Source organism: Scyliorhinus torazame, chromosome 5 (assembly GCF_047496885.1).
Source record: "Scyliorhinus torazame isolate Kashiwa2021f chromosome 5, sScyTor2.1, whole genome shotgun sequence".
NCBI lineage: Eukaryota > Metazoa > Chordata > Chondrichthyes > Carcharhiniformes > Scyliorhinidae > Scyliorhinus > Scyliorhinus torazame.
In genome coordinates this window covers 207,838,826-207,967,857 of record NC_092711.1, presented here as the reverse complement: position 1 = coordinate 207,967,857, position 129,032 = coordinate 207,838,826, and the positions used below count along the sequence as shown (strand labels likewise).

Sequence of the window (129,032 nt, the reverse complement as noted above, 5' to 3'; positions counted from 1 at the left end):
ACTGTGAGTCCTTTTACTCAATACTAAACTAACAATAAAGAATTAAAGTACAATACAGATGACTATACAACAATAAACTATTATAACAAACTAGTTCTAACTTCTCTCACTCTAGCTATTCTATGTCTTGCTTGTTCACTGCTCTGAATCACATCATCATGTCATCTGACGTATAAAAGGCGAGAAACCAGTTCTCATAGTATCTGACTGTGAGCCATCTAGTGTTGAAATTACTGTACTACATTTACATACATTGATCATGTATATTGAGATCTGAATATCACTATATCCCCCTTTCTTTTTAACATTTTCTTTGAAATATTTGAAAAGAAAATTGACAAAAGAAATGCAGTGTAAACAGTATACAGTAATCACTAGATTATTGAAAAAGTTCACAAATTCAGACGATTGGGTTTTCTTCTTCTCCTTGTCGCTCTTCTCAACTCCAAAGGTGATGAAGAATTCTCCAGTTTGTTATGAATCAGTACATTGGATTGCATTCTTCTTTCAAGTTGTTTGGAAACAGTCTGGTTCAAATCAAGATCTGGAAAAACATTGACAGCATCTTTGACTTGAAGTAGATTTCTTCTGTTTCTTCTTAGAATGGTTCCATCAGAAGTTTTGATCAGATAAGGTCTTGGTAAGAATTGCATAATTATGTGAGCTTTGTCAGACCAACCTCCTTCAGGAAGTCTGATCAAAAAATCTTTTCTGACTCATTTTCTGTTGTCGTATTCTTTTAAAAAGATTTTGTTGTTCTTGATCAGGAAAGTGTAATTGAGGTAATGTTGTTCTCAACACTCTGATGTACAACATTTGAGATGGCGATAAGCCTGTTGATAGAGGAGATGTCTGTAATTGAGAAAAAGCTAAGTAAAAATCAGAATCAGATTCTTTAGATTTGCTTCGTAGCTGTTTCATGATGTGAACACCTTTCTCTGCTTTTCCATTTGATTGTGGAAAGCGTGGGCTTGAAGTAACATGTTGAAAATTGTATTTCAATGAGAAATCATGCCATTCATGACTTAAAAAACAAGGGCCATTGTCAGACATTACGATACTGGGAATACCACGTGTGGCAAAAAATCTCCTTGCATGCCTTTATGACATTGTTGGATGTGATATCGTTCAGTTTCACTAATTCAGGAAAATTGGAAAAATAGTCAATGACTACAAGATAGTCATTTCCAAAAAAATGAAAAAGATCAGCACCAACCTTGATCCATGGTGATGTTAGTAGATCATGTGCTTGCAGTGCTTCTTTGCATTGCTGACTTTGATGGGATTGACTTGTTGAATACGACGAGATCATGTTCACAATATCATTGTTCATACCAGGCCAATAGATAGACTGTCTGGCACGTCTTCTACGTTTCTCAATGCCTAGATGACCCTCATCTAATCTCAACAGCATTTCAGCATGCTTTGTGGAATTGCAATGCGATCTTGTCTCAGCAGTATACCATCTACAATAGTCAGCTCTGATTGAATGGATTGATATTGTGGACAATTGCCTTGGGCCATCCTTCTTGAAGATGTTTCCTAACTTTCATCAACGTGGTATTTTTCTGTGTCTCAATGCGAACTTGCTGAAATTTGACACCTGGGACAGGTAGTAATTCTTTGAATAGCTGCAAATGTAAATCAACATCATTGATGGATTCTTCTTGGAGAATGTCATTGTTGACCGACCTAGATAAAGTACCAGCAATTACTAATGCTTTGCCTGGTGTATACTTCAATGTGAAATCGTATCTTCTCAATTTCATCATTAAACGTTGAGGTTTGGGAGTCATGCAATTTAAGTTTTGTTCTATGATGTGTACTAGTGGACTATGGCCAATTTCCACTGTGAAGTTGGGTAGACCATATATGTAGTCGTGGAATTTGGAAATCCCCGTGACTAACCCTAGACACTCTTTTTCGATTTGGGCTTACATACACTCAGTGTCAGTCATCGATCTTGACGCATAGGCAATAGGAACCCAATTATCAAAACAGTCTTGTTGCAGTAAAACAGCACCAATGCCATTTTTGCTTGCATCAGTTGAAACTTTGGTTGGTTTTGTAGGATCAAAGAATAATAAGTCATGGAGCTTGTATCAATTGTTGTTTCAAATCAGTCCATTCTGCAGTATGTTTGTCAGTCCAGATGAATTCTTTGTTCTTTCTGATCAATTGACGTAGAGCCGTTGTTCTCGCGGATAGATTTGAAATGAACTTTCCTAGAAAGTTGACAAATCCGAGAGAACGTAAGACAGCCTTCTTATCTTTGGGAATTTGCATCGCTTGCACTTTGTCTTGATCTAGTTTAATGCCTTCAGCCGTTATATTGTCACCTAAGAATTTTAAAGATGAGGCCGCGAACATGCATTTGACCTTGTTTAACTTTAAATCATAGTTGTCAATTCTTTGGAAACCTCCTGAAGACGCTTGATATGCTCTTCAGGTGTTGTTGACCGGACAATTATGTCATCAACATAAACCTCAATTCCTTCTATGTTCTCGGTCATCTGTTCCATTGTTCTGTGAAACATTTCAGAAGCAGATATGATACCAAAAGGCATCAGCAGTGATATCTGCTTTCTTTGGTATTGGATAATGCTCTCTCTTGATACTTTTATTGAGATCTTTTTGGTCCATACAGATTCTTATTTCACCTGTAGGTTTCTTTACACAGACCAGGGAACTTACCCAGTCAGTAGGTTGCGTAACCTTAGAGACTATTCCTTGAGTTTGAAGTCTTGACAATTCAGCTTTCAGTCGATCTTTAAGTGAAGCAGGAACATATCTACGTGGATGGATCATCGATTTGGCATCCTTTTTCAGTTGGATTTTGGACTGAAAAGTAACGTGCCCATACCTTGAAAAGCATTTGGGTATTGCTGTAAGAGTTGCTGAACATCATCATTGAGTGCACTGAACTGACAGGTATTCATGAAGATTGTCTGTATGAGTTGCAAATCTTTGCATGCTTGTGCTCCAAGTAATGATGAACGAGTATCATTGACAATCTCGAACCTTACTTGTTGAATGTCTCTGTTTGTGACACTAAGGTAGCAGGATCCATGTGAAAAAATGGGGTTGCCATTGTAATCATGCAATGAGCATTCTGGACGAATCATTTCATAATGACTCTTGATCTTGGACAGGTCCTTGGAATTTAAAAGATTCGCCGAGGCGCCCGTATCCATTTTAAAAGTGATTGGAATTGTGTTAACGCATCCATTCGTTGCTTACTATGTTGACTTCTTGTTCTTCCGTTGTTTGAAGACTTTTCTCATAATCTCGATGAGGTAACTTCATTGTTTTAACATGATCCTCACTTGCTTGTAGATTATGCTTGATGGACGAATCAACTACACCAACGAAGAAAGTATTTTCTCGTCATGTTCCGTGAAATCTTCTTGAGTGTTGATTTCTTCTGTTTTGTCCACAGCTTGTATTTTGTGATACTTTATGCGTGTAGGAGGAATGTATTTAGCAGTTGATTGACACTGTGAAGCATAATGGTTGTGTTTCTAACATTTTAAACATCGTTTGCCAAAAGCTGGACAAGTCCCCTTTAAGTGGCCGTTACCACATCTGTGACATGTAATTACGTTGTCGTTATGACATAATTGTGACGTACACGCATGCGCAGATTTCTTCATGAACGTCTCGCATTTTGGTGCATAGGGCACATGTGCAGAGCTCGAAAATGCTTGTAGAGGATAGCTTCCGTTCCTTACAGATTTCTGCTTTGCTTGCGACACCATTTTAATTTACTCTGCCTCGTTTGCGCTTTTTTCCTTTGGATAAAATGCTAGATACTGGCTTCTGGTCTCTTCTGCTGCTATACATTTGTCAATCGTGATTTGTAGAGCTAAATCATTTTGACGAATTAAAGCTTCTCTGATATTATCATCAAATATACTATACTATTTGGTCTCTTACAAGTGAATCATGCAGATTTTCATAGTTACACGTTTTAGCTAAGAACTTGAGATCTATGATAAAATTATTCACAGGTTCACTAGTTTTTTGAATTCTCCGATGAAATGTCAGTCGTTCTAAAATCTAATTTGTCTGCATTTTACAATGTTCATCAAACTTCGCTATCACTTGATAAAATTTAGTTTTATCTTCTCCAGCACTAAAATAAAATGAGTTGAATATTTTGATTGCTTGCTGTCCTGCAAGGGGTAGAAATAATGTGATCCTTCTAGCTTCTGGTGCTGCACTTAAATCACTAACTTCTAGGTAAAGTTGAAATTGCTGCTTGAATAACATCCAATTTAAATTTACATTACCAGTGGTTGTAGTGATATGCATCACTGTATATACACAAGGGGTTAAGGTAAATACACTACAACTAAGTAACCACTAGAGGGAGCATCAGAGATGTGTATATATACATAGACAAACAGGAAGTAGTCTCTCTCTCTTCACAGGAACGGCAGCTGGTGAGCAGGACACAGACAGGCAGCTCAGATGTAACATAGTCTAAGCACTGGAGAGAGAACAAACTCATAGAAATAAAGCATCTACATCAACTGGAAGACTACAAGCTTTATTCAGACACAAGGAATAACACATGGTACCAGGACCAGGTAACTTCAGAACGCTTACTAGAAATGTTACACACGTGCAGACAAAGCGTGATGGAAAACAGAAGAAAACTCAGACGTGGGGAAACTTCGCTGAGTCGATGCAACTCGTTGGAACTCCACCGCAGCTGAAAACAACTGGTAATTTAAGTCATAGATGGAAAATCTTTAAACAAACGTTCAAACTGTATATCGTAGCTAATGGGTTGAGTGAGGCCTCAGAAGAAATGAAAATAGCACTTCTACTTGCAGGTCATGAAGCAAGAGAAATCTATAACTGCTTTAATTACTTGAAAGGTGAAGACAACACCAAATGTGAAGATTACTGGAACACCAGTAACAATGCTGCTTTAAGACATTCAATGCTCAGAGACCAAATTGCACAGGGAATGAGAGTTGTGAAACTCAAGCAATCATCAGAACAGAAAGGTGTAATGCTGGAAATCATGATTGACAAGTGCAGATCGCAAGAAAAAAATAATTTAAAATTTTTAACAAGAAAAGACGGCGAAAATGTTCTTTACTACAGTTCTGATGAAGTTAAAATGGCATCTGAGCACATTTTAAACACCCCGGGGAAAAAAGATGCAAATCTGGGTCTGCGCATGCGCAGGAAATGGCAGCCATACATGTGCAATTGAAAAAAGACGTTTTCGATTCAGCTCGTTCTGCGTATGTGCAAGCCACGCAAGCGCAGTTTACGAAAAAGCGCACAGTAAAGGAAAAGAATTTGCGCATGCGCAATCCATTCCTACGCTTTCCGTCACGAGCGTCATGACGTCAGAGGCCCTGGACCACGCTCACTTAAAGGGGAAATGTCCGAAAATTGGAAAAAAGAGTTTTAAAGCTACAAAACATAATTTTTCACCTCGAGAAACAGAACAATGCCTGAACTTTTACCAGCAGTTGAAAATAACCTCCGCAGCACCCTGGAACAAGCAGTTTGCACCACCCGAAGTGAAGAGCACAATGACAAATCCGAAACCAAAGAAGTTGATTTGTTTATCGAAGAATACGACTCAGACATGGCTGAGTTATTCGGATATGATGATCATAAAATCATCAGCGCCACGGTTGAAAAGCTCAACACGACTCTACTCATGGTAGATTAATCCAATACTATGATGCAATGGCAGATCGTCGATACATTGGATGACAGCAACCTGTCAAATACCCAAGAAGAAAACGATACCACACAGCGAGCACTGAACAATTCCGTTGAGAGAGCTCAGATCGACTCCACAGCGAGACCACTGCACGATTCCCCCTGATAGCAATGAAAGACTCCACAGAGAGAGCGTTGCAAGCCTCCACAGAGTACTCATTGACAGACTCCAAAATGGAAGCAACTCAAGACTCCAGAGCGAAGTCCATGCATGAACAAGACCATGAAGGTCTATCAACCTTATCTGAGCAACCAGCAGCAGACTATGAAAGTCTACCAAGCTCACGTGAACAACAAAAAGCCTATGAGTCTACCCAGCTTATTTGAGCCACCAGAAGAAGACTATGAAAGTCTACCCAGCTTATTTGAACCACCAGAAGACTATGAAAGTCTACCCAGCTCCTTTAACCAACAAGACGACACTGAATGGCTACCCACTGTATGTGAGACAAGTGACGAAGAAATCACAATTCCCATACAAGATGTGCAAGATCACAGCGAGACTGTCAGATCTCAGCTCATATGTGCAGAAGCACTCAACAATTAAAGTGAAACTACTTGTGGTAGTATGCATTAGGGGTCATGTGGGACTGTGAAGCCGTGATGTCATTGGCTGACAGATCCCGGGTCCTGGTTGGCTGTTGACCTCTAGCTCCGCCTTGAAGGCGGAGTATAAGAACCTGGAGCTCTCCCCCGCAGGCCAGTCAGCTACTGAACTGCGGGGAACAAGTCACGCTTAATAAAGCCTCATCGACTTCATCTCTATTCGTCTCTCGTGAGTCTTTGTGCGCTACACTACTGTTGAGTCCAGTGAGACCACGTCAATTAAAACCTCAAGTCCTCTAACCTATCCACAAGATAATGAAATCATGAAGATTTTGATTCCAGAAGAGGTTCATCAAGAACTCAATGATGATTCAAGTGAACCTGAAATGACTCCAAAAGAGGAGCACCAAGGAATCAAAGAGGAATCACATCAACCACAAAATAGTGATGTCACCAAGATCAATGCAACATCAGGTCATTCTCACAATCCTCAAGAAGAAACGCTCAATGAAACATCAGATACCACAAAGGACAGTAACACAAATAACTTTGAAAATGACTCGGATTATCCACACGGAACAGTCATTGAGCGCAACAAGAACAACAAAAACCACAAGAAGCACAACAGAAACAAAAACAACAACAGCAACAACAAAAACAACAAGAAGCACAACAAGAACAACAACAAAAACTACGAGCACAACACAAACTACAAGTACAACAACATAAACTACAAGAACAACAACAAAAACAACAACAAGAAGCATAACAAAGGCAACAACAGCAACAACAAGCACGACAAAAACAACAAGAACAAATACAGAAACAACAAAGACAGAAACGACAAAAACAACAACAATGAAACACCAACTTGTACAACATGGTACAACTCTGCACATGAAAGACAATGCAACAACACAGCTGAAAACAATAGCAAATGTACAAACATACCATGGCATGACAACGAATCTCACAAATTCATATTTGCTCCACTGCAAAAAAGCAAACCAGTTTTCAAGGCAGGTGACCACAGAATCATACAAGCACAGGATAAAGTCCAGGTCAGCCAACAAAGATGCCATACAGAACCAATAGCGCAAGCACAGGAAAAAGTCCAGGTCAGACAACAAAGGTGACATCCAGAGTCAATACCGCAAGCACAGGAAAAAGTCCAGGTCAGACAACAAAGATGACATACAGAATTGCTACCACAAGCACAGAAAAAAAAGTCTAAATCAGACAACAATGATTCGACCATTTAAACCCCTCATGATCACTTCTTGGTTACTTAAACACAAGAACACTGACAACGTTCACAAAGAAATGACAACATTAACATCACCACTTCAACAACGGAAGAAGAAAGCAACTCAATCGAACATATTCATAAAGTTTGGACTCATAATTTTTTAAAATTAGGATTGGACTCATAAATATTGATTGGCTTTGTATAATCATCAATATCATCACAACTTGTACATATCATCATTTATCTACCTGTTTTGTACAATTTTCTTCAACAAAGTATAGAAAATATGTAACAAGAAAAAAAGTGGGATGTAGTGATCTGCATCACTGTATATACACAAGGGTAAATACACTACAAGTAAGTAACCACTAGAGGGAGCACCAGAGATGTGTATCATAGACAAACAGGAAGTAGTCTCTCTCTCTTCACAGGAACGGCAACTGGTGAGCAGGACACAGACAGGCAGCTCAGATGTAACATAATCTAAGCGCTGGAGAGAGAACAAACTCATAGTAAAGCATCTACCTCAACTGGAAGACTACGAGCTTTATTCAGGCATAAGGAATAATACAGTGGCCTTTAGATGTCTTGTTGCGTGAACTTAGTCCATTGATAGGTCGTTTGCATCGAAAATTTCAAAGTTGCAATGATTGCTATAGTTGGTTTTTTGTTCTTTCTTCTTTTCTGTGCTAAATCTTTGTTAGTCTTTCTTAAAAGATTTATAACTCGCTGGTGCCATGTTATATTTTAAATAATGACTTATCTAAAATATATATATTATTCTTGAATCCACCAGGATGATAAAATGACCAATCGTCTTCTTGTTGAAAGATGAACTAATTAATGAGCAATAAAATAATAAACTGAGTCCTTTTACTCAATACTAAACTAACGATAAAGAATTAAAGAACAATGCAGATACTATATAACTATAGACTATTATAACAAACTAGTTCTAACTTCTCTCACTCTAGCTGTTCTATGTCTTGCTTATTCACTGTTCTGAATCACATCATCATGTCATCTGACATAGAAAAGGCGGGAAACCAGGGGCGGGATTCTCCGCTATCCGGCGTTGCAGGCCGTACCGGCAGCGTGGAGTGGAGTGAACACTCCGGCATCAGGCCGCCTGGAAGGGACGGAATCCTCCGCACCTTCAGGGGCTAGGCCGGCGCCGGCTTGGTTGGCGCTGCGCCAGCCGGAGACGAAGGGCCTCCGGCCGGCACGAGTTGGCGCATGCATGGTAGCGCCAGCGTGTACTGGCGCCATCCCAATGCATGCGCAGGGGGGATCTCCTCCGCGCCGGCCATGGCGGACCATCACAGCGGCCGGCGCGGAGGGAAAGAATGCTCCCAAGGCACAGGCCCGCCCACAGATCGGTGGGCCCTGATCGCGGGGCAGGCCCCGCCAGTATGGACCTGGTGTAATTTATGCCGGCGGGACCATCCGCAAACGGGCGGCCGCTTGACCCATCACAGGGCGGAGAATCACCGGGGGGCCACTACCAACCACGCCCGACCGGAGCGACACGATTCCCGCCCCCGCCGAAAAACCAGCGCCGGGGAATCCAGCAGCTGGCAGGGAGGGATTCACTTCGCCACCCGGCAATTCTCCAGCCGGGCGGGTGGTCAGAGAATCCCGCCCCAGTTCTTCTCGTATCTGACTGTGAGCCATCTATTGTTGAAATGACTGCACTACATTTACATACATTGATCATGTATATTGATATCTGAATATCACTACAACCATAACCCATAACTAAGGTGAAATTTAGCATGGCCAACCAACTTAACCTGCACATCTTTGGACTGTGGGAGGAAACCAGAGCACCCGGAGGAAACACATGCAGACACGGGGCGAAAGAGCAAACTTCACACAGTCACCCAAGGTTAGAAATTAATCCAGGTCCCTGGTGCTGTGAGGCAGCAGTGCTAACCACTGTGCAACCATCTCAGAGACAAGCATCTCGGTGGACGATCTTAGCAGGCATTCTTCTGGGTCACTATCTGTTGAGCACCACCTCACAGAAAAGTTTCCAAATTCATTTGTGGTGGGTTTTGCTGTGAGTTGCCCACTGCGATCTAATGACATTTAGTCACTTTTTTGGTCCCTGGGGAGTTTCTCACCAGTTTAGCCCATACATAGAATTTTTTAAAAAACTGGGTTGCTGAACTCAGAGCTTGAGCCACCACTTTGAAAGGGTACCTTGATCTCGAAGTGAGGTTGTACCTCCACCGATGGGCAATGTCACCGCCACACGCATGGGCATTACTCTACACCCTCCAAGTGAGGACGCCCTGCTATGGGGCCCCCCCTCTTCAGGCCCCCAACACCCCCTTACAGGCCCCGCTGTCTTTTTGATCCTTCGTCACGCCCATTGTGTGATTTCTGATCTCTGCAGCTCGCGCTAGATCCCGCAAAGCATAGTGGCTGCTGAGAAGCCCGCAGGAGGCTTCATCTGGCATCTACTGGCCGTGCCATGCTCCCGTTCAAGTGTGATGCGGCCGGTAAATCTTGGCCCTTAATTCACATCAGGTTGAGTCAGGGATGTCCCAGGGATCAAACAGTTGGCGGTCTTCTGGTTCCCAGGATCCACTGTATCCCAGCCGGTGCCCTATCTTGGGACATGTTCATCCCTTAGCTGCTTGAGAACTAAAGGCAGAGCCGGGAATACCAGGAGAGGATGTCAGCAACATTGTATAAGAACATAAGACACAGGAGCCGAATGAGACCAATTGGCCCATTGGGTCTACTCCACCATTCAATCATGACTGATATGTTTCTCATGCCCATTTTCTTGCCTTCTCCCCACAACTGCTGATCTCTTTATGAATCAATAACCTATCTCTCTCTATCTTACAGACACTCAGTGATTTGGCCTCCACAGCCTTATGTGGCATAGAGTTCCACAGATTCACCGCCCTCTAGCTGACATTTCTCTGATTGCAAGGCCAAATGGAAGAGCCCCAAGGCCTTCAGTCACAGCAGGTGTTGCCGGCTCTGCAGGGCACTCAGGCCAACACTGTAAGGGTGGAGCCTGCAGTGCAAAACCTGGAGTCTGCAGTGGAAGACCTGAAAAAATGTCAGCGCCATGACTGATAGATTCCTAAGCATGATTCAGTCCTGAAGGCCCATGGCTGAGGGCTTTGAGTCTATTGCGAAAATACAGAGGACCATTGGTGAGAGGTTTGAAACCATGGTGCAGACATTGGCAGGCCCCCAGCACTGGCAGTGCCAGATGGTGTTGAGGCATCTGAAGCTCATTGGAGCTGGCCTTCATTCCCATGGAGTAACCCAAGAGCCCATGAGCACCTGGAGGGAGGAGAAACCATTGAACAAAGACCAAAGAACAAAGAAAATTACAGCACAGGAACAGGTCCTTCAGCCCTCCCAGCCTGCGCCGATCCAGATCCTTTATCTAAACCTGTCACCTATTTTCCAAGGATCTACTTCCCTCTGTTCCCCGCCCATTCATATATCTGTCTAGATGCATCTTAAATGATGCTATTGTGCCCGCCCCTACCACCTCCGCTGGCAAAACGTTCCAGGCATCCACCACCCTCTGCGTAAAAACCTTTCCACGCACATCTCCCTTAAACTTTCCCCCTCTCACCTTGAAATCATGACTCCTTGTAATTGACACCCCCACTCTTGGAAAAAGCTTGTTGCTATCCATCCTGTCTATACCTCTCATAATTTTGTAGACCTCAATCAGGTCCCCCCTCAACCTCCGTCTTTCCAACGAAAACAATCCTAATCTACTCAACCTTTCTTCATAGCTAGCACCCTCTATACCAGGCAACATCCTGGTGAACCTCCTCTGCACCCTCTCTAAAGCATCCACATCCTTCTGGTAATGACCAGAACTGCACGCAGTATTCCAAATGTGGCCTAACCAAAGTCCTATACAACTCTAACATGACCTGCCGACTCTTGTACTCAATACCCCGTCCGTTGAAGGCAAGCATGCTGTATGCCTTCTTGACCACTCTATCGACCTGCGTTGCCACCTTCCGGGTACAATGGACCTGAACTCCCAGGTCTCTCTGTACATCAATTTTCCCCAGGACTCTTCCATTGACCGTATAGTCCGCTCTTGAATTAGATCTTACAAAATGCATCACCTCGCATTTGCCTGGATTGAACTCCATCTGCCATTTCTCTGCCCAACTCTCCATCTATTTATATTTTGCTGTATTCTCTGACAGTCGTCCTCGCTATCTGCAACTCCACCAATCTTAGTATCATCTGCAAACTTGCTAATCAGGCCACCTATACCATCATCCAGATCATTTATGTATATCACAAACAACAGTGATCTGAGCATGGATCCCTGTGGAAAACCACTAGTCACCTTTCTCCATTTTGAGACACTCCCTTCCACCACTACTCTCTGTCTCCTGTTGCCCAGCCAGTTCTTTATCCATCTAGCTAGTACACCCTGAACACCACACAACTTCACTTTTTCCATCAACCTGCCATGGGAAACTTTTAACAAACGCCTTGCTGAAGTCCATGTATATGACATCTGTAGCCCTTCCCTCATCAATTAACGTCGTCACTTCCTCAAAGAATTCTCTTAGGTTTGTAAGACATGACCTTCCCTGCTCAAAACCATGCTGCCTATCACTGATAAGTCTATTTTCTTCCAAATGTGAATAGATCCTATCCCTCAGTATCTTCTCCAACAGTTTGCCTACCACTGACGTCAAGATCACAGGTCTATAATTCCCTGGATTATCCCTGCTACCCTTCTTAAACAGAGGGACAACATTAGCAATTCTCCAGTCCTCACCCATGCTCAAGGATGCTGCAAAGATATCTGTTAAGGCCCCAGCTATTTCGTCCCTCACTTCCCTCAGTAATCTGGGATAGATCCCATCCGGACCTGGGGACGTGTCCACCTTAATACCTTTTAGAATACCCAAAACGTCCCCCTTCCTGATGCCAACTTGACCTAGAGTATTTAAACATCCATCCTTAGCCTCAACATCCGTCATGTCCCTCTCCTTGGTGAATACCGATGCAAAGTACTCATTAAGAATGTCACCCATTTCCTCTGACTCCACGCATAAATTCCCTCTTTTGTCTTTGAGTGGGCCAATCCTTTCTCTAGTTACCCTCTTGCTCCTTATATACGAATAAAAAGCTTTGGGATTTTCCTTAACCCTGTTAGCCAAAGATACTTCATGACCCCTTTTAGCCCTCTTTATTGCGCGTTTGAGTTTTGTCCTACTTTCCCGATATTCCTTCAAAGCTTCATCAGTTTTAAGTCGCCTAGATCTCAAGTATGCTTCCTTTTTCATCTTAGCTAGTCTCACAATTCCACCCGTCATCCATGGTTCCCTAATCTTGCCATTTCTATCCATCATTTTCACAAGGACATGTCTGTCCTGCACTCTAATCAACATTTCCTTAAAAGACTCCCACATTTCAAATGTGGATTTACCCTTAAAGAGCTGCTCGCAATCCACATTCCCTAGCTCCTGCCGAATTTTGTTATACTTGGCCTTTCCCCAATTTAGCACTCTTCCTTTAGGACCACTCTCGTCTTTGTCCATGAGTATTCTAAAACTTACAGAATTGTGATCGCTGTTCCCAAAGTAATCACCAACTGAAACTTCAACCACCTGGCCGGGATCATTCCCCAATACCAGGCCCAGTATGGCCCCTTCCCTAGTTGGACTATTTACATACTGCTCTAAAAAACTCTCCTCGAGGCTCCTTACAAATTATGCTCTATCTACGCCTCCAACACTACATGAGTCCCATTCAATGTTGGGGAAGTTAAAATCTCCCGTCACGACCACCCTATTGCTCCTACATTTTTCCATAATCTGTCTACAAATTTGTATCTCTACTTCACGCTTGCTTTTGGGAGGCCTGTAGTAAAGTCCCAACAATGTTACTGCACCCTTCCTATTTCTTAGCTCTACCCATATTGGCTCAGTGCTCAAATCCTCCATCGTGCCCTCCTTAATCACAGCTGTAATGTCATCTCTGACCAGTAATGCAACTCCTCCACCCCTTTTACCTCCCTCTCTATCCCTCCTGAAGCATCTATACTCTGGGATATTTAGTTGCCAGTCTTGCCCTTCCCTCAACCAAGTCTCCGTAATACCAATAACATCATATTCCCAGGTACTAATCAAAGCCCTAAGTTCATCTGCCTTACCTGTTCCACTTCTCGCATTAAAACAAATCACCTCAGACTACCTGTCCCTTTGCGTTCATCATCTCTTCCCTATCTACTCTTCCCCTTAGTCACATTGAGTTTATTATATAGTATCTTACTGGCTTTAGTTGCTGACTCTTTACTGACCTCTAACTTCCTAATCTGGATCCCATCCCCCTGCTACATTAGTTTAAAACCTCCCCAACAGTGTTAGCAAAAGCACCCCCGAGATCATTAGTTCCAGTCCTGTTAGGTGTAGACCATCCGATTTGTAATGGTCCCACCGCCCCCAGAACCGGTTCCAATGTCCCAAAAATCTGAACCTCTCCCTCCTGCACCATCTCTCAAGTCACCTATTCATTCTGACTATTCTTGAATTTCTACTCTGACTGTCTCGTGGCACTGGTAGCAATCCTGAGATTACTAACTTTGAGGTCCTACTTTTTAACTAATCTCCTAACTCCCTAAATTCTGATTGTAGGAATTCATCCCGTTTTTTACCTATATAGTCGGTGCCTATATGCACCATGACAACTGTCTGTTCACCCTCCCCCTTCAGTATGTCCTGCAGCCGATCTGAGACATCCCTGACCCGTGCACCCGGGAGGCAACATACCATTCGGGAGCCTCGTTTTCGACCACAGAAACGCCTGTCTACTCTCCTTACTATTGAATTCCCTATGACTATAGCCTTGCCAGTCTTTTTCCCGCCCTTCTGTGCAGCAGAGCCAGCCACGGTGCCATGAGCCTGGCTACTACTGCCTTCCTCTGGTGAGTCATCTCCCCCAACAGTATCCAAAACGGTATACCTGTTTTGGAGGGAGATGCCGCAGGGGACACCTGCACTGCCTTCCTGCTCTTTCTCTGCCTTTTGGTCACCTATTCCCTGTCTCTCTCACCAATCCGAATCTGCGGTGTGGCCAATTCACTGAACGTGCTATCCACGACCTCCTCAGCATCGCGGATGCTCCAAAGTGAGTCCATCCGTAGCTTCAGAGCCGTCATGTGGTCTAACAGGAGCTGCAGCTGGACACACTTCCCGCACATGAAGGTGTCAGGGGCATCGGCCGCGTCCCTGAACTCCCACATTGAGCACGAGGAGCACAACACGGGTCTGGGATATCCTGTCATTTTTACACTTCACCTTAAATGATAACAAATATAAAATCAAATAATGAATAAGTGAAATGAATAAGGATTTTACTTACCAATCACAATACTTACCAACCCACGAAGAGTTAAAGTTCTCCCAGCTACTTACCTTCCCGACAGACCCCTGGCCACTGCTCCTGCCGAAAATCTGAAGGCCGCTTCTCCTGCAAGGTAAGTTTTTAAACGGTAAACTTACCTTCCCGCCCGACCCCTGGCCATTGCTCCCGCCGAAAATCTGAAGGCCGCTTCTCCTGCAAGGTAAGTTTTTAAAGGGTAAACTTACCTTCCCGACAGACCCCTGGCCACTGCTCCCGCCGAAAATCTGAAGCTATAACTTGCGGCTAATAGGAAAAGAAGAGAGCTTACCTGATATTCACTCACCCCCTTAGGTTAGAGGAGGTGGAAGGGTGGGAGACACTACATGTGTAGTGTCTCGGGTTTAGCAACCGCCCAACTTAAATAGAGGTAAAAATTAAACACTTAAGCACCTACCTGATTCCCAAGCTGCACTCCGGCTCACTCTCTCTCTCCTGGTCCTGGAAATGAAGACCGCTGGAACCTGGGGGCAAGTTTAAACACTACGTGAATCCCAAGCTGCATTCGCTGCACTTCGGCTCCCTCTCTCTCTCCCGCTCCAGGAAATGAAGGCCGCTGGAACCTAGGGGCAAGTTTAAACACCTACCTGAATCCCAAGCTGCACACCGGCTCCCGCTCTCTCTCCCGCTCCCGGAAAATCAATTGGAGCATACCTCAGGGCCTTCCATCCACCCAGGATACTGAGAGTGAAAACCTTCTGAATCCCCCTTGCTGATACCAGTGCTTCTCAGTGGCAGTGGGCAGAACAGGGTGAGACAACATCATTGCCACCCAAAGCTCGGCTGGGGCCCTCCACGGACACCTGCCTAGGGCATCGCGGGCAACAGGATTTGGAATGCAGCAGACACCTCCACTTCTGTTGTGCATCCTGAGAATATACGTAGATGTAGCAGGAGGGCTCGCAAGATGAAGGCGTTTTCGGGGCATAGAATGAGCATTGGTGAAATTAGGAACTGATGTTGTGGGTCAAAATCATTTGTTATAAAACCACAAGTCACCTTATTAAAACCACTTGTTGTTTACAACCTTAAGGTCTCACTCTCCTTGATCCACCTCCCACAGTCCCTCAATGTAAGGCTAATGGTCTGCTCAAATGGACAGTGGTGTACATCTTGGAAGGACTCTACCATCATCCAGTGAACCCTCGACCCTTATTCCCATCTAGTGCTACTGGACAAAGGGATGTAGGACCGAATCTCACACATGAGCTGGGATGTCTGGATGCTGGCAGCAGACAGGCAGGAATTGGACATATGCAAAATCTGAGGAGCATTAGAGTTTTCCCCACTGCAAGTCGCCATCACCTTCCTGCATTGATATGCTAAGAATGCAGAGGGACCCCCCGGCCCAGCACCCTGATGAGATGATTTTGTTACAGATCCCACACTTGGTCGCAAAGGGGGTCACAAAGGTCTGAGGTGGGGGGGTGGAGGGGTTGGGGGCATTGTAGAACTGGCGAACAACATGACAGTGCTAGTGCGAACCGGGAAGAGATGAGTGCCTCCCGGGTCCTCCTTCCCATGCATATTCTCAGCCCCGCCTGGCCTCCATCCTTTGGTTCCTCTTCGCAGTCTCCCTCCACTCCCTACTGGACTTTCTCCTAATCAGATAAGACGTTCTGCTCCTCATAGTCTTCTTCATCAAGGCTGTCGTCCCACTGCTGCGCTAAGTTATCAAGGGTACAACAAATAACAATGATGCGGGAGACCCTCGGTAGACAGTATTGCAGGGCCCCAATGGACCTGCAGAAACGCATCTTCAGCAGCCAGATGCACCACTCAATCAAAGACCGCGTGGCACTATGAGCCTCGTTGTAACGGTACTCTGCCTCAATCTCAGGCCTCCATGCAAGTGTCATTAGCCAAGACCTCAGCGGATATTCCTTGACCACAATGAACCATACCTGTGGCCTAGGCTGACCCTCAAATATTCCAGGGATTTGCAACTACCCAAGAATGAAACGATTATGCACGCTCCCTGGAAAATGGACACACGCGTGCATGATCTTCATCTGGTGTTCACAAGACAGCTGCACATTAAGGGAGTCGAACCTGTGTTCAGATGACTGTGAAATGCCACAAAGGTCGCATCAAGCCCTCGAATGATCCAATGGTGTAAATAGCGTGGGCTGCTGTAATCTTCACTGCACTTGGTGCAGATTCCCTTCTCCTTCACATAGTGCTCGGTTTGAAGAAATGTTGCATGGATACTGCCTCTTGTGAGGCGGAGTGTCCAATGGCACATGTTGTCTGACAGTTCTATGAAGGATATCCGGGTCGTGTAAACCCTCCGTCTCCTTCATCGTCGCCTTTGAGACCTCTGTCGGCCTGAATCGAAGCTGGCCATTGAGCCTGTCATAGAATAATAGAATTTACAGTGCAGAAGGAGACCATTCAGCCCATTGAGTCTGAAATGGCCCTTGGAAAGAGCACCCGACTTAAGCCCACAACTCCACCCTATCCCTGCAACCCAGTAACCCTACCTAACCTTTTAGGACACTAATGGTCAATCCACCTATCCTAATTGAACATGGTCAATCCTCTTAGCCTGCACATCTTTGGACTGTGGGAGGAAACCGGAGCACTCGGAGGAAACCCATGTAGACACGGGAGAATGCGCAGACTTCGCACAGACAGTGACCGAAGCCAGGAATCAAACCTGGGACCCAAGAGCTGTGAAGCAACAGTGCTAACCACTGTGGTGCCCTGCACCCCCCTGACTACTGGATTATTTCTGGGTGTGGCCTCTCATATCTGTGGGAGTCTGTGCTCCTCCAGCGCAGTTATTAGTAGAATCACCAGCTCCATTGGTTCCATCCTGAGACCTCTCGGAACTCTGCAAACAGAGAGAGAGATAGAGAAAGGGAGAGAGAGAGAGAGTGAGAAGAGAGACAACTAGTACTCCTTGTCCTGGAGGTTTTCATTCCTTCACCTTCTCCAGTGACCAGCGCTCATTCACATAATAATAATCTTTTTTATTGTCACAAGTAGACCTACATTAACATTGCAAAGAAGTTACTGTGAAAAGCCCCTAGTCACCACATTCCAGCGCATGGTCGGGTACACAGAGGGAGAATTCAGAATTCTCAGCTGTTACGGTAATTGAACCCGCGCTGCTGGCCTTGTTCTGCATCACAAACCAGCTGTCTAGCCCACTGAACTAAACCAGCCCCTGTCTGTCACCTTCAACCTTCATTGCTTGACCGTCCCTGGTGAATGTCCTTGCCCCTTCATAGTCACTTGTGGGCTCCTGTCTCGTTGTTTCCTCCCTTAATATCTACATCATGGGGAGTTCTGTCAGGCTGGTTCAATGGTCGCCCATCTCTCATGGGCAGGGTCAACTGGGTGCCTCTGTATACATTCAGAGTTATTGGGTGGGATTATCTGTTTGAGAGTCTATGCTCTCCAGATAGAGCTAATTTGCACCAGTTTTACAATCCCCTTCTGGTCGTAAAGCAGGATGCAATTTAGTGTTCCACACCATGCAAATTTATGCATGGCATGAAATGCCATGCCATTGGGCTGCTATCTTGAGGTAAGTGCAGTGAAATCACATGCTTGAGTGACTGGAATGCACTTAGTGCTTGGAATGGACTTACATCTTTTTGGCGTGGTCACTGTATACAAACATTGGAGTTTCACCACTTAGGCCAGTGAAGCATGAAGGGATATGAATGAATCAAAGCTGTAGATGGTTTTTACAAACTGACAATCACAGACCACACAAAGCTATGAATGGCTTGCAGATACTGGATCGTGGTTACCAAATGCAGGCACAGCTGCTCTCCTTCAAGGAATGGACATGTGCAGCTCCCCTTTTCTGGAGGTGAACCAGGATGGGGGGGGGGGTGGGGTCTGTAGATGGGGTTGCTTTAGGCAGGGGTTCCCAAAGGATCTCCAATTACAGGGGTCCTGTGGGGGGTCCCACTATTACATCGGTCCCTGTGGAGGTCCCCCTATTACAAAGCCCCCGGGGGAGTCACCCTAGTACAGGATTCTCTTTGGAGGGCTTGCCCTATTACAGGGGTCTCTGGGAGGGGTCCCCCTATTACAGGGGTCCCTGTGGGGATGAGGGGGCGCCTGCTAGAGGAGGCATGAGCAGGCATTATTGTGGGCGGAGTGGCACTCGGATCTGCTTGAATGGTCGCTACCAGTGTGGCCCAGCCATGGTTTCATAGAGTTTCATAGAATTTACAGTGCAGAAGGAGGCCATTTGGCCCATCGAGTCTGCAGCGGCTCTTGGAAAGAGCACCCTACCCAAGGTCAACACCTCCACCCTATCCCCATAACCCAGTAACCCCACCCAACACTAAGGGCAATTTTGGACACTAAGGGCAATTTATCATGGCCAATCCACCTAACCTGCACATCTTTGGACTGTGGGAAGTAACCGGAGCACCCGGAGTAAACCCGTGCAGACTCCGCACAGACAGTGACCCAAGCCGTAATCGAAGCTGGGACCCTGGAGCTGTGAAGCAATTGTGCTATCCACAATGCTACCGTGCTACCCTCATGGTGGGCCAATGGGGCAACCGTTGTCCTCTTGGCCCACCATAAGGTGTACTATATCAGGTTCACGATTGCTGAGAGCATAAGTGATCCATGACAACGAGATTCCCTGCCTCGGGGACGGGGGAATCACGGCAGACCAGAGCATAAGTCACTAGGCCTGCTAAATAGATTCAAATGGGTCCTTAATACCCATTTGCATTTATATCCAGCCCCCCACCGGCACGCATCGTGGACTTGGTTCACATCACGAGTGAGGCACTGCATGTGGGACAAGGACAGGAGGAGTGTGAGCATGAACAGGTGACTGAGCAGTAGATACCCAGACTGCAGTAATCATTGGCAACACTAATGGCTTATCAGCCATGAGTCTCTTTTCTACAAATGTGTGAGAGGCAGTGTAGGGTAAGGCTGTGATTGTCCAGAGATGTGGTCCGCCACATATCCCACATGCTCTGAGAAGACCTGACACCATGTGGGTTTGGAGGTTCTCCCAGCCAGGTGACGGCAGCACTCAAGTTCCTTGGCTCTAGCTCTTCCCAGGGAGGAACTGGAGACCCGTGCAGCATTTCACAGTCAACAACACATTGATGGATTCAGGAGGTCACCAATGTCCTTTAACGAGGGCCCATCGTTATGTGAACTTTTCACTGTTTGGGGATAGCCAGGCTCAGATGATTTAAGGGCTGAACAGCTATTTCTGCTTTGAAAGGATTGCAGGGCATAATAAATTGTACCCATGTGGCTACATGGGCTCCCTGCAAGCAGCACTTGGGTTTCATTAACCTCAAGGACTTCCATTCCATCAACATGCAATTAGTGTGTGGCCATCGAGAGAAAATCCTGCACGTTTGTGCATGGTTCCCTGGGAGTCGCCATGGCTCCTACATCCTCAGTGGCTCCCAAGTGCCGAGGGTTTCCCGACGGGCCAGAAGGTCTGCAGGGATGGTTGCTGGGTAATAAGGTACACTCACTGAAATACTGACTCATGACTACATTACATCACCCTCATGCTCCTGCCTGGTTCAAAGATGCAACACTGTAATTCAGATGCCTGGACTGCTCAGGAGGCTCTCTGCAAGATGGACCATAGATGGTTTTCTGCAGCATTGCATTTTGCTGTTCTCTTCACAATCTGGCTATGCAGAGATGTGAGGTCCTGCCAGAGGGTGAACTGGGGGAGGACGAGCCCTCCCTGGAAGCTCAAGGTGAGAAGTGGGAGGAAGCTCAGGGGAATGCTGAGGGACAACACAAGCACCAGTGTGTCTTGGAGGAGGGGAGACCTGCCCTTGATACTCTCATAGGCTTAAGACTGATCATCAGAAGACATCTCCTATTGCCCTCCAAGACATTTTGTGACTTCTAAAGGAATAGCCGAACCACCTCTGAGAGGACGGGTCCAGCACTCACACTTGGGTTTTGAGTAATCACGATTCACTGGAGTTGATCTTAGCTGTCGACATCAGCGTCCTGGTAATGTGCTAACTCTGTCAAATTAAAGTCCAGCAAAGAAGAACAGAGGTATGTGTTGATGCTGAACATTTCCCACAGCATATAAGGAGGCAAACACTGTGGACCAGCGGAGGGCTGTCATCCTGAAGTGTATGTCTTGGTTTGGGACACTATCAGTTAGGAAACCCAGAAACTCAGAGTTACATATCGGTTTACTGCAAAATGCTGTAACAAATTACTTATAGGAAAGTCCAAATTCATCTTCTGATTTGCTGTCTTCTTTCCTAGCTCTGGAAGAATTATTTGCCATCTGTTCAAGGTCAGTTTGTGTATTCGGGAGCAGTTGTTTATCATTACTTCATAATCGGAACTGTAATCAGATTCAGAACTCTTGTCTGACTCTTCATCACTGCTTTTACTACTAGATTCGGAATTCTCTTTCTTATGGTCACCTTCATTGGCCCTTGGTTGTCCAATATCACAGTCACCAGGTTTGGAAATCTAAACACAATTACTTTTTTATTTAATAACAAGAACTGTAATGACATATGCATCAAATATAACTGATTAACTATTATCTAATTCCTGATTCTCTGCTTTAACTTTACTCCCACCCTTAACACACACACACACAAGACAGACAAACACCGAAGGGAAGAAAGGGGGAGAAAATAAATAAAACAAAAAAGGGTCTTTGTTTCAGAAGGTGTTACTTTAGCACCTTACTCTTCTTCAAACTTTACTTTCAGGTCGAGGCTTTTTTGTAGATTTATTCTGGCCTTGGTCATTTCAGAAATACAGCACTCTCATCACTTTCTGAAGAGAAAGAAAGTCTTGGGGCTGGATTCTCCGATCGGCAACACCAAAATCGTGTTCGCCAATCGGCCGGGGAATCCCCGTTTATGCCGCAATCGGGGGCGCCGCCGTTTTTGCGACGCTCCGTCCCCTCAAAAATGGCATACTGTGGATGTACGCCGCATGCTGTATGGACGGCCTCAGGATGTCACCTGAGGCCCTCCCCCGTGCTCTGCCCCCGTGGGCCGAGTCTCTGGCGACGTGGGATATGTGTGCTCACACCGTTCGGGGACCTCGAGTGGCGGCTGCGGACTTTGTCCAGCGCCGCCACAGTTGGGGGGGTGGGGGGAGTCGTTCCGCTGGCAGGGGGGCTTCAGCGGGGGCTGGATGGACTGGTGGGTGTGGTCCAGGGGTGGCGAGGCTGGTTACAGGGATGTAGTTTTTGGCAGGCTGGATCTGGGCGTGGTCGGCCATTAGGCAGAAAATACAGAAGTCTGAAGACCCGCACATCCAGACATAGGAACAGCTTGTTCCGCAACGACTCTTCCTCGGACTGATCTAGTCCCTGTAAGAAGATTATTCAGGACTTCCTATGCTGCTCTTTCTCATTTGCTTTGTTTGGCTCCTTGTTCCGAACTGTAACCAATGTCGATGTACCATTTGTCAATGTACTCTGTTGATTATTCTTTTTTTGTCTACTATGTACGTACTGTGTACGTTTCCTTGGCCGCAGAAAAATACTTTTCACTGTACTTCGGTACATGTGACAATAAATCAAATCAAAATCAATTAATGTTGAATTGCGTTTAAGACCTTTCTGGGCCGAACGCCAGGGAGCTCGCAGCATTTTCCGCCCACTATCACACTTCAAACTTTTTCAGGAGAATTTTGTCCCGTCGAATGGTGCCTTAAGTGTGAGCTTGACTGGGTAGAAACTCCCTAAGATCAAAAAATATGACAAAGTGTGGGTGAATCCAGGTCTGGATCTCACCCAAAAAGCCGGCAGGAAACACCCTGCCAAACCCGCCCAAAATTACATAGATATTTTTGTGAGGTTTCGTGCCCAAAAAGACAGTATTAGTGGATGAGCTAAAGCTAATTCCGAGCATGTTGCATTTGGTGAATTGCAGAATTGATTGAAGTGAGTTGGTTGAAATCCCTACTCTGCGATGCTACAGGAATGATCCCGCTCCTCATCTGCGAGTTCTGCAACAGCCTCTACAAACTCAGTAAGGGCGAGTATCTCTGCCATCCCTCCCCTTGGCCTGGACTCACTCTCGCTTGTTTTTCACAAGTTTGGCCTGCACGGAGACAAAAGAAAGAGATGTGATCAGACGGGATGGAGCAGAGTTTGGGTGAAATGCATGTCTCCTGTGTGTGATGTTCCTTACCCAGAAAGGACAGAGGTTGTAACGTGAGCAACAAGTCAGATTGGATGGTGGTGATGTGAAATTCTTGCTGCAAAAGCAAATGTTGATGTGTTCCCTGCGACTGAATGTGTGAGATCTGTGAAGAAAGTAGCTGTTTGAATACATGATGCCGTGCTAAGAGTTGGGCAATGGAAGGAGCTGTGAGAGGACTTACCCTAGTGGAACGGGATATCATTCATCCGCTTCCTGCATTGGATGGTGTTCCGGACTGGTGATAGTTGTGCTGACCATCTGGGCAACAGCCTCCTGGGCCGCAGAGGTGAGGTTGGTGTGCTTCTTTGAGCCGTCCCTGGTGTAGGGGACATATCAGTGGACTTGAACCCCCCGAATGAGAGCCCTGGCACTGATAGCTGTTGCTGTCTTCTTCCTGAGGCTGCTAACCTTTTCCCTCTGGGTTGCTGACACCCTGGACAGTCTGGCGAAGACAGGTAACTGCCGAGAGTGATATGAGTGCTTGACTGGTGTTTGAATATGGGGCCGGGACCTTCGAACATGCCAGTGGACAAATCAGCTGTCGGCCCAACAGAGGTTTTGGAGGGAATTCGCCAGTGCAGCATTATTGAAGTTCCAAGAGCTGAATTTGGTGCAGAGTCTCACAACCTCACTTAGAGCGGGGTTCTCCGGCCACGTCTGCCTGGTGACAAGAGAATCCCGCCCGAGGTCAATGGATTTCTCCATTGTTGGTGTCTCGCCCGTGGCATTCTTGCGGTGGGCGGAGCGGAAGAATTCAGCTTTTAGTCTCAAAATGGGAGAATTCCACCTCAGTTGCAACTCATTGAACAAGTCATGACATTTTCAAGGGTTTTAACTGCGATTTATATGAGGAACAAACCTGTTTGGAAAATAAAGCTATGCGACTAATTTGATGAATACCATTGTTGCTATTTAGGGGGGGGGGAATAGGAATCCATGATCTAGACAAGGCAGGTCCTGCATAACAAAGGAAGTTCAAGTCAACTCATGCAATTTTGAAAAATTTCCATTTGTGGAGACTTCAACAGCACACACATTTGAGGAATGAAAAATCACTGACAGCAAGATCTGGATTTCTGTGTTCAACTACATATGTGAAGACCCAACTTTTACAGTATGATGAGGGCAAATGTTGACAGTTTTGCAGTCATTCCAAGAATGAAATCTCGGCTGTTATTCTTTCTTATCCCACAGGATTCTAGCTTTTTTTAAACCAGTGGCACAGTGGTTAGCACTGCTGTCTCACAGCTCCAGAGACCTAGGTTCAATTCTGCCATCGGGCGACCCTGTGTCTGCGTGAGTTTCCTCTGGGTGTTCGGATTTCCTCCCACAATCCAAAGGTGTCCAGGTTAGGTGGATTAGCCACCCCAAATTGCCCCTTAAGTGTCTAAAAGATTGGGTGGAGTTGCTGGGTTTCGGGGATGGGGTAGAGGCATGTATTTAAGTGGGATGTGATTTCCAGTGGCCGGTGTGGACTCGGTGGGCCAGTGGCCTTCTTCTGCACTGTGGGGATTCTGTTTGAATTCTTTGAATCTCAGCCACCAAGTGGTGTACAGTATTGCAGCTCCTTTTGTTCCTTTCATTTGAAACTGGGACTATGGGTATTGCTCAGTTAGGCAGCGCCGAATGGCTTAGTGTTGTTTCTAAGCGCCCAATGACTTACGCAGTCTGTCTAGCAACTTAGACCATAAGCAGTGTCCATTCCTGTCTTAATAGTTTTGTTGTATAGTATAAAGAAATAAAAGAATGGATATGCTAATCGGTGAGGTACATGATGATCTCAGGCAGTCATGTACTCAGGGACAAAGGAGAAAATGCCAGAAAATCTCAGCAGGTCTGGCAGCATCTGGAGGGAGAGAAAAGAGCTAATGTTGAGTCTGATGACTCTTTGTCAAAGCTAACAGACAGAGAAAGTGGGAAATATTTATACTGTGGAGTGAGAATGAAAGATGAATAATAGCCACAGAAACACAGGGGAACCGGGTGCTAATGGCCACAGAAACCAAGGGGAAAGAGTGCTAATGGCAGTCCCCAGAGAGAACAAAAGATGTGAAAGGTCAAACAGCAGGGAAACTAACATCAGAGGGTGAATGGTAGATGTGAAGGGAGGGGATGGGGGAAACAAAGAGAAGAAAGGGTAAGGAAAAGTGGATAAGTGGGGAGGGGTGGTTAATATGTACTCAGGGACCCTGGGCATAAGACAGAAGACTCTGAGGGGAGATGTGTCTTCCCTTTATGTTCAGATTGTAAATGGTGTAAGTTAGCTAGTTTCTTAGGCAACTAGATTCACTTGTTAGGATCCTGGCTAGGCACATTATATACAACACCTTGGACCACATGTCTGCTTGTTCAAAACCATTTATTTATTTGAATGATGCATGAATAAATCGATAGCAAATACATGAGTCACAAAATCATTTCAAGTCATGAACTGCAAATTTATAGAGGAGATTTAACAATGAACAAGCAATGGTCTTGTTGATATAACCTATCCCCAAGGTATCCCTGGGATTGTCTGCAGTATTCTAGGAGAAAATAATCTCACCACCCTCATAAACATGTACCCCACCCCCTCACCCCCCCCATAAAACAGGTGCCACAGTGGTACAACTTGGGCTCAAAAGTGGCACAAACTCGGTGGCGTAGCCACATTGGGGTCAAGCGGCCTGAACCACTTTGGGGCTCAGGGCCTTTGAATGGCGCCAGATGGGTAAAATGTAAATGTAGCCACAATCCCAGAGGACCATAAAGTACTCTCCCCCTTTTGAGAGAGAGCTGGCGGGTGGTGATTTAACCACACCTCAGGCAAGGAGCAAGGTCACTCCTGCTGCACTGTGCCAGTTTATGAAACCAGGGTACCCAACAAGTGGTTGCTAGGAACTTTAGGGGGCGGGAAGAACATTCCTTCTCCTCCCAGTCCCACAAACCATCTTCTCTTTCCCAAAATAAACGACCCAGGCCTTTTATGAAGCAACAGTCAAGGATCTCTAGTTAGGCTACTCACTGCCCAGTACAAGAGGAAAGTATATGTGTGTGTGTGTGTGTGTGTGTGTGTGTGTGTCTGTGTGTGACACACCCTCTCCACTTGTACCAGATCACCAACAGTTCTCCCCAATCCTCGAATCCTCCTTAAGAATAGTGTGCAGATGAGAAAGTAGGAAATTTGGCATAATTAAATCTCTCCTGAGGATCAATTTGGTCTTGGTATCGTACCCCTCTGTGTTTTAACAAGAACGGACCCCAGTCCGGAGCTGGTTTCAAACCCGCAATAACTTTCTGTGGAAACAAAATTGAATTGGTTGTTAAATCACAATTATGTAATTTGTTATTTATCTGAATGCACTGCAGTAATAATGACATGCCTTGTCTGGTCCCATGACCCAAATTCTTTCCTATCTTTTTCAGATCATGGATCCTTATTTCCCCCTCAAAAAGCAACAATGACATTCAGCAAATTAGTCGCATAGCTTTATTTTCCAAACAGGATTCTTCCTCATCTCAACACAGTAACATCCGTCCCCACCTCAGGTCCAGCAGAGCTTTATGTTAGAACTATATAAAACACTAATTAGGCCACAGCTAGAGTATTGATTACAGTTCTGGTGACCACGTTTTAGGAAGGATGTGAACATCTTATAGCGGGCAGAGAGAAAATCTCTATGGATATTGCTAGGAAAGGAGAATTTTTATCCATGATTAAAGATTTTATGGGCTAGGGTTGCTTTCTTTGGAACAGAGGAGGATAAGCAGAGGCTTAAACAAGTTGTCAAGTATTAAGCGGGGCTAACATAGAAAATAGGAGCAGGAAGAGGCTATTCTGCCCTGCGAGCCTGCTCCGCCATTCATTATAGACATCCAACTCAACAGCCTAATCCTGCTTTCCCCCATATCCTTTGAGCCCCTTTGCCTAAGTGCTATATCTAACTGCTTCTTGAAAACATGCAATGTTTTGGCCTCAACTACTTCCTGGGTAACAAATTCCATAGACCGATCACTCTCTGGGTGAAGAAAGTGCTCCTCATCTCTGTCCCAAATGGCCTACCCCATATCCTCAGAGTGTGACCCCCTGGTTCTGGACTCACTCACCATTGGGAACATCCTTCTGCATCTACTCTGTCTAGTCCTGTTAGAATTTTATAATTTTCTATGATATTCCCCCCTTATTCTTCGAAATTCCAGTGAATATAATCTTAACCAATTTGATCTCTACTCATATATCAGTCCCACAATCCCAGGAATCAGTCTGGTAAACTTTCACTGCAATTCATCTAGAGCATGAACATCCTTCCTCAGATAAGGAGACCAAAACTGCACACAATATTCCAGGTCAAGCCTCACCAAGGCCCTGTATAACTGCAGGAAGACCTCCCTGCTCCTGTACTCGAATCCTCTCGCTAGGAAGGCCAAAATACAATTTGCTTTCTTTACCGCCTGCTGTACCTGCATGCTTGCCTTCAGTGACTGGTGTACGAGGTTATCCAGGTTTCTTTGCACATACCACTCTCCTAATTTATAGCAATTCAGATAATAGTCTCCCTTCTTGTTTTTGCTATCAAAGAGGATAACCTTGCATTTCTCCAAATTATACTGCATCTGCCATTTATTTCCCCACTCACTCAACTTGTCCAAATCTCAGTGGAGGATCTCTGCATCCTCCTCACAGCTCACCCTCCCACCCAACTTGGTGTCATCTGCAAATTTGGCAATATTACATTTTGTTCCTTCATCAAAATCATTAAATATATTGTGAATAGCTGGTGTCCTATTACCGATTCCTGTGGTACCACACTTGTCACTGCCTGTTCATTTAAAAAAGACCCATTAATTCCTACTCTTTGTTTCCTGTCTGCCAACCGGTTTTCTATCTCAATACACTACCCCTAACCCCATGCACTGTAATTTTACACACTAATCTCTTATGCAGGACTTTATTAAAAGCCTTCTGAAAGTCCAAATAAACCATGCCCTGTAGCTCCCCCTCATCAACTCAATCAATTACATGCTGAAAGAATTCCAGTAGATTTGTCAAGCATGATTTCCCCTTCATAAATCCCATATAGTGGATAGGAAGTCCCGACTTCTTTTCACAAAGAGACCAACAGTCAATGGACGTAAAATAATTGATTGAAGGAGAAGCGAAGAGTAAAGGAGTAATTTTGTTCACCCAGATTGTGAGAGATTTGGCCCTAACCGACTGAAAGGGTGCTAAAGGCAGAAATTTTCATCACATTTTAAAAGCGTGGATATGGCTGTGAGGTTCTGCAATCCACAGAGCTATAGATGAGGAGCTGAAAGGTGGATTTGATTTATTGTCACGTATACCAAGGTACAGTGAAATGTATTGTTCTGCGTACAGTCCAGACAGATCATTCCATACATTAAAATAACATAGGATCTACCATAAATACACAGTGTAAATATATAGACACAGACATCAAGTGAAGCATACGGAGTGTAGTACTACTCAGAAGAGAAGATGTGTGGGGAGATCAGTTCAGTCCATAAGAGGGTCATTCAGGAATCTGGTAACAGCAGGGAAGAAGCTGTTTTTGAACCTGTTAGTGCGTGTTCTCAGACTTCTGTATCACCTGCCCGATGGAAGAGGCTGGGAGAGAATAACCGGGATGAGAGGGGGCTTTTATTATACTGCCTGCGTTCCCAAGGCAGCGGGAGGTGTAGATAGATTCAATGGATGGGAGGCAGTTTCATGTGATGGACTGGGCGGTGTTCACGATTCTCTATAGTTTCTTACGGTCTTGGGCCGGGCAGTTGCCATACCAGGCTGTGATGCAGCCAGATAGGATGCTTTCTATGGTGCATCTGTAAAAATTGGGAAGAGTCAATGAGGACATGCTGAATTTCTGGAGTTTCCGGAGGATGTATAGGTGCTGTTGTGCTTTCCAGGTCGTAGCGTCGATGTGATTGAACCAAGTCAGATTGTTGGTGATGTGCACACCTAGGAGTTTGAAGCTGTCAACCATCTCCACCTTGGCACTATTGATGCAGACAGGGGTGTGTACACTACTTATCTTCCTGAAGTCAATGACCAGCTCCTTAGTTTTGCTGGCCTTGAGGGAGAGATTGTTATCGTTACACTACGCCACTAGGTTCTCTAGCCCCTTCCTGTACTTTGACTCATCATTGTTCGAGATCCAACTCACTGCGGTCGTGTCATCAGCAAACATATAGATGGAGGTGGAGCCACGTTTTGCCACACAGTCGTGTGTGGCTGTGGAGTATAGTAGGGGGCTAAGTGCACAGACTTCCAGGATCCTCGTATTGAGGATTATTGTGGAGGAAGTGTTGTATTTATCATTATTGATTGTGGTTTGTGGGTTAGGATTAGACAAGCAAGAGTTGGTTTTGGTGACCATGGACGCAGTGTGCTGAATGGCCTCCATCTCTGCCATATGTCTTTCTATGGTTCCATCAACTCCTCCAAACATTCTATCATCTTATCCATCGCAGTATTGTAGCACCTGTCTCCATTGCACTAATGCACCCTCTTTCATTTTCTCAATGGACATAATCTTCCTTCAAACACTGCAGGATCCTGCTCTCTCTCAGCAATCCAGTACCCTGTTCTATCTCAGCAATGCAGCACCCTTCTCCATCACAGCAATACAGCACCCTGCTCCATCTCAGCAATGCAGCACCCTGTTCCATCTCAGCAATGCAGAACCCTGTTCCATCTCAGCAATACAGCGCCCTGCTCCATCTCAGCAATGCAGCGCCCTGCTCCATCTCAGCAATGCAGCGCCCTGCTCCATCTCAGCAATGCAGCGCCCTGCTCCATCTCAGCAATACAGCACCCTGCTCCATCTCAGCAACACAGCACCCTGCTCCATCTCACCAACGCAGCACCCTGCTCCATCTCAGCAATGCCGCACCCTGTTCTATCACAGCAGTGCAGCACCCTGCTCCATCCTAGCAATGCAGAACCCTGTTCCATCTCAGCAATACAGCACCCTGCTCCATCTCAGCAATGCAGAACCCTGTTCCATCTCAGCAATGCAGAACCCTGTCCCATCTCAGCAATGCAGCACGCTGTCCCATCTCAGCAATGCAGCACCCTGTTCCATCTCAGCAATACAGCACCCTGCTCCATCTCAGCAATACAGCACCCTGTTCCATCTCAGCAATGCAGCACCCTGTTCCATCTCAGCAATGCAGCACCCTGTTCCATCTCAGCAATACAGCACCCTGAAGCATCTCAGCAATACAGCACCCTGTTCCATCTCAGCAATGCAGCACCCTGTTCCATCTCAGCAATACAGCACCCTGTTCCATCTCAGCAATGCAGCACCCTGCTCCATCTCAGCAATGCAGCACCCTGCTCCATCTCAGCAATGCAGCACCCTGAAGCATCTCAGCAATGCAGCACCCTGTTCCATCTCAGCAACACAGCACTCTGTTCCATCTCAGCAATGCAACACCCTGTCCCATCTCAGCAATGCAGCACGCTGTCCCATCTCAGCAATACAGCACGCTGTCCCATCTCAGCAATACAGCACGCTGTCCCATCTCAGCAATGCAGCACCCTGTTCCATCTCAGCAATGCAGCACCCTGTTCCATCTCAGCAATGCAGCACCCTGTCCCATCTCAGCAATGCAGCACCCTGTCCCATCTCAGCAATGCAGCACCCTGTCCCATCTCAGCAATGCAGCACCCTGCCCCATCTCAGCAATGCAGCACCCTGTTCCATCTCAGCAATGCAGCACCCTGTTCCATCTCAGCAATGCAGCACCCTGTTCCATCTCAGCAATGCAGCACCCTGTTCCATCTCAGCAATGCAGCACCCTGCTCCATCTCAGCAATGCAGCATCCTGTTCCATCTCAGCAATGCAGAACCCTGTTCCATCTCAGCAATGCAGCACCCTGTTCCATTAGGGGCTGGTTTAGCACAATGGGCTAAATAGCTGGCTTTCAAAGCAGACCAAGGCAGGCCAGCAGCACAGTTCAATTTCCGTACCAGCCTCCCCGAACAGGCGCCGGAATGTGGTGACTAGGGGCTTTTCACAGTAACTTCATTGAAGCCTACTTGTGACAATAAGCGATTTTCATTTTTTCACAGCAATAGCACACCCTGCTCCATCACAGCAATAGAACACCCTGCTCCACCTCAGCAATCCAGCACGCTGCTCCATCACAGCAATACAGCACCCTGCTCCATCTCAGCAATGCAGCACCCTGTTCCATCTCAGCAATGCAGAACCCTGTTCCATCTCAGCAATGCAGAACCCTGTTCCATCTCAGCAATGCAGCGCCCTGCTCCATCTCAGCAACACAGCACCCTGTTCCATCTCAGCAATGCAGCACCCTGCTCCATCTCAGCAACACAGCACCCTGTTCCATCTCACCAATGCAGCACCCTGCTCCATCTCAGCAATGCCGCACCCTGTTCTATCACAGCATTGCAGCACCCTGCTCCATCCTAGCAATGCAGAACCCGGTTCCATCTCAGCAATGCAGCACCCTGCTCCATCTCAACAATACAGCACCCTGCACCATCTCAGCAATCAGCACCCTGCACCATCTCAGCAATGCAGCACCCTGTTCCATCTCAGCAATGCAGCACCCTGTTCCATTAGGGGCTGGTTTAGCACACAGGGCTAAATAGCTGGCTTTCAAAGCAGACCAAGGCAGGACAGCAGCACGGTTCAATTCCCGTACCAGCCTCCCTGAACAGGTGCCGGAATGTGGTGACTAGGGGCTTTTCACAGTGACAATAAGCGATTTTCATTTTTTCACAGCAATCAAACACCCTGCTCCATCACAGCAATAGAACACTGCTCCACCTCAGCAATACAGCACCCTGCTCCATCACAGCAATATAGCACCCTGCTTCATCTCAGCAATACAGCACCCTGCTCCATCACAGCAATACAGCACCCTGCTTCATCTCAGCAATATAGCACCCTGCTCCATCTCAGCAATACAGCACCCTGCTCCATCTCAGCAATACAGCACCCTGCTCCATCTCAGCAATGCAGCACCATGCTCCATCTCAGCAATACAGCACCCTGCTCCATCTCAGCAATACAGCACCCTGCTCCATCTCAGCAATACAGCACCCTGCTCCATCACAACAATACAGCACCTGCTCCATGACAGCAATACAGCACCCTGTTCCATCTCTGCAATGCAGCACCCTGCTTCAATTATTTGTCTGTACAGCTGCAGCATGAATTGCCAATTTTCATATATTTTATACCGCAGCACTATCCTGCATCAGAACAATGCAGCATGACCCTGCACTGCAAAATTATAACAGGATCCTGCATGACAGCATGGCAGCAACTTGGTTTGTCGCAACAAGCAACATCATTCAGTACTGCAACAATGTAGAATCCTTTCTCATCACAACACTGCAGAACCATCCAATCCTGCAACACTGCCACAGCAGAATGCATTGCAACACTGTGGCATCTTTGATCTTCAAAACACTGCAACAACGTACATCATTGCAACACTGCAGCAGGTTTGCTTCACAAAGAACTGCAACAGAATCCAACATTTAATAACTGCAGTAGCTACTCTTTACAGAACACTACAGGATCACATTGAATGACAACACTAAACCTTACAGTAGAGCACTGCAGCAATAACATCCAATGCAAACTTCAGTACCGTATCACGATTGTAGTGATATGCATAAGCAATTGTACATGTAAATACGTTTGAGCTCCAACCACTAAGTGGCTGGCAAGTTATACCATGTGAAATTCAACCTCGGGGGGAGTCTGCAGAAGGAGTCGTCATGGTTGTCGTGTTTGTGATTGTTTCAGTTGGTTCGTATTAGTTTCCAACCCACAGTTTGTTATATAATAATACATTTGACTAGTCTAGAACTAGATGTTCTTTGCCGCACTGATTCAATCATTGTCCATGCACTAGAACATAACATGGTACCAGAACATGGTACCAGAAGTAGTGATCTAAAGATCTGAAGTGTGAAAATATTTGAAGACACAGGGCTGGATTCTCTGTTACTGAGGCTAAGTGCCGACGACAACAGAGGATCCGTGGTGTTTCACGATGGGAAAAACGGCCGAAGCCCGCACTGATTCTGCTATCAGTGAGGGGCTAGCACCATTGCCAGTGCGAAACACCCACAGAATGTGCAGAAAATGGTTGGAGACCATGGGGTCTGTGCTGCACATGCGAAGGTCCGATAATCTGCAGCCATGCGTACGCCTACAACCCCCACACATGCACCAATCGCACGGGAAAAGATGGTGCCGTTTGTGCTGGACCGTGTACCCGCCACCCTGACCCCACAGCCCACCTCCTGGCCACCCCCCACCACTCTCCCTAGTCCTGGCAGAAGCTTCTCAGCCAGCGGCACGGACCTCAGCCGAATGTGGTGATGCTGGACACTGTCCACATGTCCTCTCTCTCTGCAGCTACCACGCCAGGCTCACGACCGCTGATCCCACACGTGACCCGCGCTATCGGAAACTCATCGGAGTCGAAGCATTTCGGCTGGGCCTGCTAATGACATTCCAACGGGGTTGCGACTGCGTGCGGCGCACGTCTCGATGATGCTGATCTGGAGGGGGCGGAGCATCGCGACTTGGCATCAAACCGCAGCCTGCCATGATTTTGGCATCAGGGGCCATTCTCCGCCCGATCACCATTCCAGATTTCAGCGTCGGGCAATGGAGAATCCCGCCCATGGTCTTCAAATTCGGAAACGGTGTTACAAAAAAAAAAAAAAAAAAATGGGTAACATGGAAAGAAATCTCAGAGAATGCTAGACTGGTAAAAGAAAAAGATGGAAAGTTTGAAAATGCCTCAGTATCTTTGAGTAACTGGTAATGCAGATGGCAATTGGTGTGCATTTAAGCAACAGTTCACATTGTATGTGGCAGCCTTAGGATTACAAGCGCAGCCAGATGAATGAAAAATAGTGTTATTGCTAACTGTAGCAGGCACCTGGGTGATAGAGATTTACAACACATTTGTTTTTTAACAGAAGGAAAATAATGAAAGTTTCGATGCCATCATTGAGAAGTTCGATGAGCAGTGTGTTCTGAAAAAGAACAAAACTTTCGAGCAGTAGGTATTTAGAATGCGCACACAGAAGACAGGCGAGTCCTTTGATAACTTTCTCAAACTTGTAACTTCGTGACGTTAAAATTCTTGGTGATTTGAGATCTGATTGCCTTTGGAATTAATAATGGTAAGGTGAGTGAACGTCTCTTAAGGGAGAATGAACTTCAATTAGAAGACGCAATTAAGGGCCGGGATTCTCCCCTACCTAGCGGGGTGGGGGGTCCCGGTGGGATTGAGTGGCGGGAAACACTCCGGCGTCGGGCCACCCCAAAGGTGCGGATTTCTTCGCACTCTTAGGGGCCAAACCCTCACCTTGAGAGGCCCGCACCGGAGTGGTTGGCGCGCCGCCGGCCGGCGGGAAAGGCCTTTGGCGCCATGCCAGCCGGGGCCGAAAGGGCTTCGCCAGCCAGCGGAAGTCCGCGCATGCGCGGGAGCGTCAGCAGCTGCTGACGTCATCCCCACGCATGTGCAGGGTGGTGTCTCTTGCGTGTCGGCCATGGTGAAGCCTTGAGGCGGAGGGAAAAGAGTGCCCCCACGGCACAGGCCCACCCGCGGATCGGTGGGCCCCGATCGCGGGCCAGGCCACCGTGGGGGCACCCCCCCGGGGCCAGATCACCCCACGCACCCCCCCCCCCAGGTCGGAGAATCACCGGGGGGGGGGGAAGGGCGCCGATCGGCGCAGCGCGATTCCGGCAGGGGTCGGAGAATTCCGCCCAAGATTTGCCATGCAAGTGAGCTTGCTGTGCAGCATATAAACACATTGAATGCATGGAGTAAAGATGCAAAAATCAGAAGCGATGCAGACGCCATTGATATTGTGATGCATTGAAAAGTAAAACATGGTCTCATCAGTGGTGGCCATTTTAAACACTTGCCAGAAGCAGCCATTACGTGTAAAAGATGAGGGACCAGACACCTACTAAGGCAATATCCAGCATATGGAAACATTTGCACAAAGTGCAAAGACAAAAAACATTTTGCCAAACAATGTTTTAGCAACAAGAAAGTTAATCTAGAAAAATCTATAAATACTATGATGATATTAACTTAAGGGGGCACCTTTTTCATCGATGTAGTCTCGAATGATGACAGAGTCAGCAAAGCCAAACAAAGTAAAATGTTGCCTATACAAACAAAAGTTTATAAAAATAATATTGTAACGGTAACAAAAGAAAACTGGACAGTTTAGTTATCAATAAATAAATCACTCAATGTTAAATTAGACACAGGAGTGAGAGAGAATCTCATCAGCATCAGTGATATTGAAGCTATGAAAATAAAACCTAGAATACTAAACAATCCAGTCTTCTTAAAGGACTACAACAGTCAGAAAATGTATCACATTAGACATGTGTGAACTCGAAGTCCAAGTAAAAGCCAAATTGTGAAGCACTGGAACTGGTTTAAAAAAAAAAGTGTATAGCACAGACTGTACACTGACGCACACTGCAGATCGATGGAATCCATTGTGCAGGCTTTTCCAGACATTTTTCAGGGTTTTGCTTTTCATCTACAAGATTCAACTCAAAAATTATGCTCAACCAGTGATACATGGTCTGAGAAGAGTTCCAGCACCATTACGTGACCGTCTGAAAGCTGAATTAGACAGAATGACTCATCTTGCTGTCATCAAAAAGATCGAAGCAGCAACAGATTTGGTCAAATCGATGGTGTGTGTTAAAACAAAATAAGGATCTCAGGATATGCATGGATCCTAAAGACCTCAATGCAAATATAAAACGGGAACACTACCTGATACCCAAGCAAGAGGAAATCACAAGTGAGATGTCAGGTGCGACATATTTCAGCAAATTTGATGCTTCGCAGGGATTCTGGCAACTCAAGTTAGATGAAGAAGTACTAAAGTATTGTATGTTCAATACTCCTGTCAGGTAAATATTGCTTTCTTCATATGCCCTTTGGCATGATCTCAGCATCAGAAATTTCCACAGAGCAATGGAACACATTGTTGAAGGCATTCGAGAATCTGGCGATAACATCATCATTTGGGTTTCCACACAAGAGGAACACAATGAAATGCTAATAAGAGTATTGCAGAATGTCAAGAAAAATGAGCTACATCTTAACAGGGCCATATGTCAATTTGGTGTGAAGGAAATAATGTTCCTAGGAGACAGGCTGTCTGCTCAAGGAACAAAACCTGATGACATGAAAATACAAGCCATTATGAATATGCCTCAACAAACAGACAAAAAGGGAATACTGAGAGTACTATGCATGATTAATTTTATTGGTAAATTTAATCCAAACCTCCGGGCGAAGACAGCATGCCTTAGAGAAGTTCTAAAAAAAAAAAAGTGAATAACTTCACTTGGACAGACAAACATGAACAAGAGTGGATCACATTAAAAACAGCTCTAACGACAACTCCAGTTCTAGCATTCTTTGACCCGACCAAGATTTCAACAGATGCATCGAAGGATCATCTAGGTGCAGGAAAATGGTAGTGATTGGAGACCAGTAGCATATGCATCCAGATCAAGACAGAGTCTGAGTGTCACTATGCTCAATTTGAAAAAGAATGTCTCGGATTAGTCAATGGATTAGAGAATCCCACAGTTATATGTATGGTCTACCTACTTTCATTGTAGAGACAGATCACAGACCGTTGGTAGCCATAGTCAAGAAAAACCTTTGCGAAATGTCACCTCGCATTCAAAGGATGATGATGAAACTTCAGAGGTATGACTTTGAATTGATCTATACACCGGGCAAGCACATTGCAGTAGCCGATGAGCTATCCAGAGCTACAGCCACACTGAATGACAATTCTATGGGCGAGGATGTGCAAGTGCATGTGGATATGATCATAGTGCCACACAGATGCCAAGTCAAAACTGATTGTTGCAGAAAAAGATAAAGATGAAGCTCGGCAAATGGTGATACATAATATCAACAATGGATGGCCGAAAGGTTCATGCTCCAAGTATCATAATATACGATCAGAGCTAAGTGTAGCAAATGGTTTGTTACTAAGACAACAGAGAATTATTATTTCACAGTCTGCACAAAGAAATACTGCAAAAGATTCGCGAGAGTCAGCTTGGAATCGGGAAATGCAAGAGACGAGCACGAGATATGGTTTACTGGCCAGGAATAAATAATGATATACAGACAATGGTGGAAAACTGTACCACTTGTCCACAATATCGACAACCAAAGGAACTGATCGAAATGGGCAAAATTGTGCCAGTTCCTTGGCAAAAGGTGGGGCTAGACTTATTTTACCTTGAGGGTAAAGAATATTTGCTAATAGGCGCCGACTATTCAAACTATCTTGAAGTGACACAGTTGTCAAGCTTGTCAGCCAATTGTTTTATTATACACACAAAAACAATTTTTGCACATCATGGCATTCCTCAGATCGTCATGCGTGACAATGGTCCATGTTTCAATTGTAAAAAATGGAAGACATTTGCACACATTATGATTCAAGAGATTCAACATCAGGTCCATTGTATCCTCAGTCTAATGCAAAGCGGAAAAAGATATGCAGATAGTCCACTTGAGTATTTCTCATGTCCCCAGTTTCTATCCCTCACAGGCTGAAACTGATGTTGTAAACCAAGCTTTAATTTATGAACTAATTCATAATCATCTGCCATTTCTGCTGCTAACCTCGCAGTTTTAACCCTGTGCTCTTCCACATGAATTCTCACTACCTCAGGAATTGAATTTTTAAACTCCTCCAAAAGTATAATTTCTATGAGAGCTTCATACATTTGGTCTATTTTCAAAGCACTTATCCACCGATCAAATTACTCTGTTTGATCCTTTCAAACTCCATGTATGCTTGACCAAATTCTTTCCTTAAATTTCTAAACCTTTGTCTGTAGGCTTCAGGCACTAGTTCATATGAACCCAAGATGGATTTTTTCACCTCCTCATACATCTCAGATACCTCCACCGATAGCCATGCAAACTCTTCACCAGCTCAACCTACCAGCTTTGTTCGAATCAGCAATACCCACATGTACTGTGGCCATTTCATTTGTTTTTCCACCTCCTTCTCGTCAAACCTTGGCAATGCTTGGACATATTTAAATAGATTCCCACCAAGTCTTCTTGCACTAACCCTATTTTGTAGTTTTGCCAGTGGAGATAAAGTTTTAGTGTTGTTACCAGTGGTAGGTGAACCTTTAAAAGCAAGGTTTTGTGTACCTCATCAGCTTGAAAGAAAATTAAGTGAGCTGAATTATGTGGTACAAACACCAGATAGGAGGAAGACTCACTGAGTGTATCATGTGAATGTGCTCAAAGGGTACTTTGAAAGGGAAGGAGAGAAAAAGGAGGTGGTTTTAATGATTCTACCTCAAAGTGACGAACCAAATCCAGAAGACTGTGAATTTGACATACCTCAAATTCAATTGGAAAATGTGGATGTTCTTAAAAATTGGGATAAATTGTTGAATTACCTTCCAGAGGAAAAATGAACTGACCTGAAAGAGTTATTGATATCACATTGGCAAGTTTGTAGAGATAAATTGGGAAGTACTAAAATGGCTGTACATGATATAGATGTGGGAAATGTTGTTCCAATCAAACAACATCCATCCAGACTTAGCCTTTAAAATTGGCACAGGTTAACAAAGAGATTGAGAGTATGTGTAAAAATGGCATAATTGAAGTGGGTTGCAGCCAATGGAGCTCACCCATAGTGATGGTACCTAAACCAGACGGTACCCAACGGTTGTGTGTGGACTATAGAAAGGTTAATGCAGTTACAAGAACGGACTCTTATCCTATCCACGTTTGGAGGATTGCATTAAGAAAGTGGGACAATCAGCTTTTATTTCCAAACTGAATTTACTTAAAGGTTACTGGCAGGTACCTTTATCCGAAAGGGCGAAGGAGATTTCAGCTTTTGTAACTCCAGATGGTATATACTAATTCAAAGTTATGCCATTTGGCATGAAAAACACCCCAGCCACATTTCAACAGTTAACTAACAAAGTGAGTGAACTGATATATTTGGGCCGGTCCCTGTAACAGAGTCACTGTCTCTGTAACAGAGTCTCTCGCTGTCCCTGTAACAGAGTCACTGTCCCTGTAACAGAGTCTCTCCCTGCCCATACCGGCCACCATGGCTGGGTGTTCTGGCCACTGAGGCCATGAGCTACCCACCCCCTGGGCTGCATGCGGCGGACTGCCTAACACTGTTGTCTTCCGTTTGCCCCGCCCACCCCAGGTGAAGGCGGCCCATAACTGCCGGGAGCAGGAGAAAACTGGAGGAGCACTGCCGGACTGTGGCCCGTCACCATGGCAGAGCAGAGGGCTCTAGATCGGCGGCCTGGAGGAAAGGGAGGTCGCCAGGATGGAGTTCGGCCACAGACGAGGAAGTGAGAAGCCACTGAATTGAGGTTCCCCATGACACGAGTGTCAACAGCCCATCCCCACGTCACCCACACCCCAACACCACCCTCACACCATCCTCACCTCGACCCTCACACCTCCTCACCCCCACACCACCCTCACCCCGACCTTCACACCATCCTCACCCCATCACCATCCTCACCCCCACACCACCCTCACCTCGACCCTCACACCATCCTCACCCCCACACCACCCTCACCCCGACCCTCACACCATCCTCACCCCGACCCTCACACCATCCTCACCCCATCACCATCCTCACCTCGACCCTCACACCATCCTCACCCCCACACCACGCTCACCCCGACCCTCACACCATCCTCACCCCGACCCCAACACCACCCTCACCCCGACTTTCAAACCATCCTCACCCCCACGCCACCCTCACCCCGACCGCCACACCATCCTCACCCCCATGCCGCCCTCACCCCGACACCATTCTCATCCCGACCCTCGCCCTCAACACCACACCACCCTCATCCCCACCCTCGCCCCCACACCACCCTCACCTCATTCTCACCACAACACCACCCTCACCCCGACCCCCACACCATCCTCACCTCGACCCTCGCCTTCACACCATCCTCACCCCCACGCCACCCTCACCCCGACACCACCCTCACCCCGACCTCAACACCACCCTCACCCCGACCTTCGCCTTCAAACCATCCTCACCCCCATGCCACCCTCACCCCAACACCACCCTCACCCCAACACCACCCTCACCCCAACCCCACCCTCACCCCAACCCCACACCATCCTTAGCCCCATGCCGCCCTCACCCCCACACCACCCTCACCTCATTCTCACCCCAACACCACCCTCACCCCGACCCCCACACCACCTCACCCCCACGCCACCCTCACCATCCCAACCCCAAAAGCACCCTCATCCCGATCCTCGCCCTCACATCACCCTCACCCCAACACCACCCTCACCCCGACCCCCACACCATCCTCACCCCGACCCCGACCCCCACACCATCCTCACCACCCACGCCACCCTCACCCCGACATCACCCTCACCCCGACCACCACACCACGACCCTCGCCCTCACACCACCCTCACCCCAACACCAGCCACACTCCAACACCAGCCTCACCCCGACCCTTGCCCTCACACCATCCTTTAGTCAACAGCACCATCACCCCGACCCTCGCCCTCACTCCATCCTCACCCCAACACCACCCTCACCTCGACCCTCGCCCTCACTCCATCCTCACCCCAACACCACCCTCACCTCGACCCTCGCCCTCACACCATCCTCACCCTCCCACCATCCTCACCCTGACCCTCGCCCTCACACCATCCTCACCCCCACACCACCCCGACCCTCGCCCTCACCATCCTCACCCCAACACCACCCCCACCCCGATCCTCGCCCTCACACCATCCTCACCCGCACACCATCCTCACCCCGACACCACCCTCACTCCGGCCCTCGCATCATCCTCACCCCCACACCACCCCTCACCCCGACCCTCGCCCTCACACCATCCTCACCCCAACACCACCCTCACCACTACCCTCGCCCCCACACCATCCTCACACCCACCGTCCCCATCACCCATAGTCTAATTATACATCTTATCTTGCAGGACCTGCTGGAGATGTGGTGGGTCCATCTGGTGTCCCCCGCCCTCAAATGTACCACAGCCAGAGCAGCCCCCTCTTGTGAGTCGAGCACTGCCGAGGAGAACAGCTCGGACGATAGCCCTCGACCCAAGATTCAGGACACCCTGGAGCTCGTGTCTGAAGATGACATGGATTTCCTATCACAACTGTCCCCACCATTCCAGAGATACTCACCTCGGTTGAACACTTTACTGGAGAGGCTCCTGGGACACTCTGGCGTGCACCACACAGCTGATCCGGTATTGCAGGTGGAGGTAGGAACATCCGAGGGATGGATGGTTGGAGGGCTTGCCGACCCCAAGGACTAGCTGCCATCCAGACAGTTTTCAGGCTTCTGGAGCGGACAGTCCCATCGATCATGGAAATGCAGTCACAGAGCCAAGGACTACATCAGGGGCTGTTGGTGAATATCCAGTCCCTGCAGGTGCAGTTGAAGAAGTCCAACTGCGTGCAGGAGATAGTGCCGACAATGCGTGCCACCCAAGCCAACACCGCACGGATTGCATCCTTGATGGAGGCATTGGGGGCGACAGTTTTGGCTAAGGATTAGCATGTACAAGGCCTAGGGCATTCTGTGCAGGCCCAAGATAGGGTTGCCACCTCACAGGACATCGGTGTGGTACATCTGAGCGTTACCCACTGCGGGCTCTGTCCCGCATGTTCCCCACCAATCCCCGCACCCCTGGCCCCATTGGTGCCTGGCACTGTGGGGGCCTCTGACCCTGGTGTCTGTCTCTGATGCCAGGGGTACCATCGGCTGGCACTGCCCTTGCCAGCGGAATGCTCCGCTGCCCCCTGTAGGGGCTACAGTTGCTCTGGGTGGGTTGCCTGATGCCCCAGCAGCAGGTGGCGGTCAGTTGGGTATGGCAGGAGGTGGGTGTGGGTTGTGGGGGTGGCACACACACGGCCAGTGTCACTCAGAACCAGGGGTCAAGGTGGGTGGTCAGTGGGGTGCACAACAAGATGGCTGCAGGGGCAATGGCGGTCCGTCATTGGACACCACCCCAGCCCCATGCAGGGGTTCACTCCAGCTATTTGGGCTGTTGCCCTCCTCCCCCCCCCCCCCCGCCCCCGGGCCCTGGCAGACCCCCGACCCCAGCCAGCCTGGCCTGTGGCCCAGCAGCCCACGGTCGGGCCTCTGTGCCTTATCTCCTCTCTCTCCCACATCAGCCACAATGGCAGTTTCATGATTTTTAAAAGCACAAGTGAACCGCACCGTCAGGAACCCGACCCATCGGAGGCGGAGAATCACGGATGCCCCGGAGAATACCAGGTCAGGCCCGCTAATGATACGCAAGCGGTGTTTACTATACGTGGGTTCTGGAATGCATTGATGCTGCTGTCGAAGCGAAGGAGAATTGCGATTTGGCTTCAAATTGGCACCCGCCGTAATTTTGGCATGGGAACCTATTCTGCAAGCGTGTTTCCCGATTTCGCTGTCAGGCAACTGAGAATCTCCCCCTGTCCCGGCGGTACAGAATCTCCCCCTGTCCCGGCGGTACAGAATCTCCCTCCGTCCCGGCGGTACAGAATCTCCCTCCGTCCCGGCGGTACAGAATCTCCCTCCGTCCCGGCGGTACAGAATCTCCCTCCGTCCCGGCGGTACAGAATCTCCCCCTGTCCCGGCGGTACAGAATCTCCCCCTGTCCCGGCGGTACAGAATCTCCCCCTGTCCCGGCGGTACAGAATCTCCCCCTGTCCCGGCGGTACAGAATCTCCCCCTGTCCCGGCGGTACAGAATCTCCCCCTGTCCCGGCGGTACAGAATCTCCCCCTGTCCCGGCGGTACAGAATCTCCCCCTGTCCCGGCGGTACAGAATCTCCCCCTGTCCCGGCGGTACAGAATCTCCCCCTGTCCCGGCGGTACAGAATCTCCCCCTGTCCCGGCGGTACAGAATCTCCCCCTGTCCCGGCGGTACAGAATCTCCCCCTGTCCCGGCGGTACAGAATCTCCCCCTGTCCCGGCGGTACAGAATCTCCCCCTGTCCCGGCGGTACAGAATCTCCCCCTGTCCCGGCGGTACAGAATCTCCCCCTGTCCCGGCGGTACAGAATCTCCCCCTGTCCCGGCGGTACAGAATCTCCCCCTGTCCCGGCGGTACAGAATCTCCCCCTGTCCCGGCGGTACAGAATCTCCCCCTGTCCCGGCGGTACAGAATCTCCCCCTGTCCCGGCGGTACAGAATCTCCCCCTGTCCCGGCGGTACAGAATCTCCCCCTGTCCCGGCGGTACAGAATCTCCCCCTGTCCCGGCGGTACAGAATCTCCCCCTGTCCCGGCGGTACAGAATCTCCCCCTGTCCCGGCGGTACAGAATCTCCCCCTGTCCCGGCGGTACAGAATCTCCCCCTGTCCCGGCGGTACAGAATCTCCCCCTGTCCCGGCGTAACAGAATCTCCCCCTGTCCCGGCGGTACAGAATCTCCCCCTGTCCCGGCGGTACAGAATCTCCCCCTGTCCCGGCGGTACAGAATCTCCCCCTGTCCCGGCGGTACAGAATCTCCCCCTGTCCCGGCGGTACAGAATCTCCCCCTGTCCCGGCGGTACAGAATCTCCCCCTGTCCCGGCGGTACAGAATCTCCCCCTGTCCCGGCGGTACAGAATCTCCCTCTGTCCCGACGGTACAGAATCTCCCTCCGTCCCGACGGTACAGAATCTCCCTCCGTCCCGACGGTACAGAATCTCCCTCCGTCCCGACGGTACAGAATCTCCCTCCGTCCCGGCGGTACAGAATCTCCCTCCGTCCCGGCGGTACAGAATCTCCCTCCGTCCCGGCGGTACAGAATCTCCCTCCGTCCCGGCGGTACAGAATCTCCCTCCGTCCCGGCGGTACAGAATCTCCCTCCGTCCCGGCGGTACAGAATCTCCCTCCGTCCCGGCGGTACAGAATCTCCCTCCGTCCCGGCGGTACAGAATCTCCCTCCGTCCCGGCGGTACAGAATCTCCCTCCGTCCCGGCGGTACAGAATCTCCCTCTGTCCCGGCGGTACAGAATCTCCCTCTGCCCCGGCGGTACAGAATCTCCCTCTGCCCCGGCGGTACAGATTCTCACTCTGCCCCGGCGTTACAGATTCTCACTCTGTCCCGGCGTTACAGATTCTCACAGTGCCCCGTGTTACAGAGGGTGGAATCTTCCCAAAAAATGGCAAAACGTCCAGTGAATAAACCAGTGCGAATCCCATCGACGGCATCGTCGGGATTTCTCACGGAATTTGGAATCCATTCAAGAAAAGGGCCGGGATTCTCCGTTTGAGAGTCTAAATGCTGACCCCGGGACTGAATCGGTTGTGTTCTATGACACTGAAAGCGGCGCCGGTCCCGGAGCAATTCAGGATCCCGTTAAAGACGTCACACTGGCAGCACGTGGAACCCGAGACCCTGTTGGATGCCATGGAACTTACAGATCCCCGGGTTGGGAAGGAGGCTGCCAACCACTGCCATTCACCAGGCCTGGGCGTAGGTGGCAGCAACGTGAGTGCAGTGGGCCCTACCGCCAGGACCAGCCAGCAGTGCTGTAAAAAGCTGCACAACCTCACGGCCAGGGTGAGTAACCAGCACCTCTGGCCATCTTCCATCCATACCTGCAGTGAACCCCTGCAGCCCCAGCAGTCTGCTGGCATCCCACCCTGCACCACAAGCCAACACCCATACCGCCCTCTATGGCCAGGTGCCCTGCACGCACTGGCTGCTCACCCTTGTGCTGCCCGCATCCAACTGCCTAACATGGTGAATTTTCTGTGTGCCCCCCCCTGGGGAAGGGGTATAAAACCACAGAGGAAGAGAGCAGACTGGAGGCGGCCCATTGGATGCCAGCCTCCAGTCCTTCTTAAAGCAAATGGGTCCCCTGAAGGCCAGCGAGCAACCCATCCAGCCGAGAATGAATGACTAATCCCAACCCAGTCCAGAGTTGAGATTATCTGTGCCCCCATGCAATCTCCAATGCACCATGTGCAATGAAAATCCTGCTAACGTCCGATATCTGCCTCAGAGCTGAGGCTGCCAGGTTCACACTTTTGCCGACCTATTGTAAATGACGCCGGTGTGATGTCATATCGATACCCAGGGAATATTCCGTGAGGGGCGAAGGTCTGGAGTGAGTGCTCACCAATAAGTTAACATGAGGCTCCCGGGCTCACTTGGCCTGATTCGCATCAGTTCACCGACGAGAGGGTTGAAAATGACAAATCCCAATCATGAAGGAGAGAATCACGTTTTTTGTTTCTCTCCGAATTTTGAGCCTGTGGCGATCACCACTGTTGTATTATATTGTATATATGGGTATTACAGTAAGGCCCCTGTACGACAGGCACATGGGTAGATCCCTGCCTGCTGGCTTCGCCCAGGAGGCGGAGTATAAATGTGTGCTCTCCGAACAGCAGCCATTTCATAAGCTGCTGTTGGAGGCCTCATATCTCTGTGTAATAAAGCCTGGATTACATTCTACTCTCGTCTCATTGTAATTGATAGCGCATCAAAGCGCATCAATTTATTACACAAAGATTTTTCAGAGATGGACCTCCGCAACAAGCCAGATCGCCTGCAGCTGCATCCTCAAGCAGACAACGCCAAAAAGGACTTCCAACATTGGCTAGCTTGCTTTGAAGCATACATCGGGTCTGCGCCAGAACCAATCTCAGAAGCACAGAAGCTCCCGATTCTGTACACGCGGCTGAGCTCCAATGTTTTTCCCTCATGCAGGACGCGCCTACCTATGCAGAGGCCATGGCGCTACTGAAGGAGAATTATGCTCAGCAGACCAACAAGATCTACGCCAGGCACCTCCTCCACGCAGCACCAACTTCCCGGTGAGTCTGTGGAAGATTTCTGGCATGCCCTGGTGAGAGACTGTGACTGCCAGGCCGTTTCGGCCACTGAACATTCGAACCTGCAAATGAGAGACGAGTTTGTTATGGGCATAGGGTGTGACTACATCTGCCAGCGCCTTGGAAGGGCCTCTTGATCTCGCGGCGACCAAGAAACTAGCGCTCTCGCTCACGATCGCCTCACGCAACGTACAGTCTTATTCCCCCGACCGCACGGCCCCCCCCCCCCCCGTGCATCGTGGACCCCGCCAGTGGCCACCCCATCGTGGACCCCATCAGCGACCGCCCTCAGCCAACCCCACGCCTGCGGCGCGCGGCAGCCAACCAACCCCGGGGGACCCAAGTGCTACTTCTGCGGACAGACAAAACACCCCCGGCAGCGCTGCCCGGCACGGAGCGTGCTCTGCAAGGCCTGTGTGGTAAACCACTGTTGCACCTATATTAGGTGATGCAAGGTAGCATGTTACTTGTTCCTAAAGAACGTTAAAATTGTTATGATTTAGGGAAGTGAGGCTACAGCGACTAACCTGCCTATCAACACCACGATCTAGGTCCCTCAGCCCCTTTCCGTACCTTTTGTGAATGCCTTCTGTGTCTCAAGATAGTCTCAATTTCTGGGCTAACCTGCACAGCTGGTTTTAATTTGTAAAACATGGATATCGCTAACACTTAGGAGAAGGTCAAAGTATTTTTTGCTCACCTTGCACATGTTGTCACCTTTGGAGTAAACAATTACTAGCACGGCAATAATTGGGACCCACATGAAATAGAACACTACAATTAGCCATCCAAGTACGACTGACCAAGTAGGATACTCAATGTTTCCATATGTTGGTGGATCAGTTATTATTATAGACCAGATTAGGATTGTCTGCTTTCACAGAAAGAATAATTAGAAACATGTTGAGTTAGACAATCTGCAGCTTGATTAATGGCAGCTTAAATCACTAAATATTACACATATCCTTACTGTCAAAAAACCTGGTGTGACAATTAGCCAACACACTCTCCACCACATCCAGAAGAGCCAATGTTTTCTTCCAATCATCATCTCAATATCCTTGATGAATTTGTTTAACCCTGTGAACAAAAATTAAGAGAGAGCCAGAGTCAGAGGTGGTCACCTGATTAGTCTGAACTTCAGTGCAGCTTGTTTGAAGTTGTCATTTATTTTCTACATCGGCAGCAGTGTTGAAAAGGTTGCTTAGCAACTTCAGATTTTTCAGCATTTCAGATGTAGGGTAAATTCATTCACAGCTGCCAAATTACCCAAGTCAGCCAATCCGAATCGCCACATGCAGTTGTGCTAATACACATGAAGATACGGATGTCAAATGAACACATCTGTTCGGGGAATTTCACAGCTATCCAGCTATCAGGTACTTCATTCCCCTGAGTGACCAGGTGACAGATCCACCACATGATTCACAAGTTCCCCGAACAAAGGAAAACAATGGTAATCATATATTTAGGCACAACTGCAAGTAATTTACGTACACCAATCAAAATTGTACACTTATTCAAAGGTAATCAATGTCCAATCAGAAATAATAGCCCTGATTACTTTATTTCTTTCCCATAGTAGTATTTAACCAATTCCAACAACTCGTCTCTTGCCCAATCATCAACAAGGCACGTACACATAGCTATACTATCAGTAAACACATGTCCATGGTCCTTGACTGTCTGGCACCCTGACCACCGACTTATGACTTCTATCTAAACACTTTTTCAGTCCTGGGCTGTTAACTGTAAAGCAGTGGTGTATGTATTACAGTCCTCTTGTGGTCAATCAAAGTTCCTCTTTCTCCATTATTTACAGCTGTACCTTGCAGCCCTTGCAGTTTCCCAGGAACTTTGCTGTAGTCAATGATTTCTGACCCCTTGGCTTTATCCAAATGGGCCAAATTAGCAATTGACAGTTCCTCGCTCCTAACCTCTTCTTCTGAATAGCAGGCACTACAAACGGACTTCAGTTCCATATTCAATGTACAACTTGGTCAGTGAAAGCTTCTGTTTATTAACTAATTTCAAGCCACATTCCACAGTGTGATCAATGATGTTATTGCATTCTAATCGGCCTAAATAAAGGAGGGACTAATTCTTAATTGACTTAAGGAGTGCGTTATCAACCTGTGATTGATCTAGATGAGCATGATCAGTTTCTAATTTGTTTCTCAAGGGTGATGGTCATCTATTGATGTAATTTCCCATAGTCTCCTATTTTGGGGGAAAACAAATAAACTCAATCAAATAAACTCAGGGATCCTTGACTGGCCCTCTTAAGTATCAATTACTCGTGGGTCTATCCCATTCATTAAAATTCATTTCAGTAGGGCAGCATGCTAGTGCAGTGGTTAGCCTCATGGCGCCGAGGACCCGGGTTTGATCCCAGCCCTGGGTCACTGTCCATGTGACGTTTGTACAGTCTCTCCGTATCTGCGTGGGTCTCACCCCCACAATCCAAAAGGTAGGTGGATCGGCCATGCTAAATTGCTCCTTTATTAGGAAAGAAAAATAATTTCTGTTACTTCTTGTTCAACTAAAATAATGTTTTGATATCTCACTTGTCCATTTCGATTACAATGCTGAGACCAAGTCACACGATCAGCTTGTGTTGCTGAATTCAGTATAAATAATATTGGGTTGTCATACTTAGATTGTGAGATAACTAGATCAAAATTAATAATTTAATGTCTGTTTCCTAACCTTGAGGCTAAGAATGCCTGGGTATATGATGTCCCATATAATAACTCTTCCTCTATGTAATAATATTGATAATAATAGTAGTATTAATAATAACCTTCATTATTATCGTCACAAGTAGGCTTACACTGACACTGCAATGAAGTTACTGTGAAAATCCCCTAGTCTCCACACTTCGGCGCCTATTCGGGTACACAGAGGGAGAATTTAGAATGTCCAATTCACCTACTGCATGTCTTTCAGAACTTGTGGGAGGAAACCGGAGCACCTGGAGGAAACCCACGCAGACAAGGGGAGAACGTGCAGACTCTGCACAGACAGTGACCCAAGCCGGGAATCGAACATGAAATCCTGGAGCTGTGAAGCCACAGTGCTAACCACTGTGCTACTATGCAAATATCTCGCATTGTGTTTCTCCCTGTAGTCACGGGACTAGACTCTCGTGTATCTTCAATAAATATGAGAGCCCATTTTTTCTGGCTTCACCAGTATTACTGTAACTCATAAACCATCTACGAAGCCTGCTATCATTCGTAAAAAAATTAAATTTGACCACTTGCTATGTTAGTAATTTAATTAATCGATTCCAATGTGGATCAAATGTCATTTTAACTTGAGAATAGTGTGTTAAAATGTTCCAGGGTGAAATCTTACTCCTTAACTTATTATTATTGATCACTTTCTTCCTTTTCTCTAGCCTTTAAATGGGTAATCTATGCAACAAGAAAATTTACTTTTTAAAAAATTTCAGTTCCTCTTCATATCAACTTAGATTGATGTTTCTTTTGCTATGATGCTCCCTACCTGCAGATCACCTCACACAATATAATTCGAATTAACAATGCATGGACTTATAATATTCTCCAGCTCTCCAGTCATCAGTATCCATCTTGTGCATACTCTTCACCAAATTTGCTTGCTACCAGACTCATTGTTCCAATTCAAATTATTTACCCTTCCAATTTAATTTTGCTCATTTTGAAATATCCCATTGAATTTTACCCAATACCCTTTTGCTGTTTTGATTTCATAGAATCATATAATTTATGATGCAGAAGGAGGGTAGTCAGCCCATCGGGTCTGCACTGGCCCTGGATAGAGCACCCTACGCCTCCTATCCCTGTAACCCAGGAACCCCACCTAACCTTTTGGAATATAAGGGGCAACTTAGCATAGCCAATCCACCTAACCTGCACATCTTTGGACCGTGGGAGGAAATCGGTTCACCCGAAGGAAACCCATGCAGACACCGGGGGGGCGGGGGGGGAGAGTGAAAACTCCACAGTCACCCGATACCGGAATTAAACCTGGGATCCTGGAGCTGTGAGGCAGCAGTGCTAACCACTGTGCCACCGTACCACCCCAGTCCAGTCTCTTTCTTCTACCCTTGATTACTTAATCATATCCAGTTTGATGAAGTCCACTAGAGCCGTGGAGAAATCTTGCAGTCCAACAAAATATTCTCATATCTTTAAAACTGAAATTGAATATTTTGATTTGAGTCATTAATATATTTTGATTGCTTGTTCTTTATCTTAGATGACATTATTCTTAAAAACAATTTGCTAAATTACATTACATGTTTCACTTCCAATTTGTTGTCCCAAATTCAAATAACAGTGCTGTTGGCATTCGGATTTCCATGAATGTTTATTTAATACTCCTTCAAAGAAACTTTGTTCTTATACCAATAGAAACGACTTAAACTCTGTGCATTTTTTTCTCATTAAATGTCAGTTATTTTTTATCATTGTCATTCTCATTATCTGTCAAATAGATTACATTTTTAATTTTGTCCTGCCCATTGTGTTAGCTCTCCATTCACTCTGCTGTTACTTGTTGACAGAGTCACATCAGCCCCCTCCAATACCTCTTCTCTTGCCCTACTCACTTCCTCATCTCCCATCTATGCGTCATATAAATGACCCTTTCCTTCAATGTTGGTATAGCCCCCTGGGTTATTTCCCTCATTCCTAGCTCTTGTAATCCACCCATTTGTGGGGAATAGTAGATTCTCCCATTGGGCCCACCTCGCGTCTGAAACTGTTTTCAATCTTCCCTTGTTCAGAATCTGTACTAAGGCGTGTTCTGCATGTAACATCACCTCCCCCAACAGAGGAACCATCTATGCTGTACAATCCGAGCTTGAATACATCTGGTTAATCCCACAGCAACTGCTGAGTGCTTGTTAGAGTAAGCTGCGTGTTGCTTATGATCTCCATGTTGTTGGATCACTATAGCAGTATAATAATTCCCATTATTATGGTAGTAGACGTGGAATGGGCGAGTCAAATCTGGCAGCCCTAATGCCGGTGCTGTTGCTGGGCATTGTTTTTCAGACTGATTAAAGCAACCACTCTCTTCTCCAGCCATTTTGTCTTTCTAACTCCTCACTAGATGCCCCCCACTACTTCACTAGATTTTGAATGGGACTAACTATTGCTGTGATATTGAAAGTCTACAAATATATTCTCAAATTCTTGCAGCTACTGCAAATCTTGTTCCACTTACAGTTATCTGTCAAGCAAAACACTACTGCTTGGGGCAAAAAGGGTTAATTCATCTCAGCAGATATGACAATTCAAAAATGTAAAATTTTGTAATTCCCAATTTTGTAAAAATATAAATACATCTTCAGCTGTGATGAGCTTCAAATGTTAGCAGATAAGAGGTAATTCTTTGCTAGCTTGAAAAGGGGTGGAGTAAAAATTCTCAGATGGACGCCTCTCCCTCTAAATGCCAATCATTGTTCAGTGTTTCTGCGAGGAATCGGTCAGCTGTGGTGACCTGCACATCAGCGAGTGGAGCCTGTCCCATATACTTCTGAATTACCTTTGCTGCTGTAAGTAGAAGCTCAAGATAAGCACAGTGACTGACTCAGTTTTTATCACTTGTTTGAGCCTTAAACCACTTTTTACTGGACACCGCGTGTCTGTTGGAATCCACCCGTTTTTGCATTTTGCCGATTAATTTTCTGTACCTGCGAGCTTCCGGTGGCGTTTGCGAGCGGGTCGGCCGCATTGAGAAGAGCTCCCGCCGGTGGCCACTATTTGCGGCGCTTTTGGGGGCTTCCCCAATTCTTTGCTCTCCCCCCCCCCCGATTATTGCCGGCCTTTGGGGCCGTCCCGGGTAGCAAGCGGGGCCGGTTTGAAAATCGGCAAGGAACCCGGCGCGGGTGTCGGGCGGCTGGTGCTGATGCGTCGGGCCCAGCACGCGCAGAGGTTCGAGCAGCGGGGGCGGAACGAAACGGAGGCCGAGGCAGCAGGCCCGAAGCCAGGGCGCGATGTAGGGGGGGGGGATGTCTCACATCGGATGGCTCTCACCTAAAATGTGGTGAGAAGATTGAAGTCCGGTCCCAGGGAAATTCTGGAGGAATACAAAAAAGAAGAGAAAGAAGAATTAAAGAAATTTGGTGAAAGTTTTTTCCCCCCTTATTTTGAAGGAAGGGGAAATTTATTTTGTTTTTTGTATTAAAAAAAAAAAGATTGAAGGATGGAAAAAAAAAGAAAAATAATAAGCCGTTAAAGGATGTGAAGAGCAGCGTCGAAGAAGGGAGGAAACCCAGGCTCGCCGTTGAATGAGAGGATGAGCAAACGTGCTGACAAGATGGCGGATGCCGGACCGCATGGTGGGGCCGCACTACTTACCGTGGAGAAGATGACAGAGGTGATGGCGGTGGAGCTGGAAAAGCAGTTTGTGAGGCACATGGAGGCTTTGAGGAAGGAGACGGCGGTCGCATTGAAGTGATTGGAGGAGGAGGCAATCGCCCCGGTGAGGGTAGCTCTGGCAAAGATATCGGCCGAGGTCAGAGAGCAGGGTGAGAAGATGAAGGAAGTGGAGGAGACCGGGTCGGAGCACAGCGACCAGTTCACCTCGATGGGGGACGAGCTGCGGAGGGTGGTGGAGGTCAACAGAGGGCTCCGAGCAAAGCTCGAGAACTTGGAGAACCGCTCGAGGCGGCACAATCTGAGAATTTTGGGCTTGCCCGAAGGGGCAGAGGGTCCAAGGCCAACAGAGTACTGTGCTAAGAAGTTGGTGGAGCTGATGGGGAGGGTGAGAACCCCTCCCGGTATGAACTGGACCGAGCTCATCGGTCATTAAGGCCAAAACTCAAAGTGAATGAGCGGCCAAGAACAGTAATTATCTGCTTCCATAAGTACTGCATGAAGGAGAAGGTGTTAAGCTGGGTGAAGCAGAAGCGAGTGGGATGGTGCTAGAGTTCGGATCTACCAGGACCTGACGGTGGAGTTGGCAAAAATGCGAGCGGCGTTCGGGCGAGTGAAGGCGGCACTGTACAAAAAGGGGGTGCGTATACCTGGCGAAGCTGAGGGTGATGTATGATGCCAAAGACTTTTCTTTTGAGACAGCGGAGGCAGCTGAGTCGTTCGTGAGGGCAGAAGGCTTGGGACAGACGTGAGGAGCGGAGCTGGAAGAGAGACTGTGGACTGTGATTGGGGAGCTGAAGGCTTGGGACAGACGTGCGGAGCGGAGCTGGAAGAGAGACTGTGGACTGTGATTGGGGAGCTGAAAAATGTATAAATGCAATAACTTTCTTTTTACTGACGTGTATTGTAATTCACTTCACTTCACATTGTTACAGAGTTCAAGTTATTGGTTGGGTTGAGTGGCATTCTGTGTTGCGACGGTTATATCTTATTGTAGTGAATTGTATGGGTTGGATTGTTGTTTTTGTTTTTACTTTCTCTGGGACTGGGTGGGAGGGGACGGTATATCTTGGCGGGAGAGCCACCCGTACTAGCTAACTAAAGTCGGCTAGTGAACGGAGGTGAGGAGAGAGGAGGGCTGCGGACATTGGAGCAGGTTTTGATGGGCCTACGAGGCGAGCGAGGAGGAGGGGAAGGGATTGATGCTGGGAGGTGTTTTTGAGAGGAAATGTGGGGAGGGGTTTTGAGAGGGGAGGGGGGGGAAGGGGTTCGATCTTACTAATGGATAGGGGCGGGTCAGGCTCATGGGGCAGGGCCCGGTGGTATGATGATGGTGGATAAGAAGGATGGAGGGGGGTGAGAGACCCCTAGTTAGGATAGTCACGTGGAACGTGATGGGGTTAGGAGGTCCAGTCAAGAGGTCAAGGGTGCTTGCGCATCTTAAAAGTTTGAAAGCCGATGTAGCAATGCTGCAGAAGACTCACTTGAGGGTGAAGGACCAGGTGAGACTTAAAAAGGGCTGGGTTAGCCAAGTGTTTCACTCTGGTTTTGATAGAAGGGCTCGAGGGGTAGTGGTAATGGTCAGCAAAAGAGTACGCTTCCAGATGGAGAAGGTGGTGGCAGATCAGGGGGTAGATATGCGATTGCGACAGGGGCGCTGCAGAGGAGGTTAGTGGCATTGGTAAGTGTATATGGTCCCAACTGGGACAATGTGGGATTCGCAAAGAAGGTGTTTGGGGCCATCCCCGACTTGGACACACACGAACTGATAGTGGGGGGGGGACTGGACTTGGTGCAGGTGCCAAGGTTGGACAGGTCACGGCCGCGCTCGCTGGTCCCATCAGGGGGGCCGAAGGCGTTGGCTGGGCTAATGGTGGAAATGGGAGGGGTGGACCCTTGGAGGTTTCTGCACCTGAGGGAACGGGAGTACTATTTTTCTCAGCAGTCCATAAGGTATACTTGCGGATCGACTTTCGTGATGGGGAAGGCTTTGCTGGCTGGGGTTAAGGGGTCGGAATACTCGGCAATTGCAGTGTCTGATCATGCCCCTCATTGGGTGGATATGGTACTGGGGAAGGGGGTAGTGCAGAGGCCAGGGTGGAAATTAGATGTGGGACTTTTGGGGACCAAGTGTTTGTGACAAAACTGAAAAGGTAATTAAGGAATATGTATGTTTCAACTGTACGGGTGAGGTGTCGAAGGCAGTTGTCTGGGAGGCTCTAAAGGCGGTGGTGAGGGATGAGATGATTTTGGTTAAGGCCAGGGTGGACAAAGGGGAGAGGTTGGAGCGGCAGAGGGTAATAGATGAGATGTTGGAGGTAGATAGGAGTTATGTAGAAGATGGGGACCCAGCGAAGCTGGAAAAGAGGAAGGAACTACAGGCGAGCTTTGACCGACTATCTATCAGGAAGGCGGTGCGCCAACTGAGACGAGCAAGAGGTGCAGTTTACGAACATGGAGATAAAGAGTATGTTAGCAGGTCAGCTCCGGAGGGAAGCAGCAGCAAGGGAAATTGTTCAGCTGAGGGATAGGGCAGGGAAGTTGGTGGTGGCTCCGGATCTGATTAACAAGGTTTTTGAGGAATTTTATGAGAGGTTGTACAGGTCAGAGCCACCTGGGGGAGACCGTGAGCTGCAGGAATTTCTAGATGGGTTGGAGTACCCAAAGTTAGGGAAGGGCGACAGGGCTACATTAGAAGGAGCGATAGTGGAGCAGGAGATAAAGGATGCGATTGGGAGGATGCAGTTGGGGAAAAGGTGGTGGGGCCAGATGGGTTTCCGGTGGAATATTATAAAAAATTCAAGTATAAGCTGGCACCCCTGATGGGGGGGATGTTTGAAGAGGCGATAGGGAAGGGGGTGTTGCCACAAACTTTGGGGCAGTCATCAATTTGCCTGCTCCTAAAAAAAGATAAGGATCCGACAGAGTATGGGTCGTATAGGCCCATATCGCTTCTGAATGTGGACGCAAAAGTATTGGCAAAGATACTGGCGGGTAGGCTGGAGGAGTGCCTCCCGAAGGTGATAGGAAAAGATCAGACGAGGTTCGAGAGAGGGAGGCAGCTCTTTTCAAATGTTAGAAGCGTATTGAACGTCGTTATGGCACCGGCAGAGGGGAAGGAAACAGAGGTGGTTGTGGCATTGGACGCTGAGAAGGCGTTTGACCGGGTAGAATGAGGGTACTTGATGGCAGTTCTGGAGCGGTTTGGGATTGGACCAAGATTTGTGAACTGGGTAAAGCTACTGTAAGGAGCCGAGGGCGAGTGTCCGCAGAAACAACATCAGCTCGAGATACTTTTCTCTCCACCGTGGGACTAGGCAGGGATGTCCTATGTCCCCCTTGCTGTTTGCACTCGCGATTGAGCCATTGGCAATCGCATTAAGAAGGTCGGGGGTATGGAAAGGAATAGTGTGGGGGGGGGGGGGGGGGGCGGTGGATAGGGCATGGGGTGTCCTTATATGCTGATGATTTGCTGTTATACGTGTCGGAACCGAGTGTGTCGATAGGTGGACTATTGGAGCTGCTTCGAGTGTTTGGGTCTTTCTCGGGGTACAAACTAAATCTAGATAAGAGTGAGTATTTTGTGGTGTCTCGGCTGGGGGTGGGGGCAGGGGTGGGGTTGGGCTGCCATTCTGTAGGGCAGGGATTCACTTTAGGTACCTGGGGGGGGAGGGGGGGGGGGCTCCGCAGGTACAACATTTCTAGTTTGGTGGGGAAAAAGTGAAAGCTGATCTGGCAAAGTAGGATGGTCTCCCTCGGTCACTGGCGGGTCAGATACAGGCGGTTAAAATGAACGTGCCGCCGCGATTTCTGTTTATTTTTCAATGCCTGCCGATTTTCCTGCCAAAGGCTTTTTTCAGAGAGATTGAGGGAAGGATTACTTCGTTCATATGGGGAGGGAAGGTGACCAGAGGTAGAAGGGTGCTGCTACAGAGGGGAAGGCAGGCAGGGGGTTTGGGTCTTCCGAACCTGATGTATTATTACTGGGCGGCGAATGTGGAGAAGGTGCGGAGCTGGGTCAGAGGGGTTGATTCCTAGTGGGTCAGAATGGAGGAGAGCTTGTGCAGGGGGTCGGGATTGAAAGCACTAGCAACAGAGCCGCTCCAGATAGCCCCGGGGAAGTACTCAGGGAGTCCGGTAATAATAGCTTCATTGAGAATTTGGAGGCAGTTTCACCAACACTTTGGGTTGGGGGCAGGGTCAAGGGAAATGCCGATTCGGGGGAACCACAGATTTGAGCCAGGGAGGTGGGATGGGAATTTTCAGAAATGGGAGGAGAAGGGGATTAAGGCACTAAAAGATTTGTTTCTTAGGTGTCGGTTTGCAGGGCTGAAGGAGCTGGAAGTGAAGTATGGGCTGGAGCAGGGGGAAATGTTTCGATATATGCAGGTTCGAGATTTTGCGAGAAAGGAGATACAGAGCTTCCCAGTGGAGCTATTTTGGAAGAGGAGAAGGCACCACTGGAAGGGATCAAAGCAAAGTGGGAGGAAGAGTTGGGAAAGGATATGGAGGAAGGGTTCTGGTGTGAGGTACTCCGGAGAATGAATGCCTCCACCTCGTGCGCGAGGTTGGGGCTGATACAGCTGAAGGTGGTATACAGAGCCCACCTCACGAGGGAGAGGATGAGCCAATTCTTTGAAGGAGTAGCAGATGTGCGTGAACGTTGCGGGGAGGGCCCCGCTAATCACGTTCATCTGTTTTGGTCCTGTCCAAAGCTAGAGGATTACTGGAAGGAGGTTTGTAGGGTAATTTCTAAAGTGGTGCACATGAATCTGGACCCGGGCCCCCGGGTAGCCATATTTGGGATGTCGGACCAGCAAGGGATGGAAACGGGTGCAGAGGCAGATGTTGTAGCCTTTGCCTCGTTGATCGCCCGAAGGCGGATCCTGATGGGATGGAGAGCAGCCTCTCCACCCAGTGCCCTGGTGTGGCGGGGGGGACCTGTTGGAATTCTTGACTCTTGAGAAGGTTAAGTTTGAATTGAGGGGAAGGATGGAGGGGTTCTACAATTCATGGACATTATTCATCATGCACTTTCAAGAACTGGATAACATTGAACATTAGTTGGGGGTGGGGGTGGGGGAGGGGTGCAGTGTGTGTTGATGGTGACTATGGGTGATTCCTGATTCTTTTTTGTCATTTGTTTATGTGAACATGCGGGATAATGTTTGGGGTTTGGTGGGAGGATGGGTTCGTTGCTATTGATATGGGGATTGACATATTTGTTACTGATTATTGTTTGTTGTTGGTGGGTGTAAATTTGGGAGAAAATGTGAAAAAGGAGAATAAAAAATATTTTTTAAAAAAAAAATTCTGTACCTGCGGGCGATTTGTCGAGACGTAGTCCCCTCACCTTCCCACTCTGCAGTGAACACTAGTTCAGATTTTTCAGCACTGGCTGCCATTTCAAAATCCAGATCAGAATCAATCCCCTTTGCGAGATTGTGATTTCTCACCATGGTCCCTGTGATGTTCTCCTTACTCTTTCAGTCACCTGGCCCCTGGGTATGGATCTGCCTTTTACGCATCTGCTGATCTAGTCTGACAGCGCCCGGTCGGAGAGTATCATCAAAAAACAGATAATACTCACCAAACCGTAGTTCTGCCTTCTCAGTTAGCCCGGGCGGATCCCATCCTTTTCACCAAACTGATAGAGGAATTTCACAGGTAACCAGCTACCATGTACTTCACTTCCCTGAGTGACTTGGAGTTCTCGCTTAAGATCTTTATTCAAGCTCTAGCAGGAGAACCTGCTTCCCACCACGTGATCCACAAGTTCCCCAAACAAAGGAATACAACAATAATTATACCTTTAGGCTGAACTACAAGTAATTTACACGCACCAATCGAAATTGCACACTTATTTGAAGGTAACCAGTATCCAATCACAATTAATAGTCCTAATTACTTCATTTGATTCTCACAGTAGTACTTAACTAATTACAGCAACTCTTTGCATGTCTAAATACAATATCCAATCATCAACAAAGCATGTACACATAGCTATATTATCAATAAATAGATATATATGGTTCTTGACTGTCTGGCACCGTGACCACTGACTTATGGTTTTAATGAAACACATTTGCAGTACTGGGTTGTTATCTGGAAAGCAGTGATGTATGTAGTTACAGCCTTCTTGTGTTGTATCAAAGTTCCTCTTTGTCCATTGTTTTTGCAGCTGCACCTTGCAGCCCTAGTAGTTTCCCCGAAACTTTTCCACATTCAATGACTTTTAACCCCTTCAACATCTGACTTGATTTTGTTGCACTTACCATAAATGCCGCTTAAGGCTATGAGTTCCAGTACAGCAATCAAGATTAGGCCCCATCCAGAACAGTAATGATCAAGTAAATTTATCCAGTAAATCCCAGCCTAAAAAGATATTAGAGAAAGTGATGAAGAAAATGATCCTTTGCAGAAAACTGTACGTTGCTCTAACCTTTTTTCTTAAATGAACTTAAAGGCAGCGAATCAACATCTGAGAACGAGAAAATGCACGTACTGGGGGAAGTTTTAACCTTGCCCAGTTGATGGGAAAATGACCATTTCGACCAGTCACCCAATCTTACCCACTGGAAAAATAGGGTGGGATATACGACATATATGAGCCAAACTGCCTGGCACATCAGGTCAAAATAACTTTCATTCTCTTCTAGCCAATTTTGCTTTCACTATAGTTCAATGGAATATATCCTTCGCAACAGTTACATTGTTGTCCTTTGTTACTTAATAATTCTGAGGAACTATTTCTTTGGTTGTGACAGAGCTGAGGAGAATTGATTTTTTCTCTGTGTGTCGTGCATTTTTGTAACTCCCTTACACAGAGAACAGCGGAGACAAGGACATGGAGTGTTTAATTAACAATGGAGTCAAAGGCTATCGGGAGTAGGTGGAATGTGGAGTTGAGGCCGCAGTCGAAATAGCCAAGATCTTATTGAATGGCGGAGCAGGATTGAGGGCCCGAAGGGCCTCCTCCTAAACCGTTTGGTTCACTTAATATTTCCCATTGTCTCAGGCCTAAAAAAAACTCCCCCCCCCCCACCCCACCCTTCACTCCATCACAAATCCTTTGGCAATAATTTCACAGAGCAGCAGTAATGACAGTAAAGCTTTTTATTTTTCACACATCCGCAAACCCGATAACTGGTTCAATGTTCAGGCCCCAACAAACATCTTCAGCAAGAGAAACATGAAAAATATATTCTTTATCTAATGTTGTGAGGAAGGTTATTTCTGGCTGTCCTTCGATTCAAGGATGTTTGGAAAGTAGCAGTGGTTAAACCCCTTTTTCCCTCACACCACACATATTTCAGGCTGATTTTGAAAAATCCTGCAATTACAATTGGATAAGGTCACTATAGTAAGTCCTCACTTAACGTTATTTGCTTCTTGGATAACATGATGTCATGTGGAACAATGTTATACCCATCAGACTATCTGTGAATGCAGAGTTCTAATTGGGGAGCAATAGGAATGAAAAAAGGCATTGTGTAGACGCTATGTTCCTATGATATGTACCTGCTATGTTCCTATGTTCTTAATGCTAAGCAAGGGCTTCCTGCATTATTAAAGTATTAACAATTGTTTATAACTTTGGTATCAACTTATTGCAATTGCAAAAGGTAAATCAGATTGACAGCTATAATTCATCATGTAGCAAATGAAAAGGACAGCCTGACACCACAAAAGGTCAGAAGATAGATTGACTTTTGTGCTTCATGCATTTAATTATGTCCTGATTTTTTTCCCCAAAGCTTCTTGATGTTGAGAATTGCTTATATTTGACTAATATGAAATATCCAGTTCTACATAAAATATCTTTGCATTATATTTAACCTCCATTATATCACTATATGCACAGGGCTAAATCGCTGGCTTTGAAAGCAGACCAAGGCAAGCCAGCAGCACGGTTCAATTCCGGTAACAGCCTCCCCGAACAGGCGCCGCAATGTGGCGACTAGGGGCTTTTCACAGGAACTTCATTGAAGCCTACTTGTGACAATAAGCGATTTTCATTTCATTTCATTTCATCTAATTGAATGGTGGAATAGGCATGAAGGAAGGAATGTCCACTTCTGCTCCTAATTCCAATGTTTCTATGTACCCAAAATTTGTTCTAGCAGCAGTGGAGGAACAGCGATATACTCTTAAGTCAGGATGGTGTATGAATTGAAGGGGAACTTGCAGGTGATGGTATTCCCATGTCGCACTGCCTTTGCTCTTCCAGATCATGGATTGCAGGCCCGGAAAATGCTGTTGAAGGAGTCTTGTTGAGATGCGACAGAGCATCTTGTAAATGTCACACGCTGTTGCCATTGTGCAAGAGTGGTGCAGGGAATGGATTATTGAGTTGGTGTGTGGGGTGCCGATCAAGTGAACTGCTTGATAAAAGGAGCGATAAAAGGGGAGACAGAGAGAATAAGCGAGAGAATAACTCAAAGTCCAGCAGGAGAGATGAGAGCACTGGGGATCAATAAAGCAGTGGAGAGGGAGCGGGGAAATCATTCCAGGCCTCCAAAGAATCTCAAAGTGTGACACCGCAAGAAGTCAGGTAATTATTTTTCCTCTTTCTCTTGAAATTAAGGCATTTGTTTCAAATTAGGATCTGGGAAAATAAAAATTTAAGTTGGGTTACAAGAAGCCAAGAGGTATTAATTGAAATTAATAGTGGCAGGATGAACATGACGGCGTCCACCCCACCATCATATCTAAGTGCTATATTTAAAAGGTGCCCTACATCCATCCAACTTCCATCACTTTGTTCATGATCGAGGGTAAACTGATGGGCAGTAATTAGTCGAGTTGGACAACACATCTCCTCCCCCTCACCCGCCTGCCTGCCCCCCCCCCCCCCCCCCCCCCAACACAAAAGAATGTTCATTTAGAAAATGAAAACATTTAAAGCAAGTTGCCAGAGAGGCCCTTGCTGATGGAAGTCAGTTTGGGGCTACACAGAAGTTCCCACAGAGACATTGGAAGACTCTTGGGGGGGAGTGGGGTTGGGAGTGTTGGGGGGGACTGGGGCATCAGGGGCGATGTTGGGGGGGTCAGGGGGGTTTGGGGGGGTCACGGTGCCTAACTATCTACTCGACCCACATGAGCCCCGGGACCCCCCTGGAGCGAACCCATGGCGTGCTGTCTCCTGAACCAGCAACAATGTTGTCAATATCTGCATGCCCTGATGATACCCGCCTAATGGTGATGCTTTATCCAACCCCCCCCCCCCCCCCCCCCAGGACAAGACAGCGCATAACCAGCGGGAGCGCATGAGAACCGGAGGGGGCTCTCCGGTCCTGCACCCCCTAACAGTTCACGAGCAGAGGGCCCTGGACCTCGCTGGGGGATCCGCCACCCGGGAGGTCATGCCATGCCAGCTCGGAGGCGCAGAAGCAAGTGAGAGAACCCTGCATGTCCTCTCCACCCCCAACCCGTCATCGCCCCCCTCACACTCTGGCCACTGCACCCCTGACCCCATCCCCCCTCACACTCTGGTCACTGCACCCCCGACCCCATCCCCCCTCACACTCTGGCCACTGCACCCCAGATCCCATCCCCCCTCACACTGTGCACCCACCACCACCATACACCCGGGCCACCGTGTCTAACAAACCCTGAATCTTTTATGTTCCCCAGGGCCATCCGCCGAACCTTCAGGGACGTCTCGCCCAGGAAGCAGCGCAACGCCACCCACCGCAACGGCACCCAGGGACACACGCCAGAGGTTGGCAGTTGGTCGGACAGGAGGGCAGACCTCACAGTCTGGGACACAGGACCGGGACGCTGAGACCTCCGGGACAGACATTAGTCAGGGGCACAGGGTGGACAGTAATGCCGAAGCCCACATCACGGCCACACACCCGCTGGATCAAACTCAAGACGACATGGCCCGCTTGGAGCTTGCGCCGGGCAATGAGGGGGACCAATACACACCAGACGTCTGTACAGATGATGACCTCGAGCTTGCGGCACTGCTGTCTCACACACCGTTCACCATCGCAGAGACACTCACCTCGGTTGGGCATATAAGTGATGAGGCTCCCGGGTCACGGTCTGGTGCGCACCCCACAGCCGAGCCGGTACAGCAGGTGGAGTTTGGAGCAGCCGAGGGGCTGGACGGTCGGAGGGCAGCCAGGCCCAGCAACCAGCTGCCACCCAGACTGTTCCCGGGTTTCTGGATGTAATTGACCCACCCGGACAACCGATGCGTATGGACACCCAGGGACTGAGTAACGGGATAAGGGCCATCTTCCAGGACCTGCACACGCAGCTGGAGGAGTTTATCTGCGTCCAGGAGCAGGGAGTGGTGCCGCTCATTGCAGCCACCCAGGCCGACACCGCATGGGTGGCGTCCGCGGTGGAGGCAATGGGTGAAGGGGTTTTGGCCATAGGTCAGGTTCTGCAAGGCATTGGGTTTGACGTGCACGCGTCATCCATGGCCCAGGAGCGGGCTGCCCTCTCACAGGTAGCCATGCGCCAGAGCCAACACGACATTGCCGCCGCTCTCCGGGCCCTGGCTGAGTCTCACCATGCCATGGCCCGGTCCCAGCAAGCGATGGCTCAGTCCCAGCAGACGGTCGCGGAGAGCATTGACCGTCTGGCGCACGTGATGGATGGCGTCGCGCACTCATGGGTCAAGATCGCACAGACCTTGGCAGGAATGTGGCACTCCCTGGGCCCCGTCTCGGTGAACATTCGGACCATGTTCGATACCGCTGCAGGCCTCCAGGACTGGCAGCGCCAGGTGTTGGGGGTGCGACGGGGCATGTCTCCGAGCGCATCTCCGTCCCACAGTGAGGCCCGGGGGCCACTGGGCTCCCCGAGGGAGGAGGAGGTTCTGGGGCCCGTCCCGGTAGCTCCACCAAGGGACGTCCCGGTACACTCGGCCTCCCCCCGTTCCGTCCCTGGCGCATCTGGGGAGCGGGCAGGTCAGGGTGGCACCACACCATCCAGCACGCCCGCAGAGCAGTCTGGCCCATCGAAGCCGACCCGCCCCAGGAAACGTGTGCCGAAGGGGAGCCATGTCGAAGGGCGTGATTTTCAGCAGTCCACCTCCACTCCTGCTGTACCATCTGGGAACACACCTAGACGTAGTGGTAGGGCCCGCAAGGCAAAGTCGTTAGGCACGTAAGAAGTTGGCACGGGTGCAGGGCACAGTCTAGTTGTAGTGGGTAGGGCACCTATGTTCACCACAGGAATAAATTTGTTAAATTTGATTTGTAAGACTGTGTGCTATGTCCGGTGCCAGGGGGCCCGGGAGGGTGCCCGATTGGCGTCGTGGTATACGAGCCGTTCAAGGTCTGTTCCGGATGTGCTGACCCTTCCCCCCCCCCCCCATAATCGGACACCATTGTCCTCGGTACACCGACGCCAGCCACCCCACACGGGCATGTGGTGAAATATCCGTCACGAAGGCTGTGACCACCGGAGTGCATGGTTCAGCTATAGCCATGAGTCAGACCTCGGTTGGCGAATCTGAGCACACAGCTCATCGCAGAGCGGGCTGTCATCATTCAACATGGCACAGTTCACACCCGCTTACCCAATCATCAATGTTGTGCAATCCCGTAGTGCCGCATTGGTAAGGTGAGGTGAAATTGTTGCCGTGAACGCGGTGCGGGGGGGGGGGGGGGGGGGGGGGGGGTGGGGAGGTGGAGGGTGCTGTGTGGTGCCCGTGTACAGGAGTGACGGTGCAAGTGGCAGTGTTCAGCGAATCCCACCCCCATAGTGCGTGAACCGTGCGGCACCACCAACCCACCCCCCACCAACGGCCACATGCCCGCTGTCCGCGGCAGTGCCGTCGCGCAGCCTCCTGGGCGTAACGTGCTGCCGGGCAGTGTCTGCGTCCTGCACCCCTCCCCCCACCCTGATGCACCCCATCATCCATCATCCTCATCCTCCGCATCCTCCTCTTCCCCATCCCCCTCGTTTGCGTTGGCTCCGGTGCCGTCGGGTCCTCCCTCCGGCTTCTCCACCAGGTCATCTCCCCTCTGCATGGCTATGTTGTGCAGCGCAAAGCAGACCACAACTATGCGACCGACCCTGTCGGGCCGGTACTGCAGGGCCCCTCCTGATCGGTCCAGGCATCTGAAGCGCATCTTCAGCAGCCCGAAGCACCGCTCCACCACACCCCTGGTTGCTGCATGTGCCTCGTTGTATAGGCTCTCCGCGTTGGTGTGAGGCCTCCGTATTGGCGTCAGCAGCCATGACCTCAATGGATAGCCCTTGTTGCCCAGCAACCAGCCCCTCAGCCGGGGGGGGCATCCATCGAACATTGCGGGGATGAACGACTGTACCAGAATGTAGGCGTCACGCACACTGCCGGGGTACTTTGCACACACGTGCATGATCTTCATGTGGGGGTCGCACACCACCTGAATGTTCATGGAGTATGCACCCTTTCTGCTCATGAACACTTCCCTGTTGTCTGCAGGTGGGTGCATGGGGACGTGCACACCATCGATGACACCCTGGACCATCGGTATCCCGGCCACCTTGGCGAATCCACGTGCCCGTGCTTTCTGCTGTGCTCGGTCCTCGGGGAATTGAATGTACCTGTCCGTGATGGCGTACAAGGCCTCGGTGACGGCCCTGATGCACCTGTGGGCCGATGCCTGTGATATCCCGGCGAGGTCCCCGTTCGGCGCCTGGAAGGAACCAGTCGCATAGAAGTTTAGGGCCACCGTCACCTTGACAGAGACTGGTATCGCGTGTCCTCCTCCCATTCCACGTGGTGCGAGGTGCGCCACGAGCTGGCATATATGTGCGACCGTCTCCCTGCTGAACCGTAGTCTCCTCCTGCATGTGATGTCCGGTAGGGCCTTGAACAACATTCTGTCACGGTACACCCTCGGCCTAGATGGACGCCTGTGGCGCCCTGGCACCACCATCAGTGGATCCTCCTGCTCCACCTACTCCTCCTTCTCCTCCTCCTGCTCCCCCCCAAGCACTTCCTCTGCATTCCTCGCCATCTGGTGGTCAATGTTCCCCTCGGCATCCCCCTGTACATTCGGGCCCTGAGCGCCTGCGGCCTGCGTGTCGACGACGGGCCACTCCGCGGCCATCCCCTCTGCTGCACCGGCGACCGCTGCATCTACAGCCACTGTGGGCCATCCGACTCTATGCTGCCGGATGGGAAACTCCAGAACTGCGGCTCCAACCACGGCAGTGAACATCGCTGTCTGGTTGGCAGACATGGTGACCTGCAGGAGGGTGGTGGGGGGCAGAGAAACGACATGTTACACGGAGGTTCTTCCACACCTCGTCAGCCGGGCTGCATGGGATCCCTGTGTGCCCCGGTGGCCTGGTCGCGATGCAGACACGCAGCCAGCCTAACACCTGGTCACTGTCTGCACCCAACGGTCACTTCACACAGTACTGCTCACCAGTGTGCCACTCGCCTGTTCCCATCAGCCACACGCACCCTGCGGCCGTGTCCTCGTAACCGTCCTGCCATATCAGGGTGGCTGACATGTGGCATCCGCGGATAAATGATACCATCCACACTCTCCCTCACCCCCCCCCCCACCTGCACACTCACCCCCCCCGACCTGCACACTCTCCCTCACCCCCCTCCCACCTGCACACTCTCACCCACCCCCCTCCCACCTGCACACTCTCCCTCATCCCCCCTCCCACCTGCACACTCTTCCCCACCCCCCTCCCACCTGCACTCCGTTCCCTCACCCCCCCTCCCATCAGCACACTCTCCCTCATCCCCCCTCCCACCTGCACACTCTCCCTCATCCCCCCTCCCACCTACACACTCTCCCTCACCCCCTCCCACCTGCACACTCTCCCTCATCCACCCTCCCATCTGCACACTCTCCCTCACCCCCCTCCCACCTGCACACTCTCCCTCATCCACCCTCCCATCTGCACACTCTCCCTCATCCACCCTCCCATCTGCACACTCTCCCTCACCCCCCTCCCACCTACACACTCACCCCCCCACCTGCACACTCTCCCGCCCCCCCCACCTGCACACTCACCCGCACCCCTCCACCTGCACACTCTTCCGCACCCTCCCCCATCTGCACACTCTCCCTCACCCCCCTCCCACCTGCACACTCTCCCGCCCCCCCCTCCCACCTGCACACTCTCCCGCCCCCCCTCCCACCTGCACACTCTCCCGCCCCCCACCTGCACACTCTCCAACCCCCCCCACCTGCACACTCTCCCGCACCCTCCCCCACCTGCACACTCTCCCTCACCCCCCTCCCACCTGCACACTCTCCCGCTCCCCCCTCCCACCTGCACACCCTCCCACCCCCCCCACCTGCACACTCTCCCGCACCCTCCCCCACCTGCACACTCTCCCTCACCCCCCTCCCACCTGCACACTCTCCCGCTCCCCCTCCCACCTGCACACCCTCCCACCCCCCCCACCTGCACACTCTCCCGCACCCCCCGACCTGCAAACTCTCCCTCACCCCCCTCCCACCCGCATACTCTCCCTCAGCCCCCCCCCCACCTGCACACTCTCCCGTACCCCCCCCACCTGCACACTCTCCCGCACTCCCCCCCCTTCCACCTGCACACTCTCCCGCCCCCCCCTCCCACCTGCACACTCTCACGCACTCCCCCCACCTGCACACTCTCCCCACCCTCCCCCATCTGCACACTCTCCCTCACCCCCCTCCCACCTGCACACTCTCCCGCCCCCCCCTCCCACCTGCACACTCTCCCGCCCCCCTCCCACCTGCACACTCTCCCGCCCCCCACCTGCACACTCTCCAACCCCCCCCACCTGCACACTCTCCCGCACCCTCCCCCACCTGCACACTCTCCCTCACCCCCTCCCACCTGCACACTCTCCCGCTCCCCCCTCCCACCTGCACACCCTCCCACCCCCCCCACCTGCACACTCTCCCGCACCCCCCGACCTGCAAACTCTCCCTCACCCCCCTCCCACCCGCATACTCTCCCTCAGCCCCCCCCCCCCACCTGCACACTCTCCCGTACCCCCCCCCCCACCTGCACACTCTCCCGCACTCCCCCCCTTCCACCTGCACACTCTCCCGCCCCCCCCTCCCACCTGCACACTCTCACGCACTCCCCCCACCTGCACACTCTCCCCACCCTCCCACCTGCACACTCTCCCGCCCCTCCCCTCCCACCTGCACACTCTCCCACCCCCCCCCCACCTGCACACTCTCACGCACCCCCCCTCCTCCCTCCCACCTGCACACTCTCACGCACCCCCCCTCCCCCCCCCCACCTGAACACTCTCCCGCATCCCTCCTTTGGCCGCAGCCTTCTCGGGGAAGCCGACCCGGTCTCCAGGCGCTGCACAACAGTCCGCTCACCGCCTCCCTGCTCAGCGTCAGCCAGCACGACTGGCTGACGACTTTAAAAGGCAGATGTGAACGGCGACAGCGTGAACTGGGGTCACGCCATTGGGACTTCGGCTCATCCGGCCCTGAGAATAGCAGGGGTGCCGGAGAATCGCCATTTTGGGTGCCTCGGGCGATTCTCCGGCCTTCACAGTGCGGAACTCGACGGGGACGTTCTCGTCGCTTGGGAGAATCGCGGGAGGGCGTCGGACCGGCGTCGCGGGAAATTCTGGCTGCCCAGGCGATTCTCCCAACCGGCGTGGGAGTGGAGAATCGCACCCAGGGTGTAGTGTTAATGAGGTCAGTCCATAAGAGGGGGGTCATTTAGGAGTCTGGTGACAGTGGGGAAGAAGCTGTTTTTGAGTCTGTTCGTGCGTGTTCTCAGACTTCTGTATCTCCTGCCCGATGGGAGAAGTTGGAAAAGTGAGTAAGCCGGGTGGGAGGGATCGTTGATTATGCTGCCTGCTTTCCCCAGGCAACGGGAGGTGTAGATGGAGTCAATGGATGGGAGGCGGGTTCGTGTGATGGATTGCGCGGTGTTCACGACTCTCTGAAGTTTCTTGCTGTCCTGGGCAAGTTATATTAGTTCATAATCTGCATGCTTCTCTGCAAGTCATACAACATTACAATTTGGAACTACATCAGCGTTCCTTCACTTCTATTGGATCAAAATCTGGGAAATCCCCCCCCCACCCCCCCCCCCCCCCACCCCCCCCCCCCACCTCCCCAGTACTGTGGATGTACCAACACCAGATGGGCTGCAGTGGTTCAAAAAAGTGGCTCACCATCTCTCAAGGGAAATTAGGGATAGGAAACAAATACTGGCTTTGCCAATGAAGTTCACATCCCATGACAGAAATTATTGCTAGTCTATACTTATATTGTATTTTCTCTCTTTTTTTAATCAATTTGTTTGTTCACATCTATTGAACTTCAAAATCCTCCCAATTCTCAGGCTTACCACTAGTTTCTGGAACATCCTTCTATCTTTAACTCCTCTTGATAGGTATGGTTGGACCATTTTTTCACAGGGATTTCGTGCCTTAAAGGAATGTATACTTAAACTAAATTAATATTAATTATTTAAATGTTAGCCATTGCTTGTTTTCCATCATATATTTTAATGTAGTTTTCCAATCTCCCTTAGCCAACTCATCCTTCATTCCGATGCAGCTTGCTTTGTTTAGATTTAAGACCCTAGTCTCTCCCTCCCTAACTATACTATCTCCTATCACTACCACAGTACAGTGTCTCTCCTGCCCTAACTATATTATCTCCTATCACTACGACAGTCCAGTGTCTCTCCCTCCCTAACTATACTATCTCCTATCACTACCACAGTACAGTGTCTCTCCCTCCCTAACTATACTATCTCCTATCACTACCACAGTACAGTGTCTCTCCTGCCCTAACGATATTATCTCCTATCACTACCACATTCTTTTTCACTACCCACCACCCCCCCCCCCCCCACCCCACCCCCATCTGTATGGCTTCCTGCACAATCTGGCATGGTCAGTTTGCCCATTTACTCTGCTTTATAGTGATGGCTGGGAGAATTTGAACACGTCCTGCCTGAGCTCACTGCACAATATTAAATATGTCGAAACAAAATCAACACAAAGGAAGATAGTGCAAGAACTTGGAATCCGGAATAAAAACTGAAAAATCTGGAAATACTCAGCAGTCAAGGCAGCCTCTGTGGAGAAAGAAACAGGAGTTAATATTGCAGCTCCATGAATTCTCAGCAAAATGGTACCAATACGTCATGTGGGGAGCATATAATGTAACTTGTTCTTCAGAGCATAAGAGCCATAATACACAAAGAATTGTAGTAATCCAATGAAAGAGTTTCGTACCTCTGTTACCAGTAAAAGCCCGAGTATGTACAAAACCAAACAAACAATGGTTGCCACCTGAGGGCGTTTTTTTCGTAGTAATGATGGAAACTCATCCTGAATGCTTGTTATAAGTGTTTCTGGTGAAACAAAAATGGAATGATATCAATCACAAACTGGCACAGAATGAACTAGAAGGCATCGTCTCCGCTCCCTCCCTCTTCCCCCTTCTGTCACCCAACGCCTTCCCTCCTGGACATGGTAAAATTTAAACTCGGCTGGATCAATTCCATCTGGCATTATTTGAAAAGAGTAATTTCAGCAGGCATCATTGAACAGAACTCGGGGTGAAGTGTGCTCCCACGGGGACAGGACATCCCTACGGCCTGCGCTCCCCAGAGCATGTCAAGTTGGAGACTGGGGTGTGCCTTGTTTTGAGGTGAACAGGTCTCAGGCTTCTTTCTTGCCTTAAAATGTACAAAAGGTTTGGTGAACAAAGTAGGATTGAGGAGGTTGAAATCTGTCCCACCAATCGTCGGATGATGCACAAAAGATTGGAGTTCGCTGTGTGGAGTATTTGGAATTGAATATAGGTTGAAGGAGATTGCAGAAGGAAGATAGGACAAACCAAGGTGAAGGTGACAATTTTTAAAGTTAATGCATGTGAATCAAGAAATCAATGTAGGTCAGTGATAATTGGACCTAACTGCAGAGGTGAATTCAAGCATGACCTACCGTGGCAAAAATTGTGAACAAATTGGAATTTATGGATGAAGGAGGATCAGGACAAAGGATGAAGGATTAATGGGCAGCACGGTAGCATTGTGGATAGCACAATTGCTTCACAGCTCCAGGGTCCCAAGTTCGATTCCGGCTTGGGTCACTGTCTGTGCGGAGTCTGCACATCCTCCCCGTGTGTGCGTGGGTTTCCTCCAGGTGCTCCGGTTTCTTCCCACAGTCCAAAGATGTGCAGGTTAGGTGGATTGGCCATGATAAATTGCCCTTAGTGTCCAAAATTGCCCTTAGTGTTGGGTGGGGTTACTGTGTTATGGGTTTATGGGGATAGGATGGAGGTGTGGGCTTAAGTGGGGTGCTCTTTCCAAGAGCTGGTGCTGACTCGATGGGCCGAATGGCCTCCTTCTGCACTGTAATTTCTATGAAAAAGGAGTGGACTGGCATAGAATTAATGCCACTGATGATGGCAACAACTTGCATTCAGATAGTGCTTTTAATATGTCATAAAACTTCTAAAGTTATTTCACAGCATCATATGCTGACAAAACTTGACACAGAGCCAAACAGGTGACATCTGGACAGGCACCATAAACTTTCATTAAAGAGGTGGCTTTATGGTAACATTTAAAGAGGAGATAGAATTTAGAATGGCTGAAGCACAGAAGGAGGCCATTTGGCCCATTGTGACCATGTGAGCTCTCTACAAGAGCAACTAACTCAGTTAGACCCACTTCCCCACCTTGTTCCTGTATCCTTGTAAAGCTTTATTTCTCTGGAGGTAATTATCTAATTCCTCTTTGAAAACCACAATTGATTCTGCTTCCACCACTGTCTCAGGCAATCCATTCCAGGCCCTAAACACTCGCTGAATAAAAATGCTTTTCCACATGTTACCTGCGCTTCTTCTATATGTGTCCTCTGGTTCACAACCATTCTGCCAATGTGATCTGTCTCTCCCCATCTATTCTGTTGAGACCCCGCATGATTTTGAACACGTCTGTTCAATCTCCTCTCCACCTCCTGTTTTCCATGAAGAGCTGCCCCAGCTTCTCCTACCTCTCCGAATAAATAAGAGAATTCCATAGTTTAAGGTCTAGATGACTGAAAATGGTAGGGCAAAGGAAGTTAGGAATTGACTCAAGGTTGCTGTACGGTTCTAACTATGTGCTGTACGGTTCTATCTATGTTCTATCAGAATGACAGGGAGTGGGATAGCTTGATCTTGGTTTCGGACAATGCTCGGCACAACATTGAGGGCCGAAGGGCCTGTTCTGTGCTGTACGGTACTATCTATCTATGTCGCTGCTGAAGGAGGACAGATGTCATGAAAAGGTTGGAAGGCTGAAAGAGATTTCAGAGATAGGGCAGAGTGAGGCCTTGGGAATTTTAATGCAGAAATGAGAATTAGAAATTTGAAGAGTTGGTGTTCCAGATGCCCATGCAGGTCAGTGAACCCAACAGTTATGGGGGAATGGGACTTGGTGTGAATTAGGAAACGGCAGCAAAGTTTTGGATGAGGTGAAGTTTTGGAAGGTGGAAATTGGGAGGCTGGCCTGGAGAGCATTGGAATAGTCTGGAGGAGGATGAATATAGTTGGGATAAGTATTAGGGGGAAGTTGAAGAGTAAAGTGACTGGTGCTGATGAAAGTATGATGTAATGTCATGGGACAAAGTAACAGAGATCTGGAGGGAAGAAGAAGTGCAAACTCATGCAGAGTTACTGAGATGCACATGGAATTATAAATAAATAATGCTAACTTCCGGTGATGGCGGGCGGGAGGCAGCCGCACACCGGAGGACTCCCACTCGGTAATAGGAATTTCGGCGTTTTAACGGGGGCAACAGAGGCTGAAAAGGCTGTAAGAAGGCACAGGGAGGAGAAATGTCCAAGTTTGGGAGAAAAACGGCCGTGAAGAAGGGGGTTAACGGAAGTCCGCCGGTGAGTGAGAAAGCCAGCGCAGGAACTGTAAGGAAAGTGGAGGCTGGAGCACCAGGGGAGGCCGCATCGCTCACAGCAGAAGAAATGACCGAGGTGATGGCTGTGGAACTTGAAAATCAGTTCACAAAACACATGGAAGCGATGAAGAAGGAGTGAATGGTAGAACCCTCAAGAGTATTGAAAGTCAGAGAGATCTAGGTGTACATGTCCACAGGTCACTGAAAGGGGCAACAAAGGTGGAGAAGGTAGTTAAGAAGGCATACGGCATGCTTGCCTTCATTGGCCGGGGCACTGAGTATAAGAATTGGCAAGTCATGTTGCAGCTGTATAGAACCTTAGTTAGGCCACACTTGGAGTATAGTGTTCAATTCTGGTCGCCACACTACCAAAAGGATGTGAAGGCTTTATAGAGGGTGCAGAAGAGATTTACCAGGATGTTGCCTGGTATGGAGGGCATTAGCTATGAGGAGCGGTTGAATAATCTCGGTTTGTTGTCACTGGAACGACGGAGGTTGAGGGGCGACCTGATAGAGGTCTACAAAATTATGAGGGGCATAGACAGAGTGGATAGTTAGAGGCTTTTTCCAAGGGTAGAGGGGTCAATTACTAGGGGGCATAGGTTTAAGGTGCGAGGGGCAAGGTTTAGAGGCGATGTACGAGGCAAGTTTTTTACACAGAGGGTAGTGGGTGCCTGGAACCCGCTGCCGGAGGAGGTGGTGGAAGCAGGGACGATAGTGACATTTAAGGGGCATCTTGACAAATCCATGAATAGGATGGGAATAGAGGGATAAGGACCCAGGAAGTGTAGAAGATTTTAGATTAGATGGGCAGCATGGTCGGCACAGGCTTGGAGGGCCGAAGGGCCTGTTCCTGTGCTGTACTTTTCTTTGTTCTTTCTCTGAGATGGGGGTGGTATTGAAAGTGCTGGTGGAGGAGGTGATTGCCCCGGTGAGGGTGGCGGTATCTGGCGGAGGTGCGGGAGCAAGGTGAGACACTGAAGGAAGTGGAAGAGGCATTATCGCAGCACAGTGATCAACTCACCTCAATGGGGAAGGAGTTGCGGAGAGTGATAGAGACCAACAAGGGTCTGCGAGCCAAAATGACATACCTTGAAAACAGATCCAGGCAACAGAATCTGAGGATTGTGGGTCTGCCGAAGGGGTGGAAGGCCCGAGGCCGACGGAGTATTTTGCCACGATGTTGGCGAAGCTATTGGGGGAGGGGGACGATCCCTCCTGATATGAACTGGATCGGGCTCATCGGTCGTGGAGGCCAATACGAAAGGCGAGTGAGCCGCGAAGAGTAGTAACATTTTGTTTCCGTATAGCGTGAAGGAGACAGTCCTGTGCTGGGCAAAGCAGAAGCGGGAGGTGCAGTGGGCTGGAGCTGGTATACGTATATACCAGGACTTTACGGTGGAGCTGGCGAGGAGACGGGCTGCCTTCAGCCGGGTGAAGAAGGCACTGTCCATCAGCAAGGTGCAGTGTGGCATAGTATATCCAGCTAAGTTGAGGGTGACCTACAAATCCAAGGACTTTTATTTTGGGATGGTGGAAACAGCGGAGGAGTTTGCGAAGGCAGAAGGACTGTGGCAGAATTGAGAATTGGTCGTGTACTGATGTAGCCTCATATAACTTTATTTTTTCACTGTGTGTTGGTGTATGTACTAAATGAGTTGACGCTGTATATATTTGGACAAGGGAAGGGATGGGACTTTCATTTGCAATGATGGTTCTTTGGGGCTTGGGCGTGTATGCGGGGGTTGTGTGCTAAAGGGCAGCACGGTAGCCTTGTGGATAGCACAATTGCTTCACAGCTCCAGGGTCCCAGGTTCGATTCCGGCTTGGGTCACTGTCTGTGCGGAGTCTGCACATCCTCCCCGTGTGTTCGTGGGTTTCCTCCGGGTGCTCCGGTTTCCTCCCACAGTCCAAAGATGTGCAGGTTAGGTGGATTGGCCATGATAAATTGCCCTTAGTGTCCAAAATTGCCCTTATTGTTGGGTGGGGTTACTGGGTTATGGGGATTGGGTGGAGGTGTGGACCTTGGGTAGGGTGCTCTTTCCAAGAGCCGTTGCAGACTCAATGGGCCGAATGGCCTCCTTCTGCACTGTAAATTCTATGAAAAAGTCTATGAAAAGGGTATTTCTTGATTTTCCTGGGACCGGGCAAGGAGGAAGGAGACCTGGGCGGGGGCCTCCACGCTGGCCGATTTAAGCTGACCAGTGAACGGGAGTGAGGTGGGGGAAGGGGCTGCAGCCATCGGAGCCTGGTAGAACAGGTTCCGGTGAGTCTAGCCAGGGTAAAAAGTTGGGGGAAAGAACCGAGGTTGGGGGGAGGAGTTTACAAGAGGAGGTGGAGGGGAAGAGTCTGGGAGGGGGGAGGGGGGGCAGTGTCTACAAGTCATGGGTGTCATTCATGGTACTCTTTCAGGGATTGGATGACATTGAATATTAGGGGGGGGCGGGGGGGGGGGGGGGTTTGACTGTATATGTCAATGGTGACCATAGGCGATTCCTGATTCCTTTTTCTTTTTTCCTTTTTTTTCCCACCTTGGGAGGGTTTGTGTTATTTGATGCTTATATTGTCAGGTGGGCTGTTGTTTGGGGAGGTGGGAGAATGGGATCGTTGTTGTTGATAAGGTGACTGACATTGTATTTGTTACCGTTTACTGTTTGTTGGTGGGGTGTAAATTCTGAAGAAAATGTGAAAATGGAGAATAAAAATATTTTTAAAAAATAAATAAATAATACTGGTTTTAGTACAATCTTGTGTAGCTTTTGCAGGGAAACAGTTAAACCCTAAAGAACCCCATCCAGACCCCCAACATGGAGACATGGACAGTGAGCAGAAGACCCATAAAACCTCCAGGTGTAGACAAGAGGCGAAATTCTCCCCCAACGGCGCGATGTCCGCCGACTGGCGCCAAACACGGCCCCAATCAGACGGGCATCGCGCCGGCCCAAAGGTGCGGAATGCTCCGCATCTTTGGCGGCCTAGCCCCAACATTGAGGGGTTAGGCCGACGCCGGAGGGATTTCCGCCCCGCCAGCTGGCGGAAATGGCGTTTGTTGCCCCGCCAGCTGGCGCGGAAATGTGGCGCATGCGCGGGAGAGTCAGCGGCCGCTGACAGTTTCCCGGCGCATGCGCGGGAACATCAGTGGCCGCTGTCAGTTTCCCGCGCATGCGCAGTGGGGAGAGTCTCTTCCGCCTCCGCCATGGTGGAGGCCGTAGTGGAGGCGGAAGGGAAAGAGTGCCCCCACGGCACAGGCCCGCCCGCAGATCGGTGGGCCCCGATCGCGGGCCAGGCCACTGTGGGGGCACCCCCCGGGGTCAGATCGCCCCGCGCCCTCCCCAGGACCCCGGAGCCCGCCCACGCCGCCTTGTCCCGCCGGTAAATACCAGCTTTGATTTACGCTGGCGGGACAGGCAATTTCTGGGCGGGACTTTGGCCCATTCGGGCCGGAGAATCCAGCGGGGGGTCCCGCCAACCGGCGCGGCCCGATTCCCGCCCCCGCCCAATCTCCGGTACCGGAGACTTCTGCGGGGGCGGGATTCACGGCGGCCAACGGCCATTCTCCTACCCGGCGGGGGGTCGGAGAATGACGCCCCACAGACCCAACATCCCTTCAAATCCTTGGAAAAAGGATATAGGAAAAACTTGGCACATTGCTGGTCCAGCAGATGCAAGCTAAGGCACAGACATGAAGTCCAGACAACACAGACCAGAATCTACAAGTAAAGCTACTGAAGCAATAACAGATCCAGAGCTCAAGACAATCATCAAGTCTACATGACCACAGCCAGGACAATTCCGAAGTGCTGAAAGCTTGCAACATGCTCAACACTCAAACAGCTGGAGAAAGAGATTTTCCAGGCATCAAAATATGTCACATTTGTGCAAAAAGAAACAAAAGGAGCAGGCTAATAGTTTACTCGATGCAAGTGGTGTTATTACCGATGATGTCATAGCAAGACAGGGAGTCGGTGACGCTTCGGACTCTTAAACGATTGCATTCTCCAGGCATGCAAGTTCGTAATTCAGCATTTGCTAAAAGATTAATTATAGAATGGGCACAATTTCACAAGTGAAAACAAAGACCAGGTCAAAGCATGGATTTGTTCACCAAGGATCTATACAGGCTCACAGAAGATTTGGATTTGTTTATTGCCACTTGTACTGAGGTAGAGTAAGAAGTATTTTTCTGCGAGCAGCTCAAACAGATCATTTAGTGCACGAAAAGAAAAGAAAATTAAAAGAAAATACATTTAAGGAATGTTGAGGGGTGAATTGATTCATCATCATACAATAGTTGGGCTCCTGGATAAAGCTCTTTTTTAAAAAAAATATTTTAAAAAATATTTTTATTCTCCATTTTCACAGTTTCTTCAGAATTTACACCCCACCAACAAACAGTAAACGGTAACAAATACAATGTCAGTCCCCTTATCAACAACAACGATCCCATTCTCCCACCTCCCCAAACAACAGATCTCTTGCAAATGAGAGAAAACCTAATTCTTACTAAGGCTATACAAACCATGTGGCAGATGGAGCTGAGGAAGCAAAAACAGTGGTTGTTTGTGGAGAAAGTGATGCTCCTGAAAAAATGAATGAGTGAGGCCAATCAGTAAGTTGGACAGAAAAGAGAAAGAGCATTAAAGCAGAAGCTCGTAAAATAGATGAAAATTGCACCAACTACAATTGTGAAATGCTCCCAACGTGGCAGGAAAATCCTGCACAAGCAGGAAGAATACTCAGGTGGAGCAGAAAGCCATAACTGAAATGCTTGGACATTCTAAAATTGTCTACCGTTCTAAAACACAAGTAGCTCACAAGAAAAAAGATGAAATAGCAAGCCCAAACCAAAGGCAGAAATTGAAGGGCCACAGAAATTTAAAAAATAACCTTCCTAGGATAAATTAAATAAAATAATTACAGGAGCATTAAACCTGAAGTAGATGGCCACCCCACAAAGTTTAAATTAGACACAGGACCAGGTGTTTCAGTCTTATCTGATGAAGTAAAGTTGCTTAAAACATCACATTGTTGCCACCGTCTATTCAGTTAAAAGGTCCAGTAAGATTGACACTGAAGGTTCCCCCATGATCAAACCCCCTTCCCAGAAAGTAGTCATGTGGGCACCGATCAGTACTCATTTTTGAAAACCTGAAGCTGGAGGAATGGCTGCTGCAGGAACCCGAGGAGGTAAGTAGCCATCTTCACTCCCAGGCAATGAGCCAGAATATGGTTTCATATATTTGACTAGTTTTCCTAGATATCCTCACGTGAGTGGAGAAGCAGCAAGAAGAGTTCAAACAATCCGGCATGCGATTAGGGAAGTGAAAGCAAGGGCATTGGCCCCCTTCCCCATGTGTAGCTCTGGCTGCTCCGATACCCCGAAGATTGCCACTATTGGGCATGGCTTCACCCCCACAACTTTGGACATTGCCTCGGAGAAGGCTGTCCAGAACCCAGCAAGCTTGGGGCAAGCCCAAAACATGTGGGTGTGGTTGGCTGGGCTCCTGTGGCACCGCACACATTTGTCCTCCACCTCTGGGAAGAACCTGCTCATTCAGGTTCTGGTCCGATTCTGGAGAATCCTGCTCGGCTGGCGATCGGCAGCACCACCCAAAGCTGCAAACTGGCTCGCTGACCTCTCGGAATGTCTCCCCCTGGAGAAGATTAACTACGCCATCCGAGAGTCAGAGGAAGGCTTCCTGGATACTTGAGGGCAGTTCGTCGGCCTGTTTCAAAACCTGTTCGAGGCCAGCAATGAGGAGTAAGCCAGGGGAAAAAAAACAAATGAAGAACCAAAGGACTGCGCAACCTGGGGAGGGGGGAAGAGAAAAATGGGGAAACCACAAGAGAAGAGGAAGGGTGCTGAAACCAATGGGGGGAAGGGAAGAGGAAGGGAGGATATCATAGGCCATTCCAGAGGGCAGCAAAATACGTACAGTTAGCCAAATGAAGGACAAAACAAACCTCTCTGTAAAATAAAACAAATTAGCGCGGGCAAGAAAAATGTAATGTATATAAGTAACAACTTTATAAATATGAGGAAAGCCAATAAAAAGATTTTTTTTAAAAAAGAGTTCAAACAATCTCAGAATTGATGAAAAAGAACAAAGATATTAACTTAGCCCTTCTCAACTACAGAACCTCACCACTTAAAAACAGGTCCTCGCCATCAGGATTGTTGACCGAATATGGCTGTGAACAAAACTTCCAGCGCTACAACAAATATTGCTGTTATATATGTGGGTTGGCGTTATTGTGTGCAATGTCTCTTTAAAACCCGAGTCACGTGACATTAGCAGCTACTTCGCGGGCCTTTAGGGAGTCTAGTGCCAAATCTTGCACAATGGAGACCTATTCAATAAATCTCTGTTAATCTTGCATAATATCCACATGCTTCTGCAATCCTATTCCTTTTGTACTGTTAGTCTAAAGATACAACTACAACTTTACATTACCTCAGATGATCAAAAGAGAGTTAAAAAGTGTGAGGAGCAGCAAAGAAGCAATCAAGCTCATAAATGCAAATTCAGGCACACAGCGTGGGTCTTAAAACTGCCATAGCCCAAAGAGAGAGTGTGGATACAAGACACAATGAAAGATAGCAAAATAACAGGAGGTCCAGAGGTACGATCTTATAGAATTGAAATAGATCAAGGAAATATAAAAATGAGGTGAAAACATTGATATCTATACCAAGGAATCTGACAGAAAATTACGCTTACTGTTCAGATCCGGATGGAGGCAAGTAACAAGACAAAGATCTGCAGATATCCAATTGAATGAAGTATGAGTGCAGATAGTCCTCAACTTCAAAATTACGTCAAAACAGGGTCACAGGGATTGGACAAGGCATGGCAGAGGCTAACCCTGCGAAGTCTGAGACTTTGGCGGGGAGATGTAGAAAGATGCATAATAGTTGTATAAAGACTTGATCGGAGATATAAACTAAAAGGTTAACATCAGAAGCACCTGATGTTGATGTAACTCTGCTGCAATGTCGCATGGCTAAGTAACAGATATCTGGAGGGAAGAAGTGAAAGCTTGTGTACAGTTACTGAGCTGCACATAGAGCTGTAAATAAATACTAATGGTTTCATGAACTACAGTCCGAAGTACCTTTCTTGGGGTCACAATTAAACCTAAAAAATCCATCGAGACCCTGAACACCAAGACGCAACATAATTGAGGCTGGAGGCAACTAAGAACAGCTGAGGCAGAGACAGAGATGGACGATGTTATTGAGGTGACAGTCTTCATGTCATGCAATGGAGGGTTAGCCGAGGGTCACACTCTACTATTGCGGTGATATCATGGTTGTGTTGTAATTCACCGACTGACCACTAGGAGGCCTACTAGTATATAAGTGAAAGTCAGAGGACCTCAGACTGACTGGAGGGCTGGATGAGAGAGTTGCTTGTGCATGATCATACAGTTATTCATCTGTTGTTTTGTGTATAGTTTATTGACAGTTAATGTTAATAAATTGTTTGTAGCTTTAGCTACAGGTGTTCTTGTAACATAAATTAGGCCATTCGACAAGAACATTACCAGCATGAGGCTGAAACCTGCTTGCCACAGCCTCAGATAGTGGTTATAGGAATTGGTGACCATGAAAATGGGTTTGTGCTGGGAGATGAAGACTTCATGGCATGACTTAACTGGGAGCCAATCTGGATCAGCGAGCAGCAGAGTGAGGGTGCAACAGGATTTGGTGCAAATTTGGACATGAGCAGCAGGATTTTGGGTGAGCACAAGTTTATCTAGAATAATAGGTTGGCCAGGGATGCATTGGAACTATAAAATGTAGAGATACTGAAAAAAGCATGGGTGAGGGTTTTAGCTGCAAATGAACTGGGGCAGGGCAGAGTCAAGTGATGGAATATGGGTGGAAGTGAGCAGTCTTGGTGATTGTTTTTTATCAGCCAAGAGTATGAATGAATATATATCAAAGTTGTAGCACCATCGATCACACACGAGGCGAGACGTAAAGAACTTCAATCGAGGCTTTATTGAGCAGACTTGTTCAGACATGTTCCCCAGCAGCTCACTCACAGAATGCAGCTGCGGGGATTACCCAGGTTCTTATATCCCTCCTATCTGGGTGGAGCCCAGTAGGTGGAGGATCCAATCGGGATCCAGCATCTGTCCTCCAATAGCTGCTCGGCATTCCTGGTGTACCGTATTACCCCTAATACATACGACAAAAGTGAGATAAATGGAGTTAAGGTTCAGCTTGCCAAATACCTGACTGAATGATGGAGCAGATTCGAGAATCCGAATGGTCTAATCCTGTCTTTTGGAAGTAAGACAATGTGTAGCTTGTGAGTCCATCAATTGCCTTCAGCAGCTCCAAAAATGCAAGATAAAGGGTTGCATTTTCGTCCCCATTCTCCCCCCCCATGGATGGGGCATCCTGATCCTAGATTATTTCCATATAGTCGCCTCACAGACTGGGAACCACTTGGGTTGCCACCTTGCATGCATATCAACTGATGTCGGGTTCATCATTTTAAGGCCCACGGGAAATGTGTATTCCCTATCTCCCAGCATTTTCAAGTCAGGAGGGTTTTTGTAGATGTCAGAAAATCCAGAAGGAAGGGAGTTTATGAACCTTGGGAGAAGGCTGCTGAGGTGTCAAGAACATTCTGACAGTGTTAAATGGCTTGGCAGCTTCAAATTATTAGATTATCAAGATGCTGTATTATAAGTTAAATGCATTTTTTTTCTGCATTGGTTGATCATAGGGCCTTGTCTTGCAAAGGGAAATTGACTATTACTTTTGTTAAAATAAATTTAGAGTACCCAATTATTTTTTTTCCAGTTAAGGGGCAATTTAGCGTGGCCAATCAACCTAACCTGCACATCTTTGGGTTGGAGGGGTGAAACGCACGCAGACATGGGGAGAATGTGCAAACTCCACACAGATAGTGACCCAGGACCGGGATTCGAGCCTGGGTCCTTGGCCCCGCAGTCCCAGTGCTAACCACTGTGCCACATGCCGCCAAAGTTGACTAATACATTGGCCCACATTGTGTAAATGTTGAGATTGTTAGCATTCTAACTGAGACTGTTAACTTTTAAAAAGACATATGAACTGCCCGATAACCAATGCAAATGAATCACACAAGACTTCACATTTTAAAACTTTTATTGTAAATAACAAACCAAAATCAATATCAAGTAAATGTTGTATATTGGACAACTGATACACTAACCTACAGAAACCACAGGCGGATTCACCGTCCCACCATACCCGTTTTCTGGTGTGGCATGCCCTTGCCTGCAGCGGGATTCTCCATCCCGGCAGCCAGCCAATGGGGTTTCTCATTGTGGGCACCCGTCGGGAAATCTGCGGGCGTGAGCGCTACTGGGAAACAGAGGATCCTTAACACAACTGAAAACCCTATGCCACATTTTTATGCTAATGCACATTCTCAGCAGATATGCAGCCTCATGGTTCAGCTTCTCCCAGTATTTTAACAGATTCCCAACTCCCTGCCACATCCGAATGATCCCTCCAGTGTCCTTCTAAACAAAATCCCCTTCATTCAATCATCTGAGTGGATTTTCATCAGTGAAGTAACATCTTGGCAATACCTTGGTTTTGAACTCTCCACAATCATTATTTCCTCTAACAGGCATTCCATCATCACCAGCACGCGACTTGATGATGAACCCAAAAGTGGTCTTTTTCTCCTGCCAGGCATAGCAACATCTGCTTTCGGTCTTCTCCCCTAATGTTCCCTGGTCGAAGCCTCTGAGGGTCCACAAGTCTGTAAGCAGCAAGAGCACTGTATTTTCTATGTTCTATGTTCTATGTTCTATGTTAACAGCTGTCTTCTTTTTTGTGTCCAGGTGTTAAATTTAGCACCTTACTTTCAATAAGCTTCAGCTTGGCCCCTGTCCCCATTGCAAAGCCAGATCACATGGGCTTGTCTCTGAGCATACTTGGTGTGAGGTTACATGCTCCTCTCCACTGTTCCATTTCATCTTGAAGCAAATGAGGGAATTTAAAATATAACTGTTGTATAATGACCAGCAGTCGTAAGATGCATTAGAGTACTTTTCCCATTTGTGAAGATGCTACTATTATTCAAAAACTGAATAAAACACTGCAATTTAATGATTCTAATGTGATTTCAATATCCAGGGCCCCTTTAAATTGTAAAGATAACTTACCCAGCTTTACTTTTGAGAGAAAAAAGTTGACAGATGCTTCTAGGTTGCTTGATGGGCAGGGGATTTGGTGTATCTTGGAAAAAGAAAATGGCCACCTGCTTGTGCAGTTTCAATAGACTCCTTTGCATTTATTTTTTAAAAATAAGTTTAGAGTATCCAATTCATTTTTTCCAATTAAGGGGCAATTTAGCGTGTTCAATCCACCTACCTTGCACATCTTTGGGTTGTGGGGGCGAAACCCACGCAAACACGGGAAGAATGTGCAAACTCCATATGGACAGTGACCCAGAGCCGGGATCGAACCTGGGACCTCGGCACCGTGAGACCGCAGTGCTACCACTGCCCCACCGTGCTGCCCTCCTTTGCATTCATGATAGTTTGTTTTATATCTGGGGCATTATGAATGCTTGACTGAATTTCAAAAGCTACAGAACCACTTATCTCAGAAGGGGTATGTGTGTATCGTTTGATTTGACAATTTTAAGAGATTAATAAAGGGTTATATGTCTTTGGTATGGTGTCTGGATAGATTTTTGTTTTTTCTACAACAGATTGGATTGGTTTGGATTGGATTTGTTTATTGTCACGTGTACCGAGGTACAGTGAAAAGTATTTTTCTGCGAGCAGCTCAACAGACCATTAAGTACATGAGAAGAAAAGGGAACACAAGAAAATACATAATAGGGCAACACAAGGATTGACCAACAGAAAGAATTTATTTTCTTTTGAGAGATATTTTTGAATACGTGTTTATAACAGTATGAAGTGTGTTTGAATGTCAGCTCTATTACATGGTTAGAAGTTTTTTTAGTGTCCATTGCAAAACCATATGACTTGAGATCTACCCATCGTGGATATTGAGTGAGTAGCTATGGCTGATATATGGCAAACCTGAAGGGGGCAGCGGGAATATGGGAGATATGAGGGAGCATGATGTTGGGTGGGGAGCGAAGGGGCATGGGAGTTTGGATGGAGGTGAGGGTTGGCGGGGCCGGGGAGCAGAAACTTTTATTGGAGAGCTGTTCCAACCTTCTAACCCACTCAGCTCTATAGTCCCGGACTCCTCTGATGCTGCCTCGGGAGTAAGAAAACCCAAATCCTCTGCCTATCCATGTCGCTAAGAGACAACTAGATGGTGTGTTTGGGCACAGCTGACAGGTTGGTTTTCCAGCATCAAGAAATGGGCCGACTCACATCTCCTATGGCCAAAATGAAAATCCAGCCTCAAGCATTGGTAACAATGTACAGACGGATAATAGTGCCCTAATTTGATCAGATTGGGGGCAATTGTTTTCCTCGTGGGGATTATGTTTGATGACCAACATAACCATAAGATCATAAGACATAGGAACAGAATTAGACTATTCGGCCATCGAGTCTGCTCTGCCATTCAATCATGGCTGATATATTTCTCATCCCCAGTCTGCTGCCTTCTCCCCATAACCCCTGGTCCCTTTATTAATCAAGAACCTATCTATCTCTGACTTAAAGACACTCCCTGAACCTGGCCTCCACAGCCTTCTGCAGCAATGAGAAGAAATTTCCCCTCATTTCTGCTTTAAAGTGCCATCCCTGCAGTCTGAGGCTGTGTCCTTGGGTTCTAGTTTCTCCTACTAGTGGAAACATCCTCTCTACATTCACTCTTTCTAGTCTAGACCTCTCAGTATTCTATAAGTTTCAATGAGATCCCCTCTTATCCTTCTAAACTCCATCGGGTAGAGACCCAGAGTCCTCAACCGCTCCTCATAGGATAAGTCCTTCATTCCGGGGTTCATTCTTGTGAACCTCCTCTGGACCCACAATGGGTCTAGCACATCCTTCCTTAGATGCGGGCCCAAAACTGCTCACAATATTCTAAATGTGGTCTGACCAGAGCCTTATACAGCCTCAACAGTATATCCCTGCTCTTGTATTCTAGCTCTCTTGACATGAATGCTAACACTGCTTTTGCCTTCCTAACTGCCAACTCAACCTGCATGATAATCCTGAACTATGACTCCCAAGTCCCTTTGTGCTCTGATTTCTGAAGCCTTTTAATATTTAGAAAACCAATAGTAAGCAAACAGGTGATTTCAAGATCTCCAGCTGATAATATATGACTTCTTACGATGGTTGGTGCAATTGTATAATAACAGAGAATACTACTCTCCCTGTTACTACTTGGAATGGCACAGACCTGGCTCACATACATGTTATGAAGAAACAATTCCCCCAAAATGCATGAAACAGTCACTTAACTAGATCTTGGTAAATATGAACAGATATGACACTTACCTACAATTGCAAATTGGCTGGTTAATGCCATTGTGATAACCATGAGGTAAAATACAACAGACCAGAGAGGGGAAATTGGAAGATGAAGAAGGGCTTCTGGGTATGTGAGGAAAATCAATCCTAAACCTAGAGAGTGCATAACATTGATGTGCTGTTAATAACAATGATGAATGTCATAGGCTCAATTTATATATTGCCTAAGCCAGCAGTAATGGGGTGGTAGTGGATGTTGGCCTAGGTTACAGACCACTAACTGCTGTGTCCCTTTCTGCCATTATGTTTTCTGGGACCTTCTGCCAGGGAACCAATGGCTGGCATCAGAATCAGCCAGGCACTTCCATGCACGTGCAAATCACGGCTCCAGGATGTTCCAGGGAGACCAGGGGAAGCAGGAGTGCTAACTCGCAGCATGGTCAGGAGGATCCAGCCATCAAAAGAAGCAGCAACCTCCTATCCATGGTAATAGGCAAGGTGCCCAGCCTCACTGCTCATCTGTGCTATGGCCACCGTTAATATCTAACCCAATGTCTACTGGAAACATTCATTGCTGAATGGAATGAAAAATACCCCCTTCAAAATATTTCTACTTTTGTTTGTGGCATAAAAACTGCCATTGAACATTAAGAGTGACACTTAAGTATGGGATCTAAAAAAAATCAATGCAAATAGAAAAGGGACATGCCGAAATTCTAAATGTCATCGTTATTTTGAATTCCACGTCCAAAGTAGCTTAAGAGAAGGGGGTCAGATTTTCCCCTCCTTGCATCTTCCCAGAATTTAGTCAGAAAGTAGTAAAATGAGGGTCCTCAGGGACAGAATTTGAAATATAGCCTTCTATTCTCAACCCAGGCCACCTTCGCCAAGTTGGGAAGCGTGTCATATCACAAAACCTTCCTCCCCAGGATATCAGGGTTGTTATTGGAAAGGCCTAGGGGAAATTTGAATTTCGCCACCCATGCTATTTTCATTGTGACAGATGAGATTTGGAAGCCTATGAGAATTCCAAGTATGTCAGCCTGTAAACCTTTTGAGAAGCCTGTTGAACAGTCAGGAAGCTCTTGACAGGTCTAGGATCTTGCCACTACTCTCTTGTATCCTGCTTGCTCTCTTCGTTCCCCTTCATATTCCCCAAGCCCTCTCATACTCATCTATCACCTCTACGCCTGCTCATATTTCCAAACTCTCTACTTGCCCCTCATGCCTTCTCCATACCCTATTCCCCTTCCATACCACTTTCATCACCCTCACCCTCTCTTGGTAGCCCCCATACATCCTTCATACCAACTTTTCCACTATGTACAGAACAAACAAGCTATTTATTTGTATTAACAAGTCTTTGCAATAATTTATTTTATCCAACTAAAAAATAAGCAAACAGACTTTAAATATCTCCTTTTGGAAAAAAACGCTGCACTCTCCATCTCGTAAAAGTGTCAATCAGACAGCCATTCATCATAATAATGAATAAAGCATTAATCCTCTTAACACCTCTTAATCAAGTCCAAAAACAAACAAACAGGCATTGAAAAAACACAGAGAAAGAATACCTAATTAAAAAATCATAAATCAGTCAAACATGTTTGCAATTTCTCCCCATCAGCTGTGTAAATAGACACCTGCTGCACTAATTGTGCAAAACCAAACATTCATAATGAGGCATTCCGCAAAAAATAGATGCCTGGTCATCTGTTCAAACTGCAGATGTTTTTTTTAAATAAATTTAGAGTGCCCAATTCATTTTTCTTTCCCATTAAGGGGCAATTTAGCGTGGCCAATCCACCTACCTTGCACATCTTTGGGTTGTGGGGGCGAAACCCAAGCAAATACAGGGAGAATGTGCAAACTCCACACGGACAGTGACCCAGAGCCAGGTACGAACCTGGGACCACGGCGCTGTGAGACTGCAGGGCTAACCCACTGCACTACCGTGCTGCCCCAAACTTCATATGTTGATACAGTTGCCAGGTGGTCTCATTATGAATGCTTGGCAGAGCTCCGAGACTGACTAATTAACCCAGACCTGTAGGCAATGGAAGAAGTAATCAAGTCAAAGTCTAATCAGAATTTTGTTTTAAGATTTAGTTTAGTGCCCTTTCCTTTTGTACTCCGACATCCATTTATCAATTATTTTAAGCCGCAAAAGCTGTTTTCAAAGATTTATGAAGTGCATTATACGAACCGAGACCAACTTACATGAACCATTCCAATATTCAGTCACTGAGACAATTTTGACCATGGCACATCTACGTAAACATTACCAATACAAGAAAAGGCAGCTAACTTCAGTTTGATCAAGATCTAGTCTAGTTCAGATCCTGCGCATCCAATCTAATTCAATCTAGTCAACAACAAAACCACACCCATTCCATGATGGCATCCATTTTTCCTTACATTTCTGAGAAGTGTCTTCAAGTATGTTTCTATATTAAACTTGATGGGTACATACATGCATAAGTTCTTGTCATAGTGGTAGGAGTATACATGATAGCTAAGAAATATGAACTATGTAATTTTACCATGGCTGATAAAACATTATACATTCCCCTTCCAGCAGAGAGCACATTACAGTATGTATCCAAACCAGTACCTGACTGAACTTGTTCAGATTGTTCTGGTGGAGAGGAGGGGAGAGGAGTTTTTGTCCCAGAGAAAATCACTGTGGGATTCGTTGGAGCTATGATCAAGACATGGAAGGTGGTAGGCAAAAAATAATAGCATTTTGGTAGACTGGCCCCACTGCCCAGTGCTTCCATTAGGCTCCGCCATCAAACACCAAAGAGTTCATATTCAATTTCACCACCTGAATAGGACTGAGTCCCCTGCCTGTTATTGAACGTTATCAGTGAATCCGACCACGAGATCCAAATTGAGCTCGAAGGGGCACACTCTTGGTAAATATATTATGTTCAAGCCAAAATTATTGGGATTACTGTAGCATAAAATCATGGATTCCCTACACTGCAGAAGAAGGCCATTTGGCCCATCAAGTCTGCACTGACTCTCTGAAAGAGCACCCTCTCTAGACCCATTACCCGCCCTATCCTTGTAACCCCACCTAACCTGTAAGTCCCTGGACACTAAAAGGCAATTCTATCATGGCCAATCCACCTAACCTACACATTTTTGGACTGTGGGAGGAAACCGAGGAAACTCACGTAGACACGGGGAGAAAGTGCAAACTCCAGAAAGTTGCCCAAGGCTGCAATTGAACCCAGGTTCCTGGGTGCTGAGGCAGCAGTGCTAACCACTGTGCCACCTGCCGGCCATCTTGATAGCATCTTTATAGAATCATAAAATCCCGACAGTGCAGAAGAAGGCCTAGCAGCCCATTAAGTCTGTACTGACTCTCCAAAAGAGCACTCTACCCAGGCCTACGTCCACCCCCGCAACCCCACCCGACATGTACATCCTTGGACACTAAGGGGCCATTTTGCTTGGCCAACCCGGCTAGCCTGCACATCTTTGAATATCTTTAACATTTTAAAATGTCCAAAGGGCTAGAGAGAACAGTCCCCTAACTTGTAGACAATACAATAGTAGGGGACTGTTCTCTCTAGCTTTCGAAGCAGGCTAGCCAGTGGTCAAAGATGGATGTAGCGTTGGCTGCTTGAGGGTTCAGCTGCAGGCGATCAGGCTTGATGCGGAGATCCATCGTCTAAAAAATCCTGCTCAATAAATTGATGCACCGTCAATTACCACAAGACGAGAATAGTGGAACAATCGAGGCTTTATTGGGCAAGATGTTGTGCCTCCTGTAGCTGGAACCAGAATGGCTGCAGCATCGGAGAGCACACACTTATATACGCCGTCTGCTGGGTGGAGCCAGCAGGCAGGGATTTACCATTGTACCGTTAATATACGGGCAGTGCCGTAATACATATAATATGCCGCTAGTGGTGACTACCACAGGGGTATAGTAAATTATTCTGAGAACCAGAGATAGCTGGTGTGCTTTGAGAGCAAAATGAGAAAAAAAAGTTGCAAAGGGAATTAAATATCGGTAAATCTGAGGTGGCATATCTTGGTTGTTTATGATTATTGTTAAAGTTGAGATAGATACTTTAATACTGCAGGTACCTGACTGTGAAAGCTCTGAAACTGGCAGTTGATCAGTAAAAGCCAGGTGTCCAAGGGTGGCGAAGATGACAAATCCAATCAGCAGACTTGTAATACAATTAAGGATACCCACAACGATGGTATCTGAGTAACAGTCATTGTGGAATTTATTGTAGGATGACAGTGCTGTTACGCCCCCCAGGGACACCGACAGGGAATATAAAATTTGTGTTGCAGCATCTTTCCAAACCTAATAAAATGCAAGATAGAGTTTATTAGCAGGGGCAGCCTCTTTCTGGGCTCCTTCGCGACGGTTTCACATTTTCTAATATTTTGCTGTCTGCTCTCCCCTCCGCCCCCACCTCCCCAAACCCCTGCCCCTCACACCTCTTGTAAAGAAATTAACTTGCCTAGTTTCAGTTTCATGTTCACCATCTAGTATCCTGGTCATATGACCACTACCCATGCAGGCAACTGTGTCACATGATCATCATCCATTTGTGAGCCGAGGACACGATTCTCCGGCCTCGTTGCGCTGGAGCGGCATGGTATCAAAATGGTTAGCACTTGCTTCACAGCGCCAGGGAGCCGGGTTCGATTCCTGGCTTGGGCCACTGTCTGTGCGGAGTCTGCACATTCTTCCTGTGTCTGCGTGAGTTTCTTCCGGGTGCTCCGGTTTCCTCCCACAAGTCCCGAAAGACGTGCTTGTTAGGTGAATTGGACATTCTGAATTCTCTCTCAGTGTACCCAAACAGGCGCTGGAGTGTGGCGACTAGGGGCTTTTCACAGTAACTTCACTGCCTGTCTGCCCCACCGACCATAGTGTTAATGTAAGCCTACTTGTGACACTACTAAAGATTATCATTATTAGAAAGGGCAACGAGGCCGGTGAATAGCGGAGTGGCCAAAAACGAGAAGGAGCCAAACCGTTTGCGATGCAACCGGCCCGCTCCCGTCGGCGAAACAGGGATCCCACCGCAGCGTGGTGAGAAACCAATTGTCACTATTTAAGCCCTATTTCCGTATAATTAGTGAGAGCCGCCCCATATCCAACGGGCTCCCACGATTCAGTGACCTCCCCAGCAAGTGATTACATTGGCGGCGACTAGTACCCCTTTTTAAAATCGTGACCCTGGCAGCAGGGCTTCTTTGGGGAGCCGAGCAGGAGAATAGCCATCTTTACTCACAGGCAGAGAGCCCGGTGCCCTGGGCTTGCCGCCTCAATGCTTGGCGGGGGATGATGGTTGGGGTGGGGGTGGGCACCGTCGGCTGGGGGGGGGGCACTCTCAGCTAGGGTGGACTGCCATGGGAGCGGAGGGGGGTAACCGCACATGGCTCCATCATGACAACCCCTGGATTGTGTGCACCTGTTCCGGGGGCAACCCTTGTCCCTGCCCGTCTGCCTCGCTGACCACGCATATCTCCCACCGACTACTGAGGCCTCTAGATGTACAGCTGAAGGCTATTGCTGAGTTGGCAACACAGGTGCATTCCTGTGGGTGGGCCATGGGAGGGGAGGGGGGGGGGGGGGGGGGGGGGGCAACCGTGCGTGGCTCCACCATGACAACCCCTGGATTGTATGTACCCGTTCCAGGGGCAACCCTTGTCCCTGCCCGTCTGCCCCACAACCCCCCCATAACACCCACTGACTGCTGAGGCCTCTGGTTGGATGAATAAAGGCTATTGCTGAGTTGGCAACACAAGTGCATTCCCGTGGGTGGGCGGGCCATGTAGCATGCGGGAGTCATTGCCTAGCATCCCAATCAGACCGTGATGCCTGGACACTCTGCCTGAACTCGTGGCACCACGTGGATGAGGTGGACACCCGCTCTCTGTGGCCATCAAGGTCACCCCAGCCCTGATCTTTTATGCCTTGGGATCATTCCAGGACTCACGCGGGAACCTGTGTGGCATCTCGCAGGCAACTGCCCACAGGTGCATACGACAGGTGCTCTGTTTGCTCAGGCGGAAAACTCTATCAACTTTGATATGGATCAAGCCCAACAAGATACCTGAGCATCAGGATTCTCCGCCTCGCCAGGTCCAGGGGCAGATAGACTGCACGAGTGTCACCTTGAGTGCACCAGGCCAACTGGGGGTGTCTTACATTAACAGGAAGGGGTTCCATTCCCTGAACATAGAGCTCATGTATGACCACTGCAGTGATTTCTGTATGTGCATGTACATAAGGGGTTAATGTGTAATCAGTAGCACCAGATGATCACTGGAGGGCAGTACTAACAGGGGTATAAAAGCAACCGCATTGTGCCTCTCTCCCTCTCTTTTGGGTGTACTGTGACCAGGGCAGGAGTGTAGATCAGGTCAGATGGTTAGTGTAGTTAAACATAGTTACTGCATTTAGATCTAGTTAACCTTTCTACTGGTATTGATATTAAAGTAAAGAACTCACGCAATTATTGTTACAGTTACTCAATAAACCTTTCGTTACTACTGGACGACTTCAAGTCTTTTTCATCAAGATACAGAAAACCTCATCAGCAACAGAATTGAGTAACATTTATTACATTCAGTAACATACACCATCTTCAGATCATTCACGTGTGTGCATGCTTTCCGGGGGGCGGGGGGGGGGGGGGGGGTGGGTGCACGACAGCTACATTCTGTGACAGTCAGATATCCCCCGGCCTCTTCGAGGACCACCCCAGGATGGCTGGTTGCTCTTGGGGGATAAGGGATACCCACTGGGGACCTTGCTAAGAAGCCGGAGACCGAAGCGGAGGCCCGATAGCCACTTAATCGGTGCATCAGAGACTCAAAATGTAGTTCCGATGCCTCGAACGTTCCGGTGGTGCCCTGCAGTATTCTCCACCATCTGGCACAGCAGTGGGTGTCATGCTGGAGGTGGGGGATGAGCAACATGTGCCCACCTCCGAGGAGAAGGACTAGGATGATGAGGAGTTGACGGACCAGTAGGAGCTGGAGGACGATCCCAGGATGAACTGGAGGGCTAGCCGGAGGCTGCAGGACAGACAGCAGCGGCGAGGGTTCGGCAAGCCCAGTGGGCCAGGGACGCCTTCATACCGCCTGCTTCACTTCAGATGTGGCCTGATACATCATCGCCACCTTCCCCACCCCCCCTCCCCTGCCCATTTCCCACCCTCCCAGGATATGTTTACATCACTCCAGGGTTTTGGGACTGTGTCAGCATAGTCAGCTGTTCACTGTCGAGGGCAGGGGGGGTGATGATAACTCGCAGAGAGTTGAGCCCAGGCACTACTTAACCTATGCCGTAGTCTGACCCCTGCCTGTCTCCTGAGTGCTCGTTCACACCCATCACCTACACACAGTGTGTAGGGTTGGGGGGGGGGGGGGGAGAATTCCTGGAGAGATGGGCCAAGGGTTCGGAGGTTAGCACGTATTGTGGAGGATAGACAGAGGCGTCATACTGGTTGTGGTGAAGGATTTTTAATGTTTCACAGGTGCCCAACAATTTCCCACTCTCTCGATCATGCCGCCCCCTCTCCCCACCACCATCTCACCACCCCCCCCCCCCTCACCCCTACCTAACCCCCGTTTTCTCCCATCTCCCCCAATGCCCTCAGTGATCCTCAACCTGCTTAGCCTTCCTTGCATTAAAGATGCATGTAGGTATGTCCCCAGGATGCATATCAGAGGTGGTGGCAGCCAGCTGCTTACCATCAGGGCCTTTGATGCCCTTGGCGGACGACTCCCTCGAGGGGCTCTGGGGCCAGAGGGCTCCAGCACACTTATGGGCCGCACATGGACAGCCCTGCCACAATTTCCCATGTGCTGACAGCGAGACGCACCTCATCAGAGGGGTGGAACTCGGGGAAGCTGGTGGCCACCCTCCCACTCCATGGAATGGGTTGGGTTGGCAACGAGTGCCCTCGCTTCACGCTTGGTGCCCTGGGGTTCTTCTTGGGATGGAGGGGCAGCTGGTTCAAACCCCGGCTGCTCCTGCATGATCTGGCTCTGCCAGCCCTGGCAGCTCCCTAATGTCTGCACCATCATGTTGACACCCTCATCGATGCTTCTCAGTGATTCGGCCATGCTCTGCAGTGACTCGACAATGCCCGCCCGCAACTGGGACAAGCTTGACCATCCCCATCTGAGAGCGGAACATGTCCCGCAGAACCTCATCAAGGCCAACATGATACTGGGTCACATCCCCCAGCGAGTCGGACATTCTGCAGAGGCCCTCAGCCATGGCTGTCACCGACTACCCCATGCCTTGAACACTTTTACTAATGCTGCTGACGTCATGCACCAGGCTCTCCACTGCAATCGCTACCCTAGCAGTGTTGGCCTTGGTGCCATGCATTGCTGGCAATATCTCCTGTGTCCATAGGCCCTGGGACTCCTCCATTTGGCTCTGGACCTGCTGGAGTGTCGCTGACATCTCCTTTGAATGGTGCAGCCGCTCCGGAATGTCTCCATCAGCTTTTGGATAGCCTGGTCCATAGACTCAGCATCTGGACCAGCTAGGTCCTGGGAATGACAGCTGATTGTGGCATCCATGGAGCACTCCTCCGAGGTGGTCTCATGGGAGGGCGCAACCTCAGATGGGCCGGTGCCATTAACTGCAGGACCTGCAAGAGAATGAACATGAGGTGAGTGGGAGGGATGGATCATTCTGTATGGCAGTAACAACTCACATGTGACAGGTCCTACTGGTGGGGCCTGGTGAATCCTCAACTTTGCGGCAAGCGCTAACCTCCACATTGGTGACCGCTCTGTTCTCGATCACCCCGTCACCTCCAGGGCACATTCCTCGAAGGTCATGAGGATCCTTATGTCAAGCACCCTTCTGCCAGTCTGGGCCCTCTCCCGGCGATTGTGGGAGAGCTTCTCCTGCGGAGAAAGGGCATCGTTAGCCACACGCATGGTTCACAGTGGTGAAGGAAGGGTTGGGGAGGTGGAGTTTAAGGGAGAGAGGCGTGAAGGTAGGGTTGGGGGCTGCATGAGTGTTTGGAGGAGGGGGGGGCGATGCTCGCTTGGGGGTGGAAATGTCTCGGGGGAGGGGGGCTCATCCGTGCTGCATGGTGTAGGTTGTTGACTTACTTGCGGCACTGGAGGCCAGTCCTCCTGGGCACGCTCCCCAAGCTGATGGCCACTGCCATTTTGTCATAGGCAATACTGGCTAGCTTGTGGCTCACCCTTCGGGACTCTTGGGGGAACAGGACATCCCTTCTGGTCTCAACCGCATCTAAGAGCCTCCCCAGGTCTGCGTCTCCAAACCTTGGGGCCTGTCATGTCGGCGCTATGGCTGCGAGCTGAGTGGGGCTGGCTGTGCAAGTGCTGTTTAAGTGCTGCTTGACATTGCTAGCAGGAGGTCCCAGCGAATCAGCTGGTAAGCCTTCATTTGCAGCGTTCAGCCCATGGGGTCTCATTACCAATCAACGTTGAATAACGCTCCCAGCCTTGTCGAGCCAAGCACTGGGAAGCTCGCGGCAGTTCCCGCTTGATACCACACTTCGAAATGTTTTTGGAGAATTCCGCCCCTAGTTTTTTTGTGCATCTTCACCCACAATTTTGTTTTCCATTTGGGGAACAGAGTGGTAGGCGTAGAAAGACTCCTGAGCTGAATATCCAAAGCTTCTGTCATGATATTCAAACACACATCACAACACACACATCATGATAGACAGACCAACAGACCAATCAGCACACATAACACGACAGCCAATCACAGACAAGAGCAGACACAGTATAAGACAAGAAACACGACACCTGCTGGCCAGTCCATCTGGAGACAGGACAAGGCCAGGACCTCATTAACAAGACACTCATACAGTCACCACATGCTGAGTACCAAGTCAGATGTGTAAATAACTAGTTGGAATAAAACTGCGTTGTGCCAATCGCAACCGTGTTGGTTTGTCTGTACCTCAGAGCACCCAACACCATAGCTTCTGGTCCAGAAGTTGGGAGGTTAGCAGAAGACCCCATGTGAGCCAAGTGTGAGTGAATCAATAGTTCAGGAGATACAATCAAACTTCAATGGTGCCATCACAACGCTACCCCAGATTGCAGTGGCTGCTAGGACAGTGATCAAATATAAGGACAATTTATAATTGTTAATGTGTTGAAGGGTTATGGAGAACGGGCAGGACAGTAAGTTAAGGCCAGGAAGGGACCGATGAGCCAAATGGCCTAATTCTGCTCCAATATCTTGTGAACTTATGAACTTATAAATTTATGAAAATGCTCATGTGCAGTAAGAGTTGCTGGATCATCATTGTGGTGATCTTTGTGAGGGGTTTCCAGGATGGAAGGCGTAGTGATCACAAAGATACACAAAGCTCTTTTGAAGAACTAAAGTAATTTCATTAACACTCCTAAATCTGAGTTTGACACTTATTCTTAATAGCAAACGTACATGTAAGATTTAAATTACACTCACTAACACTATCTTTAACTTCTAACTATAACAAATGTATCTTAACTGACTCTGCAATCACTCTGAATCTTATCGTTGTCAGCTCCAGATCTAGTCTCCTCCCCAAGCCCAAGAGCCAGTGCTATTTATAGTACTGTCCCATAGCTCCCTCTAGTGGCTAGGCTTAACATAACATTAACTCTTCACATGCTGTAAATTTGTATAATGTCACTATCAGTGGCTTGGGATTAAAAAAAAAATTAATTTAAAGGATGTGGGCATTGCTGGCTTGGCCCGAATTTATACTTCTTCTTCAGAAGGTGATGGTGAGCAGCCTTCTTGAACCGGTGCAGTCCCTGAGGCATAGGTACACCTATAGTGCTGTTAGGGATGGAATTCTATGATATTGACCCAGCCACAGTGAAAGAATGATGACACATTACCAAGGCAGGATGTTGAGAGACTTGGAAGAGAACCTCCAAATGGTGGTGTTCCCAGATTTCTTTTACCCTTGGTGTTTTCGAAGGAAGTGGTTGCGGGTTTGGAAGGTGCTGCCTGAGGAATCTTGGTGAGTTCCTGCAGTGCATCTTGTAGATGGTGCACATGGCCACCAGTGTTACTGGAGGAAGGAGTGAATGATTGTGGAAGGAATAGCAATCAAGTGGTCTCCTTCCTCCTGGATGATGTTGAGCTTCTTGAGTGTTGTTGAAGCTGCACTCATCCAGGCAAATGGAGAGCATTCCATTACACTCCTGACTTTGACTTGTGGACAGGCTTTGTGGAGGGTCAGGAGGTGAGTTACTCACTGCAGAGTTCCTAGCCTTTGACCTGCTCTGGTCGCCACAGTATTTATACGGCTAGTCCACTTCAACTTCTGGTCAATGTTGACCCGCAGGATGTCGATTTCGTGACGGTAATGCCATTGAATGTCTAGAGGCGATGATTAGATAGGTCCTCTCTTGTAGGAGATGGCCATTGCCTGGCACTTGTGTGGTGTGGTGCGAATGTAACTTGCCACTTGTCAGCCCAAGTCTGGATATTGTCCAGGTCTTACTGCATTTGAATGTGAACTGCTTCAGCATCTGATTAATCGCGAATGGTGCTGAATATTGTAGTCATCTGCAAATAGCCCCACTTCTGTTCTTATGATGGAAGGAAGGTCAATGCTGAAGCAGCTGAAGATGTTTGGGTCCAGGACACTACTCTGAGGAACTCCTGCAGTGATGTCCTGAAGTTGAGATGATTGACCTCCAACCACCACAACCATTTTTCTTTTTCTTCCTACCAGGTATGGCTCCAACCAATGGAGGCTTTTCCCCCAATTCCCAATGACTCGATTTGCTAGGGTTCATTGATGCCATACTCAGTTAAATGCTGCCTTGATGTCAAGGGCAGTCACTCTCACCTCACCTCTGAAGTTCAGCTCTTCTGTCCATGTTTGAACCAAGACTGTAATGAGGTCAGGAGCTGAGTGACCCTAGTAGAACGAACCTGAGCATCCGCGAGCAGGTTATTGCTCAGTAAGTGCTAATTGATAGCACTAACACTGTTAATGGCCCCTTCCACCACTGTGCTGTTGATCAAGAGTAGACCAATGGGCAGTAATTGGCTGGGTTGGATTTGTTCTGTTTCTTGCTTACAGGACACAACTGGGCAATTTTCCACATTGCGAGTGTTGTAGTCATAAAGGAACAGCTTGGCTAGGTGTTCGGCAAGTTCTGGAGCACAAATCTTCAGTACTATTGCTGGGATATTGTTACGGCCTCATAGCCTTTGCAGTATCCAGTGCCTTCAGCTGTTTCTTGATATCACATGGAGTGAATAGAAATGGCTGATTGCTGACGTGCTGACGTGCTGGGCTCCTCCATCATTGAGGATGGAAATATTTGGAAGCCTCCTCCTCCTGTAAGTTGTTCAATTGTCCACCAACATTCACGGCTGGATGTGGCAGGACTGCAGATCCTTTTGTTGTGGGATCGCTCTGTTCTGTCTATCACTTTCTGCTTATGCTGTTTGGCATGTAAGTAGTAGCTTCACCAGGCTAACACTCATTTTTCCTAGGATTGCCTGGCATGCCTTCCTGCACTCTTCATTGAACCAGGGATGATCCCCTGACTTGGTGATAATAGTGTGTGGGAGATATGTTGGACTATGAGGTTACAAATTGTGGTTGAGTACAATTCTGCTGCTCCTGATGACCCACTGCATCTCATGGATACTCAGTCTTGAGTTGCAAGATGTGTTCGAAGTCTATCCCATTTAGCACGATAGTAGTGCGAAACAAGACCAAGGTTGGTATCCTCAATGTGAAGATGGGACTTCATCACCACAAGGACTTTGGGGTGGTTCCCTCACCACCTGCCGCAGATCCAGTCTAGGAGCCATGTCCTTTCGGACTCGGCCAGCTCAATCTGTATGTTCTTGAGCCACTCTTAGTGATGCACATCGATGTCCCCCACTCTGCATCCTTGCCACCCTCAGTGCTTCCTCCAAGTGGTGTTCAAAGTGGAGGAGTACTGTTTCATCAGCTGAGGGTGGGACAATCCATGGTAATCAGCAGGAGGTTTCATTGCCCATGTTTTGACCTGGTGCCATAAGATATCATGGGATCTTGAGTTGATATTGAGGACACCCAGGGCAACTCTCTCCCAACTCCCAACATGCCACCACCTCTGCTTGATCTGTCCTGTCAGTAAAAACATACACAGGAATAGTGATGGTGGTGTCTGGGGCATTATCTGTAAGATATGATTATATGATTCCATTAGTATGACCATGTCAGACTGTTGCTTGACTGGTCTGTGAGGCAGCTCTCCCAATTTTGGTGCAAACCCCAGATGTTAGTAAGGAGGGCTTTGCAGGGTCGACTGAGCTGGAATTGCAGTTGTCGTTTGCAGTGACTAGGTCGAAGCTGGGCGGTCCATCCAGTTTCATTCCTTTGTGCTTTCATTGTAATGGGTGGATGCGACTCGGGGGCTTGCTAGACCATTTCAGAGAGCACTTAATAGTCAGCCACACTGTTGTACGTCTGGAGTTCCTGAAGTCTCCTTCCTGAAAGGGCATTAGTGAATTAGATGGGTTTTTACAACAGCGGTTTCATGGTCATCATTAGACTTTTAATTCCAGATGTTCTATTGAGTTTAAATTTCACCATTTGTGGTAGTGGGTTTCAAACCAGGGGCCTGAGAGCATTGCCCTGACTCTCTGGATTATTAGTCCAGACAATACCACTGCGCCACCACCTCTGCAATGTCCCAATCAACATCTCATTCTTTTGCTTTCTTGATGCAATTACAGTGGGTAACAGTAGCATAGGCAAACGCAATCTTGATTCGGAATACTTAGCATCGGCAAGAATTGATCTTTAAACCTCTCTGGTCAGTTTCAAGTTTAACGGTAGGTGATTTGTTTTTGATCAGGTGGACGGTAAAGTGCATGGTTCAGTGGGAATCAGGTCTAGGCTATTTAAAACTCCATGAATGGAATTTTCTCACATTTCTTCAGAGTGTGAGGTTCTGGCTGAACCTAGCATGTAACTCTCCCCTTGCACAGCCAAGTTTTTCGGCCAGATTATGTGCCACTCTGAAAAAAAAATCAGGGCACCGTGGTTTACGCCACAACTGTGGCAGGGAGAGGCCTGACAGAGCCAGCAAGCCTGGCTCCACAGAGATGACTTCACCCTTTAAACCCAATATAACAGAATTTAAGCAACACCCCTCTCTTGCCAGGCACAACTCCCCACGGACACAGGGGACCCCCCCACAAGCATCTGGGCACAAGCTTGGAATTGCAGCAGGGGTGTAGTGCCGTGGCATGTCCCTCATCCCTCGGGGTCTAGCCCCTCGACTGATACCCATCTTTCCAAATCTGTTGCAAACCTTGCTGATGAGACGTCACGAGGTTTGACTATTCAGTGAAGGGGGATCATGTGGCGCAGGAGTTCAGTCATGAGATAAAATGTATGTAAATATATGAAAATGAAGTTCTCGCCTTTTGTGGGCATGAACCTCGTTACGTCTCCAGCAAGGGGTGGGGAAAATCGTGAATCAAGATCTCGTTTCCGAGACCAGAACAAGCTCTGGGCGTGAGTCAGTATTTGGGTCACCTACTTCCAGCTCTGTAATATTGCCTGTCTCTGTCTTATCTTCTCCTGGCTGTTCTTGAAACCCTCTATGCAATGCTTTTGATAGCTCCAGACTTGCACATTGGAGTGTTCTCCTACTCCTTTCCCATCTTCCATGCTACATGTAAACCTGATCTCATCCAAACTTCTGCAACTCTGATCCTAAATTGCACCAAGTCCGCCATTCACCCACCATCCCTGTGCTTTCTGACCTACATTGATCCCTGGTCTGGCTGTGCCCTTAATTTAAAAATTCTTATCCTTTTTTCAAATCCCTCTATAACTTTGTTCCTCCCGTTCTCTATAAAATGCTCCGGCGCCAGAATCCTCCAGGATACCTGTGTTCATCCAATTATGGAGCCCCGTGCACCCTGAATTATCTTCAGCCACTCTCTGATACCTGTGCCTTCAGCTGCCTAAGCTCTGGAATTCCCTCTGTAAACCTCTCAGTTTCTCTCTTCTCTTTTTAGATGCTTCTTAAAATCTGCCTCTTTAAGCAACACCTGCCCGAATCTATCCTTAAATGGTAGTATCAATTGTCAATATGTGTTTGACAATGCTCCTTTTGAGCACCCTACAATGTTTTATTATATTGAAGGTGCTGTACAAATGCAAGCCGTTGACGTTTTGATTACTGTTCTCGTGTGGGGAAGACGTTTCAGGAGGTTCTCAGGGGAGGGGGCTGTGCGAGTAGAGAGGGGGATGAGAATCTGGGAAAATGCCAGGATGTTCCATGAGGGAAGGTACCTTTCAGGGAATCTTCCTGTCCCAATCCTCATAATTGGCACCAAGCAGTAGAAATGCCACAGCAGCTTCCTCCCTCAGGGTTAAAATTACATTTGAGACTTGATGTGCAGATTGTGGTCTGTTGGATGCTACGTAAAGAATTACTCCACTGGCCTTGGATTGAAATGGCAGTTCACAGGATCTGAGAAGCTTGAGGACAGGTTCGTAAACTATACTATTCGAATGGCCCATCAACTTGGTTTCCATCAAGTGCGCAGTGTGAAAAATATCCCTTTTGCTTCTCCATTTGCCTCTTGTTGATGAATTCCCTGTGGGAGTCTCAATGCTTAACCATGCTTGTCATTGTGTAAGCCAACTTCCTAATTGACCATATTCACTGTAAATCATTTGGTGATATTCCAAAGGAAGGTTTTAAGCAAATTCTTGGTCACAGTCGAGGAAGTGTTACTTAAAATCCAGACTTGTGACAGCTGATCTGGAAACACTTGATCCCTGGGGAAGTTCTTCAATTCCATTTATTTCGATAGGTATAAAATTCACAATCATTGGAATGTTATTATAAACAGAGTCCAGAAATTACTGTTGTCTCTTGTGGCAGATAACTATTGCCATTCCTTTGTATATTTCTTTTAATGGTGGTCTTAGATTGTTTAAAGAATTCAACTATATTAAAATAGCAGACAGGAGAATGATATGCAACACAATTATCATTCCTTTTATTTAATATATAAACATATAGATCAATCAATTTCCTTTAATCTTCCGTAGGTTGTAGATGTCGCTGACAACACCAGCATTTGTGACCCATCCCTCTCTGCCCTGGTCTGGAGTCTAAAATTGACAGATTTCCTGCCTTAAAGAGAGATTAGAGAACCAGATAATAGTTTCATGGTCGCCTTTACTGAGACTAGTTTTGTATTCCAGATTTATTGATTGAATTTAAATTCCACCACCAGCTGCCCTGGTGGGATTTCAACCCATATCCCCAAAGGATTGGCCTGAGTTCCGAATCAGGGATAGCATTCCATTCTTCTTCTTAATTACATGCTGCACCAGTGTACTAATTTTTTGTGACCCATGCACCAGGACACCTAGATCCCTCTGCAGTTCGGAATTCCGCAGTTGTTTGTTTATTTATTTCTAATTTTTCTTGCCAAAGTGAACAACTTTACATTTCTCACATTATACTTCATATGCCAAATGTTTGACAACTCACTCAACCTATCGATATCCATCTACAAACTCCTAGGTCTTCTTCACAACATACATTCCTACCTACTTTTGTATTGTCAATAACGTTAGCTACCATGCCTTCACTCCCCTCATCTAAGTGGCTGATGTTAATTGTAAAAAGTTAAGGCCCAGTACCTGCCCTTGTGGAACTCCACTTGCCACATCCAGCCCCCAATCAGAAAAGACCCATTTGTGCACAGTCTCTGTTTTCAGCCAGCCAGTCAATCTTTTATCCAGGCTAATATGTTAGCTCCCCACCCCCCACACCATGAGCTTTTATTTTCCGCAGTAATCTTTGATGTGGCACTTTATTGAATGCCTTCAGGAAATCAAAGTACAGTACATCTACAAGCTCCCCATTATACACAGCACATGTTATTTCTTCAGTAAATTCCAATAAATTGGCTGAACATGATTTCCCTTTCACAAAAACATGTTGACTCTTCCCGATTACCTTGACTTTTTCTAGGTGCCTAGCTATGACGTCCTTAATGATTGATTCTAACATCTTCCCCATGACCGATGTCAAACTAACTGGTCTATAATTTCCTGTTTTCTGCCACCCTCTCTTATTAAATAGAAAAATTATATTGGCTGCTTTCCAGTCTGATGGAACCTTTCCAAAACCTATTAAATTTTGGCAAATTAACACCAACGTGTTAGCCACCTATTTCAAGAACCGAGGATGGAGTCATCAGGACCTGGAGACTTGTCAGCGCTCCCATTACTTTTCTGTATCACTTTCCTGGTGATTGCAATTTCACCAAGTTCCTCTCTCCCTTCACCTCCTGATTTACAGTTATTGCTGGAATGGTTTCTGTATCCCCGATAGTGAGACAGAGCAAAATATTTGTTCATTTCATCTGCCATTTCTTTATTATTTACTATTAACCCCCCATTCTCACTCTCTGGATGACCACCACTCACTTTACACATCTTTTTCCTTTTTAAATAGCTGCAGACCCTTGCTATCTGTTCTTATCTTTCGCGCAATCTTTGACAAAGGGTCATCTGGACTCGAAACGTTAGCTCTTTTCTCTCCCTACAGATGCTGCCAGACCTGCTGAGATCTTCCAGCATTTTCTCTTTACTTTATCATTATGTTTGATGCTTTCTCTAACTTCTTTAGCTAACCACGGTTGGTGCGTCCTCCCCTTGGAAGTTTTCTTTCGAGTAGGAATGTATTGATTCTGAATATTTCAGTGTCTTACATGTCTGCCACTGCTTCTTTATTACCTATCCTCTAGCTTAGTGCCCCAATTCACTTCAGCGAGCTCAGCTTTCATGTCCTCACAGTTGCCTTTATTTAAGTTTAAAATACTTGTCTTAGACCCACTCCTCTCCCTTTTAAATTGGATGTAAAATTCAATCATATTGTGGTGCCTTTACTTTAAGGTCATGAATTAATCCTGTAACATTACGCAATACCAAGTCTATCATAACTTGCTCTCTAGTTGGTTCAAGAATGTGTTGCGCGAAGAAACTAACTCAAAAGCATTTTAAAAAACCTTCATCCAAGTTACTACTGACAATCTAATTTTTCCAGTTTATATGTGGATTAAATCTCCCATGATTATTGCCATCCCTTTATCACAAGCAACCAATATTGTTAGGAGGCCTGTACACCATAAGAGTTATTTTCTCTACTATTCCTCATCTCCACCTAAATCAATTCTACATACTGATGTTTGAATCTCTAACTATTGTAACAATGCCATCTTTGATTATCAGTGCTACTCCACCACCTTTACCTAGCTTCATATACTTTGTTAGGATTCCCGTCTGGACGCCAATTTTTGTTAGGTTACCAGATGAGAAACGCCCAAACAATTTTCAAATTGTAAAATTGTAAAGAAAGGATACTTCACTCCAGGAGTGATGACTCTGAACAAAAGGTGGGTGGAATTCTCCGTAGCCTGACGCCGAAATCGGGATCAGCAATCGAGCAGAGAATGGCTTCCGATGCCAGAATTGGGGCAGGCGCCAGTTTGACGCCGGTTCATGATGCACCACCCGCTCCAAATCGGCATCATCAGGAAGCGGGCTGCGCGCAGTCTCAACATCGTTGGCGCGTCATCAGCCAGCCGACCCATGATGCACCGGCCCCAAAGGGCCGAGTTCACGACGCTCTGGGTCACGTGCGGTCCCAGCAGTTGGAAACCTGGCGTGCCGGCTATGTGCAGTGTCGCCACACTCGGTTGGGATCCATGCCCCTGGCTGGGGGCCTCTGCTAGGGCTGGGAGGAGTGGTTGGGGGGGGGGGGGGGGCAGGAGGTGGGATGTGGGGTCGGGGTGAGCAGGTATGTGGTCCAACACGGCTGGCACCATGTTTTCCGGCGCAACTGGTGCAGCCTGTTAGCCCTACGCATGCGTGACCCTGGACCCGCCGATTCTCTAGCCGTTTTCCGTGCAATCTGCGAGTGTTTGATCCATGGTACTGGACTCGGTGAGGGGTTCACGCCAATTTGCCCGGTGTGAAACACCCATGGATCCTCCGTTGGCACTGGCATTTAGCCTCAGAAACAGGGTGTTCCGCCCAGGAAGTCATTCTCTGCCCGATCCACCCAGTATTTTTATGTTACAACAAACTTTAATTTAAACATGGAATTAACCACATTAACATCAAAGAAATAGCTTTACAAGTAACAGTCAAACAGATCTTAATTAAAAGGAAAAACTTTAACTCACTATCTACACCTTCTACTGTACATATTTCAATTAATCAACCCAATACAGTTCAAAATTCACTCATAAATAAAGTTAGCAATCAGGGTTACTTTCTGTTCTATGTGCAGACCGTTGGAGAGAGACCCTTTCAGTAACAATCTGAAAATCCTTCTGTCTAGCCAGTCTTAAATCCAATGGCAAAACTGCCAAAAACTATAGACAGACAAGGCTCTTCCCATTAATTACATCATCTGTATCCCACTAAGCTGTCCCTGACCTGCAAGGACTACAAAACACTCCCTCATAAATTATCTACACCCCAGGGAACCTCCCTTCTATAAACAATATTCCATTTGCCCTCTATATGTAAACAAGTAACTGGTTGGAATCAATGGGTGGGATTTTGTGATCCGTTTCTCGACGGCGTCAACATGGCCTCAGGAGCAGTAATTCTGACCAGCATGGCACTGGAGCGACCCACGCCGCTCCAGCAGCAGGTTCCCGGTGTCAGATGGGCGCCGCGGGTCTGTGCATGCACAGTGGGACCAGCGACATTGTGCGCATGCACACTGGCTCCCTTCTCCGCATTGGCCCCGACGCAATATGGCGTAGGGCTACAGGGGCCGGGGCAGAACAAAAGAGGCCCCAGCCCAAGAGACCGGCCTGCCGATCGCGGGCCAAGCCACAGTGGAGGCCCCCCCGGGGTCGGACCCCGCCCCCCCCCCCCCCCCCCCCCCCCCGCACCAGGCCGCCCCCGGATGCATGTACGCCGAGGTCCCGCCGGGTAAGAGCAGGTGTGAACAACGCCGGCGGGATTCGGTTTTTTTTGCGTGGCCGCTCGGCCCATCCCAGGCAGAGAATGACCGGCGGGGGGGGGCGCATAGAGCGGCCCCCGACCGGCGCCGCGCCAGCGGCAATGGTGCCGATTCTCCACTCTCCGGTGATTCTCCGGCCTGCTCCGGGTGAGAGAATCCCGATCCACGATTTCCTAATTTTTACGACATCTTTCGTAGACACACTGCAAGTACATATTTTAAATCAGGGTTTTGAATAGTATTACTGCAACAAATAGAATATATAACCATTTCTGACATTCATCACATCTTCTTGAATGTCATGTACCCATCAATATTCGATTATGAATGCTACACACATTCAGATACGGAGTGTTTAGTTTTGTCTTTTGGTTACCTTTGTGACATCTAGTCTTGCGCCTTGTATTCTTATTTTTTTTTCTTTATTTTTTCCTGTTATTCTCTTACCCTCATTTACCATATTGCTACTTTGCTTTCCTGCCTTGACTCTAACCCTTTATTTGCTACATCTGTCCAAGCTTGAACCCTCAACCTCTCCTGCTAACTTTAAAGTCCTCCCTATTTACCTAGTTTTAGGGTCCTAGCGCTGTTCAGCTGCAGACTATACCAATAGTACAGCCCACACTTTCCTCAGTATTGATGCCAGTACCCACAAACTGGAACTCATGTCTCCTACACCAGTCCATGAGCCACACGTTTGTCACTCTAATCTTGTTTATCCTGTGCCAATTTCACGTGGCTCAACTAATCCAGAGATTATTACCTTTGAGATTCTGTTTTTTGAGTTGGGGAGATGATTATGTCGTGGTAATGTCACGAGGCAGAGACCCAGGATAATGTTCTGGGGACTTGTGTTCGAATCCCATCACGGTGAATGGTGACATTTAAATTCAATAAAAATCTAGATTTAAAAGTCTATCGATGACCATGAAACCATTGATAATTGTTGTAAAAACCTATTGGATTCACTTTCCTTTAGGGAAAGAAATCTGCTATCCTTAACTGGTCTCACTTACATAGAATTTTACAGCATGGAAATAGGCCTTTCCTGCCTTCTTCTTTTTGACCAGGGTCTCAATGTCCTGCACCATCCAGTGTTCTCTACTTGCCCTTAACTCTGAAAAGAATGTGCTTACCCTGAACCCTGGTTAACATACTTACCTGGCCTAGCTTACATAGAATCATAGAATTTTACAGCATGGAAACAGGCCCTTCCTTCCTTCTTCATTTTGACCAGGGCATCAACATCTTGAGTCATCGAGGGTTCCCTACTTATACCAGCCTTGCCCTTCACTCTAAAAGGAATGTGCTTACTCTGAACCCTGGTTAACACACTTTTGAAAGCTTCCCACTTACCAGCTGTCCCTTTGCCTGCCAACAGACTCCCCCAATCAACTTTTGAAAGTTCCTGTCTAAATACCATTAAAATTGGCCTTGCCCCAATTTAGAATTTTAACTTTTGGGACAGACCTATCATTTTCTATAGCTATCTTAAAACTAATTGAATTATGGCCACTGATCCCAAAATTACCCCTCACTAATACTTCTGTCTCCTTCCGTTCCGTATTTCCCAAGAGTGGTAAAAGTTTGCCCCCTCTCTAGTCAGGCCATCCACATACTGAATGAGAAATTCCTCCATCTCGACAACAAGGGCCCCTACATCAGACTCCTATTTATTGACTACAGTTACGCCTTGAACACCATAATCCCAGCCAAGCTCATATCAAAGCTCCAAAACCTAGGACTTGGCACCTCGCTCAGCAACCGGATCCTCGACTTCCTGGCCCACAGACCACAATCAGAAAGAATAAACAACAACACCTCCTCCACAATAGTCCTCAATTCCGGGGTCCCGCAAGGCTGCGTACTTAGCCCCCTACTATGTCCACTATACACACATAGCTGCATGGCAAAATTTGGCTCCAATCCATTTCCACATTTGCCGACGACGCGACCATAGTGGGTCTGATCTCGAAAAAAGACAAATCAGAATACAGGAGGCAGATAGAGAACCTAGTGAAGTGGTGCAACAACATAAATCTCTCCTTCAATGCCAGCAAAATTAAAGAGCTGGTCACTGACATCAGGAAGCAAAGTACTGTACACAATGGGGTTGAGGTGGAGATAGTTGACAGATTCAAATTCCTAGGTTTGTACATCGCCAAAAATCTTTCCTGGTCCACCCACATCGAAGCTACCACCAAGAAAGCCTATACTTCCTCAGGAAACTAAGGAAATTTGGCATGTCCACATTGACTCCGACCAACTTTTACAGGTGCACCATAAAAACATCCTATCGGGCTGCATCACAGCCTGGTATTGCAACTGCTCGGCCCAGGACCGCAAGAAACTAGAGAGTCGTGAACACCACCCAGTCCATCACACAAACCCGCACCCCACCATTGACTCTATCTACACCTCCCGCTGCCTTGGGAAAGCGGGCAGCATAATCAAAGACCCCTCCCACCTGGCTTACTCGCTCTTCCAACTTCTTCCATTGGGCAGGAGATACAAAAGTCTGAGAACACACACGAACAGATTCAAAAACAGCTTATTCCCTGCTGTTAGCAGACTCCTAAATGACCCTCTTATGGACATCTGATTAATACTACACTCCAGTATGTTTCACCAGATGTCTGTGTCTATGTATTTACATTGTGTACCTTGTGTTTCCCTCTTACAGATTTTCTTTACATGTATTAAATTATCTGTTTGGGCTGCACGTAGAAAAATACTTTTCACTGTACCTCAGTACACGTGACAATAAACAAATCCAACCCAATCCAATCCAATGCAGACATGGGGAGAAAGTGCAAACTCCACACATACAGTTAACCAAAGCCTAATTTGAACCCGGGTCCCTGGCGCTGTGAGGCGCTGTGCTAACCATTGTGCCACCATGCCACGAGTGTGCAGGTTAGTTGGATTGGCCATGCTAAATGGCCCTTAGTGTCCAGGGATGAGCAGGTTAGGTTACGGAATGGGACGGATTAGGGTAAGGGAAAGCGTGATCTTCCAGAAGGTTGGTGCTGACACGATGGGCCGAATGGCCTGCATCTGCACTGTAGGGATTCTATGTCTAACCTCGAACCATGCCCCTACTGAGGCGTGTGTCTCTACACTTGTAGAGGAGGCGGGTGTGGGTGAGCACTGTGACAGTTCTTCGGGAGACCCCTCACCTTTGGATATGCCCTGGGGGATGGGAGTGCTGTTGAGCTGCCTGGTTGTGCCTATAAAATAGAGAATAGGGTATCAGTGGCTGAGCATAAGCTATATAAGACTACACATGATTGTCAGGATTTGATGAAGCGATGGAGCTGTGATTGGTATTCAGTTATTGTGAGAGGTTAATCTCAGCTGCCCCACAGGATCAACCCCGGACCTCCCCAGCAGAGTCAGCTGCTGCCTCCTCAGATTCAGTCATTTCTCCGCTGGTCCAGGCTCGCTCTCTCCAGTTGTGTGAAAGCTTGGCTTGAATGAAGATGAAGGAAAGGTATGTAATCAGAGGGATGGAGAAGAGGTTGGGTGAGATGCATGTCCCACCTGTGTTTGGTAAGCCCTCTCCAGAAGGGCCAGAGAATGGAATGTGAGCAACAATGGGAAGGTGATGTGAAAGACTCCATGAGAGAATAAGTGTTGATATGTGCCCCCCATTAATGAATTTGTGAGATTCGCGAAGAGAGTAGCAATTTGATTACATGATGTCATGATGAAGTCTGACAATTGGAGCGGGTGGGGGGGGGGGGGGGGGGGGGATGCGAGAGAGGACGTACCCGGGCAGAGCGGATGAGATCATTCATCCACTTCCTACACTGGATGGCGCTTCGAGTACAGTTGCCAGCCTAGTTGGTTTCCTCAGCAATGGCGTCACAGACTGGAGAGGAGAGGTTTGTATGTTTGTATGCTTTCTCAAGCCATCCCTGGGTAGAGGACGTGGACCCCCACGATCAGGACATTGAGGGGTGCAGTCTTCTAACTTATGATGCTCGCATTCTGCTTCTGGTTGGATGTCCTGTTTGGTGGTCTGGTGAAGACAGGTGGGCTGAAGAGAGTGAGATTATAGATGCTGGATTGGTATTTAAATATGCGCTGGGACATTTGAACCACTGACAGCGGGCGTATGAAACTCACCAAGTGATGCGACGCAATACTCACCTGTGCATAATTAATATGCTTCCAGGCCATGAAAATGGAAAATTGCACCCAAACTGCCTATATCTCTTTGCAACCTCTTTGTGTCCTACTCACAGGTTGCATTTCAAGGTAGCTTTGTATCATCAGCAAATTTAGATGCATTACTCTCTGCCTCTTCATTTAAGCCCATGGGATACAGGGTAATGGGCGAATTGGATCCAAAGTTGTCTTGGTAACAGGAAGCAAAGGGTAGTGATCGATGGCTGCTATTGCGAATGAAAAGCTGTTTCAAGTGGTGTTCTGCAGTCTCAGTATTGGGACCCCTGCTGTTTGACTTATTTTTAACGATTTGGACTTGATTAGGCACGATTAGGAAATTTGCAGATGACGCAAAAATGGCCGAGTAGGAGATAGTGTAGAAAATAGGGTAGAGGGACGGCATGGTGACGTGGTTAGCACTGCTGCCTCACAAGTCAGGGACCTGAGTTCGATCCTGGACCAGACCCCACCAGTGACAAGGATATTGCACAGAAACCCCAATATTTTAATTATCTAACACTGTGAGGAAAGGATGCCTCGCTCCAGGATTTCACACAAATTAGGGATATGGTACATCAAAACAAACTTTATTACTAACACAGCATTAAAATATATTTTACAATAAAATAGCTCACAATTACCCCTTAAATAATGCTAATCAATACAGTGACACAACAACCGTTAACTACTCTCTTTATTTCCACTCAAACAACAAAATTATCTCAGATCCCAATCCACTTTTATATATAGTCAGCACTCAAAAATACTTGCTGCGAAAAGAGGTCTTGAAAACTCCACTTTGAGAAAGAGAGGTCTTTTGAGACTGCTTTCAAGAAAGAGACCTGACTCCCTGTCAGAACATTGCAGAATCTCTGGCTGTATTTCTTCATAAGTCTTTCTCAGCTTGCCTTCCAGGCACAAACTAATACTGAACCTCAACACCTGACTGCTTCAACACCTGGCTCCTCCATTGACTGTATCATCTCACTAAACTGAACACTCCTGTGGCCGGGTCGGAGAATCGCCGGGGTGGGCGCGATTTGCGCAACGCTGCCCCGATGCCGGTCCGCCAATTCTCCGGTCAGCGATTCTCCACCCGGGATGGGCCGAGTGGCCGCCAAGAAAGCCCGAGTCCCGCTGGCGTCATTCACATGTGGTCTTATCTGACGGGCCTCGGCGTCCATCTTGCGGGGGGTGGCCTGGTTGGGGGGGGGGGGGGAGGGGAGATCCGACCTTGGGAGGGGGGGCCTCCACCATGGCCTGGCCCGCGATCAGGGCCTACCAATCGGCGGGCCGACCTCTCCTGGTGGGGACCTCTTTTACTCCGCGCCAGCCCATGTTGCTGCGGGGCTGGCGCGGAGAAGGAAGCTACTGTGCATTCGTGCCGGTCGCAGAGTGCATGCACAGACCCGCGGCACACGTTTGACGCCGGTATTGGCAGCTGGAGTGGCGTGAGTCGACTAAGTCAAAAATGCAAGACGATACTTTGAATGCGAATCTTTGCAGGTAATTAAGTCTACAGGTCAAGATGGAGCCACTGGAGAGAGGGATGTCATAATATCTACTCACGTATATACTGAAGTGCAGACAGGCAGTGATTGACATACAGGACGACCAATAAGCACACAACACCAGACAGGACACTACCACTATAAAGCCAGAGGGCACTAGGTTTCCCGCTCTCTCTGGACCCAGCCACTGAGACAGTCAGAGTCCATTAGCTAGCCAGTGCAAACACCATGCGGTAGCTGGTAAGTCTGGTCAGGCTACTAAAAGGTCTCCAGTCAATTCAGTATAGTGTCGACCCATAGCTGAACATGTATATCAGTTCTATCGTTGAATAAAACAGTGTTGGATTTTCTCCAGTGTTAGACGTCTGCTTCTTCCATGATCCGGGATCAGATCATTTTCGGGGCACCCTCCGACTCCCTTCGGCAGCAGCTCCTGAAAGTCAAACAGTTGACCCTCCCTGTCGCTATCGGGACGTGCGTTGGCCATGAGCATGCTAAGAATCGTTACTCCCACATCAGGGCGGCAGAAACTGCAAAGCTGGCCTCCCACGAGGCGGAACGAGTGCAGGCCATTGCACAGATGCAGGGGCTGAGCATCGAGGAGAATGGCCGTTTTGCGCGCTATTCCAGGGTCCCTGCGCATGCGCGCCATGACCGAGTGGACGACGAGGCCGACAACCCGACTGCGCAGGTGCGTACATCGACCGACCACACTGCGCATGTGCGATGGCGCACGCAACGGGCTGACATCAGCGTCATGACGTGTCTGAATTGTGGCTCCGCCCATTTAAAGCGGCAATGTCCGGCAAAAGGACGCCGGTGTCTACGTGTGGCAAGCTTGGCCACTACGCAGCCCTTTGCAGATCTGCTCCACCGCTCAGCAGCCAGCAATCCCAGCTGCAGCGCAGAAGTGTCCTCTCAATACAGCAAGGCATGCCAGATTCCGATCCCGACAACCCAACAGACCCTGATGCTGAGTGCCTCAAGTCCCCGCACCGGGTGGGCATCATAACCACACATGTGCTGCCTTCCACCACAACGACGCAATGCCTATCCATCCTCAGTGTAGATCCCGACGACGAGTGGTGTGCTGTCCTCACAGTTAAGGCTCGCATCCGGTTCAAACTGGACACCGGGCCATCGGCGAACCTCATCTCAAAATCCGACCTCGACGCCAACCACGCCAGACCAAGCATTCTTCCACCAATCTACCAGCAATCCTGCCGGCCCAGGCGACACCCGCGATGGCAGCGATCCCGCCTATCCAAGTGCAGGCGGCTCCTGATCCACCTCTGCCGCTGAACGCTTGTACATTTTGTGACTTCATCGCTTTAACCTCTGTAAATATTGTTTTGTTTGCCATGTATCTGCACTATCGACACCTTCCTATATATATACGTTCATCTAGACACCTTTTGTATATAGTCAGGCACATATATATATATATATATATATATACGCACGCACACCTTAGTATTTATTTATCTAAAAAAAAGGGGGGGAGATGTCATAATATCCACTCATGTATATAATGAGATGCAGACAGGCAGTGATCGACACACGGGATGACCAGTAAGCACACAGCACAGTGCAGCCAATCACCAGACAGGACACTACCACTATAAAGCCAGAGGGCACTAGGTTTCCCGCTCTCTCTGGACCCAGCCACTGAGACAGTCAGAGTCCACGAGCTAGCACAGTGCAAACACCATGGGGTAGCTAGTAAGTCTGGTCAGGCTAATACAAGGTCTCCAGTTAGTTCAGTATAGTGTCGACCCACAGCTGAATATGTATATCAGTTCTATCGTTGAATAAAAGAGTGTTGGATTTTCTCCAGTGTTAGACGTCTGCTTCTAGCTCCCTGCATCAAGTGCAGTCCACATCGAACCAGTCAGCCTAACACAGCAAGAGATAATCACAGATTAAAGAGGTGTGAATTGTCTCAAGGCCAGGCCAGATTGTGGGGGGTGAATGTAATGCAACATGAATCCAAGGTCCCGGTTGAGGCCGTACTCAGGTGTGCAGAACTTGGCTATAAGTTTCTGCTCAGCAATTCTGCGTTGTTGCACATCCTGAAGACTGTCTTGAAGAACGCTTACCCGGAGATCAGAGGCTGAATGCCCTTGACTGCTGAAGTGTGCCCCGACTGGAAGGGAACATTCCTGCCTGGCGATTGTCGCGCGTATCGGTTCACCCGTTGTCTAGTGTCTGCATGGTCTTGCCAATGTACCACGCTTCGGGACATCCTTTCCTGCAGCATATGAGGTAGACAACGTTGGCCGAGTCGCACAGGTATGTACCACGTACCTGGTGGGTGGTGTTCTCATGTGTAATGGTGGTACCATGTCGATCGTCTTGTATCGTCTTGCATTTTTGACTTTGTCTATATATATATATATGTTTCTGGAACCTACCTCTTCATTCACCTGAGGAAGCAGTGCTCCGAAAGCTAGTGATTCAAAACAAACCTGTTGAACTTTAATCTGGTGTTGTAAGACTTCTTACTGTGCTCACCCCAGTCCAACACCGGCATCTCCACAGTATTGTTGTGTCATCAGCAAACCTAGATGTGAAGTTCTCTAAGTCAATAACTCTGGCATCATTGAGGCCCCAACACTGATCCTTGCTGGACATTAAGGATCACAGACTGCCAATGAGAATGGCCGAAATTTTCCGGCAGTCCCGTCGACAAGATGTTCAGATCCTGCCGATGGCGAACCCCTGTCACAGGTTTCCCGGCGGTGGGGGGGAGCATATAACGGGAAACCCCGGTAACAGTGGCCGGACCAGAAGATCCTGACATCAACCAAGGGCGGGCCACATCCACCGCTGTGTGCTTCAGAAGGGCTCGGAAAATCCCACCAATAATCTGCCATTGTCCTAACACTTTATCTCCTGCTGCTGAGCCATTCTCCCAGTAAGATCAATAATTCAGCCTAAATACCATGAGTTTTAGCTTTATCTAACAGTTTCTTGTGAAAAACCTGACCATATCCTTCTGGAAGTCCATATAAAAACACAGACACAAAGATATATCCTCTACTTTAGTCACCTCTTCAATAAATTCAGTCAGGTTTATCAAACGTAACTTTGCAAATTCATGCTGGCTTCCTCTGATCAGCTGGAAATTATCAAAGTGCTCACCGACTCCACCCTTTATTACAGACACAAGCAATTTCAGGGCAGCAGATATTTGGGTAACTCACCTTTGTCACCTTTCTTAAGTAAGGGAGAGACATGTGAAATCTAAAAGAATTGTTCTCAAATCAAGAGAACTTGGGGCAAATTTATAATATAAAAAAAGACAGCAAATGCTGGAAAATCTCAGCAGGTCTGCAGTATTTGTGGAAAGAGAAACAGGGTTAAATGTTTTGAGTCCGTATGACTCTCCATCAGAGCTAAATGGAGGTGGAAATATGATGGATTTTAAACTGTGCAAAACAGAAGGTCAGGGATAGGTGGAAGCTTAGAAGATATTTGACAAAGATGTCATGGGCACAAGGCAAAGGAAAGGGGAGGGACATGAGGACAAAACATTGGTTTAAAAAGTGTGTCAAGAGGGAGTTCATGTTCTGAAGATGGCATTGGCAAGTTTCGTACCGACATTCTTAAACTCCTATGATGGAAACGTAGATCATAAAACATACAGTGCAGAAGGAGGCCATTCGGCCCATCTAGTCTATACTGACCCACTTTAAACCCTCACTTCCACTCTACCCCCATAACCCAATAACTCATCCTAACCTTTTTTGGACACGAAGGGAAATTTAGCATGTCCAATCCACCTAACCTGCACGTCTTTGGACTGTGGGAGGAAACCTGAGCACCCGGAGGAAACCTACGCAGACACGATGAGAATGTGCAGACTCCACACAGACAGTGACCCAGCAGGGAATCAAACCTGGGATCCCGGAGCTAGCCACTGTGCTACCGTGCTGCTCACAGAAGAGAAATAACAATGAAACACCGTCCAGCCTTGCACTGGCCGGGAATCGAACCCGGCCTCCCGTATGGCAGGCGAGAATTCTACCACGGAACCACCAATGCTGCCCCTCTGGGTCCTCGGGAACGTATCACTCTACTCTCTCTATTTTCTTCCTAATGGGTAATTTGGATGTGCTAATTCTGGTGACTGTCGCTGATTCAACATGAGTTTCTTTTGGGTGGTTAGCATGCTAGCTTCTTCCTCTACTGATGCAAAGTAATTGTTTTAATTTATTAAATTGCTATCAGTTTCAAAGGGGCTAATCGCTCTTAACCAGCCTCTATGCCCTAATAAATGTAATTTTTGAGTAGACTTTTATAACACTTGCAATTTTCTCTTCATACCCCATTTATGTTATTCTTACTATGTGTTATTTCTGTTATTCACTAATTTTCCAGGAACAGTTCTTTTGTAGCACTTTAGTATGGTTTTTTTTAGCTTTATTTTATCCTTTTTTTTAACTGATCCTTCACTTGTTTTTTCATAAATGCAGTTCTTTCCTCTCCGAAATATAGGCTAGTCCTGCATCACATTTGATTCTTTTTTGAACACCTTCAACTAATCTGTTATTTTATCCAGTTTATTCTGACTCATTGCATTAAAGTCAGCTTTATCCGAATCTAGAACCCGTGTCGCTGTTTCATGTTTCTTCCGTACAAACGCAACGTTGAACCAATTGTCATATTATGGTCACTATTAGGTAAATTAGGTTGTTCACTATATCTGGCACATTATTCCTCATTAAGTCCAGGATGGCCTTGCCCCCTGTTGATTTTGGGCCAGATCCTCTCCGCACCAGGAACCATGAATCCTGCCATTTCGCGACTCCACAATCCCATCCCTGGCATCCTACCATGCTTTCATATCCATGACACATGGCGAACAAGGTTAAGCATTGTCACCTCACTAGACAGGCCCAAAGCAGCAATGGGGGTATGTGGGTCATGAATCGGTGTTCGGGGGGAGGGAGAGTTGGTTAGAAGGGTCACCTCATTTCATGATATATCCAGTCTATGGTTTTTAGGTGCCCTTGCCTTCACCCGCATCCACCTCACCAGCCTACCTCCATGTCCCTTCCATTTTCCTTATGTTTCCTCTTATGCCATATCCCCTCCATGCTCCTCATGACCTCCATGTATCCTCCACAACCATGCACCACTATGTACAGACACTGTGCACCTCTTGCAAACTCATAAAAACACACTTTTTACGCTCCAGTGAAGAATTCAATAGTACAATTAAAAAAGACACTTCAGTATTTATAAAGTCATAAAAATAAACAAATATAATTCAAAAAACAAAGATAGTTAAATATATTATAATCACATAAAATTGTTAATCAAATAAAAATCTCAGTCCCCTTCACAGTTCTGTAAACAACCTCCTGCTTATCTCGGTTCATTTATATGTTTTGAAACTCAACTAATCTTTTCAATGGTCACAGCCATGTCAACAAACCATAAGAGCTGAATATTACGGATTCTTTTGAAATCAAAGGAAGAGATGGGTATTTTCTTTCAAAACTACAGCAGATATTCTATCAATCCACTGGGCCCAGGAACAGATGGACATTGTTTTCTCATGCAAAATTTTCAATAGGTTTGAATACATTAAAGCACTTTCTCCATAGAGGAATATTTACACAATAATGGGCAATGTTATGGTCAACCTACATTTTCAGGGTAGAGCCCTCGGATCCATTCCTGAATTAAAATCACAACTAATCAAACAGCAGCTAATAATGCCATTGGAAGTTGCCAAGACTTTTAAACTTAACTGACAAAACTCTACAGCAGGCGGCCCCACAAGGTTCATGAACCTTACCTGGTGGATTTCTAACAGGCTTCCAACTCCCTTCCATCGTGACCAAAATATTGTGGGCGATGAAATTCAGATTTCCCCCCCTTTTTATAATTGCTTTTTATAATGGCAACCCTCATGTCACAGGTGATGCGCAAATGGTCGCAACCTACCACGTTTACCGCGTCAGGGAAGATGACGTGGTTGGAGAATGGAGGGTAAAGTTAGAATTGATGGGCCATGAGCCTAGATTTTCCGATTCCTGACCCATCGCAGGAAGAATTTTTTTTTTTCCCCCCGACATGATCTCGCCTGCTTATTCTAATCAATACGGAACTAAAAGTTTCAATTAAAACAACACTGCTTTTACTACATGCTTACATAATCTCTGCATTAATATACTTGCTGTTTCACACTGACTACCAGGGGCCCTAGGCATAACCTTCCACTATAGTGTTAAATCCTTCTACATTTTTAATTCTACCCATAAAGTCTCCTGTTTACCTCAATGTACCATCTCTTATCATCAAAGTCATTTAAGCTTTAACCACTAAGACTATTCTTCCCCTCCAGAAGATTCTCTAGTCTTCGGAGATGATTTTCCTTGTTGTCCTGGTCATTTCTGGTGATTCCTGAACAGGGCCTCTGGTCTATTCTCCCCTATATTGTTGGTCCATGGACCACCACAGTGACTGGATCCTCCTCTCCCTCACCAAATGCCTTTCAATCTCTTGCAATACTCGATTTACAATCTGAACACGTGAATTACGCAGCAACATAGAGTGAAGTATCTAATTCTCTGACTCAGAAATGTGCATGAAATGGAATACACTGCCGTATTTACCTCAGCTTCAGCCAGTTTGGAGAAATTTGAACGTTTTGCTATGTAGAATTCAATTCCTTCAAAAGCTCCCTCCAGAGTAACACCTCGAATCAGCAGTAAAAGTAGGGCCAGATAAGGGAATGTCACAGCAAAATAAACCACCTGACCATGGAGAGGAGCTTGTTAGATTTTCCTGTATTACTGGTACAACATTTACAGTATTGAATCCAATTGAATAGCAAACTGATAGATTTATAATGAAGCTGAAGACAATTGGAGGAGTAATAACAATATGAAGTGTATATTTAACACTGTGTTACAGACATATTCAAAACATAAAATATTATTCTAGCTCTAATCTTGCATTGATAAGTGCAAGGGCAACACATTCCAACAAGTACAATGGGGCAAATACAATGAAGGTGACCACAGACCTCAATACTACTTCTGTTATTCAATTAAGTCTTCTTTGACTCAAATAAAAACTTAAAAATCTCTTCGCCTGAACAGATTAACAAATTGTGATAACAAATTGATTCTTGAGAGAACCCAAGGCATTTTACAATTCATCTCAAGCTTTGGATGTATAGTCACTGCTGTAATGTAAGCAAACACAGAACCTATTTGTGCTCAGCCATGTCCCTCAAAAAACAATGCGATAAATGGAGTTTCGTGGAGAACCTCTCATATGAAAAGGGGCTTTAATAGCTTCACAAGCTTCAGATCGGCCATTTCAGAGCTGTTTGGAAATTAATTTTGGCATTATTTTCTGCCAGTTTGCTAAAGCATTAATTTAATTTTTCTGCTACTTGCCTTACCATGCACATATGGGTTGTCAATCAGAATAATTTAAAAACATGTTTGGAAAAAGCGCAGAGGACTAATAACCTATATCTGCCCACAAAGAAAAATTGCCTTACTGTGACAAGCAGTGCATTGCTACTTCTCCACCAGAGGGGGCTGTATGGCCACACTTGAACACTTTGACCTTTATACTAGCTGATTTCACAGGAGAACCCTGATCACATCATGCTTAATGCACAAAATAAATCATTACAAAAATATAGCAAGGCGGGGGTTGAATTGTGAGGAATTTTTGCAGCTACTACACATAATAGAAAGCTGGCACATTCGAGGGATGGTACCAATCAAGGGTGTCCTGAAATTTCACTGGACCTCTTTGAAGAGAAAGGCTGCGATGGTGACTTTGAAGAGGCAAACACAAAGGCAGCCCCCCTCACAAGCCAATCCCCAATGCACCCCCACCACATCAAAAGCACAAGGGGGAATCACCCATCAGCAGAACCAGATCGGTAAATGGGGTTCACTTTGTCTTTGTTTTTGTGTTTTATTTCTGAATACCATTCCCTTATTGCCTTCGCCAGCATAGAAAATGTTTAACGTTTGCCAAAATTAATTTTACCTTTCCTGAAAATTTGATTCCTTTGCACAACACGAGCAAAACTATCAACCAGCATAGAAACAGACAAAGGGCGAGATGCCAGACAATCCCCCCAGTCTCATTAATTGATCCTGAACGGCGTAAAACAACGACACTAAATGAAAAATGACAGAGCATGTTAAGGCAGTCATTCTGTACAAGGGCAATTAATCTCGAGCTTTGGATATATAGTCACTGCTGCAATGTAAGCAAACACAGAAGCGATTTGTTCAAGGGTTAATTCTTCAGGAACGTACAGAGCTTGTTTAATTACTAGGGCAAAAGGGTCACAGTGTAACGCAGAAAAATTCAGCAGCGTGTGAACTAGGAAACACAAATGAAGACAAATTTAACTCATTATTGGCTTCCCGAGCAAAGATCACATCTGTGCCCAAGTCTTTTGAAGACATGACAAATGTGGATGTGAAGGGAGCGCCAATAGGCGTTGGCCATGTAGCATTCTCAATGGCATTCAATAAGCTTCCGTACGTGATATTGAGCCAGTAAAGGTCGAGGTGGGCAGTGTGTAGATTTGGTGTATCCACCTCAATGGAGTGATTATAGTGGATGTCACGTTACTCTCCCCTCCCAAGCGCTGCACGTAGAAGGGAGAACCTTGCAGCATCTTTGGAAACCATGTGGACAGTCAAGCTTCCCTTCTTAATTGTTGTAGCGCACAAAGACTCCAAGAGACGAATAGAGTGAAGTCGATGAGGCTTTATTAAGCATGACTGTTTCCCCCGCAGTTCAGTAGTAGACTGCCTGCGGGGGAGGACTCCAGGTACTTATACTCCGCCTTCAGGGCGGAGCTAGAGGTCAAGTCCAACCAGGACCCGGGATCTGTCAGCCAATGACATCATGGCTTCACAGTCCCACATGACCCCTAATGCATACTACCACATTCACCCCTTGTTAAAAATGAACCCGGCGGGGTGATGCTTCGCATGGTGGTAAGGGTTTACAAGGCTGGTCCTGGGAGGAAAACTTTCACATGTTATAACAGTATGTACAAGGTTTATTTTTTGTTTCAAACTATTTACAGTAATCGTCAGGAATAGACAAAATGTTCTCGTTAAAAGTCCACATTGTACTGTTAGATCGACGCCACGAGTCGGTCGGGCGGTCTGGTCGTCCGTGTCGATCGCCTCGGCCCCGGTGGTGGTGGTGGTGCTTGTTCCGGTGTTGTCTTCTCCGGGAGCCTTACGGTTTCAGCTTGGGCTTCATTCCTGGTCGGGCCTGGGAGGAGGACTGATCCTCCTGGGAAGGGGGCGGTCGCGGGGTGCGGCGGTGGCAGGAAGGGGGGGGGTTGGGTGATTGGTGTCGGGGGGGGGGTGTGTGTGTTGCCGGCGGGCGCCAGATCTCACAGAGAGACCGTGTCCTGTCGGCCGTCGGGGTACTCCACGTCAGCGTACTGCGGGTTCGCGTGAAGGAGGTGAACCCTTTCGACCAACGGGTCCGACTTGTGCGCCCGCACGTGCTTTCGGAGCAAGATGGGTCCTGGGGCCGCCAGCCAGGTCGGCAGCGACGTTCCAGAGGAGGACTTCCTGGGGAAGACAAGGAGGCGCTCATGAGGCGTTTGGTTAGTGCTAGTACACAGTAGTGACCGGATAGAGTGGAGGGCGTCCGGAAGGACCTCCTGCCACCGTGAAACTGGGAGGTCCCTGGACCGTAGGGCCAGTAGGACGGTCTTCCAGACCGTGCCGTTCTCCCTCTCTACTTGCCCGTTCCCCCGGGGGTTGTAGCTGGTCGTCCTGCTCGAGGCTATCCCGTTGCTGAGCAGGAACTGGCGCAGCTCGTCACTCATGAAGGAGGACCCCCTGTCGCTGTGGACGTATGCGGGGCAACCGAACAGTGTGAATATGGTGTTCAGGGCTTTAATGACTGTGGCCGCGGTCATGTCAGAACAGGGGATGGTGAATGGGAAGCGGGAGTACTCGTGCACCACATTAAGGAAGTATATGTTGCGGTCGGTGGAGGGGAGGGGTCCTTTGAAATCCAGACTAAGGCGTTCAAAGGGGCGGGAAGCCTTAATCAGGTGCGCACCATCCGGCCTGAAAAAATGCGGTTTGCACTCTGCGCAGATGTGGCAGTTCCTTGTGACTGTACGGACCTCCTCTAAGGAGTATGGGAGGTTGCGGGACTTGATAAAGTGGTAAAACCGAGTGACCCCCGGGTGGCAGAGGTCCTCGTGGAGGGTTTGGAGGCGGTTAATTTGTGCGTTGGCACATGTGCCGCGGGATAGGGCATCGGACGGCTCGTTCAGCTTTCCGGGAAGATACAAGATCTCGTAGTTGAAGGTGGAGAGCTCGATCCTCCACCTTAAGATCTTGTCGTTTTTGATTTTGCCCCGCTGTGCATTATCGAACATGAAGGCTACCGACCGTTGGTCCGTGAGGAGAGTGAATCTCCTGCCGGCCAGGTAATGCCTCCAATGTCGCACAGCTTCCACTATGGCTTGGGCTTCCTTTTCCACTGAGGAGTGGCGGATTTCTGAAGCGTGGAGGGTTCGGGAGAAAAAGGCCACGGGTCTGCCCGCTTGGTTAAGGGTGGCCGCTAGAGCTACGTCGGAGGCGTCGCTCTCGACCTGGAAGGGGAGGGATTCGTCGATGGCACGCATCGTGGCCTTTGCGATATCCGCTTTGATGCGGCTGAAGGCCTGGCAAGCCTCTGTCGACAGAGGGAAGGTCGTGGTCTGTATTAGGGGGCGGGCCTTGTCTGCGTACTGGGGGACCCACTGGGCGTAGTATGAAAAGAACCCCAGGCAGCGTTTTAGGGCTTTTGAGCAGTGCGGGAGGGGAAATTCCATGAGGGCGCGCATACGTTCGGGGTCGGGGCCTATTATCCCATTGCGCACTACGTAGCCCAGGATGGCTAGCCGATTGGTGCTAAAAACGCACTTGTCCTCGTTGTACGTGAGGTTCAAGGCTTTAGCGGTCTGGAGGAATTTTTGGAGGTTGGCGTCGTGGTCCTGCTGATCGTGGCCGCAGATGGTTACATTGTCGAAATACGGGAACGTGGCCCACAACCCGTGCTGATCAACCACTCGGTCCATCTCTCGTTGGAAGACCGAGACCCCGTTTGTGACGCCAAATGGGACCCTTAGGAAATGGTATAATCGCCCGTCTGCCTCGAAGGCTGTGTACTTGCGGTCACTTGGGCGGATGGGGAGCTGATGGTAGGCGGACTTGAGGTCCACGGTGGAGAAGACTTTATATTGGGCAATCCGATTGACCATGTCGGATATGCGGGGGAGAGGGTACACGTCTAGTTGTGTGTACCTGTTGATGGTCTGGCTATAGTCTATGACCATCCTTTGCTTCTCCCCTGTCTTTACTAGTACCACCTGTGCTCTCCAGGGACTATTGCTGGCCTGGATTATGCCTTCCTTGAGTAGCCGCTGGACTTCGGACCGAATGAAGGTCCGGTCCTGTGCGCTGTACCGTCTGCTCCTAGTGGCGACGGGTTTGCAATCCGGGGTGAGGTTTGCAAACAAGGACGGGGGTTGCACCTTGAGGGTTGCGAGGCCGCAGATAGTGAGTGGGGGTATTGGGCCGCCGAATTTGAAGGTAAGGCTCTGTAGGTTGCACTGGAAGTCTAATCCCAGTAATGTGGGGGCGCAGAGTTGGGGAAGGACGTAGAGCCTGTAGTTTTTGAACTCCCTCCCCTGCACCGTTAGGGTAACTATGCAGAAGCCTTTGATCTGTACGGAGTGGGATCCTGCAGCTAGGGAAATCTTTTGTGCGCTGGGATGGGTGGTCAAAGAACAGCGTCTTACCGTGCCGGGGTGGATAAAGCTCTCCGTGCTCCCGGAGTCGACTAGGCATGGTGTCTCGTGCCCGTTTATCAGCACCGTTGTCGTCGTCGTCTGGAGTGTCCGGGGCCGAGCTTGGTCCAGCGTTATTGAAGCGAGACGTGGTTGTAGTGGTTGAGCGTCTTCTTCGAACCCCGCGGAGCCGTCGACACTGGGGTCCGTTGTTGCCATCCAAGATGGCGTCGGGGGTGAACAAAATGGCTGCCCCCATGCATCGCACATGGCTGGGGGGTCACAAGATGGCGGCGGCGGGGGTGGACAAAATGGCCGCCCCCATGCATCGTACAGGTTTGGGGTGGTCCAAGATGGCGGCGCCCTTCCTCCCCTCGTGGTGGCCGGGACCCAAAATGGCTGCGCCTGTGGGTCGCACATGGGGCGCTGGGGGGGTTGGGGAGCGTTAGGAACGCGCGGGGCTCCCTCCTCTCTAGGGACAGCGGTGGTCGGGACCCAAATTGGTAGCACCGGCGGGTCATACGTGGGGCGCGGGGGGGGGTTTAGGGGGCGTTAGAGCCGCGCAGAACTCCCTCTTCTCCGGGGAGAGCGGTGGTCGGGACCCAAAGTGGTAGCGCCGGCGGGTCATACATGGGGCGCGGGGGGTGTTGGGGAGCGTAAGCGGCGTGCAGGGCTCCCTGTTCTCCCGGGACCGCGGTGGTCGGGACCCAGAGTGGCTGCGCCTGCGGGTCATACATGGGGCGCAGGGGGGGTTGGGGAGCGTAAGCGACGTGCAGGGCTCCCTGTTCTCCCGGGACAGCGGCGACCTCGCGGGACCGGCACACAACCGCGAAATGGCCCTTTTTCCCGCAGCGCTTGCAGATCGCTGCGCGGGCCGGGCAGCGCTGCCGGGGGTGTTTCGCCTGGCCGCAGAAATAGCAGCGGGCGCCCCCGGTGCGACTTGGCGTTTGGACCGCGCAAGCCTGTGGGGTGTCGGGGGGGGGGTGGGTTTGTCGCGACGGGTACGTACGGAGCCCAATGGGCTGCCACGCGGTCGGGACCGTAGGCGCAGGTATTTCGCGCGGCCACGTCTAGGGAGGCTGCTAGGGCCCGTGCCTCTGAGAGTCCTAGCGACTCTTTTTCTAGAAGTCTTTGGCGGATTTGGGAGGAGTTCATACCTGCCACAAAAGCATCGCGCATTAACATGTCCGTGTGTTCATTTGCGTTCACCGACGGGCAGCTGCAGGCTCGTCCCAAAATTAGTAGCGCGGCGTAGAATTCATCTATCGATTCTCCGGGACTTTGCCGTCTCGTTGCGAGTTGATAGCGAGCGTAGATCTGGTTTACTGAGCAGACATAGAGACTTTTTAGTGCTGCGAACGCCGTCTGGAAATCCTCTGCGTCTTCGATGAAAGAGAAAATCTCCGTTCTTAACCTCGAGTGCAGGACCTGTAGTTTTTGGTCTTATGTGACCCGGCCGGTGGCCGTTCTGAGGTAGGCCTCAAAACAAGTCTGCCAGTGCTTGAAAGCTGCTGCCGCGTTCGCTGCGTGGGGGCTGATCCTCAGGCATTCCGGGATGATCCTGAGCTCCATAGTGCTTTTTAGTCACGCTTAATAAATTGTAGCGCACAAAGACTCCGAGAGACGAATAGAGTGAAGTCGATGAGGCTTTATTAAGCGTGACTGTTTCCCCCGCAGCTCAGTAGTAGACTGCCTGCGGGGGAGGACTCCAGGTACTTATACTCCGCCTTCAGGGCGGAGCTAGAGGTCAACGTCCAACCAGGACCCGGGGTCTGTCAGCCAATGACATCATGGCTTCACAGTCCCACATGACCCCTAATGCATACTACCACAATTGTCTCCTTGGACCAAAGGTCAGGTGGGCTTACGGGGATGGGACGGGCAAGTGGGCCTGGGTAGGGTGCCCTTTCAGAGGGTTGGTGCAGACTCGATGGGCCAAATGGCCTCCTTATGCACTGTAGAAGAGAAGGTCCGAGCCATCAAGCGGGCGCCAACGCCCGATAACACGACAGAGTTAAGGTCGTTCCAAGGGCTCATTAATTATTATGGAAAATGTATTCCAAACCTAGCAACCAAACTGGCACCTCTGCATGTGTTCCTAAAGAAGCACCAGAAATGGGCATGGAAGGCACCACAAGAAGAGGCATTTGCCAAAGTAAAGTGCCAGATCTTTGCAGTTAAGAAGTTTCACCAATACATCTAAAAACATAATTTTGCAATAATCACAGACCACAAGGCCATACTCAGCATTTTTGAAGAAGATAAAATGATACCACCAATAACTTCGACCAGTATCCAGCATGAGCATTGCTGATGGTAACGTATGAATATACTTTTGAGTATCGCCCAGACGCACAGCTTGCGCACGCAGATACCCTTAGCCGACTCCCACTGTCTATACGCCCCCATCCCCGCCAAGAGCGGACAAATTTGTATTGGCACTAAATTTCATGGACAATACTTGTCACAGCCTCACAAGTTCATGCATGGACTCATAAGAATCATACCTTGGCAAAACTATGCCACATCATCCTACATGGGGAACAACAGGGGAAATGTCCAGAAGAACTATGCACATTCGCAACTAAGCAACATGTGTTTAGTGTTAAGGACGGCATCCTCTAGGGGGCAGCATGGTGGCACAGTGGTTAGCACTGCTGCCTCAAGGCGCCGTGGTCCCAGGTTCGATCCCGGCTCCGGGTCACTGGGTTTCACCCCCACAACCCAAAGATGTGCAGGGTAGGTGGCTTGGCCACGCTAAATTGTAAAAAATGAATTGAACACTCTAAATTTTTAAAAAAGGACGGCATCCTCCTGTGGAGAGCCCGCATACTCGCCCTGAGGCAAGGCCGAAAGCTATTTTGCAGGATTTGCACAGTGGACAAATGGAGGTTTCTAAAATTAAGATGCTCGCCAGGAGCTACATGGGGTGGCCAGGCCTCGATGGCGATGTTGAGATGTTGGTGCAGCAGTGTGCAGCTTGTCAAGAACATCAAAACCTCCCGTCATCAGCCTTGCACCACCCATGGGGTGCCCTTGAGTGTATTTGCATGCCGACTTGGCCAGACCCTTACTGGGGTCAATGTTTCTGCCATTGGTCAATGCCCACTCAAAGTGGATGGAGGTATACCCAACGCCTTCCACCACTTTGCGAGTCACCATGGAGAAGCTACGCCAATCATTCCGCAGTCACATTATTCCACAGATGCTGGTCACTGACAATGGCATCCCTTTCACAAGTAGGGGATTTCTGGGATTTATGCAGATGAATGGGATGAAGCTCATTCGAACTGCCCCATGGTGGGGGATTTCTGGGGTTTATGCAGATGAATGGAATGAAGCACATTCGAACCACCCCATATCATGATCTTCGAACGATCTAGCTGAGCGGGCAGTGCAAACCTTTAAGCAAGGCAACAAAAAATGAACCACAGGGTGAGTTGAAACAAAACTGGGATGTTTTTAGTTTAATTATCAGACTATGCCACATGTTACGACCAGCAGAGGATAGGTCGACGGCTCCGAACCCGATTAAAATTGACAATTCCCAACCTTGGTGGGAGGCTGGAAAATAAACATGACCTCCAGAGGAGGTAGAGAATTTATAGAATTTACAGATTCGGCCCTTCGAGTCTGTACCAGCTCTTGGAAAGAGCACTCCACTTAAGCCCACACCTCCATCCTATCCCCGCAGCCCAGTAACCACAGCGAACCTTTTTTGGACACTAAGGACAATTTATCATGGCCAATCTACCTAAACTGCACATCTTTGGACTGCGGGAGGGAACTGGAGCACCCGGAGGAAACCTACGCAGACACGGGGAGAACGTGCAGACTCCGCACAGACAGTGACCCAAGCAGGGAATCGAACCCGAGACCCTGGAGCTGTGAAGCAACTGTGCTAACCACTGTGCCACCGTGCTGCCCGTATCATGACCACAGGATGCAGGACAGAGGATTTAGGCCAGAAGACACAGTCTACATCCAGAATTTTGGCGCTAGTAGCGAATGGATTGCGGGGACCGTTAAAACCAGAGAATGGACTGTACGCAAACATGTGGACCACCTCAAAGACGGGAGCCTGCACCAAAGGTAACCCCATCAGACAAATCAATCCTTTGTTCCATCATGCCTAGGGAGCACAACCCTCCAGGGACCAGTGCCCAGGTCTCCATGAGATGGGAGACTACATCAAATATGGGTACAGAATCCTCAATGTTTTCGGAGGATAGTAGAGTCAGAGACAGACCTCCAACAGGACTCTTCCAATGGTTGCCGTGAAACTGACATTCCCCGATGCGTTACATACCCCCAACCCAGCCCCACAGCTGCTGGAAGCAAAACTACGGGAAAGCGGCGAAGGAGAGCTCCTCTGCATCCAGCGAAAAATGAACATTCAGACTTCTGGGAGGAGGGATGTAATAACTCCCACGACCAATTGATATTCCCGCGGACTCGTGGAAATACCAATTTCCCCGCTAAAGGGCGCAGGCCCATCAGCTGGGACTCATAGAATCAGCCCTTAAAAACGGGCCTGGATTGGGACCGACATGATCGGCAGTCCCGGTTGGGACCTATGTGATGTGTGTCGCCTTGCGGTCTTTTCTTATGGCTGAAAATGAACTGCCGTTTTGATTCACTTCCTCAGGTCTCCTGAGCTTTTCGAACCTTGTCCACTCCCCCTTACCCTCATCCTCAGGTGTGAAATGAAGTCGAGGCGGCAGATGGTGTGACGCTTGAATTCCTGTTTTCCTCTCCAACACCACCCTAATAATTCTCACCCAAAACCTTGTATTCTAATAATTTTCCACTTTCAGACACCCAGACATTACTGCCTGAGAAGTTACAGCACATCCAGTAGCGAAAACAGCAGGGCCCCCACCACACTGATGATCATTACTCCACCTTATATTCTCATCCACTGGTTTTGAGTTTGCCGTTGTGTGAATGTTACAGGTTAGTGTGCAGTTGGGATTTTCAGGCACTGCGTGGGTATCAGAGGGTTGCAGCCAGGCCAGGAGAACATGGCAGCTCATGTGGCAAACTCACCAAAGGACAAGATGGCAGCTGAATTCAGATGAAGAATCTGATGGGGCAATCTTCAGGAGAATGCTGCTACCGAGCAAACCTCAGAAGACATTCCACAAAAACACCCCACCAGGTGTTTAACTTGCTGAGTAGCCCTTGAATTAGCATTGCTTCAGAGAGTAGCCCTTGAATTAGCATTGCTTCAGGATCCAATGAGCAGCAAAACGCCTGATCTTTGATGAGTGATGCGCAAACCTGTTGCCTAAATTCAGGCATCCCATCAGTCATTTTAGGCAATGTGGTCTCAGGATTTTGCTAAATCAGAGCCTTCCAACTTACTCTGGGAACACCCCTGCTTGCACTGTCCTCTTCCCAGAATGCTGCGTGCTGTGCAGAAAGTGCCAATGATATTTATTTATTACACATCTATTACATTTATTAGCCACTGACCAATTAAAAAAAATCTGTTTTCTAACCTTTCTACTGAAGGGAATAACCTTACATTTTTGCACATTATATTCTATCTGACGCCTTCTTGCCCACTCAGTTAACCTGTCTATACCCACCCTATACAATTTGCATCCTTCTTGCAAATTATATTCTCACCTAACTTTATTGTCATTAACTTGATCCGTTAATCCAAGTTCTTAAATCTAAATTCTTATCACAGATTGTAAATAGCTGCGGGACAAATACTAATCGTTGCAACACCCAACAAGCCTGCCTGCCCAAAAATAGCTAGTTTATTACCACTGTCTGTTTTGTGTCCATTAAACAATCCTCAATCCAGGCTCACATATTATCCCAGTCGCTCGAGTATTAATTTCTTTGCAATATCCTTTCATGTGGATTCTTATCGAATGTCTTTTGAGAATCCAAATATATACATCCACTGGTACCTCCTTATCCCAAGGGCTGTGGACCCGAGCTCAAATCCCACCAGGGTAGATGGTGAAATTTGAATTCAATAAAAATCTGGAATTAAAAGTCTAATGATGAACATGAAACCATTGTTGATTGTCCAAAAAACTCAAATGTTCATTGAGGGAAGGAAATCTGCCATAGAACCATGGAATTCCTAAAGTGCAGAAGGAGATCATTCAGCCTATAGGGTCTGTATTGACCCTCTGAAAGAGCACCAGACCTAGGCCGACTCCCGCACCCTATCCCCGTAACCCCACCTAACCTGCACATCTTTGGACTGTGGGAGGAAACCGGAGCACCCGGAGGAAACCCACGCACACACGGGGAGAAAACATGCAAACTCCACACAGTCACCCAAGATTGGAATTGAACTTGGTTTCTGACGCTGAGGAGGCAGTGTTAGCCACCATTCTGCCTTCACATAGTCAGGCGTACAGGGACTGGAGAATCACGGGAGAGACGCCAGGCCTGATTCAGGCGTAAAAGGTGATTCTCTCCCCCCACCCCACGCTCCCCCCCCCCCCCCCCCCCCCCCCCCCCACCACCACCAAACGTGGTGATTTTCCATAGATCTACCGTCACGTCTGTACTTGAAAATGAGATGGTGTTGGGACTAAGGCAATGTTCTAAGTTGGTATCAGTTTTGATTTTTGGGGCAGCAGGGTGGCAGAGTGGTTAGCGTTGCTGCCTGACAGCGCCAAGGAATCGGGTTGATCTGACCCCGGGTCACTGACCATGTGACGTTCGCACATTCTCCCCGGGTCTGCGTGGGTCTTACCCCCACAACCGAAAGATGTGCAGGGTAGGTGGACTGGCCATGGTAAATTGCTCCTTAATTGGAAAAAAAAGTTCAATTTTTG

At 48.2% G+C, this 129,032-nt stretch overlaps 1 protein-coding gene across 1 annotated transcript; it reads right to left on the bottom strand.

Moving 5' to 3' along the window:
• Positions 1-25,715: 25,715 nt before the first annotated feature.
• LOC140420914 (sodium- and chloride-dependent neutral and basic amino acid transporter B(0+)-like) lies at positions 25,716-84,814 on the bottom strand. Its single transcript, XM_072505061.1, has 6 exons — positions 84,724-84,814; positions 69,601-69,719; positions 58,682-58,781; positions 47,006-47,115; positions 46,736-46,906; positions 25,716-26,406 (listed from the first exon to the last, which is right to left on the bottom strand). Exons 1-6 carry the CDS (start codon positions 84,764-84,766, stop codon positions 26,260-26,262), a joined length of 690 nt encoding a protein of 229 aa, XP_072361162.1. The 5' UTR covers positions 84,767-84,814; the 3' UTR covers positions 25,716-26,259.
• Positions 84,815-129,032: the final 44,218 nt, after the last annotated feature.

Coding starts and splice junctions, on each gene's coding strand:
- LOC140420914 (XM_072505061.1), bottom strand. CDS start 84,766: ATGGTTATCACAATGGCATTAACCAGCCAATTTGCAATTGTAG. Junction 47,116..58,681: donor AGCCTTAAGCGGCATTTATG/GTAAGTGCAACA, acceptor TTTTGTTCACAG/GGTTAAACAAATTCATCAAG. Junction 26,407..46,735: donor AAGGTGACAACATGTGCAAG/GTGAGCAAAAAA, acceptor TTGTTTCCACAG/AAAGTTATTGCGGGTTTGAA.